Source organism: Oncorhynchus clarkii, chromosome 15 (assembly GCF_045791955.1).
Source record: "Oncorhynchus clarkii lewisi isolate Uvic-CL-2024 chromosome 15, UVic_Ocla_1.0, whole genome shotgun sequence".
Classification (NCBI taxonomy): Eukaryota; Metazoa; Chordata; class Actinopteri; order Salmoniformes; family Salmonidae; genus Oncorhynchus; species Oncorhynchus clarkii.
Window position 1 is genome coordinate 14012996 of NC_092161.1, and position 135000 is coordinate 14147995.

At 42.8% G+C, this 135000-nt stretch overlaps 2 protein-coding genes, 1 long non-coding RNA gene and 1 pseudogene across 3 annotated transcripts; 1 reads left to right on the forward strand and 3 right to left on the reverse strand.

The window, feature by feature from the left end:
- Positions 1–10906: 10906 nt before the first annotated feature.
- On the reverse strand, positions 10907–25658 carry LOC139366921 (uncharacterized). Its single transcript, XM_071104676.1, has 5 exons — positions 25283–25658; positions 24650–24712; positions 24520–24561; positions 24369–24428; positions 10907–13065 (listed from the first exon to the last, which is right to left on the reverse strand). The coding sequence occupies exons 1-5, from the start codon at positions 25476–25478 to the stop codon at positions 13040–13042; spliced, it is 387 nt and encodes a 128-aa protein (XP_070960777.1). The 5' UTR covers positions 25479–25658; the 3' UTR covers positions 10907–13039.
- Positions 25659–43610: 17952 nt separating this feature from the next.
- On the forward strand, positions 43611–45824 carry LOC139366680 (protein transport protein Sec61 subunit gamma). Its single transcript, XM_071104366.1, has 4 exons — positions 43611–43987; positions 44490–44593; positions 45123–45225; positions 45653–45824. The coding sequence occupies exons 2-4, from the start codon at positions 44500–44502 to the stop codon at positions 45660–45662; spliced, it is 207 nt and encodes a 68-aa protein (XP_070960467.1). The 5' UTR covers positions 43611–43987; positions 44490–44499; the 3' UTR covers positions 45663–45824.
- Positions 45825–46081: 257 nt separating this feature from the next.
- Positions 46082–105429, reverse strand: LOC139366795 (thiamine pyrophosphokinase 1-like; annotated as a pseudogene).
- On the reverse strand, positions 69261–72727 carry LOC139366681 (uncharacterized). Its single transcript, XR_011626789.1, has 3 exons — positions 72657–72727; positions 69482–69574; positions 69261–69379 (listed from the first exon to the last, which is right to left on the reverse strand). It is a non-coding gene; the product is annotated as an uncharacterized lncRNA (long non-coding RNA).
- Positions 105430–135000: the final 29571 nt, after the last annotated feature.

The following is a 135000-nucleotide window of genomic DNA, read 5'->3' on the forward strand; positions in this document are numbered from 1 at the left end:
TTGAGCATGGTGTACTTCTTAAAGAAGAGCGTCTTGTTGATCTGATGGTTGAGCATGGTGTACTTCTTAAAGAAGAGCGTCTTGTTGATCTGATGGTTGAGCATGGTGTACTTCTTAAAGAAGAGCGTCTTGTTGATCAGATGGTTGAGCATGGTGTACTTCTTAAAGAAGAGTGTCTTGTAGATCGGATGGTTGAGCATGGTGTACTTCTTAAAGAAGAGTGTCTGGTTGATCGGATGGTTGAGCATGGTGTACTTCTTAAAGAAGAGCGTCTTGTTGATCTGATGGTTGAGCATGGTGTACTTCTTAAAGAAGAGCGTCTTGTTGATCAGATGGTTGAGCATGGTGTACTTCTTAAAGAAGAGTGTCTTGTAGATCTGATGGTTGAGCATGGTGTACTTCTTAAAGAAGAGCGTCTTGTTGATCTGATGGTTGAGCATGGTGTACTTCTTAAAGAAGAGCGTCTTGTTGATCTGATGGTTGAGCATGGTGTACTTCTTAAAGAAGAGCGTCTTGTTGATCAGATGGTTGAGCATGGTGTACTTCTTAAAGAAGAGTGTCTTGTAGATCGGATGGTTGAGCATGGTGTACTTCTTAAAGAAGAGTGTCTGGTTGATCGGATGGTTGAGCATGGTGTACTTCTTAAAGAAGAGCGTCTTGTTGATCTGATGGTTGAGCATGGTGTACTTCTTAAAGAAGAGTGTCTTGTTGATCAGATGGTTGAGCATGGTGTACTTCTTAACCTGTTGCGACGACCAAACCCGGATCCGGGATTCTATTTATAGACCTAAGCTCATTACCATAACGCAACGTTAACTATTCATGAAAATCGCAAATGAAATGAAATAAATATGCTATCTCTCAAGCTTAGCCTTTTGTTAACAACACTGTCATCTCAGATTTTCAAAATATGCTTTTCAACCATAGGAAAACAATCATTTGTGTAACAGTAGCTAGCTAGCGTAGCATTTAGCGTTAGCATTAGCGTTAGCATTTAGCAGGCAACTATCACAAAAACAAGTAAAGCCTTCAAATAAAATAAATTACCTTTGAAGAACTTCTGATGTTTTCAATGAGGAGACTCTCAGTTAGATAGCAGATGCTCAGTTTTTCCAAAAAGATTCTTTGTGTATTAGAAATAGCTCCGTTTTGTACATCACATTTGGCTACCAAAAAAAAAAAAAAAAAAAACGAAAATTCAGCCCTCAAAACGCGAACTTTTTTCCAAATTAACTCCATAATATCGACTGAAACATAGCAAACGTGGTTTAGAATCAATCCTCAAGGTGTTTTTCCACATATCTCTTCAATGATATATCCTTCCTGGAAGCCTGGTTTCTCCTTGCTCTCAAATGGAAAAATAATTGCACCTGGCTTTACGCTCCAATTTCGACGCAGGGACACCAGGCGGACACTTGGAAAATGTAGTCTCTTATGGTCAATCTTCCAATGATATGCCTACAAATACGTCACAATGCTGCTAACGCCTTGGGAGAACGACAGAAAGTGTAGGCTCATTCCTTGCGCAATCACAGCCATATAAGGAGACAATGGAAAACAGAGCTTCAGAAATCTGCTCATTTCCTGGTTGACGCATCATCTTGGTTTCGCCTGTAGAATGAGTTCTGGGGCACTTACAGACAATATCTTTGCAGATTCTGAAACTTCAGAGTGTTTTCTTTCAAAAACTGTCAAGAATATGCATAGTCGAGCATCTTTTCGTGACAAAATATCGCGCTTAAAACGGGAACGTTTTTTATCCAAAAACGAAATAGCGCCCCTAGAGATCAAAGAGGTTAAAGAAGAGCGTCTTGTTGATCTGATGGTTGAACAAGGTGTACTTCTTAAAGAAGAGCGTCTTGTTGATCTGATGGTTGAACAAGGTGTACTTAAAGATTTGTTTATTCAAGTAACGAATTCAAATGTACCGCCGTTTACTCCCAATGAGCTATTGGAGCGCACGCACGTTATTGCGGTTTGGGAAGTTTTCAAGTTCAATTAATTGTTCCACTGTGTTGCAAACACTCTGAAACAGGTTATGTCATTTCGGCGACAGGTGTTTATGTTTTTGGACTCACCGGAGCAGACTTTAGAGTTATCGTTTAAAGTCAAGTATGACAACAGACTGTATATGGCTTATGCTAGTATGGTTAGTCAACAGTGTTTTGAGTGTGGGGATGTTGGCCATAAGCAACATGTTTGCCCGAAAAGGGAGCAGGCGGAGGGAGGGGCGCAGGTGGTCCTCGTAACGCCTGAGCCCACTGATGTAGGGAGAGGTGGGCCAACAGTGGTAGAACAGCCACAAGCACCTGTTGCTGAGGAACAAGTTGCTTGTGTTGAGGGTACTGAGTTGCAGCATGTACCAGAGGGGAACATAGCGTCTGATGTGCAGGAGAAACATATTGTTGCAGGAGGTAAGACAGAGCCATTTCCCCAAACTGGTGAGTAGATGCCCAGTACGAGAGATGGGGTAGAGGAGGGGGTTCGTGTGGAGCTAGTCTCCCAAATAGTGGAGGAGATGCCCAGTACGAGAGATGGGGTAGAGGAGGGGGTTCATGTGGAGCTAGTCTTCCAAGTAGTGGAGGAGATGCCCAGTACGAGAGATGGGGTAGAGGAGGGGGTTCATATGGAGCTAGTCTCCCAGGCAGTGGAGGAGATGCCCAGTACGAGAGATGGGGAAGAGGAGGGGGTTCATGTGGAGCTAGTCTCCCATGTAGTGGAGGAGATGCCCAGTACGGGAGATGGGGAAGAGGAGGGGGTTCATGTGGAGCTAGTCTCCCAGGTAGTGGAGGAGATGCCCAGTACGAGAGATGGGGTAGAGGAGGGGGTTCATGTGGAGCTAGTCTCCCAGGCAGTGGAGGAGATGCCCAGTACGAGAGATGAGGAAGAGGAGGGGGTTCATGTGGAGCTAGTCTCCCAGGCAGTGGAGGAGATGCCCAGTACGAGCGATTGGGAAGAGGAGGGGGTTCATGTGGAGCTAGTCTCCCAGGTAGTGGAGGAGATGCCCAGTATGAGAGATGGGGAAGAGGAGGGGGTTCATGTGGAGCTAGTCTCCCAGGCAGTGGAGGAGATGCCCAGAACGAGAGATGGGGAAGAGGAGGGGGTTCATGTGGAGCTAGTCTCCCAAGTAGTGGAGGAGATGCCCAGTACAAGAGATGGGGAAGAGGAGGGGGTTCATGTGGAGCTAGTCTCCCAAGCAGTGGAGGAGATGCCCAGTACGAGAGATGGGGAAGAGGAGGGGGTTCATGTGGAGCTAGTCTCCCATTCAGTGGAGTAGATGCCCAGTACGAGAGATGGGGAAGAGGAGGGGGTTCATGTGGAGCTAGTCTCCCAGTCAGTGGAGGAGATGCCCAGTACGAGAGATGGGGAAGAGGAGGGGGTTCATGTGGAGCTAGTCTCCCAGGCAGCGGAGGAGAAGCCTGGTACTAGTGATGGGGTGCAAGTGGGGAGTGTTGAGAGGGATGTGGCAGAGGGGAGTCAGGGGTCTGTGTCCTCAGTTGAGGAGGATCAGGAGAAGGATATGGATATCTCTCTTGATATGATAGCAGCTGGTGACAACTCAATTTACAGTCTAGAGGAGGTAAATGGGTTCCTGATTCAGACTTTTGGGAAATCTGTCAAATTGGCAGATGTTTTTGATGTTGGTAAGTTTGTGAGGTCAGCTGTGATGTTACAGAAGACGGTGGGGTTAGACCAGCTGAGTGTGAAGAAGCATTTCCGCTTGAGGAAATATGTTACTGCTGTCACGGCAACAAAAGGTTGTGGGAAACGTGGGAAGGTTCAGAGAAAAATAAAACAATGATGATGATCATGCCTCATAAGGTGTTTTCTTTCTCTTTGTCTGTGGTTTCTTCTGCTTTTCTTTTCTCTTTTCTAGATGGAGGTACTAAGGGTAGGTTCTCTCAATATTAATGTGGGAAGGGACAGGAATAAGAGGGCTTGGGTATTAGAAGTAATAAAACAGAAAAGGCTTAATGTAGTTTTCCTACAGGAGACACATAGTGATGAGGCTAAAGAGGTTGACTGGGGTACGTGGTGAGAGGGGCAGCATATACTCAGTCATAGTACTAATTACCAAGAGACATGAACTGAGGTTATTTCTACATGAAGAGTGCCTTGATTAGGTCTCACTTTGCTACCCTCAAGGATATGGATGCTCCTAGTGCTTTTTTAACCTGGGGAAGTCGACATTGCAAACAGATGGTCTGCCTTGATGGGAAGGTGACCACGGATGACAGTGAAATGCGCCAACATGCCGTGGATTTCTACTCGGCCCTCTATAAGGTGGAGGATTGTGACTCTCTGTGTACTGAACAGTTGTTACAAGGTCTTCCTCAATTGGACCCTGAGCAGAGAGTTGCTTTGGACTCTGACATTACTCTGCAGGAGCTGTCCACAACAGTTATGCAGCTCTGATCAGGCAGAGCCCCTGGCATCGGTGGTTTACCATCTGAGTTCTATAGGCAGTTTTGGGGGTGATGTGTGAATCTTTTCATGAGGGTTCTCTTCCTGTATCCTGTCAACGTGCTGTGCTTTCATTGTTGGGGGGATCTGGCTGTTCTAAAAAATTGGCTACCTGTTGCATTGCTGTATGCAGAATATAACATTATATCTAAATGTCTCTAAAACAGGTTGAAAGAGTCTCTGAGGTTGCTGGTCCACAAGGACCAGTCTTACTGTGGACCTCACCTCTCTATAGTTGATAACTTGTTTCTAATAAGAGATGTTTTAGACATTTGTGAACTGTCTGATGTGAATGTGGGTTTACTTTCGTTGGATCAGGAGAAAGCCTTTGACCGTGTGGACCACCAGTACTTGTTCAAAACAATGAAAGCCTTTGGGTTTGGGGATGTTTTTTGTCTTGGATGAGTTTACTGTATGTTGGGGCCTCATGTATGGTGAAGGTAGGGGGTGGTTTGAGCTGCCCCATCCCCGTCCAAGGGGGTATCAGGCTGGATGCCAATTTCAGGGCATTTATATTGTCTGGCAATTAAACCAATGCATTGTTTTTTAAGAGCGAAGCTTACTGGTTTCTCTGTGCCAGGGGTAATGAAGGGTCCCACGATAGCACTGTCTGAGTATGCAGATGACATGCCAGTTTTAATTACAGGGGGTGAGGAAGTTGAGGTTCTCTCAAACGCTTTAAAGGTGTATGAGGGGGCCTCCTCAGCTAGAGTTAGTTGGGGAAAGAGTGAATCACTGTGGGCAGGGCAGTTTCATATAGGGTCCGATCCACGGTTACTAGGGGGGCTTCAGATAGGGTCCGCTCCACGGTTACTAGGGGGGCTTCAGAATGGGTCCGCTCCACGGTTACTAGGGGGGCTTCAGATAGGGTCCGCTCCACGGTTACTAGGGGGGCTTCAGATAGGGTCCGCTCCACGGTTACTAGGGGGGCTTCAGACGGGGACCGCTCCACGGTTACTAGGGGGGCTTCAGATAGGGTCCGCTCCACGGTTACTAGGGGGGCTTCAGATAGGGTCCTCTCCACGGTTACTAGGGGGGCTTCAGATAGGGTCCGCTCCACGGTTACTGGGGGGGCTTCAGATAGGGTCCGCTCCACGGTTACTAGGGGGGCTTCAGACGGGGTCCCGCTCCACGGTTACTAGGGGGGCTTCAGATAGGGTCCGCTCCACGGTTACTGGCAGGGCTTCAGATAGGGTCCGCTCCACGGTTACTAGGGGGGCTTCAGACGGGGTCCCGCTCCACGGTTACTAGGGGGGCTTCAGATAGGGTCCGCTCCACGGTTACTGGGGGGGCTTCAGATAGGGTCCGCTCCACGGTTACTAGGGGGGCTTCAGACGGGGTCCCGCTCCACGGTTACTAGGAGGGCTTCAGATAGGGTCCGCTCCACGGTTACTAGGGGGGCTTCAGATAGGGTCCGCGCCACGGTTACTAGGGGGGCTTCAGATTGGGTCCGCTCCACGGTTACTATGGGGCTTCAGTGGGGCAGAGATGGGATGAAGACTTTGCGGGTTATTCTAGGCTCCGATGTCTTTAAAAAAATAACTGGGAGGGTCTAGTGAAGAAGGTGTTTGCCAGATTGTCTAGGTGGCAATGAGTGCTACCCCAGCTGTCTTATAGGGGAAGGGTGCTGGTAGCCAATAATCTAGCTGCCTCTAACCTGTGGCACAGACTAATGATTTTACAGCCACAAGAGCATCAGAGGACCCTTGTCAATTTCTTTTGATCTGGACAACATTGGATTAAAGATGCAGCCCTGTACCTGCCACTGCACGAGGGTGGGCAACGCCTGGTGGACATTTCTTTCAGGATCATGGCTTTCCCGGCTTCAAGTAGACCAGAGACTGTTGTACTGTGACTGTTCTAGCTGGGTCAACACAGCCTATACATTGATAAGGAGAGCAGCTGTTTGGGCTTATTTTCCTCTTAAAGCACATTTTACTCTTAAAGCTAGAGGGGGGTTGATTTGTCTGGCTTGACTCCATTTTATGAGTCTGTATGCAGGCTTGGATAGTTTTTGTCAAGTCCCGTAAGGCCTGCACGCCACCAGGGATGTGGCTTATTGAAGAGCCTCTCTTTTAGAACACTGCTGTCCAGTCCTGTGCTATGGGTTCAGCCAGCCTACGTTCATGCCTGTTAGGTGTGGGGTGTACCAAGCTGGGTCATCTGAGCAGATCGTTGGAGGAGCTGGGAGAAAGAGCGGGGATCCGATCATCTCGCCTACTGAGGAAGGTCGTCTCTGAGGTCTGTGATTCCTTGCCAGTACTTTATCGACAATATGTGACTGACACTTCCCATTCTGATCGGTGGACGGAGGGTCTGGATTATGTGTTCCCTGCGCTGAATGTTTGTGCTGCGGTCGGGGTATTCGAGGAGGACGTGGGGATGCTGCTTTCCTTCGATACCCCGGAGCTGGGGGAGTTTAAGGATGCTGCTTTCCTTCAATACCCCGGAGCTGGGGGAGTTTAAGGATGCTGCTTTCCTTCGATACCCCGGAGCTGGGGGAGTTTAAGGCAGTGGGAAAGAAAGCCATGTACAAAATCTGTGTAAAAGTGTCCCATGTGTCTTCCCTGGTAGTGGTAAAATCAATGAGGTGGGTGGGTGTTTATCGTGTTGTGGGTTCCCAGACCCAATAAAGGTCATTTAAAACTCTCTCTCTTTTAATGAGTGTGCCCAGGCAGTGAATGGTAGTGATGAAGGCTGTGAACTGTCATCTACTGGACATCAGCTGGAGATTAACAGACACACAATAATAATGTTATCTTTACACCAAATACAGAGACAATAGTCCACCTAATCAAATTGTAAATATGAGGGTAGAATGTGAAGAGGGAGAGAAACAAGTGATGCATGATGGGGCTGGTGGTCAGTGTAAGTCGTACAGACAGGTTCTAGAATGTTGAGAGACGGTGTTGAAGTCAGTAAAATATCTGGATAATATCTGGAGACTGGTGAAGGAAAGTAATATATCAAATAATCAGTCAAGAAAAAAACTGCATACAGTATTTCAAGAAATTGCTGTTTTACAGAACACCAACTCATAAATAGCTAGAGCACACTTTCACAACTTTCATGATTCAATATGTACTTTTGGTATTTGGTCAATAAGCAAGTTAAAACGAGAACATCTTCTGTTTCTACACCTTCGATTCCTGAGCTTTCTGGATAAAAGTAAAACGCTATCAAATAAAATGGCTGAATGACAGAACCCACAATCTGTCTGTTTTCTTGTTTGTAGCAATTTAGACGTTATTTAAACATGCAATATCTTTCTCCACAGAAAATGGCCTATGGGGAAATGTAGTGGTCAGAGCATAGCGCTCAGTCATACAAGAAGATGATGATGAAGATGATGTAGCAGTAAACTTCACCTCGGATTGTAAAAAGAAAAAGTTGTGAGTTTTCCTACACAACATTGACATTGTCTCACAAATGTTGTTAATCACTCAGGAGGTGTGGGTCAGTTTTTCCAGGAAAGAAAAGTTAATATTATTCTAACCAGGAAATATATATTTTTTAATATTTGTTCTCTGACAGTCCTTGTTCAGGCCCGAAACGTATGGTAATGTAAACTGCCATCATCAGCCATGTTTTGTGTCTTTTTGTACTGTAGGGAAAAGGAACAAACGTTTTGAAAATAAGCCTTTACAAAACCTGAATAGCGGTATGCTATGTCAGAACTGTTAATAAATAACTGAACAGATCAATTAACCAATCAATTCAAAGGCAATGGGCGCATTCGAACGGATCACTTTTGTCAAGTCTTTGACCATCGTTGGTCACCGCCTTTAAAAGTGTGTTGCATTATGGGGATAACAATTGTCCGACTTGCTCCTACATGTGGACTGCATGAACTTCATAGAAATCATGTGATCAAAGGTCTTGAAGTTTTGACTGAAGGCGAATGCAAGTTTGTGCAGGTGCTCTTCACCAACGTCATCCTGCAGCCATCACCTGCATTGTGGGAGGTTAATTGTCAACCAAATCATTAGGGTGTTTATGTTTGACACCTGCAAACGTGATCAAAGACATGACTGATAGAGGAACCAACTTTGAGGCTCTCTCACCAATTGATTGTAGCCTACAATGTTTACATTTGCATTTGTATACATTTTCAGTTTGTACGTATGTGACATGGGGGTTGGGGACATTATAAAGATGAACTTTTAGAAACAATGGCAACACTGCCATGCCAATTGACTTTCGGCTGACGCAGATGCACATCCCCGACTTCACTCCTCGACTTTCGTTTACAGTCAGTTGATTTCGCCTTACCACTGAAAAGAGTCCAATAACTTCACAGAATGGAAATCGATCACCCCATTTAACACATTGAACTATGTAGACCAGAACCAGCTGCTATTGCATTGATCTCTGTGAGAGACACACCTAGTTAAGTAGACCGGAATGGATTTTTTAAATATATGGTAAAAGGTCTGAGTGAACTATCTTAAATGATCCACAATCTTTGAAAAAATGTCACTCCGTTCATTTGGGACATTAGTCAGAGATGAGCCCTGATTGGAGTAGCTGTCATTTTCTTGGTGTTCCAGACAGTAATTCAACATCTGGAAAATAAGTGTACATTCCAAAATATATTTTATTTTATTTTATTTGCTCACTTGACCATTATTCAGCCAGACAATCATAACCAGTTCTCAATTAGCCACTGCTACATTATGGTAATAATAAAATACATATTGTATCATTACATTCTCCAGCAGTTGCCTTTTTTTTTTTTTTTTCACCAAGCGAGGATATTTTGTATGGAGATCAATGAAAGAGTGTCAAATTTGGTTAACAAAAAATTGTATTATCGAATAGAAGTGTTGGTGTGATTAGGTTGTTATGAGTGTACGTAGGACATGACATTCTGGCAACTTTAAGAAAAAACACAAAAACACATATCTGAGTTATGCCATAAAGTCATAAACCCTGCCTATTTAAAAAAGGTATCTAATTTAAAAGTGGTTTTTAACCTAACCATATGCCTATCCCTAACCTCTTTTTTTCATGAATTCTTATAATGTAGTCGATTATGACTTTGTGACTGTGGTAACTAGTGGAAGCCTACTGACATGAAATTGCTATTAGGCTAGGCTACATTATATTTCCAGAGGGAACACTTGGTATATTATTTATTTTTTATTTTTAACATGTATTTTTTTAAATTATTATTCGTTTTCAATAAACACTTTATTTAAGATTTAAGATGACATACTGAATGACTCTATACGTAATATTTAATCTAGTCTTACAGTGCCTTCGGTAAGTATTCAGACTTCACATGTTGTTACGTTACAGCCTTATTCTAAAATGGATTAAAAGCTCTGTCAGGTTGGATGGGGAGCATCGCAGCTCAGCTATTTTCCGATCTCTCCAGAGATGTTCGATCAGGTTCCTGTCTGAGTTCTGGCTCGGCCACTCAAGGACAATCACTGACTTGTCCTGAACCCAATCCTCTATTGTCTTGGCTGTGTGCTTAGGGTTGTTGTCCTGTTGGAAGGTGAACCTTCACCCCAGTCTGATGTCCTGAGCGCTCTGGAGCAGGTTTTCATCTAGGATCTCTCTGTACTTTGCTCCGTTCATCATGAAATCTTTTTGTATCCAAATCCGGCTTTAAACTTACTTTAAACAGTATCTCGGACCTGCCTGGTGTGTTCCTTGTTCTTCATGATGCTCTCTGCGCTTTTAACGGACCTCTGAGACTATCACAGTGCAGGTGCATTTATACGGAGACTTGATTACACACAGGTGGATTGTATTTATCATCATTAGTCATTTAGGTCAACATTGGATCATTCAGAGATCCTCACTGAACTTCTGGAGAGAGTTTGCTGCACTGAAAGTAAAGGGGCTGAATAATTTTGCACGCCCAATTTTTCAGTTTTTGATTTGTTAAAAAAGTTTGAAATATCCAATAAATGTCGTTCCACTTCATGATTGTGTCCCACTTGTTGTTGATTCTTCTCAAAAAAATACAGTTTTATATCTTTATGTTTGAAGCCTGAAATGTGGCAAAAGGTCGCAAAGTTCAAGGGGGCCGAATACTTTCGCAAGGCACTGTACATAACCGTCTCTCTCTTTCTCTCTCACACAAAACATACATAACAGTCTCTCTCTTGCTTCCCTCTCTCTCTCTCTTTCTCTCTCTCTCTCTCTCTTTCTCTCTCTCTCTCTCTCTCTCTCTCTCTCTCTCTCTCTCTCGTGTAGCGAAATGGTTGTGCTTCTAGTTCCGACCATGCAGTAATAACCAACGAGTAATTTAACCTAAAAAATTCCACAACTACTACCTTATACACACACACAAGTGTAAAGGGATAAAGAATATGTACATAAAGATATATGAATGAGTGATGGTACAGAACGGCATAGGCAAGATGCAGTAGATGGTATCGAGTACAGTATATACATATGAGATTTAAAATATATATATATATATTTTACCTTTATTTAACCAGGTAGGCTAGTTGAGAACACCTTTATTTGACCAGGTAGGCTAGTTGAGAACACCTTTATTTAACCAGGTAGGCTAGTTGAGAACACCTTTATTTAACCAGGTAGGCTAGTTGAGAACACCTTTATTTAACCAGGTAGGCTAGTTGAGAACACCTTTATTTAACCAGGTAGGCTAGTTGAGAACACCTTTATTTAACCAGGTAGGCTAGTTGAGAACACCTTTATTTAACCAGGTAGGCTAGTTGAGAACACCTTTATTTAACCAGGTAGGCTAGTTGAGAACACCTTTATTTAACCAGGTAGGCTAGTTGAGAACACCTTTATTTAACCAGGTAGGCTAGTTGAGAACAAGTTCTCATTTACAACTGTGACCTGGCCAAGATAAAGCATTGCGGTTCGACAAATACAACGACACAGAGTTACACATGGAGTAAAACAAACATACAGTCAATAATACAGTATAAATAAGTCTATATACGATGTGAGCAAATGAGGTGAGATAAGGGAGGTAAAGGCAAAAAGGCCATGGTGGCAAAGTCAATACAATACAGCAAGTAAAACAATGGAATGGTAGATTTACAATGGAAGAATGTGCAAAGTAGAAATAAAAATAATGGGGTGCAAAGGAGCAAAATAAATAAATACAGTAGGGAAAGAGGTAGTTGTTTGGGATAAATTATAGGTGGGCTATGTACAGTTGCAGTAATCTGTGAGCTGCTCTGACAGCTGGTGCTTATGAGTAATGTAGGGTATATAAACATAAAGTGGCATAGTTTAAAGTGGCTAGTGATACATGTATTACATAAAGATGGCAAGATGCAGTATATACATATACATATGAGATGAGTAATGTAGGGTATTTAAACATTATATAAAGTGGCATTGTTTAAAGTGGCTAGTGATTCATTTTTACATCAATTTCCATCAATTTCCATTATTAAAGTGGCTGGAGTTGAGTCAGTATGTTGGCAGCAGCCACTCAATGTTAGTGGTGGCTGTTTATCAGTCTGATGGCCTTGAGATAGAAGCTGTTTGTCAGTTTCTCGGTCTCAGCATTGATGCACCTGTATTGACCTCGCCTTCTGGATGACAGCGGCGTGAACAGGCAGTGGCTCGGGTGGTTGTTGTCCTTGATGATCTTTATGGCCTTCCTGTGACATCGGGTGGTGTAGGTGTCCTGGAGGGCAGGTAGTTTGCCCCCGGTGATGCGCTGTGCAGACCTCACTACACTCTGGAGAGCCTTGCGGTTGTGGGCGGAGCAGTTGCCGTACCAGGCGGTGATACAGCCCGACAGGATGCTCTCGATTGTGCATCTGTAGAAGTTTGTGAGTGTTTTTGGTGACAAGCCAAATTTCTTCAGCCTCCTGAGGTTGAAGAGGCGCTGCTGCGCCTTCTTCACAACGCTGTCTGTGTGAGTGGACCAATTCAGTTTGTCCGTGATGTGTACGCCGAGGAACTTAAAACTTACTACCCTCTCCACTACTGTCCCCTTGATGTGGATAGGGGGGTGCTCCCTCTGCTGTTTCCTGAAGTTCACAATCATCTCCTTTGTTTTGTTGACGTTGGGTGTGAGATTATTTTCCTGACACCACACTCCGAGGGCCCTCACCTCCTCCCTGTAGGCCGTCTCGTCGTTGATGGTAATTAAGCCTACCACTGTAGTGTCATACGCAAACTTGATGATTGAGTTGGAGGCGTGCATGGCCACGCAGTCGTGGGTGAACAGGGAGTACAGGAGAGGGCTCAGAACGCACCCTTGTGGGGCCCCAGTGTTGAGGATCAGCGGGATGGAGATGTTGTTACCTACCCTCACCACCTGGGGGCGGCCCGTCAGGAAGTCCAGTACCCAGTTGCACAGGGCGGGGTCGAGACCCAGGGTCTCGAGCTTGATGACGAGTTTGGAGAGTACTATGGTGTTAAATGCTGAGCTGTAGTCGATGAACAGCTTCCTCTCTCTCTCTCTCTCTCTCTCTCTCTCTCTCTCTCTCTCTCTCATAAAATATACATAACCATGTTTCTCTTTCTCTCTCTCTCAGAAAAGATATAACCTATACTCGCTCAATCTAATGTCAGTCCAGTAGCGGTGAAGTTGAGCAGGTGGGGCTTCTAGTTCTCAGTTTCAGGAGTGGAGCATGGTTAAAATCACTGGGGAAGCCAAGACAGAAAAAAAGCCATGTTACAACATACAGTGTTGTGAAAATTCCTTTGATTTCTCTATAACCTGTTAGTTCATATGCATGGAACCTAAAAGAGTTCTAATTGGATCCAAAAGGGTTCTACCTGGAACCAAAAACAGTTATTCAAAGGGTTGTCCTATGGGGACTGTTGAAGGACCCTTTTAGATTCTAGATAACACTACACTCTTGGAGAAAAAAGGTGCTACGGTAAGATTTGAATGGGGAAAGCTTTCTTTTGATACTATCAGTATCGACACGTGCTCCAACGACACACTTAGTGAATGTTCTCTCTGCATTGACACCGTGATATGTAGGCCTAAAGCCGAGAAAATAAGAAGACAGTGGCAGAATAAATTCATTCACACCTTTGTTTCATCACAAAACCGGACAGCGACCTCTGTCTGATGAAGTCCACAAAGCATGTTGAATGTAACAGACAGTTGCATGACCTACAGCATGGTCAAGCAAGTTAGTGTTTCCCACATTTACAGACTACTAAACAACTATTGTTTGAGAACACTGGAGAGCTATCGCAAGTCACAAAGAAAACAGGAGCTGCTTCCACTATTCCAGCACCATTTACACTTCAACATTTCAACATCATCAAATCACCTCTGCTTAGTCTAATCCAGTGACAACTAAAAGATCCCAAAAACAATTTAGTCCAATCAGCGTAAGCTAAATATCATGTGGCTGTCCATGGTAATGATTTCTGTGTCGGTGTGTGTGCTTGTGCGCGTACGTGTTTGTAGAAAAGAGATGCTGACTCACACTTCTTGTAGGGTGAGTCAACATGCCATGATCCTCCTCTCTTTCATGTTGAGAAACGGTCTATCACTCTGTCATTCAGTACATGCTTGTTTTTTGTTGTTGTCCTAGGCTACCTGGCTATAATGCTTGCTCACTAGCCTAACTTCCTTCCATGGGCAACAGTAGCTAAATAACATTAGCCGTCTACATCTAGCTACATATCGAACTTCCATCCTCTCAGGCCAGGGGCACAACAATGTATGAATTAATGGTTGGATCAGAATAGTCGTTTTAATCATTGAGAATGAAGTAAAACCACAAGTCTAAATCCCTATCTCCATCCATGGCTAACTTAGGAAAGGGAGGATTTTAGCTAGCCACCCGGAGGACAATGACATTTGGTTTTTAATGTGATGTGATTTGTATGACGCAAAATCCAAACTGGCTTTCCTTTAGACTTTTTTTGGGTGCACCAGGACCAATCACAGCTAAGCTCGCCCAGTTTAGCTCAATGCTGATTGGCTATTACTGTACAATTTTTTTTATCAATCGAGGCCAAATGCTCGCTGGCTTCCATTGCGTTCAATGCTACGGGCGGCAACAATATCATACTCTTTTTGACCAGACAGCATCAGATAGATGGGCTACACATACAGAGACAGAGCGCTGTTTCGCTCACCCTGAGGCTTTCTCCATTGAGATATGGCTTCCTGCGAATTGAAGGAAAATTATGAAAACACAGAGACGAAAGTAAAATATTTTGTATTTGTTTTTTTTTTCTTGGTCAATATTTGGGGGAAGCCTGGCTTCCTTTGGCATCCATGAATACATGCCACATTTTCAGCTCCAGTGTCTTTATCAGAAAGAGTTTAATGAGAAATAGTTTTTGAATGAAGACCGTCAAGTGTAAATGTCACACAGTTTTGTTCTGATGTACACGTACACAGGATTTTTGGCTACACCTGAAGTCACATCGGTTGAAGTGTTTTTATTCCCTTCCTGAGATCAACCTGCTGGTGATATTCTCAGTAGCAGTTATTAAGGATCCAGGAGAGGTTGAGACAGAGAGGGCATTGTCAGAGTAGACCGTTAACCATCTGTCCTGGCATGCGATGGGACACACACACACAAACAGAAGGAGATGAAAGCTTGTTCTGCACACGTTGTCTGCTTAGTGCCTTTGGCTGCACTTGAAAACCTGGCACCAACTTCCTCTTACAAAACACAACAGTGTGTGTGTGTGTGTGTGTGTGTGTGTGTGTGTGTGTGTGTGTGTGTGTGTGTGTGTGTGTGTGTGTGTGTGTGTGTGTGTGTGTGTGTGTGTGTGTGTGTGTGTGTGTGTGTATGTTCGTGCATGTGTGTGTATAGCAAGCATAGTTTCTCTGTTGTTGTGTAATTGACCACAGCCGGGACAGGCCTACCACTTTCCTAGCAATAGAATAAATATCAGAAAGACCTTTCACTCATTCACAGCTGAGGTTTGAGCTGGGAACCAAAGATACATTTCTTACACAAGGAAATATTGATCATACTTTATGGTGTCAAGAAGTAGGCTAGAGGAAATAGTTGAAAGACATTGATTGGTTATATGAAGTTATCAATTATATCATTGTATTACACTTTCTTTCATTCATCTTTAATTTGACCAGGAGGTTAATTTGAGATTTGCTTCTGTTTTTCCAGACAGGCCAGGCCAAAGCCTTACTTTACATTCGTGACATTCTATTTCCTGGCTTGGAAAACAGTCTTACACTTAAAGAACTGGAAATAGAATCCTCAAGTTACCTTCCTCTGTCCTTCAACTCACTTTGGTGTAGTTTAAAATGTTTTTTAAAATAGAATCCCTAAATGTGTTTATTATGCACAGTAAACAACAGCTAGAGAAGCTAATGTTGCAGTGTCCAACACACACACACACACACACACACACAGACACACAGCCACAGACACACACACACCCACACACACACACAACTCACCCATGTTGAACTAATAACTGACTTCAGCGTAAGATCACCCTGGATCATCATGGTGTGCGATTGGCTTGACTCAAACTCTAACTTCCTCCTAATTGTTTGTTTTTTAATTATGATTGGTTCCTCTGCCAGTGAACTCAGGAAACAATTCAGATTCCCACATCAGAGTAGAGAGAGAGGAACAAAGGCACTTTGATAGCTTCCAGACGGAACGCTCCATTGGAATAACGACTGGCTTCTATTCCATAATTACTGGGCCCTGACAGCTATTGTGTGTGTGTATGTGTGTATGGGCAAGCGTGCGTGGGCTCATTTAGAGATTATGTACAGTAAAATGTTGAATACAGATGAAATAAACACAATGTCATCTGTTTATATAGTGACAAACATTGTGAAATGAACAGTTGAATATTCTGTAAACTGAGATATTATGCTTGTGTTTTGACAGACGATATTTACCGTATAGAACGAAGCATACTATGATGATTTAAAACGCAAATGTACAATGCCATCTCTCACATTTATCCTCCCGTATGCTATTAACCTTATTACCTGCCTCTGTGTACCCTCTGACGACCCCCCCCCCCCCCCCCCAAATCACGCTCACTCAGTATTTCTTGGTAGTCTTAAAGAAATCTACTTTGAAACCAAAGTATACACCTCACACACATGGTTATGGGCTTAAAAAAGAAGACACCTGTACCATCTCAGATATAATGCATTGAACATTTATTACATTTTGAGTTTGCATCACAGAAGACTGAACTGTAACAACTGTTTAACATAGAAACACTGGATTTTCAGCAGGTTATTGGAAATAATGTTTAATTATGAAATGATGACACATTTTTAATAATGTTCCCCTGATGAGGCCACTAGAGGGCGATGTGGTTACTTGACTGCAGGAAAGATACCTCCGATATACTAGACCCACTCAGTTTGTGTGTGTTATCAGATTAGCTCCACTAAATCAGTGTATGTATGCCAGTGTTTTAACGATGTAGCGTTCCTGCAACAGCCAAATATATGACATGTATTTCCCAAAACACAATGCGGAGATAACATTCACTAAGTATGTCGTTGGATCACGTGTCGATACTGATAGTATCAAAAGAAAGCTTTCCCCATTCAAATCTTACCGTAGCACCTTTTTTCTCCAAGAGTGTAGTGTTATCTAGAATCTAAAAGGGTTCTTCAACAGTCCCCATAGGACAACCCTTTGAAGAACTGTTTTTGGTTCCAGGTAGAACCCTTTTGGATCCAATTAGAACTATTTTGGGTTCCATGTAGAACCCTTTCCACCTAGGGTTCTAAAGGGTTCTAAATGGAACCCAAATTGGTTCTACCTGAAACCAAAAAAGGGTTCTCCTATTGGGACAGCCGGAGCAACCTTTTATTCTAAGAGTGTAGAATTATTTCACAATACAATTGACGATCAGCTCCTACACAGATATTATCACCTAGGGCCCCAAAAAATATTAAGGCATCTTATTGTAAAGCTAATCCTTTAATAATGCAGTAAATCATAGATTTTCATTGTGCATGTTGTTACACATAATGAAATATATTGAGGCAAAAAAATACAGACAGTAAGCCTACAATTAGCAAAATAGAAGTCAATTGAATGAACATGAAATTGATTTCAGTATGTCAGTATGTAGCCTGTACTGAATTTATCTTCCACTCTGGTCCCCCGCCTGACTCTCCACCAATGCTACCAGATGGTTCTTTCTGCTGTTGCTATTTATTCGGTAACGTTCCACAAGTACATTTTAATAAATAAAACAAATCAATGAAATAGCTCAGGTCTGGAAAATAAGTCAAACCTGTTCTTAAGTTTTTTTTTCTGTCTGCTTAGTAGCCGAGGCTATATGGCTGTATCATTAACTTGTTCATTAGCAGACATCACTTGTTGTGTCTACTCAACACATATATTTTAAGAACATAACAAAACATTTCAGATTCTCTTATAATAAAAACCTGACAGTTTTAGTTAGTAATATACTACAGTCCAGTTATAGATTCTACTGACAAAGTAGAACCAGAAAAATAAGTGTGTTTTTTAGGGTGTTCTCGCAGGACAGAGGAAGAGGAATTCTTACATTATTGTTCTAAATTTAATCACCCTTTTCTTCTTCGTCCTCATCATTCTGTTAATTCAAATTCAATTGTGAAGTCATGTGCACAATTATCAGTCGCTATTTGGTTTATATCGCCCAGTCATTGACATCATTAATTCAGTGAGGAGAGAGACACAATAGCGCTTTGGGACCAGTGGGGGTTGGTGGGAGGAACTATGGCTGGAATGGAATTCACAGAACTTCCTTGTTTGCTGCTGACACACACACTCAGGCATGCACACGCACACTCAGGCATGCACACACACACACACACACACACTCAGGCATGCACACGCACACACACACTCACACACAGACACACAGACACACACACACACACACACACACACACTGTAGTAACTCTCACCTAATCCCGTGATTAGGTTTTTATTGGATGAAAATCACCCTTGGGTGGCTTGTCTCGTAAAAAAAGCTACACAATTGGAATGTGTAACATGTAAACTTGCGCTTGTGCACAAAACAGGGCGCCCATGTTTAATTTACCTTGCACAAGTAATCTCTCTGAACAAGTACAATCAAGCATTTCATGTGGGGATTTGTTTAATCTCAAGTGTTTGTTTCAGATAGAAATGTAAAAAAAATAAAAATTGTTACAGTGTTATTGAATGTTGAGCATCATAAATGATAAACTACTGATCTGAAAGGGAAGGATTCAATCCGTAGCGCTGCAGTTCCATGTTGTAGCCAATTTGACATTTAAAGGCAACAGTGTTGGCAGAGGCTGCTTTCACCGGTAAATGCTGCAGACTCAATCTGACATTGCTTTTGAATTTCAAGTGTGCTATAGGGCTGAACTTCAGTGAAATGGATTGAATAGGGCCCCTACCAATGATGTGTAAACCCTGGATGACTGAAAGAGGGCGCTGTACTGAAGCCACAGTGCAGCCGTCTTTAGGAAGTTACAGAAATGCATTTATTAATGTCTATCATCGTTTTTAGCAAGTATGTTCTATTACAGACAACTTAAGTCATTCTTTTAAATTATTTAATGTTAACTGAACATGACAATTAAAAATGTATTAATGTACTAATGTTACTGTCCACACATCATTTTGACGTAAAATGGCGCTGGAGAAGAAGAGAGACGTTTACGTGTCCCCAACCGATTGTGTTTTTTGTTAATATATTTGCGTCGTTTGTAACTTATTTTTTAACTTATTTTTTACATAATGTTGCCGCTACCGTCTCTTATGACCGAAAATAACTTCTAGACATCAGGACTGCGATTACACACCATGGACTGGCAGAATACATGTTTTCCTGCAACGAGTCTGACGAGCCCGATGCGAATTATATATTCTCGGGAACAGGCCAAGATCCCTGTGATCTATGCGAAGAGGAAGCAGAGAAAATGGGGCCGGAGGGCGAGCTGCCTTCTGAGAAGTTGTAGGTGATCGAATAAACCCCCACTTCCTTCCATTCTGCTCGCAAACATGCAATCTTTGGAGAATAAAATAGATGACCTACGCGGAAGAATAAACTACCAATGAGACATTCAAAACTGTAATGTCTTATGCTTCACGGAGACGTGGCTGAACGACGACACCATCAACATACAGCTGGCTGGTAATACGCTGTACCGGCAGGATAGAACAGCGGTGTCTGGTAAGACAAGGGGCGGCGGCCTATGTATTTTTGTAAACAACAGCTGGTGCACGATATCTAAGGAAGTCTCGAGCTATTACTCGCCTGAGGTAGAGTATCTCATAATAAGCTGTAGACCACACAATCTACCTATAAAGTTTATCTGTATTTTTTATAGCTGTTTACATACCACCACAGTCAGAGGCTGGCACTAAGACAGCATTGAATGAGTTGTATTCTGCCGTAAGAAAATGCTCACCCAGAGGTGGCGCTCCTAGTAGCTGGGGACTTTAATGCAGGGAAACTTAAATCAGTATTACCTCATTTCTACCAGCATGTTGAATGTGCAACCAGAGGGGAAAAAAACTCTGGACCACGTATACTCCACACACAGAGATGCATACAAAGTCCTGACCATAATTCTATCCTCCTGATTCCTGCTTACAAGCAAAAATGTAAGCAGTAAGCACCAGTGACAAGATCAATAAAAAAAGTGGTCAGATGAAGCAGATGCTAAACTACAGGACTGTTTTGCTATCACAGACTGGAAAATGTTCTGGGATTCCTCTGATGGCATTGAGAGGTACACCACATCAGTCATTGGCTTCATCAATAAGTACATCGATGACGTCGTCCCCACAGTGACCGTACGCACATACCCCAACCAGAAGCCATGGATTACAGGCAACATCCGCAATGAACTAAAGGCTAGAGCTGCCGCTTTCAAGGAGCGGAACTCTAACCCGGAAGCTTAAAAAATATCCCGCTATGCCCTGCTTACGAACAATCAAACAGGCAAAGCATCAATACAGGACTAAGATCGAATCTTACTAGACCGGTTCCGACACTTACAACCATTACAGACTACAAAGGGAAGCACAGCCAAGAGCTGCCCAGTGACACAAACCTACCAGTCGAGCTAAACTACTTCTGTGCTCGCTTTGAGGAAGTTAACCACGCATGAGAGCACCAGCTGTTCCGGAAGACTGTGTGGTCACGCTCTCCGCAGCCGATGTGAGTAAGATCTTTAAATAGGTCAACATTCACAAGGCCACAGGGCCAGATGGATTACCAGGACGTGTACTGCGAGCATGCCCTGACCAACTGGCAAGTATCTTCACTCACATTTTCAACCTCTCCCTGTCCGAGTCTGTAATACTAAAATGTTTTAAGCAGACCACCATAGTGCCTGTGCCCAAGAACACTAAGGTAACCTTCCTAAATGACGACAGAGCCGTAGTACTCACGTCTGTAGCCATTAAGTGCTTTGAAAGGTGGGTCATGGCTCACATCAACACCATCATCCCAGAAACCCTAGACCCACTCCAATTTGCATACCGCCCCAACAGATCCACAGATTATGCAATCTCTATTGCACTCCACACTGCCCTTTCCCACCTGTACAAAAGGAACACCTATGTGAGAATGCTATTCATTGACTACAGTTCAACACCATAGTGCCCTCAAAGCTCATCAGTAAGCTAAGGACCCTGGGACTAAACACCTCCCTCTGCAACTGGATCCTGGACTTCCTGACGGGAAGCCCCCAGGTGGTAAGGGTAGGTAACAACACAAGTTTTTCGATGACACAACAGTGGAAGGCCTGATCACCGACAATGACGAGACAGCCAATAGGGAGCAGGTCAGAGACCTGGCAGTGTGGTGGCAGGACAACAACTTCTCCCTCAACGTGATCAAGACAAAGGAGATGATTGTGGACTACAGGAAAAAGAGGACCAAGCACACCTCCATTCTCATCGATGGGGCTGCAGTGGAGAGCTTCAAGTTCCTTGGTGTCCACATCACCAACAAACTAACATGGTCCAAGCACACCAAGACAGTTGTGAAGAGGGAAAGACAAAACCTACTCCCCCTCAGGAGATTGAAAAGATTTGGCATGGATCCTCAGATCCTCAAAAGGTTCTACAGCTGCAACATCGAGAGCATCATTGCCTGGTATGGCAACCGCTCGGCCTTCGACCGGCCCAGTACATCACTGGGGCCAAGCTTCCTGCCATCCAGGACCTCTATACCAGGCAGTGTCAGAAGAAGGCTCTAAAAATTGTCAAAGACACCAGCCACCCCAGTCATAGACGGTTCTCTTTGCTACCGCACGGCAAGTGGTACCGGAGCGCCAAGTCTAGGTCCAAGAGGCTTCTTAACAGCTTGTACCTCCAAGCCATAAGACTGCTGAACACCTAATCAAATGGCTGCCCAGACTCTTTGCACTCTTTTACAACACTGATACTCTGTCTGTTGTTATCATCTATGCATAGTCACTTTAATAACTCTACCTACATGTACATATTACCTCAGCTAACCGGTGCCCCCGCACATTGACTCTGTACCGGTACCCCCCCATGTATATAGTCTCGCTATTGTTATTTCACTGCTGCTCTTTAATTACTTGTTACATTTAGTTCTTATTTTAATCTGTATTTTTTTAAACTGCATTGTTGGTTAGGGGCTTGTAAGTAAGTAAACCTTGTGGGGAAATCCTGCACGGAGCCTTCACCGTGCGCTGCCACTTTAAGAGCGCATGAGCAGTAAGGAAGGAGGAAATAAAGACAGCTCCTTCAGCTCTTTGCGGAGGAACTCTTGGTTGGCGCGACAGTTTGATTGTGTGTGCTGTGCTGCAGAAGTGTTGTTTGTTTTCAGCATGTGTAGTTTATAGAGTGTTTAACTCAATCATCGGTGTGACAGTTCTAGGTCGTGGTGGTTATCGTTTGGGACCACGCCCGTTATGGATCGCATGGATTAGTAGCAACATTGTTGCGAAGCTTTAACATACAAACCAACAAACAATCGAACGGTCAGACAGTACACCGGCATGCCTGAAGACCACAACTAGGATCTCTTGTTTTTTCTCTTCCCGCTATTGTTCCAGTGCTTTACCCTGCAACCAAACTTTCTATTTTTCAAATGCACTTCCCATTGAAGATCATTAGAGCTGGACTATTATTGTCCTGCCAGAAGTATTTGGTTGGACATTTTAGTTAAGTGAGGTTACTTGTAAGTTGTGTATTGTCATTTGAACTGTATTGAGGTGGGGTGTACTAATGACACGTGCCCAAGAAGATTGTGGACATTTAAGGCCTTTGTGTCTATGAACACCCCCCCACATTCATACCCTCTGCACTCCTCCACTGGAAGACAATACAGATTACTGCAAATCCTCTGACTGGGTTCTTTCATGTATGAAGTTGCTGTTCAATTGCTCTGCCATTTATTATTATTGTATGAGGTATTCTTGGTGCGGTTAGCCCTGTGCTGTGATGTGGGTTTTATAGGGTGTGTATTCTCTTTTCTCTCCACTGGCTATCTGGTAAACAGGCTACACTCTAGGCAGTCTCTTCTGCTGATGTGTGTGGGTCTGGTAGTGGTACTCTCTCTATTCTACTCTTTTCCTTTCGGCATGGTTAATACCTGCCTGGCGCCCAAACAAAATCTTTATCTCTCATAAATACCGCTACAACCTGATCAACTCTATGAGAAGGAGATGTGTTGCGCTGCATGAGTGAAATGGTGGTCACATCAGATACTGAGTGGTTTTCTGATCTACTCCCCTACTTTTTAAGGTATCTGGGACCAGATGCTTATCTGTATTCCCAGTCATGTGAAATCCATAGATTAGGGCCTAATAAGGTTATTTCAATGGACTGATTTCCTTATGTGAACTGTAGCTCAGTAAAATCTTTGAAATTGTTGCATGTTGCTTTATATTTTTGTTCAATGTACATGATTGACTCCTACTCATCATTATGTCATGTGCACAGTCTATCACACCACTAGGACGTGACACCCATGTTGATACAGTCAATTGATGAATCAATCATATTTATTTATAAAGCCCTTCTTACATCAGATAATGTCAAAGTGCTGTACAGAAACCCAGCCTAAAACCCCAAACAGCAAGCAATGCAGGTGTAGGAACAATTGATCCATTCACATCAGATGGGTAAGAAGTCAAAGTCTACGGTGAAGTGCATTTTAGCAAAGATGGTCTATTGTGTTGAAAAGATATTTGAGTGACTGCTCTAACAATAGAAATATGTCTTCAAAGATGAGAGGCAGGCGGAGGCGAGATCAGGTGGAACCATTCTAGCCAATGAAATGGCAGATATGCATGTGAACAGACCATATATAGAGGACTCATTTTTGTATCAATGCCGTTATAGCGTCTGTGCCATTTTAAAGTAGTCAATTTTATTCTGCTTCACTGGCTGATTGCTCCCAACTCATACGAATCCCGACCCAGTTGACTACTTTAAAATGCTGGAAGCCGTCAATGGCAGTGTCCATTCTAAAATGGGTTATATCCATGATGAGTTCTATCTCAATGAAGTTCGGGTACAACTCTGATAAAAAGTCGTTGAGTAGATTGTTGATTCCTAACAAGCTAACCATATGAAACCTCTATTCCGTCAAATAAGCCTCACATAGCAAATTAGCAATAACATTTTGTTGACCAAATTCCACGTTTTCTCATTGACCTAACTTCGTTGGTTTATTTTCATGAACAGATTTTGAGTGGATTAAAACCTCTCGCCTCACCTCTTGCAGTCAACCAGTCAACCGAGCAATAGGATAGGTTTCAACAGTATACGAGGAGGCAGCGGTTAGAATTATTAACGCTTTGCATCACTGATGGTAAACTGTCAGGGATACGAAAGATGTGTTTGGCTATTATAATGCGTCTTTAGTGGTTAGAGAGGAACATTGTTAGCATGCATCATATCTTACTGAGAAGATCAAATCTCGCTATATGTTGGCAAATGATCATGGCCAACATGGTTTGATGAGGTTTGTGTCTGTTTAACCTTTCTTCGTCTCCAGCTCCTCCACCTCCCTCTCAATGACACTCAGTCTGGCTTCGAAGGCTGCATTTACAGAAAGATACATTAGGATACTGAAACAAAGTTAAACATGTTTTTAGGATAACAGTTCATTGCATCAATGTCTTTGTATTACCTGTGTTCTCCCTCTCACTGGCTGTTACTCTGGTCTCCAGGGCTGACACCACATGAAAGGAAACATTAATAGACATATAGCAGATTTATTTTTCCAAATCAAAGGTAAAGCAAAATGAACTGTTAATTACCTGCATTCTCGCTCTTCAGGTCCTCCACCTCCCTCTCACTGGCACACAGTCTGGCCTTTAAGGCTGTAGATACAAAAAATTACACTTAGTAAACTTTAAAGACATAATCTGTAATACAGGTAGTCTAGTGGTTAGTGTTGAGCCAGTAACTGAAAGGTTGCTAGATCGAAATCCCGAGCTGACATGGAAAAAAAATCTGTCGTTCTGCTCCTGAACAAGGCAGTTAATCCACTGTTCCTAGGCCATCATTGTAAATAAGAACGTGATCTTAACAGACTTGCCTAGCTAAATAAAGGTTAAATATATATATTTTTGGGCCAAACGGCAGCCCTGTGACTTTCTTGCTATAAAGCTGATCAATGCAAGTCTATTATTAATAGCCTATTCGTTTAATACAATGCAGTGTTGCACATTATTTGAACAGTCTCTTTCCTTTGGTGGCCCTGCACAATATATGTCCTAACTCAATGGAAGACAAATTCCATTTCTATACTGATTTGTGAATTTCATATTTTCATATTGCACAGCATGCTGTCAAATTCAGTGCTGGTGCTATGGGGGAAATTTAGGCTCGAGTCCTAAGAAGCATCAGTAAATTGTCAATTAACAGTAAACTCTACCTTCATTTAATACCTGCATTATCTTTCTTCAGTTCCTTGATCCTGCTCCTCTGCTGCAGTTCAGTATTTGTGACTCTGGGCTCCACCTTCTGTTCCACCACCATGTTGCTCAGCTCCTTCAGCTCAGCCTTGACCCCTCCACTTTCTCCCTGAGCCCATGCTCCAGACACACAGAGCAGCAACACCAGCAGCGCTGCAGCATCCCTCATGTTCAAACAACACTTGTTCACAAATAATGCAGTGTATGTCGTCTGAGGTAAAATGTTTAAAACAAAACAAGGTAAAGGATTCTGATCAAGTGAAACACTAGGTGAGCTGGCACGGCCGCATGTGATTAGAATCTAACGCTGTAAAAGGATGACAGAACGGAACCTTCCAAGAAACACATTGAAAAGGAATGAACCAATCATTAGTGGGACACCACACCCATATAACAGCTGTTACAAACACACACACACAACCTTTCACATGGGCACCTCCCACGCCATATTTCAGCTGTTACAAACACACACACACAACCTTTCACATGGGCACCTCCCACGCCCATATTCCAGCTGACATTTTCGTTATGTAATTGGAATATTACGTGTCAGCTGTTGTATTAAGTCAAATACATATTGTGCCACAGAATATGATGTAGACTAAATGTTTTAACCATTCTTTTGCAGTCTCTCAACTTTCCAGTCATTCCAATTAATTTAGTAACCCTTGATCTTCAAGAATAGTTCTGGAAAATATGGATTAGCTAACTTGTTTTACCCGAGCGTAACTCAAAAACTAAGGACTTATTAGCCTACTCTGTTTATTTTGTTGTCACTGGGGATTGATTGGGCTTTTTATTTTATTTTATTGAAATACTGTAATTTCGTTCATTCCTATGGACGACTGCTCCTTTTGGGGAGTACCAAAATGGCGGCCGATCGCTTCAAAGCCTCTAATTGGCCAATACATAGCATCAGTAATCCAATGTCAACTTCCACTGCTATGCATGATGAAGCCCCAAAATGTCCTTCCCTGGGAGCCCGTGTGTCAGACATAAGGAAGTGGATGGCGGCAAATGTTTTACTTTTAAACTCTGACAAAAAAAGAGATGTTAGTTCTAGGTCCCAAGAAACAAAAGATATGTTAGTTCTAGGTCCCAAGAAACAAAGAGATGTTAGTTCTAGGTCCCAAGAAACAAAGAGATCTGCTGTCGGATCTGACAATGAATCTCGATTGTTGTACAGTACAAATAAAACTGAAGGCTATTTAAGAGAAGCGTTTTATCTATCTTCATAACTTTGCAAAAATCTGAAAGGTTTTGTCCCAAAACTATGCAGGAAAGCTAATCCATGTTTTTGTCACTTCTAGGTTAGACTACTGCAATGCTCTACTCTCCGGCTACCCGGATAAGGCACTAAATAAACTTCAGTTACAGCTACTAGACTCTTGACTAAAACCCCCATTTTTTGGGGAGGGGTCATATTACTCCTATGATTGAGTGTAGTCTGTCCCAGGGCTGTGAAGGGGAACGGCAAGGCACTGGAGTGACGAACCACCCTTGCCGTCTCTGCTTGCTATAAAGCTGAGCAATGCAAGTCTATTATTGATAGCCTATTTGTTTTATACAATGCAGTGTTGCGCCTTATTCTGACGCTATAAAAGGCTGTGACAGAATTGAACCTTCCATTCAGTTGAAGTATTTCTTTATTTATCTATAATGTAACGTTTCCTTGGAAGTGACTAGAACTCACATTGAAAATACATTAACCAGTCGTTTGTGGGCCACCAGTCTCATATGTTACCTGTTGCATTATGTTGCATTATGCATGTTGCATTATGCATCTCTCTCTCTCACACACACACACACACTCAACCATGCACATGGGCCACTACTAGACCCATATGTCAGCTGTCATTTTTGTTGTGTAATTGGTATATTATGGGTCAGCTGTTGTATCATGGGTAGAAAGTCAAATGCGTATTGTTCCATTTCAGTTGATGTGGATTTTACGTTGAATAATAATAAACTACGTTTATCAATCTAACTCCATTACTATGTGAATGCTATAGGCCCATACATGTATCCAGTGGGTATAGCCAAGGTAGCAAGCCTTGCATCACCACTGGTAATACTATACATTTCATGTGTGGGTAAAATCCCTCGGGAAGCCAAACCAGAAAAACAAGCCATATTACAACGTACAGAAAGCATTCAGAAAGTATTCAGACCCATTCCCTTTTTACACATTTTGTTATTTCATGTAATATTTTTTTTAACCTTTACCCGGATCCGGTATCAGGAATACAGACTCAAGCTCATTACCATAACGCAACGTTAACAATCCTAAAGGTGTTTTTCACATATCTCTTCATTGATATATCGTTCTTGGAAGCATGGTTTCTCCCCTCAATCAAATGGAAAAGTACAAGCAGCTGGCATTTGCGCACTGAATTCCACGCAGGACACCAGGCGGACACTTGGAAAATGTAGTCTCTTATGGTCAATCTTCCAATGATATGCCTACAAATACGTCACAATGCTGCTAACACCTTGGGGGAACGACAGAAAGTGTAGGCTCATTCCTTGCGCAATCACAGCCATATAAGGAGACAATGGAAAACAGAGCTTCAGAAATTCTGCTCATTTCCTGGTTGACGCATCATCTTGGTTTCGCCTGTAGAATGAGTTCTGGGGCACTTACAGACAATATCTTTGCAGATTCTGAAACTTCAGAGTGTTTTCTTTCAAAAACTGTCAAGAATATGCATAGTCGAGCATCTTTTCGTGACAAAATATCGCGCTTAAAACGGGAACGTTTTTTATCCAAAAATGAAATAGCGCCCTCAAAGAGGTTAAGAACAAATTCTCATTTACAATGACGGCCAACCCTGGCCAAGACCTAACCCGAACGACGCTGGGCCAATTGTGTGCCGCCCCATAGGACTCCCAATCACAACCTTTTGTGATACCGCCTGGAATTGAACCAGAGTCTGTAAGTGACACCACTAGCACTGAGACCGCTGCGCCACTCGGGAGCCGTATTTTACAGCCTTATTCTGAAATAAGGCCCTAGGTCTCAACCCTGTCCTGTGCAATTGTGTCCTGGACTTCCTGATGGGCCGCCCCCAGATGGTGATGGTAAGTAACAACACCTCCACTTCACTGATCCTCAACACTGGGGCCCCACAAGGGTGCATGCTCAGCCCCCTCCTATACTCCCTGTTCACCCATGACTGTGTGACCAAGCACGCCTACAAATCAATCATTAAGTTTGCACATGACACAACAGTAGTAGGCTTGATTACCAACAACGACGAGACGGCCTACAGGGAGGAGGTGAGGGCTCTGGGAGTGTGCTGCCAGGAAAATAACCTCTCACTCAACATCAACAAAACAAAGGAGATGATCGTGGACTTCAGGAAGCAGCAGAGGGAGCACCCCCCTATCCACATCGATGGAACAGTAGTGGAGAAGGTGCAAAGTTAAGTTCCTAGGATTACACATCCCTGACAAACTGAAATGTTCCACCCACACAGACAGTGTGGCAAAGAAGGTTGCAACAGAGCCTCTTCAACCTCAGGCGTCTGAAGAAATGTGGCTTGTCACCTAAAACCCTCACAAACTTTTACAGATGCACAATCGAGAGCATTCTGTCAGGCTGTATCACCACCTGGTATGGCAACTGCACTGCCCACAACCATAGGGCTCTCCAGAGGGTGGTGTGGTCTGCACAATGCATCACCGGGGGCAAACTACCTGCCCTCCGGGACACCTATAGCACCCGATGTCACAGGAAGGCCAAAAGGATCATCAAGGACAACAACCACCTGAGTCACTGCCTGTTCACCCCGCTATCATCCAGAAGGCGTAGTCAGTACAGTTGCATCAAGGCGGGGACCGAGAGACTGAAAACACTTTAATAATGTCACTTTAATAATGTTTACATACTTTGCATTACTCATCTCATGTGAATACTGCATTCTATACTTTTCTACTATATTTTAGTCTATGCCGCTCTGACATTGCTTGTCCAAATATTTACATATTCTTAATTACATTCCTTACTTAGACTTGTGTGTATTGGTTATATGTTGTGAAATTGCTAGATATTACTTGTTAGATATTGCTACACTGTCAGAACCAGAAGAACAAGCATTTCGCAACACCAGCAATGACATCTGCCAAACACCTCATCAATCTACACACAATACCCCATCATGACAAAGCAAAAACAGGTTTTTAGAAATGATTGCACTTTTCTTTTTTTTTTTTACTGAAAAACTTATGCACATAAGTATTCAGACACTTTGCTAGGAGACTCAAAATTGAGTTCAGGTGCATCCTGTTTCCATTGATCTTCCTTGAGATGTTTCTACAACTTGATTTGAGTCTACCTGTGGAAAAGCCAATTGATTGGACATGATTTGGAAAGGCACACACCTGTTTATATAAGGTCCCACAGTTGATGGTGCATGTTAGAGCAAAAATCAAGCTATGAGGTCGAAGGAATTGTCCGCAGAGCTCCGTGATAGGGTTGTGTGGAGGCACAGATCTGGAGAAGGGTACTAAAACATTTCTGCAGCATTGAAGGTCCCCAAGAACACAGTGGCCTCCATCATTCTTAAATGGAAGAAGTTAGGAACCATGAACACTATTCCTAGAGCTGGCTGCCCGGCCAAACTGAGTTATCAGGGGAGAATGGCCTTGTTCAGGGAGGTGACCAAGAACCCAATGGTCACTCTGACCGAGCTCCAGAGTTCCTCTGTGGAGATTGTAGAACCTTCCAGAAGGACAACGATCTCTGCAGCACCACCATTCAGGCTTTTATGGTAGAGTTGCCAGGCGAAAGTCACTCCTCAGTAAATTCCACAAGACAGCTCGCTTGGAGTTTGCCAAAAGGCACCCAAAAGACTCTCACACCATGAGAAACAATATTTTCTGGTCTGATTGAAACCAAGGTTGAAATCTTTGGTCTGAATGCCAAGCATCATGTCTGGAGGAAACCTGGCACCATCCCTACGGTAAAGCATGGTGGTGGCAGCAGCATCGTGCTGTGAGGATGTTTTCAGCTACAGGGACTGGGAGATGAGTCAGAATTGAGGGAAAGATGAACGGAGCAAAGTACAGAGAGATGAAAACCTGCTCCAGTCATCAGGACCTGAGGCTGGGGTGAAGTTCACCTTCCAACAGGAGAACAACCCTAAGCACACAGCCAAGAAAACGCAGGAGTGGCTTCGGGACAAGTCTCTGAATGTCCGTGAGTGGCCCAGCCACAGCTGGGACTTGAACCTGATCCAACATCTCTGTAGAGACCTGAAGATAGCTGTTCAGTGACGATCCCCATCAAACCTTCAGATAAAATGTTATTTGCCACATACACATGGTTAGCAGATGTTAATGCGAGTGTAGCGAAACGCTTGTGCTTCTAGTTCCGACAGTGCAGTAATATCTAAGTCATCTAATAATACCCTAACAACTACCTAATACACACAAATCTAAAGGGGTGAATGAGAATATGTACATGTAAGTATATGGATGAGCGATGGCCAAAAGGCATAGGCAAGGTCAAATGGATAGTATAAAATACAGTATATACATGTGATATGAGTAATGTAAGATATGTAAACATTATTAAAATGGCATTATTTAGAGTGCATTGTATAAAGTGACTAGTGATCCATTTATTAAAGTGACCAGTGATTGGGTCTCATTGTAGGCAGCAGCCTCTCTGAGTTAATGATTGCTGTTTAGCAGTCTGATGGCCTTGAGATAGAAGCTGTTTTTCAGTCTCTCGGTGAGGTGATACATCCCGACAAGATGCTCTCGATTGTGCATCTGTAAAAGTTTGTCAGGGTTTTGGGTGACAAGCCAAATTTATTTAGCCTCCTGAGGTTGAAGAGGTGCTGTTGCTCCTTTTTCACCACACTGTCTGTGTGGGGGGACCATTTCAGTTTGTCTGTGATGTGTACGCCTGAGGAACTTAACTTTCCACCTTCTCCACAGCTGTCCCTTCGATGTGGATAAGAGGGTGCTCGCTCAGCTGTTTCATCTCCTTTGTTTTGTTGAGTGAGAGGTAGTTTTCCTGACACCACACTCCGAGTGCCCTCATCTCCTCCCTGTAGGCTGTCTCGTCATTGTTGGTATTCAAGCCCACTACTGTTGTCGTCTGCAAACTTGATGATTGAGTTGGAGGCGTGCTTGGCCACGTAGTCGTGGGTGAACAGGGAGTACAGGAGAGGGCTCAGAACGCACCCCTGTGGGGCCCCAGTGTTGAGGATCAGCGGGGTGGAGATGTTGTTTCCTACCTTCACCACCTGGGGGTGGCCCGTCAGAAAGTCCAGGACCCAATTGCACAGGGTGGGGTTGAGACCCAGGGCCTCCAGCTTGATGATGAGCTTGGAGGGTACTATGGTGTTGAATGCTGAGCTGTTGTCAATGATTAGCATTCTTACATAGGTATTATTTTTGTCCAGATGGGATAGGGCAGTGTGATGGTGATAGCAATATCTGTGAACCTGTTGGGGCATTACGCAAACTGAAATGGGTCTAGGGTAGCTGGTTAGCCTCTCAAAGCACTTCATGATGACAGAAGTGAGTGCTAACGGCAGTAGTCATTTAGTTCAGTTATCTTTGCCTTCTTGGTGACAGGAACAATGGTAGCCATCTTGAAGAATGTGGGGACAACAGACTGGGATAGGGAGCGATTGAATATGTCCTTAAACACACCAGTCAGCTTCTCTGCGCATGCTCTGTGCATGCTCTGAGGATGCGGCTAGGGAGTCGTCTGGGCCAGCTGTCCTGCAAGGGTTAACACGTTTAAATGTTTTATTCACGTCAGCCACTGAGAGGGGGCAGTCCTTGTTAGCAAGCCGCGATGGTGGCACGGTATTATCATTAAAGCGGGCAAAGCATGTGTTAATTTTGTCTGGAAGGGTGACGTCGGTGTCCATAATGTGGCTGGTTTTGTTTTTGCTGTCCATGATTTCCTGTAGACCCTGCCACATACCTCTTGTGTCTGAGCAGTTGAATTGTAACATCACCTTTTCCCAGTACAGGCATTTAGCTTGTTTGATTGCCTTGCGGAGGGAATAACTACATTGTTTATATTCAGCTATACTTCCAGACCTCTTTCCATGGTAAAATGCAGTGTTTCACATTTTCAGTTTTGCGCGAATGCCACCATCCATCCACAGTTTCTGGTTAGGGTAGATTTGAATTGCCACAGTGGGTACAACATCTCCAATGCACTTCTTTATAAACTCACTCACCAAGTCAGCATATAGGTCGCTGTTGTTCTCTGAGGCTGACCGGAACATGTTCCAGCCCGTGTGTTCAAAACAATTTTGAAGCGTGGCTTCCGCGTGGCTTCCAGCTTTGAATGGTTCTCGTCACTGGTACATCCTGTTTGAGTTTCTGTCTATAAGACGGTACGAGCAAGATGGCGTCGTGGCCGGATTTGCCAAAGGGAGGGCCAGGGAGTGCTTTGTATGCATCGTGGAAGTTAGAGTAGCAGTGGTCGAGAGTATTACCTCTGCACGTAGTGCAATCAATATGCTGATAGAATATAGGTAGCCTTAAATTTGCTTTGTTAAAATCCCCAGCTACAATAAATGCAGCCTCGGGATATATGGTTTCCAGTTTACATAGAGTCCAGTGAAGTTCCTTGAGGGCCGTCTTGGTGTCTGCTTGAGAGGGAATGTACACAGCTGTGACTATAACTGACAAGAATTCTCTTGGTAGTTAAAATGGCCAGCATTTGATTGTAAGGAATTCTAGGTCGGGTGAGCAGAAGGACTTGAGTTCCTGTATGTTGTTATGATTACACCATGAGTTATTAAATATAAAGCATACAACCCCGGCCCTTCCTCTTCCCAGAGAGGTGTTTATCTCTGTCGGCGCAATGCATGGAGAAGCCCGGTGGCTGAAATTATTCCGACAACGTATCCCGAGAGAGCCATGTTTCCATGAAACAGAGAATACTACAATCTCTGATGTCTCTTTGTAAGGCAACCCTTGCTCAAATTCCGTATGCCTTGTCAAGAGACTGGACATTGGCGAGTAGTATACTCGGGAGCGGTGGGCGATGTGCACGTCTATGGAGCCTGGCCAGGAGGCCCTTCTGCGGCGCCGCTGTTTTGGGTCGGCTACTGGGATTTGATCCATTGTGGATTAGATCCATTGTGGTGGTTCTAACAGAGGATCCGCTTCGGGAAAGCCAGCATTTTACCAATTCGGCTGGAATAATAAAAAGCTCAATATACCAGCATTTTACCAATTCGGCTGGAATAATAAAAAGCTCAATATACCAGCGTTTTGATGTCAGCATTCTATCAACAAAAAATGTGTCACGATAAACCCGGAATGAGTACCAGTACGCTGCCACAGAAGACTGGGAACAGGAGAGTATTGATAGATTTTGCACTTCTGCTTTGATGACAGGTTTGAACCCTGTGATCAAAACAGTAATTGTATGGGTAGTGGATTTAATTCAAGAAGTTGTTTTGAGAGTGGAATATAACTGCGCTCACTTCGCAGACGTGTGAGGGGTTAATAAGGCCACAGGGAAAAGCACTAACTATAGTTTCAACGGCTAAGATAAGACAAAGACAAGTAGCAGAAAAGCATCAAAGCGTAGGGAGACAGCCCCACACCTAAAACAGGACTCTATCGGTCATTGGAATAGGGTGTGTAAAGTGGGTATGGAGCCTGCTGTAGTCAGAGAAAATGCTGCCAGGCAAGCGTTTGCATCATTTTCAAAAGGGCAACAACATATCCTCCGGAAAGTAGCAGGTATGGAACTTTCCCCTAGCGGTGTATAGTCTTTGTTTGATCGATTTAAGTGGTTCATAGACATTACAGTTTCTATGTGAAGGAAGACGTATGAGATCACGTTTTACCTGATTTTTTAGTAGAGGCCGGGGATTAAGTCCTTCCTTTCGATGAGAAATTGCCTAAATTTGCCACAGGAAAACGTATTTTGGGTTGAAGAATCTAGGCAAAATGCCAGGGGAATGGATTCTAAAGGTAACAAATGTAAATTATTTGGCCAAACACTCCTTGCAAACTCAGAAAGCCATGTTTTTTTTATATCGTGAGACATTTTTTGTGGTTTTATTTTTAAATAGATTTTGGTTTTATATTGTCTAATTCTGGAATAGAATTCTAGAATGGACGAAAGGGTGGAGGGGTCACGAGGAATTAGCACAGGGGTTATCAAACCTCAAATGAACTTTTTCATTTTTTTATGGGTTGCGGTGGTGAGATAATGTCGGCGTGTCTAATGGTACATGCTAGATAAAGGACTGTGGATTTACAATTAGCAGTTTTGGTTTTTAGTTAATACATTTAGATTGATGATTAAAATGTAGCATAGTCAATGCTAACAAAATGTACACTCTCTTTTCCAAAAGAGGGGGTTTAATTATTATTCGTTGGAAGGTCCCTGGAGACTGTGTGGGGAGAGCAGTTAGTGATATTCGGCAGTTTTAAGTATGGAAGGATCTGGAATAGGCCATAAACCAGTTCCAGGTAATAAGTGAGGCCTGTTCATGTGTGTTCTGGACCTACGGTTCACCAGCACGCACCATTTACTGGTTATGAACGTGCATTAGTGGTGTGTTGATACTGTGGGATTTATTTCATAGGAATAGTGACTAGTGTGTTCTGGACCTACGGTTCACCAGCACACACCATTTACTGGTTATGAACGTGCGTTAGTGGTGTGTTGATACTGTGGGATTTATTTTATAGGAATATCAAATCAAATCAAATGTATTTATATAGCCCTTCGTACATCAGCTGATATCTCAAAGTGCTGTACAGAAACCCAGCCTAAAACCCCAAACAGCAAGCAATGCAGGTGTAGAAGCACGGTGGCTAGGAAAAACTCCCTAGAAAGGCCAAACCTAGGAATAGTGTGACTAGTGTGTTCTGGGTTAGATGTAATGATAGAGGAGTATTGTTTATATTGCAGAAATCTCACAATGAAAGCAGTGTGTGTGTGTGTTCCCTCTGATACAATATGTTAGGTTGGCAAACCTGTTCCTGAGTGCTGCAGGCACTAATGTGTTTTTGATTAACCAACCTGGTAGACCATGTGTGTTGAATTAAGGCAATAACTGAACTGATCAAGTAGCTCAGGATTTGGGGGAGAAAAATTAGGATAGGGGAAAGATAAACAAGGGTTAGGGGAAAGACTGTGGAGAGCAGAGGCAACTAGGCCAACACTTTATACAAAGTGGTGTGGCAAAGTAATGTATGGCAAGTTGTGATGCCTTGAAGAAGCTTCTGTCTTACTTTTATACTCTACCATGTCTATGTGTTTATGCATACACATGAAAAGCTTGCTGTGATATTCATCTCATTACCTGATACTCATCTTTACATCAAGATCTCACACCTGGAATTTTAGGTTGTTGTATGTCACTGTCTCCACGTTGAAGACGATTGCTGTAAAACACAATGACAGAGATTAAATACCTTGAACTATGAGCACACAAGGAAGCCCTTTAACCATTCACTCTGTGGTTTGACTGAAACTTCCTTTCATCACAAGTATAGAGACATAATAAGGTGAACTAGTTCAAGCATCTTCTGAAGACGAGACCTTACAGTTTATCATAACACAATTTATTAACCCTTTAAAAGGTATGAGGCCTTGGTTTAACCCCTTCAGACTAAACACCTCCCTCTGCAACTGGATCCTGGACTTCCTGAAGGGCCGCTCCTAGGTGATAAGGGTAGGGAACAACACATCCGCCACTCTGATCCTCAACACGGGGGCCCCTCAGGGGTGTGTGCTCAGTCCCCTCCTGTACTCCCTGTTCACTCATGACTGCATGGCCAAGCACGACTCCAACACCATCATCACAACAGTGGTAGGCCTGATCACTGACAACGATAAGACAGCGTATAGAGAGGAGGTCAGACACCTGGTCGTGTGGTGCCAGGACAACATCCTTTCCCTCAACGTGATCAAGACAAAGGAGATGATTGTGGACCACAGGAAAATGAGGACCAACCACCATTCTCTCATCGACGGGGCTGTAGTGGAACAGGTTGAGAGCTTCAAGTTCCTTGGTGTTAACATCACCAACAAACTAACACGGTCCAAACACACTTCAACAGTCGTGAAGAGGGCACGACAAGGCCTATTCCCCCTCAGGAGACTGAAAAGATTTGGCATGGATCTTCAAAAAGTTCTACAGCTGCACCATCGAGAGCATCCTGACTGGTTGCATCACTGCCTGGTATGGCAACTGCTCGGCCTCCGACCGCAAGACACTATAGAGGGTAGTGCGCACGGCCCAGTACATCACTGGGGCCACGCTTCCTGCCATCCAGGACCTCTATATCAGGCGGTGTCAGAGGAAGGCCCTAAAAATTGTCAAAGACTCCAGCCACCCTGGTCATGGACTGTTCTCTCTGTTATGGTTAGGGTTAGGGTCTGCACGGCAAGCGGTACCGGAGCCAAGTCAAGGTCCAAAAGGCTTCTTAACAACTCCTGAACATCTACTCAAAGGGCTACCCAGACCCCTCTTTTACGCTGCTGCTACTCTCTGTTAATAATATACACTATCGTTCAAAAGTTTGGGGTCACTTAGAAATGTTCTTGTTTTTTAAAGACGCCTTTAAAAGAGATTAAAATAACATCTAATTGATCAGAAATACAGTGTAGACATTGTTACTGTTGTAAATGACTATTGTAGCTGGAAACGGCAGATTTTTTATGGAATATCTACATAGGCGTACAGAGGCCCATTATCAGCAACCAGCACTCCTGTGTTACAATGACAAGTTGTGTTAGCTAATCCATGTTTATCATTTTAAAAGAAATTGATTATTAGAAAACCCTTTTGCAATTATTTTAGCACAGCTGAAAACGGTTGTCCTGATTTGAAGAAGCAATTAAACTGGCCTTCTTTAGACTAGTTGAGTATCTGGAGCATCAGCATTTGTGGGTTCGATTACAGGCTTAAAATGGCCAGAAACAAATAACTTTCTTCTGAAACTCATCAGTCTATTCTTGTTCTGAGAAATGAAGGCTATTCCATGCGAGAAATTGCCAAGAAACTGAAGATCTCGTACAACGCTGTGTACTACTCCCTTTGTAGAACAGTGCAAACTGGCCCTAACCAGAATAGAAAGAGGAGTGGGACAACTGGTGCACAACTGAGCAAGAGGACAAGTACATTAGAGTAACATTGTACTGTTACCTAGCAGTCATGAAATAGACAGCAACGTTACTTTCAGAAACATAATGATTATGCCATGCATTTCTATCACAAGTTACGGCGCTGACAGTTGGCATGAAATGACAAATAACTTGTCGGAAAAGGGTGATGTCTTCACTATGAAATAAGTAAACAAACAGGCTAACGTTAGTCAGTATAAAAGACAGCTAACCAGCTAACTTAGCTAGCTAAAATACAATAGAAAGGTATGGGAAGCTTGTTAGCACAACATAGCGCACTTTCAGAACAGAAATACACATCTAAAATCTGGAAATAAAATGGAACACTTACAGATTGGTAACGTTAGAGAAGGATCTCCTCCGTCAATGTTTCATCTTAAACTTGCTTTGATTCCTTAATCAGTCGGCTTCTGTATTTATATATACACTGTGTATATACAAATAAAACATTTGTTTTTCTAAATATAAAGGCTTTACAAAAAGCTTTATGGCTTTTGCAAAAGAGAAAATCAACCATATACATTTTTCCTACCACCTTTTGCAGCAATTACAGCTGCAAGTCTCTTGGTTTATGTCTCTATAAGCTTGGCACATCTAGCCACTGGGATATTTTCCCATTATTCAAGGCAAAACTGCTCCAGCTCCTTCCATTCTGACCAGTTTCCCAGTCCCTGTCGATGAAAAACCTCCCCACAGCATGATGCTGCCACCACCATGCTTCACTGTGGGGATGGTGTTCTCTGGTTGATGGAGGTGTTGGGTTTGTGCCAGACATAGTGTTTTCCTTATTTGACAAAAAGCTCAATTTTAGTCTCATCTGACCAGAGTACCTTCTTCCATATGTTTGGGGAGTCTCCCACATGCCTTTTGGCAAACACGAAACGTGTTCGCTTATATTTGTGTTTAAGCAATGGCTTTTTTTCTGACCACTCTTCCGTAAAGCCCAGCTCTGTGGAGTGTATGGTTTAAAGTGGTCCTATGGACAGATACTCAAATCTCCACTGTGGAGCTTTGCAGCTCCTTTAGGGTTATCTTTGGTCTCTTTGTTGCCTCTCTGATTAATGCCCTCCATGCCTGGTCCGTGAGTTTTGTTGGGCAGCCCTCTCTTGGCAGGTTTGTTGTGGTGCCATATTCTTAAATGTTTTTAAATAATGGATTTAATTGTGCCTCGTGGCATTTTCAAAGTTTCTGATATTTTTCCATAACCCAACCCTGATCTGTACTTCCCCACAACTTTGTCCCTGACCTGTTTGGAGAGCTCCTTGGTCTTCATGGTGCCGGTTGCTGGGTGGTGCCCCTTGCTGTGTGGTGCTGCAGACTCTGGGGCCTTTTCAGAACAGGTGTATATATACTGGGATCATGTGACAGATCATGTGACACTTAGATTGCACACAGGTGGACTTTATTTAACTAATTACGTGACTCCTGAAGGTAATTGGTTGCACCAGATCTTATTTAGGGGCTTCACAGCAAAGGGGGTGAACACATATGCACCCACCACTTTTCACTTATACATTTTTTGAAACAAGTTATTGTTTTAATTTCACTGCACCAATTCAGACTATTTTGTGTTTGTCCATTACATGAAATCTAAATAAAAATATATTTAAATTACAGGTTGTAATGCAACAAAATAGGAAAATGCCAAGGGGGTGAATACTTTTGCAAAGCACTGTAGACTATGATGGGGAAATGTCTACTGTAAAAGTCTACTACCCTTTTTAAAATGTTGATGAATGAAATCGGCACCGTTTTTTAATAGTTTGTTGCTACTGTCTAGTGAGGAAGTGGGCAATATGGAATACATTGCAGGAGGAAGGGAGAACTAATAAGAAATGAGAACTTGGACAATGTCAGGTAATAAGTAGGTAAATGTCCAGCCTATCAATGCCTAAAGAAACGGTGCAGCGGTTGCCTTGAGATAACATTAGATATTTGCATGTTATGTACAGGACAGACTGCTAGCCAGCTATTCTCAAAACATTGGATTACCAACTTGAACGGTGACGTCCCAGTTTGCGGCACATTTTCACATGGACGTATATACACTGAACAGAAATCTAAATGCATCATGTAATGTGTTGGTCTCATGTTACATGAGCTGAAATAAAAGATGGCAGATATTTGCCATATGCACAAAAAGCATATTTCTCTCAAATGTTGCACCCTGGTTCTTCCTCCACTGCCCCCTTAACAGTTTATAAATTACTTTTTAGGAAACATTTTAATCCAGCCTTTTTTTGGTTTGGAAGGTATAGTGACTATTATTGCTTTAATTTATTAATCAAACAAATGGGGTTTTGGAAAAGTAGGTACTTTTCTCAAAACAATCCCATCTGGTGGATGGAAAGTGTCATCATTTTTCTTTTTCACGTGGATTTAGATTCTTCAGACTTTTCTGATATCAATGACAACATAATTTGGTTTTATCGCTCACAGTAAAAAAATAAAAAATAAATTCTGAGTTAACATAATAAAAATAGCATAAAAAACACAGTAAGAGCCACATATGGATTACACAATTATTGAGTTCATGGCACTTGGCCCAGAGGGCAAAATTTCAGGCATTTTTCCACTTTGGTGTGGCAAAGTCAAATGACAATTTTCATTAAGGTCTGTGGGTTATGTTCTGGTATGATAACCACATGTATCTACCTCCTATATGTGGTTATCACTGACATTGGTTATTTGTACAAACAGGATTGAGGATATGCAATGTCATTTTGTATTATCAGGGAACAATCTATGCAATATAAGGCACTTGATATGTTATTAACTTGAGGTATGAAATAATTGGAATGTTAATGACATCTCCATGGGTCCACCATGGGGGGGGGGGGGGGGGTTGAAGGTCATACCTGTAAGACTAATAAAGACTGAAAATGGGGGCAAACTACCTGCCCTCAAGGACACCTACACCACCCGATGTTACAGGAAGGCCATAAAGATCATCAAGGACAACAACCACCCGAGCCACTGCCTGTTCACCCCGCTATCATCCAGAAGGCGAGGTCAGTACAGGTGCATCAAAGCAGGGACCGAGAGACTGAAAAACAGCTATCTCAAGGCCATCAGACTGTTAAACAGCCACCACTAACATTGAGTGGCTGCTGCCAACATACTGACTCAACTCCAGCCACTTTAATAATGGAAAAATTGATGTAATAAATGTATCACCAGCCACTTCAAACAATGCCACTTTATATAATGTTTACATACCCTGCATTACTCATCTCATATGTATATACTGTACTCTATACCATCTACTGCTTCTTGCCATCTTGATGTAATAAATGTTTCACTAGCCACTTTAAACAATGCCACTTTATATAATGTTTTCATACCCCACATTACTCATCTCATATGTATATACTGTACTCTATACCATCTACTGCATCTTGCCTATGCCGTTCGGGCCATCGCTCATTCATATATTTTTATGTACATATTCTTATTCATTCCTTTACACTTGTGTGTATAAGGTAGTTGTTGTGAAATTGTTAGGTTAGATTACTCGTTGGTTATTACTGCATTGTCGGAACTAGAAGCACAAGCATTTTGCTACACTAGCATTAACATCTGCTAACCATGTGTATGTGACAATTGTTTTTTAATTTGATTTGATTTAAAAAGAATTGAAGCTTTCTGCCCATACCAGACATGTCTATGTCATGGGAAATGTTCTTGTTACTTACAACCTCATGCTAATCGCATTAGCATGCTGGTGACCCATCGATCCTGTAAATAATTGGTGTAATAAGACTAAAAAGCTTGAAAATGTGTGTTACTGTGAGGAAAATTCTAAAAGATGTCCCAGTATATGTATTTAGTAAAATATTACCAGAGCGTCTGCCAAATAACTAAAATGTAAATGTAATAATGGTAGAAATATGACAGTGACAAAAATAAGGTCTGAAGTTAAGGGGCTCAGGAGATCTTACACATTTTCTTCTATGAGATAATATCAGTCATTTAACATGACCTTTATGAATTATGAAGCCAATATGTGCTTTATGTGCGTAAATGCTTTTTAAAAAATCATGAAATGTGATGTTAGCTGGTGAAGATTGTCTCATACAGTTGAAGTCTGACGTTGACATACACTTAGGTGGGGTCATTAAAACTCATTTTTCAACCACTCCACAAATTTCTTGTTAACAAACTATAGTTGTGGTAAGTCATTGAGGACATCTACTTTGTGCCTGACACAAGTAATTTTTCCAATAATTGCTTACAATACAGTGGGTCAGAAATTTACATACACTAAGTTGACTGTATGTTTAAACAGCTTGGACAATTCCAGAAAATGTCATGGCTTTAGAAGCTTCTGATAGGCTAATTGACATAATTTGAGTCAATTGGAGGTGTACCTGTGGATGTATTTCAAGACCTACCTTCAAACTCAGTGCTTCATTGCTTGACATCATGGGAAAATCAAAAGAAATCAGCCAAAACCTCAAAATAAATGTTGACCTCCACAAGTCTGGTTCATCCTTGGGAGCAATTTCCAAACACCTGAATGTACCACGTTCATCTGTACAAACAACAGTAAGCAAGTATAAACACCATGGGACCACGCAGCCGTCATACCGCTCAGGAAGGAGACGCGTTCTGTCTCCTAGAGATGAACGTACTTTGGTGCGAAAGTGCAACTCAATCCCAGAACAACAGCAAAGGACCTTGTGAACATGCTGGAGGAAACAGGTACAAAAGTATCTATATCCACAGTAAAATGAGCCCTATATTTACATAACCTGAAAGGCCACTCAGCAAGGAAGAAGCCACTGCTCCAAAACCGCCATAAAAAAAAGCCAGGCTACGGTTTGCAACTCCACATGGGGACAAAAATCATACTTTTTGGAGAAATGTCCTCTGGTCTGATGAAACAGAAATAGAACTGTTTGGTCATAATGACCATTGTTATGTTTGGAGGAAAAAGGGGAGGCTTGCAAGGCGAAGAACACCATCCCAACCATGAAGCACGAGGGTGGCAGCATCATGTTGTGGGGGTGCTTTGCTGCAGGAGGGACTGGTGCACTTCACAAAATAGATGGCATCATGAGGTGGAAAATTATGTGGATATATTGAAGCAATATCTCAAGACATCAGTCAGGAAGTTAAAGCTTGGTCGTAAATGGGTCTTCCAAATGGACAATGACCCCAAACATCCTTCCAAAGTTGTGGCAAAATGGCTTAAGGGCAACAAAGTCAAGGTATTGGAGTGGCCATCACAACAAGCAAGGAGGCCTACAAACCTGACTCAGTTACACCACCTCTGTCAGGAGGAATGGGCCAAAATTAACCCAACTTATTGTGGGAAGCTTGTGTAAGGCTACCTGAAACATTTGACCTAAGTTAAACAATTTAAAGGCAATGCTACCAAATACTCATTAAGTGTATGTAAACTTCTGACCCACTGGGAATGCGATGAAAGAAATAAAAGCTGAAATAAATCATTCTCTCTACTGTTATTCTAATTTCACATTCTTAAAATAAAGTGGTGATCCTAACTGACATAAGACAGGGAATTTTTACTAGGATTAAATGTCAGGAATTGTGAAAAACTTTAAATGTATTGGCTAAGGTGTATGTAAACTGTAGTACAAAACTTATTTTTGTATTTTGTATTTACCAAATAAATCATTTTCGACAATAATTTAAAAAATAATACAAAAACGCCATTTATTACCCTATAGGCTCTCGAACCAACCATGGCGGAGTTAGTGCCTGCTGTACTGGGATTGGCTCCGGCTCCCTGGGTTGGTCCCAGCCCTCTCTGGGTGAGTTTAGTAGCACCCCCTGGTGGCCACGGACAGGGGGCGGGCCCTCTCTCTGGCGGGCAGCCCCGCCTCCCTGGTTTGTCCCATCCCTCTGTGGCTGTCTCCCCCTCTTTCCCTGGTGAAGACAGCAGAGTGGATGTAGTGGCGCTGCATGGGTGTTGAGGTGTCCCCCCCTCTCCGGGGGCCACCCCCAGCCCTCTCTGGCCATCTCCCCCATCTCCCTGGTGCAGGGAGTTGGCTGGATGTAGTGGCACCCCCTTTTGGCCGTGGGTGGGGGTCGGCACCCTTCTCCGGGTGTAGGCCCCCTTTTCCCTGAGTTGGCCCCATCCCTCTCTGGCCCTCTGTAGGGAGCTAGATGGATGTACTGGTGCCCCCTGGTGGCCATGGGTGGTGAGGTAGGCACCCCTCTACGGGGGGCCTGCCCCCCTCTCTGGGAGTCCAGGTCGAGGAGACTTCTAAACAGCATCGTCGCCCCCCCCCCCCCCCCCCCCCCCTCTCCTCCTCCTCCTTCCTCCTTCCTTCTTTCACTGTAAGGTCTACCTGTTGTTGATCTTATTTTCGTGGCCAGATTTTGGGCCAGATTTGTTTTGCCTCTTGCTCTCTGCACTCACGCATGTGCATCCGAATTTTACGTCATCTAGATTCTACTAAAAGCTTCCGAAAGCGACGTGGCTCCTCTTAGCTACGTCAGTGCCTAGCTACTTCATCTATTTATTCTCAGAGATATTCGTTTGGACGCGTTGATATAGTAACATAGCTCGGGTAAGAAACTACATTTTAAATAATTATTCTAGTTTAGTGGCCAAACTGTTATACCTACGTCTTCTTTCATTGTGGTGCTTGACTACTGTAGCTGGCTAGATTGTTTTGCTGGTAAATAACCAAACAATCTTGAGGCGTTCAGTGCAACGTTGACGTTGAAATTAGAAAGCAATGTCTGTCTTGATTGCTCAACCTAGTGTTTCGTTGTGAAATCTTCTTAGTCTATGGTTGCCATCGACACCAGCTAACTCATGTAGCTAACTAGCTAGTTAACGTTAGCTACAGTATCAGGTTTATTCGTGCACCCACACAGAAAATGGACCAGAACCTCAGCTAACACGTTATAAGCTAGGCCTAAATGTTTAAGAATTTATGGACAGACCCGTAACTGAACCCTTTATTATAAATAGGAAATGGTGAGGGATGAAGAGACGTGTAGCTAGTGACACTTTGATGGAGCTAGCTAACTAACCCTTTTCTGTCGGACTTGTTTGCTCCCCAGACGAACCATCATGGACCAGGTTATGCAGTTCGTTGAGCCCAGTCGGCAGTTCGTCAAGGACTCCATAAGGCTCGTTAAGAGGTGCACCAAACCAGACAGGAAAGGTATGGTTATCAGTCACCCAGCTCTTCCTTTATATGTCAGTGGTTTACTTATACACTTGAATAAGTAAACCACTGACATCCTGTTTTAGGATCTAAACCACTGACATCTGCTATCCTGTTTTAGGATCTTGTCTTCTGTCAGTTCACTGTCTGCTGAGTGAGGTTACACTCTCAAGCATAAAATCATTGCACAGGTGATTGTCAAAATGGTTACTCGGGTAGCAAGTTAACTGACTGCAACGTTGCATAGCTGAGCAACTACAGAGCATTATTAGTAGATGGATAGCACTGATGATGAATCACTGATTGAATCTTCAGTGTTGACTTTATATGACCACAATCACAGCTTCAGATATAATCTCTTTTAGCATGACATTTGGTGAATGGAGCAGGCCTGTTTCTATTTTCAAACCCTTGATGTAAAAAAAACCCCACATTGATCAAGAAGACTCTTGTGAAGCTCTGTCTGGTTTTTCTGCCGTTGTCTGTGAAAGATTCTAATTGTACCATCTCTTCTGATCATTTCTAGAATTCCAGAAGATCGCCATGGCAACAGCGATTGGGTTTGCCATCATGGGCTTCATTGGGTTCTTTGTCAAGCTCATCCACATCCCCATCAACAACATCATTGTGTAAGTAGGACCACACCTTCAACATAGGACTAGACTGCATGACACACACCAGGAGTCAGACAGTAAGTAGTCAGTACTTTATTATGTACATTATTGGGAGAAAACACCATTTAAGTCCATTTGGCTTTGTAGGTTAGTGTTGAAATTGGGTGATTTACCTAAGGTGCACTAGTGTTACCAATGTACAAGCATCCAAAATGTGTAATGTAATCAAGGTATGATGCGCATAGATGCATGTAGTAATGCCTTGGATGATAGGTCTGCATTAATATCAAACATACGGCTGTTTTCCAGCACTTTGATTTGATTGAATGCATTACACATGCTCTATTTCAAATCATAAGGAATAGTGGAGGACTGTAGACTTTTGGGTGAGAAACTTAGTTAGCCTCTGTGGCCCTGTCCATCTGTTGTTCTTCTCTCTCAGGGGCGGCTGAACCTCTGGAGGTGTGATACAACTACAGAACTACAATACCCAGTGACCTGAGACAGTGGGGAAACATGGAATAGTGGTGGGGGGGGATGAAGGGATGTGATTTTTGTTTTTACATTGTGTGCATTGTTTATTTGGCTGTGTTAATAAATTGAAGAAAAAGCTGCGCGTGATGATGATTTATGTATGAGCTGTATATTGTGTACACATCACAGGAGGCTGCTGAGGGGAGGATGGCTCATAATGTCTGGAATGGAGTGGTATCAAACACATGGAAACAATGTTTCATGTGTTTGATACCATTACTATGAGTCCAACCTCCCCGATTTAAGGTGCTGGGTTCCAAACTGTAGACTTGCACCCTACAATCCACCATTGAGAGTATGCCCCCCCCCTGTGCTGGCAGAGGGTGGAGCACCCTGGTCAATTATGTAATTTCTTGTCCCTGCAGATGCCCATGCACCAGAGCAACGGCTGGTCTGTAGTCACGGTTTCAGGCTTCCTCTGGTTTCCCTGGCTGACTGGCTCGTAGGTGTTGGACGTGCTCACCAGCCTCCCGAACTGCAGAACCTGGTTGTCTATAACACAGTCAGTAAGACACGCTCAGCCTGCAGAACCTGGTTGTCTATAACACAGTCAGTAAGACATGCTCAGCCTGCAGAACCTGGTTGTCTATAACACAGTCAGTAAGACATGCTCAGCCTGCAGAACCTGGTTGTCTATCACATAGTCAGTAAGACATGCTCAGCCTGCAGAACCTGGTTGTCTATAACACAGTCAGTAAGACATGCTCAGCCTGCAGAACCTGGTTGTCTATACCACAGTCAGTAAGACATGCTCAGCCTGCAGAACCTGGTTGTCTATAACACAGTCAGTAAGACATGCTCAGCCTGCAGAACCTGGTTGTCTATAACACAGTCAGTAAGACATGCTCAGCCTGCAGAACCTGGTTGTCTATAACACAGTCAGTAAGACATGCTCAGCCTGCAGAACCTGGTTGTCTATAACATAGTCAGTAAGACATGCTCAGCCTGCAGAACCTGGTTGTCTATAACACAGTCAGTAAGACATGCTCAGCCTGCAGAACCTGGTTGTCTATAACACAGTCAGTAAGACATGCTCAGCCTGCAGAACCTGGTTGTCTATAACACAGTCAGTAAGACATACTCAGCCTGCAGAACCTGGTTGTCTATAACACAGTCAGTAAGACATGCTCAGCCTGCAGAACCTGGTTGTCTATAACACAGTCAGTAAGACATGCTCAGCCTGCAGAACCTGGTTAACTATAACACAGTCAGTAAGACATGCTCAGCCTGCAGAACCTGGTTGTCTATAACACAGTCAGTAAGACATGCTCAGCCTGCAGAACCTGGTTGTCTATAACACAGTCAGTAAGACATGCTCAGCCTGCAGAACCTGGTTGTCTATAACACAGTCAGTAAGACATGCTCAGCCTGCAGAACCTGGATGTCTATAACACAGTCAGTAAGACATGCTCAGCCTGCAGAACCTGGTTGTCTATAACACAGTCAGTAAGACATGCTCAGCCTGCAGAACCTGGTTGTCTATAACACAGTCAGTAAGACATGCTCAGCCTGCAGAACCTGGTTGTCTATAACACAGTCAGTAAGACATGCTCAGCCTGCAGAACCTGGTTGTCTATAACACAGTCAGTAAGACATGCTCAGCCTGCAGAACCTGGTTGTCTATAACACAGTCAGTAAGACATGCTCAGCCTGCAGAACCTACAAGGTAATAGGGGAAAACACTTGAGGTAATGCAGGTTCATTGCAGCCACATCAAAACAAAGTGAGAGGACTGTAGCTAGGGTGATGATATCGGTCTTGGAGGTTACTGAAGACGTCATTAGATGAGGTGGTCCTGAGACTAGATCGACAGGGACCTCGTTTGGCAAAATCAGGTATTGCCAGATGTTGCGTTTCTCCTTCCACCAGAACTCAATGAATTGTACAACTTAACTTATTGTCATGTCGTCTATTTAATATGAAGGATATGTTTAGCATCTTTGTGCACCTCAAGGGTTGATATAAAAATGGGTTATACATGGACTGTCTGGATTATGCCATTGTGTAATATTGTCTTGTGATTTCAATAACCACACCTCACATTCCGTTGGGGACAAAGTTATTCTACCTCATAACCCCATTCTACTGGCAGACAGGCTGAAACCGCATCCGATTCTACTACATCAACACTAACATCTCAGAATGACTTTGTTTGAAAAGTCTATTGGGACAGGAGAACAAAACATGTAGAATATTAAATGAGGTTATTGAATGTGTATATAAAAACTAGTCCACCATAATCACGTTTCCTGGATGGGACTAAACAACGAGAACAAATCAAATGTCAGGCGGCTGAATGCACATCAGCCTGACAAAACACCATCCTGCTTCAAAAAACAGAACATCCATGGTGTTACCCTGTGTTTGTGTGTGTTGTAAACATCCATGGTGTTACCCTGTGTTTGTGTGTGTTGTAAACATCCATGGTGTTACCCTGTGTTTGTGCATGTTGTAAACATCCACGATGTCACACTGTGTTTGTGTGTGTTGTAAACATCCATGGTGTTACCCTGTGTTTGTGCATGTTGTAAACATCCACGATGTCACACTGTGTTTGTGTGTGTTGTAAACATCCATGGTGTTACCCTGTGTTTGTGCATGTTGTAAACATCCACGATGTCACACTGTGTTTGTGTGTGTTGTAAACATCCATGGTGTTACCCTGTGTTTGTGCATGTTGTAAACATCCACGATGTCACACTGTGTTTGTGTGCATGTTGTGAACATCCACAATGTTACACTGTGTTTGTGTGTGTTGTAAACATCCATGATGTCACACTGTGTTTGTGTGTGTTGTAAACATCCATGGTGTTACCCTGTGTTTGTGTGTGTTGTAAACATCCATGATGTTACACTGTGTTTGTGTGTGTTGTAAACATCCATGGTGTTACACTGTGTTTGTGTGTGTTGTAAACATCCATGATGTCACACTGTTTGTGTGTGTTGTAAACATCCACGATGTCACACTGTTTGTGTGTGCTTGTTGTAAACATCCACAATGTTACACTGTGTTTGTGTGTGTTGTAAACATCCACGATGTCACACTGTGTTTGTGTGTGTTGTAAACATCCACGATGTCACACTGTGTTTGTGTGTGTTGTAAACATCCACGATGTCACACTGTTTGTGTGTGTTGTAAACATCCACGATGTCACACTGTTTGTGTGTGCTTGTTGTAAACATCCACAATGTTACACTGTGTTTGTGTGTGTTGTAAACATCCACGATGTCACACTGTGTTTGTGTGTGTTGTAAACATCCACAATGTTACACTGTGTTTGTGTGTGTTGTAAACATCCACGATGTCACACTGTTTGTGTGTGTTGTAAACATCCACGATGTCACACTGTTTGTGTGTGCTTGTTGTAAACATCCACAATGTTACACTGTGTTTGTGTGTGTTGTAAACATCCACAATGTTACACTGTGTTTGTGTGTGTTGTAAACATCCACGATGTTACACTGTGTTTGTGTGTGTGTTGTAAACATCCACGATGTTACACTGTGTTTGTGTGTGTTGTAAACATCCACAATGTTACACTGTGTTTGTGTGTGTGTTGTAAACATCCACAATGTTACACTGTGTTTGTGTGCGTGTTGTGAACATCCATGGTGTTACACTGTGTTTGTGTGCGTGTTGTGAACATCCACAATGTTACACTTGCAATGAATGGGGAGTGAAAACAGTCCTGAAAAGAATGAAAGGAAGTAATTGGCCATAGAGGACATTGAGGCAGAGGCATACCATATGTTGTGTGAATGATGCGAGTCCTCCAAACCGTTCCCCTGCAAAACCTATGCTGAAGACACTAGTTGTAGTTAATTTAACCACTAGGGGCAGTACTGCGCTGTGGAAAGAGGAACAGTGGATTGTTGGGGGATACACAGGCACGCATGTACGCAGCCCATCAAACATGTATGGGCAGCCCTATCAATGCCTAGCACTACATTACCAAAAGTATGTGGACACCTGCTTGTTGAACATCTCATTCCCAAATCATGGGTATTCATATGGAGTCCCCCCTTTGCTGCTATAACAGCCTTCACTAGATAGCTTTCCACTAGATGTTGGAACATTGCTGCTATAACAGCCTCCACTCTCCTGGGAAGGCTTTCCACTAGATGTTGGAACATTGCTGCTATAACAGCCTTCACTCTTCTGGGAAGGCTTTCCACTACATGTTGGAACATTGCTTCCATTCAGCCACAAGAGCATTTGTTAGTTCAGGCACTGACGTTGGGTGATTCATCCCAAAGGTGTTCGATGGGGTTGAGGTTAGGGCTCTGTGCAGGCCAGTCAAGTTCTTCCACACTGAACTCAACAAACCATCTGTATGGACCTCGCTTTGTGCATCGGGGCATTGTCATGCTGAAACAGGAAAGAATGTTATTGTATGCTGTAGCATTAAGATTTCCCTTCACTGGAACTAAGGAGCCTAAACCGAATAAAAAAAAACAGCCCCAGACCATTATTCCTCCTCCACCAAACTTTACAGTTAACACTATGCATTCGGTCAGGTAGCGTTCTCCTTGCATCCGCCAAACCCAGATTCGTCGTCAGACAGCCAGATGGTGAAGCGTGATTAATCACTCCAGAGAATGCATTTATACTGTTCTAGAGTCCAATGACGGCAAGCTTTACATCACTCCAGCCGACGCTTGGCATTGAGCTGCTCGGCCATCGAAACCCATTTCATGAAGCTCCCAACAAACAGTTATTGTGCTGACTTTGCTTCCAGAGGCAGTTTGGAACTCCCTAGTGAATGTTACAGAAGATGTTTACGCTCTTCAGCACTCGGCGGCCCCGTTCTGTGAGCAGCCACTTCGGCTGAGCCGTTGTTGCTCCTAGATGTTTCCACTTCACAATAACAGCACTTAGTTGACCGGGGAAGATCTAGCAGGGCAGAAACGTGACAAACTGACTTGTTGGAAAGGTGGCATCCTATGAAGGTGCCACGTTGAAAGTCACTGCTCTTCAGTCATGTCATTCTAATGTTTGGCTATGGAGATTTCATGGCTGTGTGCTTGATTTTATACACTTGTCAGCAACGGGTTTGGCTGAAATAGCCAAATCCAGTAATTTGAAGGGGTGTCCACATACTTTTGTGCATATATATATATATATAGTGTAGGTTGGGGCTAATTAAGCTTGCTCAAGTCACGGCTCCACGCCTGATAAGATTTCAAACAGAAGGGAGGAGAGAGCAAGAGACACAGTTCCATTTCAGCCCAAATGCCATTCCGCTAGATCCGCCCCCAAAGACTATTTGGAGTCATCACCCCCCTCCCCCCTCTCTCTCCTCCTCACCTCTCTCCAGAGTAATTTGTAGTGTAAATATGGGTATTTAAAGCGGTCACCTTCTCTGGTCTCAGGGCTGAAAAGGCAATTACAGCCAGCAAACAGCTTCATTGTTATCAGTGGAGGTGCGGCGCTCATTCCGGTCCCTGGAGCAACACTGGCTGCCATCGATCGTTATCAGGGCTGAGGAGAGGATTACTAATGAAGCTATCCTGAGGCCCCGTATTCTGTTTGTGTGGGTAATTGAGGATGGTAACTGTCTGTGTGTGTGTGTCTGTGTGTGTGTGTGGTTCTTCACATCAGGTATCTTTCTGTTCATTTCCTCTCCCAGCATGACTCTCTGTATAGCTCAGATCTAAAAGGACATAAAACTGTACAACAGCAGTTTCCCTCCCTTCCTCTCATCTTGACACAGCACGGCTGGAGAATACTTTGAGGATACTTCACCTCCCTCTTATTTTTTCTCTTTCTTCAGACCTTGAGCAGGAGATGGAATGAGAGAGAGAGCGAGACTATGCCAAGGTCAGACAGTGAGATAGTTCAGCAGCATCTGATTTAGTCCAGGGGAAAATGGAAAGAAATGCCATCTCCCGCTCCCTCCCTCTTTTCCTGCAGAGAATAAACCCAGACAGTCATTAGTACATACTGCAGCTTTAGATACAATACAAATAGGTATTCACTCACCTGTGTGTGTGTGTGTGTGTGTGTGTGTGTGTGTGTGTGTGTGTGTGTGTGTGTGTGTGTGTGTGTGTGTGTGTGTGTGTGTGTGTGTGTGTGTGTGTGTGTGTGTGTGTGTGTGTGTGTGTGTGTGTGTGTGTGTGTGTGTGTGTGTGCGCGTAAGAGAGAGAAAGAAAAAGTACATAATAACATATCCATTTCTCTTGAATATAAAAAGACAGCAAGGAGACAGATAAAGCAAAGAGGTCAGAGAAGGAGAATTAGAAAAATGTCCTGCTTGACTTCAGCAGTTAGGAGGACGTTTATACCTTTCTGAACAGGTCTGACACATGTCTAGACGGATGAAGAACTACACTGTTCTATTATTACTACAGTCTGATATTTACGCTTACACCTCTCTCTTGCTAGGTGTGTGTACATGCGTATCTGGAGGCGAAGAAACACACACCTGTTTAGGTGAGGTGCTGGCTAGCGGAAGAGAGCACTTGAAAAAGAGAGCCGCACACTCTAGGAGCTCAGATGCAACAATTTAATAACCAACGTTTCGACAGACAAGCTGTCTTCATCAGGGTGAATTTAGTCAGGTCGCCCAAAAAGTTACATATTTTAGCTTTAACCAATCCAAACACACACCGGCTCTGACGCTCGTCGAATGTGGCAGGGCTTGCAAACCATTACAGACTACAAAGGGAAGCACAGCTGAGAGCTGCCCAGTGACACGAGCCTACTAGACGAGCTAAACTGCTCGCTTCGAGGCAAATAACACTGAAACATGCATGAGAGCACCAGCTGTTCCGGATGACTGTGTGAGCACGCTCTCCGTAGTCGATGTGAGTAAAACCTTTAAACAGGTCAACATTCTCAAGGCCCGCAGGGCCAGACGGATTACGAGGACATGTACTGCAAGCATGCGCTGACCCACTGGCAAGTGTCTTCACTGACATTTTGAACCTCTCCCTGTCCGAGTCTGAAATCCCAACATGATTTAACTTTTTATGGCTGCAGGGGCAGTATTGAGTAGCTTGGATGAAAAGGTACCCATTGTAAATGGCCAGCTCCTCAGTCTCAGTTTCTAATATATGCATATTATTATTAGTATTGGATAGAAAACACTCTAAAGTTTTCCAAAACTGTCAAAATATTGTCTGTGAGTATAACATAACTGATATTGCAGGCGAAACCCTGAGGAAAATCAAAACAGGAAGTGGCTTCTATTTTGAAAACTCCATGTTCCATAGCCTCCCTTTGCTGGATTTAAAGGGATATGAACCAGATTCCTTTTCCTATCGCTTCCTCAAGGGGTCAACAGTCTTCAGACACAGTTTCAGGCTTTTATTTTGAAAAATGAGCCAGAACGATAACATCACGTCAAGTGGTCACATGAGTTTTGCTTGCGCAACAGAGTTTGGATAGGTATTGCTTTTCCCTCTCCTACTGTGAAAGACATTTGCGGTTGAAATATTATCGATTATATATTTTAAAAACAACTTGAGTATTGATTATAAAAAACGTTTGACATGTTTCTGTGGACATTATGGAAACTATTTGGAATTTTTGTCTGCGTTGTCATGACCGCTCTTTCCTGTGGATTTCTGAACAAAACGCGACAAACAAATGGAGTATTTTGGATATAAACATAATCTTTATGAAACAAAAGGAACATTTGTTGTGTAACTGGGAGTCTCGTGAGTGAAAACATCCGAGGATCATCAAAGGTAAACGATTAATTTGATTGCTTTCTGATTTTCGTGACCAAGCTTCCTGATGCTAATTGTACTTAATGTTTTGTCGAGCGATCGATAAACTTACACAAACGCTTGGATTGCTTTTGCTGTAAAGCACATTTCAAAATCTGACACGACAGGTGGATTAACAAAAGGCTAAACTGTGTTTTCCTATATTGAAACTTGTGATTTCATGAATATAAATATTTGTAGTAATATTTATTGAATGTAGCGCTATGCTATTCAGCGGTTGTTGATGACACTTATCCAGATAGGGGGATTGCAGCCATAACAAGTTAAGCAGACTGTCATAGTGTTCTTGGGCACACACTAATACTAAGGTACCACTACAGCTCAACATTCAACACCATAGTGCCCTCAAAGCTCATCAATAAGATAAGGACCCTGAGACTAAACACCTCCCTCTGCAACTGGATCCTGGACTTCCTGATGGGCCGCCCCCTGGTGGTAAGTGTAGGTAACAACACATCCTCCACGCTGATCCTCAACACAGGGGCCCCTCAGGGGTGCGTGCTCAGTCCCCTCCTGTACCCCCTGTTCACTCATGACTGCACGGCCAGGCATGACTCTTAAACCATCATTAAGTTTGCCGATGCACCGAGCACGCCCACATTCTCATCGACAGGGCTGTAGTGGAGCAGGTTGAGAGCTTCAAGTTCCTTGGCGTCCACATCACCAACAAACTAACATGGTCCAAGCACACCAAGACAGTCATGAAGAGGGCATGACAAAACCTATTCCCCCTCAGGAGACTGAAAAGATTTGGCATGGGTCCTCAGATCCTCAAAAGGTTCTACAGCTGCACCATCAAGAGCATGGTTGCATCACTGCATGGTATGGCAACTGCTCGGCCGCCGACCGGTGCAGTACATCACTGGGGCCAAGCTTCCAGCCATCCAGGACCTCTATACCAGGCGGTGTCAGAGGAAGGCCCTAAAAATTGTCAAAGACTCCAGCCACCCTAGTCATAGACTGTTCTCTCTGCTACCGCAAGGCAAGCGGTCCCGGAGCACCAAGTGTAGGTCTAAGAGGCTTCTAAAACAGCTTCTACCCCCAAGCCATAAGACTCCTGAACATCTAATCAAATGGCTACCTATATTTGCATTACACCGCTGCCACTCTGTTATTACCTATGCATAGTCACTATAATAATTCTACCTACATGTACATATTACCTCAATTCCTTTGACTAACCGGTGCCCCCACACATTGACTCTGTACCGGTACCCTCTGTTTATAGTCTCGCTATTGTTATTTTACTGCTGCTCTTTAACTACTTGTTACTTTTATTTTGGATTCTTATTTTTTGAATTGCGTTGTTGTTTAGGGGCTTGTAAGTAAGCATTTAACTGTAAGGTCTTTTATTCGGCACGTGACTAATAAACGTTTATTTTATTTGACACTTCAGTAAGAACATTTACAGCTTCAACTGATCCTCCAAACACATTAGCACCCTGCATTAGCTCCTTCTGAGCCTCACACACACACAACTCTCTCTCCAGATCATGTCTTCCTCTTTCCAAAACTCAGGAGAGAGATCCACTGCGTGATGTCATTAATTACAACACAAGTAAGATTGTTTTCTAGTATTCACCTTTCACACACAAACTGAAATGCTCGATGACATCACATGGCTCAGCCACATACGCTACTGTACCTTATTGAACATTCATTCTCTATAAAACTACAGCTCCTACATTGCCCTCCATTAACTTAATGTGATCTTTTTGGAGGGGTTGAAGCTTTGCTCAACAGAGCCATTAAAGTTAACGGGGGTCAGACTCTACTCTTTTTAAGCTTCTACCCAGTGGCCAATTTGGTGCTCTTGCCATGTTTTGAATGCCAAATGGCTACCCAGACTATTTGCATTGACCCCCCCCCCCCCACACTCCACTGCCACTCTCTGTTGTCATCTATGCCTAGTCACTCTCTCCACACCACTGCCACTCTCTGTTGTCATCTATGCCTAGTCACTCTCTCCACTCCACTGCCACTCTCTGTTGTCATCTATGCCTAGTCACTCTCTCCACACCACTGCCACTGCCGAGAGGCAGCCCCAAAAGGCACAAGGGGAGTGTGGTGAAGCCAGGTAGGAGACCTGCGCCAACTTCCTTTGCTTACCGGAGAGAGAGAGAGGGACCAGGCAGGCACCGTGTTATGCGGTGGAGCGCACAGTCTCCCAGTGCATGTGCATAGCTCCTCGTATCGGGCCGGCTTTACGCATCTGGTCTCCGGCGTACATGGCACCAGCCTTACGCATGGTGTCCCGGTTCACCAGCACAGCCCAGTGCGGGCTATTCCAACTTGCTGCACTGGCCTGGCTACCGGGAGCATTCAACCAGGTAAGGTTGGGAAGGCTCGGTGCTCAAGAGCTCCAGTGCGCCTGCACGGTCCGGTCTATCCAGTGCCACCTCTGCGCACCAGCCCTCCGGTGGCAGCCCCCCGCACCAGGCTGTCTCTCCGTCTTCTGCCTACCGGTGCTCCCATCTGTCCTGAGCTGCTAGAGTCTCCCATCTGTCCTGAGCTGCCAGAGCCGTCAGAGCCGCCAGGAGCTGCCAGAGCCGTCAGAGCCGCCAGGAGCTGCCAGGGCCGTCAGAGCCGCCAGGAGCTGCCAGAGCCGCCAGAGCCGTCAGCCAGCCAGGAGCTGCCAGAGCCGTCAGCCAGCCAGGAGCTGCCAGAGCCGTCAGCCAGCCAGGAGCTGCCAGAGCCGTCAGCCAGCCAGGAGCTGCCAGAGCCACCTGTCACATCGGCGATGCCGGAATCGCCCTTCACTCCGGCGCCGGAGTCTCCAGTCCACTCGGGACCCGTGGCGTGGGTCCCCAGTCCAAGGTCGGCGGCAAGGGTCGCCGCTCTAAAGAGGCCAAAGAGGCTGGCTAAGAGGCGCACTAAAACTATGGTGGAGTCCACGTCCCGCGCCAGAGCCGCCACCGCGGACAGACGCCCACCCAGGCCCTCCCCTATAGGTTCAGGTTTTGCGGCCAGAGTCCACACCTTTGAGGGGGGGGGTACTTAAGTAGCCTGGGTTTCACTGTTGGTTTGTGGGTGTTTGTTTCCGTGTGAGTGTTTGACGCCACACGGTACTGTTTCGGTTTTCGTTTTCATCACATCGTTTATTGTTTTGTATTTCAGTGTTCAGTTCGTTTTTAATAAATCGTCATGAACACTTACCACACTGCATCTTGGTTCGGACCTTACTCCTCTTCAGACGAAGAGGAAATCTGCCATTACAGAACTCCTAATCTGTCCACTAGTTTCTCTAAAATACTGTTGCCAGGTTACTCAGTCAAACACACATTTACGGAAACATGGAGACATTTGCATATGCGCACACACACAAAAGCTGAGGGTCCAATACTTTTCTTATCTTCATCCATCCGATCCCAGGGGAAATATTCTACTGCCTTCTTTTTTAATTGTGTGATGAATTATTCATTTTATTATGCCTTGTTAATCTGAAGGAGCCTCTTACGCATAATCTCACCCTTATTATCAATCAGGTGCCAAGGTAACAGGTGGGAAAGCATGCACAAACACGCTCACGGATGGACACACACACACACACAGGTAACAAAATAAAGGAATCACTTGAGTAAATGAGGAATACAAAGAACATTGAAAGGTTGTGCTTACACACAGGTGTGGTTCCTAAATTAAGTAATTAACATCCCATGATGCTTAGGGTCGTGTATAAAAATGCCCAGCTGCCCATTATTTTGGCTACCATGACTAGAAGAAAAGGTCTGTGACATTGAAAATGGGGTTTCAAATGAGCATAGGGGCGTTTAAAGGGTGTGTGTCTCCGTCACGAGATCTCTACCCAATTGAACACTTATGGGAGATTCTGGAGCGGTGCCTGAGACAGCGTTTTCCACCACCATTAACAAGACACCAAATTACGGAATTTCTTGTGGAAGAATGGTGTCACATCTCTCCAATAGAGTTCCAGAATGTTATAGAATCATGCCAAGGTGCAGTGAAGCTGTTCCGGCAGCTCGTGGTTCCAACACCCTATTAAGACACTATGTTGGTGTTTCCTTTATTTTAGCAGTTACCTGTATATTCACTGGCAAGGAGCCAAGAAGCAAGCTAGCATGCACACACACACACACACACGCACATACACCATGAATGCTTCTGCCTGGATTCCCCTTGACACTGAATTATACAACCAACCTTAACAGATTGTTGAGGTCCCCCCCACCCCCTGTACCGGTGGTACTGTGGTCTGAGCTAACTCATTAACAACACAGCTGGTCACTGGGCCTAGGACTGGGACAAACCACAGGGGGACAGGGGAGGACAGACAGATGGGGTGATTTTGTGAACAAAGCGGAGGGAAAAAGGAGTTTGTTTGTGTGTACTCACCCAGGTTCCATTTGAGTCCAGTGGTGTGTGTTCTACACGGTCCTCCTATAGCTATTAGACTGCACCATCTCCCGTCCAGTGCTGGATTCACTCCCAACCTGTGTATCCTGCCCTAAAACACACACACACACACACACACACACACACACATCAGAAGCAACAACATAAAAAACTACAAACCAGGTAGGTGTCTCTTTAATGTTTTCTGTAAGGTTTGATTTTGGATTGATACACACAGACACACAGGGATTGATACACACAGACACACAGGGACAGACACACACAGACACATAGGGACACACAGACACACAGGAACACTCAGACACATACACAGACACTCACAGACACTAACACATTTATCTTTCCCAGAACCTCTCACCCATAATGTTCAATTAAAAACATCACAGTTAAACCTGATGATTACAATTAGCACTTCACTGACAGAACACACACACACACAATAGGGAGGAGAGATGACGCATGAATACACACACACACACACACACACATGAGAAGTCAGAACAGAATGAGCTTCCAGAATAACTCTGGATCTAATACTGTTATAGTGCTGGCTGGTTAGAAGCCAATTACCACCTACTGTACATGATAACACTATGAAAATAAATCCAATCTTCTATATTCCCGTGAAATTTGAGGTGTGTATATATATACAGAGGCTTGCGAAACTTTTCACCCCCTTGGCATTTTTCCTATTTTGTTGCCTTTCAACCTGGAATTAAAATAGATTTTTGGGGTGTTTGTATCATTTCATTTACAGAAATGCCTACCAATTTGAAGATACAAAATCTTGTTTTATTGTGAAACACACAAATAAGAATAAAATACTGAAAACTTGAGCGTGCATAACTATTCACCCCCCTAAAGTCAATACTTTGTAGAGCCACCTTTTGCAGCAATTACAGCTGCAAGTCTCTTGGGGTATGTCTCTAAGCTTGGAACAGCTAGCCACTGGATTTTTTTTGCCATTCTTCAAGGCAAAACTGCTCCAGCTCCTTCAAGTTAGATGGGTTCCTCTGGTGTACAGACATCTTTAAGTCATACCACAGAATCTCAATTGGATTGAGGTCTGGGCTTTGACTAGGCATTTCCGAGACATTTAAATGTTTCCCCTTAAACCACTCGAGTGTTGCATTAGCAGTATGCTTAGGGTCATTGTCCTGCTGGAAGGTGAACCTCCGTCCCAGTCTCAAATCTCTGGAAGACAAACAGGTTTCCATCAAGGATTTCCCTGTATTTAGCGCCATCCATCATTCCTTCAAATCTGACCAGTTTCCCTGCCGATGAAAAACATGGGGATTGTGTTCTCGGGATGATGATAGGTGTTGTGTTTACGCCAGTGTTTTCCTTGATTGCCAAAAAGCTACATTTGAGTCTCTATCTGACCAGAGTACCGTCTTCCATATGTTTGGGGAGTCTCCCACATGTCTTTTGGCGAACACCAAATGTGTTTGCTTATTTTTTTATTTAAGCAATGGCTTTTTTTCTGGCCACTCTTCCGTAATGCCCAGCTCTGTGAAGTGTATGGTTTAAAGTGTTCCTATGGACAGATACTCAACTTTGCAGCTCCTTCAGGGTTATCTTTGGTCTCTTAGTTCCCTGTTTGATTAATGCCCTCCTTGTCTGGTCCGTGAGTTTTGGTGGGCGGCCCTCTCTTGACAGGTTTGTTGTGGTGCCATATTCTTTCAATTTTTTAATAATGGATTTAGTGGTGCTCCGTGGGATGTTTCTGATATTTGTTTATAACCCAACCCTGATCTGTACTTCTCCACAACTTTGTCCCTGACCTGTTTGGAGAGCTTCTTGGTCTTCATGGTGCCGGTTGCTGGGTGGTGCCCCTTGCTGTGTGATGCTGCAGACTCTGGGGCCTTTCAGAACAGGTGTATATATACTGAGATCATGTGACAGATCATGTGACACTTAGATTGCACACAGGTGGACTTTATTTAACTAATTACGTGACTCCTGAAGGTAATTGGTTGCACCAGATTTTATTAGGGGCTTCATAGCAAAGGGGGTGAATACATATGCATGTACCACTTTTCATTTTTTTTTTTTTTTTAAAACAAGTTATTGTTTTCATTTCACTTCACTAATTTAGACTATTTTGTGTTTGTCCATTACATGAAATCCAAATAAAAATCCATGTCAATTACAGGTTGAAATGCAACAAAATAAGAAAAACACCAAGGGGGATGAATACTTTTGCAAGGCACTGTATATGTATGTACAGTAGATACTTTTGTACCTGTTTCCTCCAGCATCTTCAAAAGGTCCTTTGCTGTTGTTCTGGGACTGATTTGCACTTTTCGCACCAAAGTACGTTCATCTCTAGGACACAGAACGCGTCTCCTTCCTGAGCGGTATGACGGCTGCGTGGTCTCGTGGTGTTACTACTTGCGTACTATTGTTTGTACAGATGAACGTGGTACCTTCAGGTGTTTGGAAATTGCTCCCAAGGATGAACCAGACTTGTGGAGGTCTAAAGCTTCTAAAGTCATGACATCATTTTCTGGAATTCTCCAAGCTGTTTAAAAGCACAGTCAACTTAGTGTATGTAAACTTCTGACCCACTGGAATTGTGATACAGTGAATTACAAGTGAAATAATCTGTCTGTAAACAATTGTTGGAAAGATTACTTGTGTTATGCACAAAGTAGATGTCCTAACTTACCTTCCAAAACTACAGTTTGGTAACAAGAATTTGTGGAGTGGTTGCCATTGGATGAATCCCAGAACATACATTCCAGTCTGTGCTGCAAAACAGTCCTGTAGCGTAGCATCCGCATCATCTGACCATTCCCTTATTGAGCGAGTCACTGGTCCTTCCTACTTTCCTATTTTAGTTTTTGCTTGTAACCAGGAATCAGGATGATTAATTTATGGTCAGACTTGCCAAATGGAGGGCAAGGGAGAGCTTTGTATGTGTCTCTGTGTGTGGAGTAAAGGTGGTCTAGAGTTTTTTCCCTCTGGTTGCACATGTAACATGCAGGCAGAAATGAGGTAAAAAAAAGATTTAAGTTTGTGCCACTTCTGGATGAGCATTTGCTTATGGCCTTAAACAGCTCGTTGAGTGTGGTCTTAGTGCCAGCAACGGTTTGTGGTGGTAAACAGACGGCTACAAATCATTTTTATGAGAACTCATATAGTGTGGTCTATAGCTTATCTTGAGGTACTCTACCTCAGACGAGCAATACCTTGAGACTTCTTTAATATTAGACATCGCGCACCAGCTGTTTTTGACAAATAGACACACACCTCCGCACCTCGTCTTACCAGACAAAGCTGCTTAGTCCCCTGAAGCTAGGAAAGCAGAGTCCCTTCCCATCTTCCGAAAACATCTGAAACCCTACCTCTTCAATGGGTATCTTAAATAATCACCCCCCGCCCACACACACACACACACCTAAAAAAAAAGCCTTTTGTGAAACAGCAATCGCACTTCACAATTTTTTCCTCCTTTACTAGCTATGACTTTGCTGATAGCTACTTTATTTAGGAAAAATGTACTTTCTATGCCTGTGATATGTGGTTGTCCCTCCTAGCTATCTGTAGATGTAGGGACTAACTGTAGGTCACTCTGGATAAGAGCATCTGCTAAATGACTCAAATGTATTGGGATGCTGCTACTCTGTCTATTATCCATCCGGACGGCATATTCACTTTTACCCCTGTACATGTACAGTACCATTCAAAAGTTTGGACACACTTAGTCATTCAAGGTTTTTTTAAATATATTTGTTTTACTATTTTATACATTGTAGAATAATAGTGAAGACATCAAAACTGTGAAATAACACATATGGAATCATTTATTAAGCAAAAAAGTTTATATTATATTATATATATTTTAGCCACCCTTTGCCTTGATGACAGTTTTGCAAACTGTTCGCATTCTCTCAAACAGCTTCATGAGGTAGTCACCTGGAATGCATTTCAATTAACAGTTCTGCCTCGTTAAAAGTTCATTTGTGGAATTTCTTTCCTTCTCAATGCGCCAAGTCCATATTATGACAAGAACAGCTCAAATAAGCAAAGAGAAAAAACAGTCCATCATTACTTTAAGACATGAAGGTCAGTCAATGGGGAAAATTTCAAGAACTTTTAAAGTTCTTCAAGTGCAGTCGCAAAAACCATCAAGTGCTATGATGAAACTGGCTCTCATGAGGACCGCCACAGGATAGGAATACCCAGAGTTACCTCTGCTGCAGAGGATAAGTTAATTAGAGTTACCAGCATCAGACATTGCAGCTCAAATAAATGCTTCACAGAGTTAAAGTAACAGACACATCTCAACATCAACTGTTCAGAGAAGACTGCATGAATCAGGCCTTCATGGTCAAATTGCTGCAATGAAACCACTACAGAAGGACACCAGTAAGAAGATGAGACTTGCTTGGGCCAAGAAACAAGAGCAATGGACATTAGACCGGTGGAAATCTGTCCTTTGGTCTGATGAGTCCAAATGTAATATTTTTGGTTCCAATCACTGTGGGTTTGTGAGACGCAAAGTGGGTGAACGGATGATCTCCGCATGTGTGGTTCCCACGTGAAGCATGGAGGATGAGGTGTGATGGTGCTTTGCTGGTGACACTGTCTGTGATTTATTTGGAATTCAAGACACACTTAACCAGCATGGCTACCACAGCATTCGGCAACGATATGCCATCCCATCTGGTTTGCCCTTAGTGGGACTATCATTTGTTTTTCAACAGGACAATGACCCAACACACCTACAGGCTGTGTAAGGGCTATTTTACCAAGAAGGAGAGTGATGGAGTGCTGCATCAGATGACCTGGCCTCCACAATCACCCAACCTCAACCCAATTGAGATGGTTTGGGATGAGTTGGACCGCAGAGTGAGGGAAAAGCAGCCAACAAGTGCTCCTTCAAGACTGTTGGAAAAGCATTCCAGGTGAAGCTGGTTGAGAAAATGCCAAGAGTGTGCAAAGCTGTCATCAAGGCAAAGGGTGGCTACTTTGACAAATCTAAAATATATTTTGATTTGTTTAACGCTTTTTTGCTTACTACATTTATTTATTATTATCATTATTTTTTTAAATTCACCTTTATTTAACCAGGTAGGCTAGTTGAGAACACCTTTATTTAACCAGGTAGGCTAGTTGAGAACACCTTTATTTAACCAGGTAGGCTAGTTGAGAACACCTTTATTTAACCAGGTAGGCTAGTTGAGAACACCTTTATTTAACCAGGTAGGCTAGTTGAGAACACCTTTATTTAACCAGGTAGGCTAGTTGAGAACACCTTTATTTAACCAGGTAGGCTAGTTGAGAACACCTTTATTTAACCAGGTAGGCTAGTTGAGAACACCTTTATTTAACCAGGTAGGCTAGTTGAGAACACCTTTATTTAACCAGGTAGGCCAGTTGAGAACCTTTATTTAACCAGGTAGGCTAGTTGAGAACACCTGTATTTAACCAGGTAGGCCAGTTGAGAACACCTTTATTTAACCAGGTAGGCTAGTTGAGAACACCTTTATTTAACCAGGTAGGCTAGTTGAGAACACCTTTATTTAACCAGGTAGGCTAGTTGAGAACACCTTTATTTAACCAGGTAGGCTAGTTGAGAACACCTTTATTTAACCAGGTAGGCCAGTTGAGAACACCTTTATTTAACCAGGTAGGCCAGTTGAGAACACCTTTATTTAACCAGGTAGGCCAGTTGAGAACACCTTTATTTAACCAGGTAGGCTAGTTGAGAACACCTTTATTTAACCAGGTAGGCTAGTTGAGAACACCTTTATTTAACCAGGTAGGCTAGTTGAGAACACCTGTATTTAACCAGGTAGGCTAGTTGAGAACACCTGTATTTAACCAGGTAGGCTAGTTGAGAACCTTTATTTAACCAGGTAGGCTAGTTGAGAACACCTTTATTTAACCAGGTAGGCTAGTTGAGAACACCTTTATTTAACCAGGTAGGCTAGTTGAGAACAAGTTCTCATTTACAACTGCAACCTGGCCAAGATAAAGCAAAGCAGTGCGACACAAACAACAACAAAGAGTTACACATTTAATAAACAAACATACAGTCAATAATACAATAGAAAAAGTGATGAGATACAGTGAAATGATTCGATATGTGTTATTTCATAGTTTTGATGTCTTCCCTGTTATTCTACAATGTAGAAAATAGTAAAATAAAGAAAAACCTTTGAATGAGTAGGTGTGTCCAAACATTTGACTGGTATTGTATATATTACCTCAATTACCACTTTAACTACCTCACACCCCCAGCACATTGACTAGGTACCGGTACTCCTTGTATATAGCCTCGCTATTGTTATTTTATTGTGTTAGTATTTCCTTATTTAGTGCAAATGTTCTTACTTTTTAACTGTGCATTGTTGGGAAAGGGCATTTCACAGTAATGTTGTATTTAACTGTGCATTGTTGGGAAAGGGCATTTCACAGTAATGTTGTATTTGCTGCACGTGACAAATAAATTTAGATTTTGATGGGTATTAATTGAAAAGCCTTTATTTTTACAAAGCCAATGATGAAAGTTGGAGTTTCCAAAAATAAATTTGGATTACGTTCCTTGAAACATTCCAGTTATTTTTGGCAATGTTCTACAGAACAGCAGAACACTGTTTCAAATGTCAAGGACATCTCTAGTGTATCTGGTTTCTACATTCCATTTTATTGTCCCATAAAACATAGAATGTCAAACTAATCTGGGTCTGTCTGTATTCCGGGCTTTGGTCTGAATAGCACGTCTTTCCATGTTCTGAGGCTGAAGTTCACCACAGTACAATCCTCCATCATGTAAATCACCTGCGCTCCTCACACAAGCCATCACTACTCAAAGGGCATCGGTAAACAAGCATACATTTTCAAACCAAATCTCCATTTGTAGAACATACGCCCAGCCAGGTCACACGTGATACAAGTCAGTGTTCGACCTTCCATCCTTTTCTGAGGACGGCTGGAGATGATGCAGAAACTTGCCACTAGGGACAACAATGAGCGATGTTACCTTCAAGTAGCCTTTGGTTTTGCTGAGGCGTTGTGGACGGGGATGGTGGACTGGCGTAAGCATCTGCCATAACATAAATTGTGACCTTATTTGACCTTTTCTGCTGCTTTCGAGACACGGTTCAATCCCACTTTGAGACAATACTTGTTGAGTAATTAAAACACTAAATAATCACAACTATTGGTCACTTATGTATTGTTATAATATGTATACATTATAGAATTGTCAGTTAATTACAATATTAATGAAAAATATATTTTTTACTGCACTCTAGAGTTGTAGGCCTTGATACCTTACAATGTATTTGCATACGTACAGATTCTGTGTGAGAGAGAGAGAGAGAGAGGAGAATGTGTGTGTGTGTGTGTGAGAGAGAGAGGAGAATGTGTGTGTGTGAGAGAGAGAATGTGTGTGTGTGAGAGAGAGAGGAGAATGTGTGTGTGTGTGTGTGTGAGAGAGAGAGGAGAGAATGTGTGTGTGTGTGTGAGAGAGAGAGAGAGAGAGAGAGAGAGAGGAGAATGTGTGTGCATGTTTATTTTTTCCCCTTGTCATCCACCCCCCACCCTCTGCTATTCTGCTTCATAAAAAGCTGAGGTCTGGAACTCCCTCCAGGTCACCTCTCTCTTCATTCATTGGCCTTGTTTATCTGATGACTCACCCTGAATTTTAAATCGCCACATACATTCATTGCGGAGAACAAACTTCAGTTTGGCCGGAGCGGTGTGGATGGGTAGCCAGGGAATGGTTTTTGGTACATAAGAAATACTTTTGCATGACAATAAACATATTTGCCTGCCACTCCTGGGAACCCTGTACCAACAGTGCCTTCAGGAAGTATTCAGACCCCTTTGACTTTTTCCTCATTGTTACATTACAGGCTGATTCTAAAATTGATCAAATATTTTTTCCCCCCCATCTACACACAACACCCTATAGTGAGTGACAAAGCAAAAACAGGTTAAAAAATATTGTGACAATTATAATTTATTTTTTAAAATAATGAAATGTCACATTTACATAGGTATCAGACCCTTTACTCAGTACTTTGTTGAAGCACCTTTGGCAGCAATTACAGCATCAAGTCTTCTTTGGTATGACGCTACAAGCTTGGCACACCTGTATTTGGGGAGTTTCTCCCATTCTTCCCTGCAGATCCTCTCAAGGTCTGTCAGGTTGGATGGGGAGTGTCGCTGCACAGCTATTTTAGGGTCTCTCCAGAGATGTTAAATCGGGTTCAATTCCAGGCTCTGTCTAGGCCACTCAAGGACATTCAGAGATCTATCCCGAAGCCTCTCCTGCGTTGTCTTGGCTGTGTCCTTAGGGTCGTTGTCCTGTTTGAAGTTGAACCTTTGCCCCAGTCTGAGAACTTGATCCAGAGCACTCAGGACTTCATCAAGGATCTCTCTGTGCTTTGCTCCATTCATCTTTTCCTCCATCCTGACTAGTCTCCCAGTCCCTGCTGCTGAAAAACATCCCCACAGCTACCACCACCATGCTTCACCGTAGGGATGGTGCCAGGTTTCCTCCAGATGTGGCAGTTGGCATTCAGGCCAAAGACTTCAATCTTGGTTTCATCAGACCAGAGAATCTTATTTCTAATGGTCTGAGAGTCTTTAGGTGCCTTTTGGCAAACTCCAAGTGGGCTGTCGTGCCTTTTACTGAGGAGTGGCTTCCATCTGGCCACTCTACCATAAAGGCCTGATTGATGGAGTGCTGCAGAGATGGTTGCCCTTCTGGAAGGTTCTCCCATCTCCACAGAGGAACTCTAGAGCTGTGTGACCATGGCCCTTTTCCCCCGATTGCTCAGATTGGCTGGGCGGCCAGCTCTAGGAAGAGTATAGGTGGTTACAAACGGCTTTCATTTAAGAATGATGGAGGCCACTGTGTTCTTGGGGATCTTAAATGCTGCATACATGTTTTGGTACCCTTCCCCAGATCTGTGCCTCGACACAATCCTGTCTCGGAGCTCTACGGACCATTCCTTCGAACTCATGGTTTGGTTTTGCTTACATGCACTCTCTCAACTGTGGGACCTTATATAAGATGTGTGTGCCTTTCCAAATCATGTCCAATGAATTGAATTTACCACAGGTGGACTCCAATCAAGTTGTAGAAACATCAAGGATAATCAATGGAAACTGGATGCACCTGAGCTCAATTTCAAGTTTCATAGCAAAGGGTCTGAATACTTTTGTAAATAAGGTATTTTTGTTTTTTTTATTTGTCATAAATTTGCAACAATTTCTGAAAACATGTTTTTGCTTTGTCATTATGGGGTATTATGTGTAGATTGCTGTGGTAGCAGAATCAGAATTATTTAGGTAACATATATAAATAAGATGTTTTATTAATTTTCATAAGCATGTTTATGTAGGGAAAGTTACTTGGGCCCAGAGAGGGGAGAGGTCGGGTTAGTCTTATCTGTGAATGTGTCTGTAACTATTCCTAAACCATGTGAAGGGATGGTGTGATTAATGAGGAACCAGTTAGTTGGCTCCACAATGTCTGTGTGCCAGTCACTTCTCTCTGTAAGCTTGTCCAGGAGGGGTTGTATTTTTTATGGGAGTATCTAGAAATTGACAATGGATATAGGCCATTGGATGAGGTAATGTTTTGGTCCTAAATGGTACCAAGAATGAGATAAGAACTGTGTCTAAGAGGGCAAACTGAAGGATAATTTATAGCTAATGCTGTCTGGCTGTAGGATACTTCTTTTTTTCTGGTAAAAGGTTCTTTGTATAATGTTCCTAAGATCTGTTATTCGTCATGTGAGTTTTGCACAGCTATTTTAGGGTCTCTCCAGAGATAGACAGGGTGTGTCTTGGCTATAAATGTTACTAAGGACTGTTTTGTAAGCACTCTCAGATAATTCATTTATGGACACTGAATTGATCGGAGAGTCACAGGGCTAAGGTGAAGCTCATATAATTAAAGATGGACTTTATGATAGCTCTGACTTGTGGGTGGTTTGCTCTCTCATGATTTTGTAATACAGGAAATTTCCACGACATTGCTGACATTTTTTTTTAAATCCATTTTTAGAATAAGGCTGTAATATAACAACATGTGGGAAAAGTCAAGGGGTCTGAATAATTTCCAAAGGCACGGTATGTGAGGGCTGTTGGGGCCCTGTTTCAGCACAAAATCTGCACACACTCCCAGAGGTCTGCCGACTTCCTTTTGATCATTAATTTTAAAAAATCTGAGAAATATCCAATACCCCAAACTGTTGCTCTAACTGTGAATGTAATTTATTGCACATAATCCTCAAATAAAATGTAGCATACATAAAATAAACAATGTATCTACATTGGGTCTAATGTGTGTGTGTGAGAGTGGGCTATGTTTTTCAACTCAAAAAGAGCACACAGAATTTCCTCAAACTGTACACATTAAGTAATACTGTTTTACAATATTATCAATATCACTTTGATTTGGTAGATATTTAGAGGAATTATGTAGATATTGATAATGGAAATGTAGGCATACAGTAGATATCTCCAATCCTAAAATAAAATGGAAGATTCATAAAATAAACAAGTTATTACAATGTATTTATATTGGGGATAATATGTGTGTGTGTGTGGGAGACAGAGACACAGAGAGAGAGCGTGTGTGTGCATGTTTCATGTTTCCTTGTCAGCCACCCATCTCTGCTTTGTCAGTCTTGATAGGCCCCATGTATGCACTTCTGGGTGAGGCTGTCGGGCAGTGGTGGAGAGCATGGCCGATCTGAAAGAGATGCACAAAGTGACAGTAACTATACAGGTCAACAACATGTTTGTGTGCACATCTGTTGGTGTGAGTGAGTGAACGTATGTAATATAATTATGAATGACCTGGATCCATCTGGGTTTTCCTCAGTAGTTTCTCCCTTCACGGCCAGTGTAGTAAGACCTGGTGCAGCCGGTAAATTACATACCACAGCAGAGGACTGCTGTGACTGCATATGAACTGCTGGGGGTGGCAGATCTAAAAGAGAAAGGCCTAGATTCAATCAGATGAAGAGTTAACCGCCTGAAAGCCGACACCCGCATAGCTGAGGTGTAACTGCCTCGGAACTGTCAAATCGGTGAGCAGCTGCACCCATCCTACCTGTGTTACAAATTCAAAATGAGAAAGGTTAGGCTATACAGACATATTGATGCTCAAATTAAAAAATAATAAAATAAAATAATGAGGATTTCTATCAGACTACTCAAGGTGTAGATTACATCTCACATTCCAGTGTTCAAACTTGTAAACAGGGCTGCATGAGTTTTCTGTTAATGCGACTCCGTGCAGCCAATGGCAATGTCCGCTTTAAGTATAATGCCAGGGAGCAGCTTGTGAATGACAGCTCTAACACAGTTCCACCTCAGACACCACCAAAACAACCGCTATGTGGATGTCAGCTAAAGTGGATGTGATTGAATAGAGCCCCAAGTGAGGGAGAGTATGCATGTGTGTATACATGTATGTGATAATCACCTGTCACAGCCGGTGTAGCAGGTGCAGGGGCTGATGAATGCAGTTGTGAGGACTGTGGTTGAGCTAATAGGGGTGTCAGATTTAAAAAAGAAAGGTACATTTTTTTTAAGTGAAAATAATTATACAACAAAACCGAGTGAGTGAGTATACGTGTGTGATAATTACCTGGACCACATCACATGGCTTCAGGTCTTCAAGCCTCTGGAAGTTCCAGCGTGCCACTCCAGGCCACGAACAGCTTGGTGGAAACACGGTTACCTGTCACCCACGAGCAGGTTGGCAGATGACAAAACCTTGACTATACACAAACCTAAATTAAAGTGTGTGTGTGTGTGTGTGTGGCAACCACGCAGCAGACTTGATTTTCCCTACTGCTCATTGTACTTCCCCTCGCAATCTGTGGTGTGTGTGATCTGTGTTATTGTGACTCAGACCTGAGTCAACCTGACCACATCCTCGTAGTAGGACATTCAGTGATTCTCTTTGGGGGAAAAAAAAAACTGTGTACAGTAAAAAGGATATCAAATATTCAGATCTGGATTGACAAGTACGCTAAATCATGTGACGTTACAAAACCTCTAGGGCTTAGTCTACACAAATGAACCCGCTGTTTGAACCTGTCTCTCTCTACCGGACCTACTGTTTGATCCTGTCTCTCTCTACCGGACCTACTGTTTGATCCGGTCTCTCTCTACCGGACCTACTGTTTGATCCTGTCTCTCTCTACCGGACCTACGGTTTGATCCTGTCTCTCTCTACCGGACCTACTGTTTGATCCTGTCTCTCTCTACCGGACCTACTGTTTGATCCCGTCTTTCTCTACCGGACCTACTGTTTGATCCGGTCTCTCTCTACCGGACCTACTGTTTGATCCTGTCTCTCTCTACCGGACCTACTGTTTGATCCGGTCTCTCTCTACCGGACCTACTGTTTGATCCTGTCTCTCTCTACCGGACCTACTGTTTGATCCGGTCTCTCTCTACCGGACCTACTGTTTGATCTTGTCTCTCTCTACCGGACCTACTGTTTGATCCTGTCTCTCTCTACCGGACCTACTGTTTGATCCTGTCTCTCTCTACCGGACCTACTGTTTGATCCTGTCTCTCTCTACCGGACCTACTGTTTGATCCGGTCTCTCTCTACCGGACCTACGGTTTGATCCTGTCTCTCTCTACCGGACCTACTGTTTGATCCGGTCTCTCTCTACCGGACCTACTGTTTGATCCTGCCTCTCTATACCGGACATACCGTCTCAACCTCTAAATGCTCAGCTATGAAGAACCAACTGGCATTAACTCCTGAAGTGCTGAACCATTTCACCCTCTATAACCACTGTGATTATTATTTGACCCTGCTGATCATCTATGAACATTTAAATTCCTTGAAGAACAATCTGGCCAAAATGGCTGTACTCTTATATAATTTCCACCGGGACAGCCAGAAGAAGACTGGCCACCCCTCAGAGCCAGGCTCCTCTCTAGGTTTCTGCCTTTCTAGAGTTTTTCCTTACTGCTTCTACATCTGCATTGCTTGCTGTTTGGGGTTTTAGGCTGGGTATCTGTAGAAGCACTTTGTGACAACTGCTGATGTAAAAGGGAATTCACAGTCGTATGAAAAAGTTTGGGCACCCCTGACAATTTCCATTTATAAATAATTGGGTGTTTGGATCAGCAATTTCATTTTGATCTATCAAATAACTGATGGACATAGTAATATTTCAGTAGTGAAATGAGGTTTATTGGATTAACAGAAAATGTGCAATATGCATCAAAACAAAATTAGACAGGTGCATAAATGTGGGCACCCCAATATAAAAATCACATCAATATTTAGTAGAGCCTCCTTTTGCTAAAATAACAGCCTCTAGATGCTTCCCATAGCCTCTAATGAGTGTCTGGATTCTGGATGAAGGTATTTTGGACCATTCCTGCTTACAAAACATCTCCAGTTCAGTTAGGTTTGATGGTTGCCGAGCATGGACAGCCCGCTTCAAATCATCCCACAGATCCTCAATGATATTCAGTTTTGGGGACTAGGATGGCCATTCCAGAACATTGTACTTGTTCCTCTGCGTAAATGCTCAGGTAGATTTTGAGCAGTGTTTTGGGTCGTTGTCTTGTTGAAATATCCAGCCCCGGTGTAACTTCAACTTTGTGACTCATTCTTCAACATTATTCCCAAGAATCTGCTGATATTGAGTGGAATCCATGCGACCCTCAACTTTAACAAGATTCCCAGTACCAGCACTGGCCACACAGCCCCACAGCATGATGGAACCCCCACCAAATTGTACTGTGGGCAGCAAGTGTTTTTCTTGGAACGCTGTGTTCTTTTGCCGCCATGCATAACGTCCCTTGTTATGACCAAATAACTCAATCTTTGTTTCATCAGTCCACAGCACCTTATTCCAAAATGAAGCTGGCTTGTCCAAATGTGCGTTTGCATACCTCACGCGACTCTGTTTGTGTGCAGAAAAGGCTTCTTCCGCATCCCTCTCCCATACAGCTTCTCCTTGTGCAAAGTGCGCTGCATTGTTGAACGATGCACAGTGACACCATCTGCAGCAAGATGATGTTGTAGGTCTTTGGAGGTGGTCTGTGGGCTGTTTTTGACCGTTCTCACCATCCTTTGCATTTGCCACTCCGATATTTTACTTGGCCAGCCACTTCTGGCCTTAACAAGAACTGTGCCTGTGGTCTTCCATTTCCTCACTATGTTCCTCACAGTGGACACTGACAGCTTTATTCTCTTCGATAGCTTTTTGTAGCCTTCCTCTAAACCATAATGTTGAACAATCTTTGTTTTCAGGTCATTTGAGAGTTGTTTTGAGGCCCGCATGTTGACACTCTTCAGAGGAGAGTCAAAGAGAACAACAACTTGCAATTGCCCACCTTCAATACCTTTTCTCATGATTGGATGCACTTGTCTATGAAGTTCCAGGCTTAATGAGCTCACAAAACCAATTGTGTGTTCCAATTAATCTGTGCTAAGTAGTTACAGGTATTCAAATCAACAGAATGACAAGGGTGCCCACATTTTTGCATAGCCTATTTTTCACATCTGATTTAATTTCATACAACTTAATATTGCTACACTAAAATCTTTGTCTGGACAATACCCCAGTACTCAGCTTTTATTAGAAAATGAATGGCATGCCACTGTGATCATTTTCTGTGACGACAGAGTAAATTATTATGCAGTCTCAGAGGGGTGCCCAAACATTTCCATATGACTGTATACAATACATTTCATTGATTGCTTGTATATGCTTCTATTCATTAACTCTACATCTAAATACGAACTTCATTTATCTTAAAATGTCCTCAATAGGATGTTGTACCTTAAGCCAACACTTTTTCCTGTTTTTCCTGCTGGGGACAGAGGGCTTCAAGTTTGGGAATGGATCGGGCCTAGAGAATTGGAAAATTAACAATTATTAGTGCGCACATTTATGAAATTCAATTTTGGGTTAGCGGTTTATCTCATCTGATTGAGAATTGCTGATGATATACTGTATATGTCCATTTTCTTTTTTTCGAAATCTGCCACTGAACCATAGAATTCTATCTAGTGAGAGTCGACACACAACCGTTATGTTATTTTTGACCTGGTAATAAGCTATTTTTTTCAAGGGAGACCTGGCAAAGAGGGCAGCATTCTCAAGTAACAGGCGTATCCATAGCAGCAGTTATGGTATGGATAAAGACAATGTGACAACACCACCGCTGCATGAATGTGTGATCTCTATAATATTAGCTGATTTAACCATTTCCAGACCAAACGAATAACAGAACAGTAGGAAGACTACTGTTGTTGTACTGTAGCCTACTGTACCCCATCACATCAACCAACTAGTATCTAGTGACAAGGCTACGTTGTTATCGTTTAGTAATGTTGTACTGTAGCCTACTGCACCCCATCACATCAACCAACTAGTATCTAGTGACAAGGCTACGTTATCGTTTAGTAATGTTGTACTGTAGCCTACTGTACCCCATCACATCAACCAACTAGTATCTAGTGACAAGGCTACGTTATCGTTTAGTAATGTTGTACTGTAGCCTACTGTACCCCATCACATCAACCAACTAGTATCTAGTGACAAGGCTACGTTGTTATCGTTTAGTAATGTTGTACTGTAGCCTACTGTATCACATAATCAACCAACTTGCCAACTAGTAATGACAAAGCTATAGTGTTGTCATTCAGTAATACTATAACAGTATTGTAGCCTGCTGTGCACCACATTAACCAGCTACTTTAATTCTCTAGCTAACGTTAGCTACAAAGATGGAGGCATCCACATAGGAGATTAGCTGGTGTTGTTAGCATTAGCTAGCTAGCATGTTAGCTATCAAACTATGTTAAGCCATGCTTATATAGTAAGATAAGGCCAATCGGACTGAAATATTTAACAGGCTGAATGTAAATTTATGTGACTCACTAGCTAAAACTTTAGCTTGCTAGCTCAGTGACTGCTGCTGGGCGAATAAATATGTGCCTCTTCCTGTTTACAGTTCCCTATGCAAAATCAGACGAGCGCCACAAAACCAACCAGTGGCCAGATGTATATTACACCCGGTTGTTTTAGAAACCCTGCCGCATTGCGCCAGCCACGCCAAAGGTTGCATGTTGAATCTAGGGATAGAAAGTTGTTTTTGAGATTTTTGTTTTAAGCCTATCCCAAACATTAACCATTCGGAGTTAATGCCTAAACAGAACCTTAAACACTTAGAAATGTAACATTTGGAACAATTTAGAAAATTGATGTTCGACAAACATGGATGAGCGTCTAATTCTGACAGCTGGAAGCACACGCGTGCACGCACACACACACACACACACACATACACACACACACACGCGCAGAGAGACACGCACACACATCTATTACCTATTATCGTAAATAATTTGCGGTGAGGGTGTTTAATTTGTCTCCAAAATTATTTTACCTGGTCTCCAAATCAATCCCCTCTTCTCAGGTGAATGAGTTTACAAGGAGCCTGAGCACAGTTATTTTGAATTAAATGTTTTTGCTCTAGCAATATTACCACCCACATACCCCAGTTTCTCCCTCCCTCTCTCTTTCTCGCCTCTCTTCCCTCCCCCTCTTTCACCCCCCCCCCCTCACTCTTTGTTGTTTGTCATTATGCCAAAGACATCTTGTCATTTGCTGCTTCATACCTCAACACCTCCAATTAATCTAACTCCTATGAGTCACACACAAACACAGACACACTTAATCAAGCTCGTTTGTCACCGCAGTACGGATGTAATGAACTGACTGACAGACTGAACGTATGGGGTTTAACACAGAGGTGAACACAACCTTGTCAAGGACCCTTACACTAACATTTGTAACTAAAGTGTTTTGAAGACTTGACTGGGTGCATGTGTGTTGCATCATGGCATGTCAGTACCACGGTAATATCACGGTACCAAAACGGCATGATACTTATGATACCAACATTAGAATACTGTACAGTCGTGGCCAAAAGTTGAGAATGACACAAATATAAATTTTCACAAAGTCTGCTGCCTCAGTTTGTATGATGGCAAATTGCATATACTCCAGAATGTTATGAAGAGTGATCAGATGAATTGCAATTAATTGCAAAGTCCCTCTTTGCCATGCAAATTAACTGAATTCCCAAAAAACATTTCCACTGCATTTCAGCCCTGCCACAAAATGACCAGCTGACATCATGTCAGTGATTCTCTCGTTAACACAGGTGTGAGTGTTAACGAGGACAAGGCTGGAGATCACTCTGTCATGCTGATTGAGTTTGAATAACAGACTGGAAGCTTCAAAAGGAGGGTGGTGCTTGGAATCATTGTTCTTCCTCTGTCAACCATGGTTAACTGCAAGGAAACACGTGCCGTCATCATTGCTTTGCACAAAAAGGGCTTCACAGGCAAGGATATTGCTGCCAGTAAGATTGCACCTAAATCAACCATTTATCGGATCATCAAGAACTTCAAAGGAGAGTGGTTCAATTGTTGTGAAGAAGGCTTCAGGGCGCCCAAAAAAGTCCAGCAAGCACGAGGACCGTCTCCTAAAGTTGATTCAGCTGCGGTATCGGGGCACCACCAGTACAGAGCTTGCTCAGGAATGGCTGCAGGCAGGTGTGAGTGCATCTGCACGCACAGTGAGGCGAAGACTTTTGGAGGATGCCTGGTGTCAAGAAGGGCAGCAAAGAAGCCACTTCTCTCCAGGAAAAACATCAGGGACAGACTGGTATTCTGCAAAAGGTACAGGGATTGGACTGCTGAGGACTGGGGTAAAGTCATTTTCTCTGATGAATTCCCTTTCCAATTGTTTGGGGTTGTCCAGAGAAGAAAAGTTGATCGCTATCATCAGTCCTGTGTCATGCCAACAGTAGAGCATCCTGAGACCATTCATGTGTGGGGTAGCTTCTCAGCCAAGGGATTGGGCTCACTCACAATTTTGCCTAAGAACACAGCCATGAATAAAGAATGGTACCAAGACATCCTCTGAAAGCAACTTCTCCCAACCATGCAGGAACAGTTTGGTGACGAACAATGCCTTTTCCAGCATGATGGAGCATCTTGCCATAAGGCAAAAGTGATAACTAAGTGGCTCGGGGAACAAAACATTGATATTTTGGGTCCATGGCCAGGAAACTCCCCAGACCTTAATCCCATTGAGAACTTGTGGTCAATCCTCAAGAGGTGGGTGGATAAACAAAAACCCACAAATTCTGACAAACTCCAAGCGTTGATTATGCAAGAATGGGCTGCCATCAGTCAGGATGTGGCCCAGAAGTTAATTGACTGCATGCCAGGGCGGATTGTAGAGGTCTTGAAAAGGAAGGGTCAACACTGCAAATAGACTTTTGCATCAACTTCATGTAATTGTCAAAAGCCTTTGATACTTATGAAATGCTTGTGATTATACTTCAGTATTCCATAGTAACATCTGACAAAAATATCTAAATACACTGAAGCAGCAGACTTTGTGAAAAATAATATTTGTGTTATTCTCAAAACTTTTGGCCACGACTGTAGTACCGTTTCATATGATACTACAGAATTTTTCAGCCCGACCGATCTAAAGAACCTGCTGGCACCTGTTATAAAATATTTTAAAGTCAGTTTTGTTTACAAATTCACTTGAATTTAAGCAACAGCCACTAGTCTCTTGTATGCCCTGGTCCAATAGTATTCACTTTCATGCGCATTTCATGTGTCATCTGTAATCAGCCAGCCGCTTCCCCGATCAGCCCGCCCCTGACTCACGCGCTTCTATTTCTCCATCAGTTTAAAAAATATATATTTTAGCCGTGATGGCGAGCGGAGATGCAGACCCAGCCCCTGCTAAGTTTTCTGTTGTTAGATTTGTACATTTGTTACATTGAAGTAGCGAGCAATATTGACAGCCTACATTGTATCATTGCATTGCCTGTTATAACCAAGAGCACAGACAAGTCTGAACGGACTTTGAAAGTTCACTGTTATGCAGCTTCTGGATGTCAGAGGTAAAATGGAGCACCGCTTGGCGACAGGCATGCTTGCAGATTTACAGCAAAGAAAACGTCTCGTCTCTAAACGGGTAAAAACATATGACCCATATTACCGGAGATTACTTTTTTTCTTTCTATCGGGACTCGCACGCATTATATATTATTTCACAAATGTCACGGCCGTTTTAAACTAAGCCGGGTCGCAAATGATTGGTTTGATAACAATAACAAACATTGTTCAGTCATGTTACCTAGCTAGCAAACAACCTGGTAACTTGACAGTAGGTTTAGGCACATCTGATTGGCTCAGGAATGAAAGAAAAGGGTCTGCTACTCATGAGTTGTGATTCGGATAGGTAGGATTCGGATAGGTAAGGATTCGGATAGGTAAGGATTCGGATAGGTAGGATTCGGATAGGTAGGATTCGGATAGGTAGGATTCGGATAGGTAGGATTCGGATAGGTAAGGATTCGGATAGGTAGGATTCGGATAGGTAGGATTCGGATAGGTAGGATTCGGATAGGTAGGATTCGGATAGGTAAGGATTCGGATAGGTAAGGATTCGGATAGGTAAGGATTCGGATAGGTAAGGATTCGGATAGGTAGGATTCGGATAGGTAGGATTCGGATAGGTAGGATTCGGATAGGTAAGGATTCGGATAGGTAAGGATTCGGATAGGTAAGGATTCGGATAGGTAGGATTCGGATAGGTAGGATTCGGATAGGTAGGATTCGGATAGGTAAGGATTCGGATAGGTAAGGATTCGGATAGGTAAGGATTCGGATAGGTAAGGATTCGGATAGGTAGGATTCGGATAGGTAGGATTCGGATAGGTAGGATTCGGATAGGTAGGATTCGGATAGGTAGGATTCGGATAGGTAAGGATTCGGATAGGTAGGATTCGGATAGGTAGGATTCGGATAGGTAGGATTCGGATAGGTAGGATTCGGATAGGTAAGGATTCGGATAGGTAAGGATTCGGATAGGTAAGGATTCGGATAGGTAGGATTCGGATAGGTAAGGATACGGATAGGTAAGGATTCGGATAGGTAAGGATTCGGATAGGTAAGAATTCGGATAGGTAAGGATTCGTATAGGTAAGGATTCGGATAGGTAAGGATTCGGATAGGTAAGGATTCGGATAGGTAAGGATTCGGATAGGTAAGGATTCGGATAGGTAAGGATTCGGATAGGTAAGGATTCGGATAGGTAAGGATTCGTATAGGTAAGGATTCGTATAGGTAAGGATTCGGATAGGTAAGGATTCGGATAGGTAAGGATTCGGATAGGTAAGGATTCGGATAGGTAAGGATTCGGATAGGTAAGGATTCGGATAGGCCTAATGGAAGCCTGAACCATTTCAAAAATCTATGTATTTCTGGTGCGTCTTAAATTCTGTTTGGTGCCTAACGTTTTAAAAGTTGGGAGTAGTGTGTTTGTGGGAGAGAGAGTGGTGTGTGTTTATGAGAGTGAGGGAGACGGAATGTGTGTCTCTGTTAACTGAAGAATTAACAAGGTTTAATGCAGTGTTTTCCCCTTACTGTGACACATTGACATTCAGATCATTATGCATGTATATTCCTTCCATCCCTTCCTTCAGCCAAGTTACATTTGCAAATGTGAGCAAATCAGCCATTCTATGCAGTATTCTATTAAACACTGAACAGTGTGAAGCTAAATTCAACGTGTTGTACTGAGTAGAAGTGTGATTTTCAGTGCCAGGTTTTTGGAGAATGTTTTAGAAAACAGGAACAAGCGCCCGGGGGACGGCACGATACTGCTTGGTATCGTGATACTTGGCCTGGTATTGTATGTAAAATGTTAGTGTCGTGAAAACACTAGTGTGTGCGTATAGTTACCGGCCGTAGCAGGTAGGCCAGACTGCATCCCTGTAGAAACACCAGAGGTAGTTGTGTCATGTTGAGGGCGTGGTACAGTCTCTACTGAAGCCATGGTCTGGTCAAACCTTCCTGTCAGCCAGACCACCCAGGGTCACTATAGTATCCACTTGAGAGAGAGAATAGTTATCATCTGAAGGTCTTACCCTGGAGCATTGGTGTCTTCTTTGGACCATGGGAAAGAGTCCCCCATACTGATCCCCCAACACTACCTCCAGCAGCATTTGTTCTCCAACTCGACTTAACACCACTTTTGAAGTCTGAAAATATCCTACAAACTGTGATTGCCGTTTTAAGTCAGGAAAGAGAAAAGTGTAGTCTTTAGATGGAAAGGTTGACATATTTTTATCTCTTCAAACATCTGGAGAGCCATCGAAATAACTATCATTTACCCAAACCCCTCCCTCTCTCTCTCCCCCTCTCTGACCTCACACTTCTATCTGTCCACCTGCTCTCCCTTATTCCCTACCTCTATTTGTCCAGTCTCTCTTGGGTAAATACATACTTTTTGACAGCATCCCATCTGATTTAAACAAAACTTTCCATACATGTTTGCCTCACAAGTCCTCAACTGGCAGCTTTATTAAATAGTACCTGCAAAACACCAGTCTCAACGTCAACAGTGAAGAGGCGACTCCGGGATGCGTGTACTACTCCTGTGGGATGCGTGTACTACTCCTGTGAAGGGAGTAGTACACAGCGTTGTACGAGATCTTCAGTTTCTTGGTAATTTCTCGCGTGGAATAGCCTTCATTTCTCAGAACAAAAATAGACTGACGAGTTTCAGAAGAAAGTTCTTTGTTTCTGGCCATTTTGAGCCTGTAATCGAACCCACAAATACTGATGCTCCAGATACTCAACTAGTCTAAAGAAGGTCAGTTTAATTGCTTCTTTAAATCAGCACAACAGTTTTTAGCTGTGCTAAAATAATTGCAAAAGGGTTTTCTAATGATCAATTAGCCTTTTAAAATGATAAACTTGGATTAGCTAACACAACATGCCATTGGAACACAGGAGTGATGGTTGCTGATAATGGACCTCTGCACGCCTATGTAGATATTCCATTAAAAATCAGCCGTTTCCAGCTACAATAGTCATTTACAACATTAACAATGTCTACACTGTATTTCTGATCAATTTTATGCTATTTTAATGGACAAAATAAATAGCTTTTCTTTCAAAAACAAGGACATTTCTAAGTGACCCCAAACTTTTGAACGGTAGTGTATATTTTTTCCACATTCACATACATTGTAGCTTAGACCCTATTGCACATCTGAAGTTTTTGTGTTGTGCCCACAATTGGTTGATACACAACATGCTCTTGGTGTGTGTCATTTGAATCATATAAATATAATGAATAGAAGGGGCCTATCCCTTCAGACCACTGTAATTTAGCAGGTACACCATTGAAATGTTATGTTCTAATTACTACCACAAATATGGCCACCCACCGTCGAATGTCAATTTAAATGGTCATGTCTATTCTATTATCTATATTTCCTATGGAGGTTTGACTTTATAATAAATCAAAAAATACCATTAAAGTCAACATTCTCTGATGTCTGGACAGCCAACCATTTTTCTGATACCATTTGAAAGTAGCAATTTAAATGCTATTCCCATTTTAGTACATTTATCAGCCAAAACATGACACCCATCCTGTAGGCCTGATCACCAACAACGACGAGACAGCATATAGGGAGGAGGTCAGAGACCTGGCCGTGTGGTGCCAAGACAAATCAAATCAAGTTTATTTGTCATGTGCGCCCAATACAACAGGTGTAGGTAGACCTTACATTGAAATGCTTACTTACAGGCTCTACCCAATAGTGCAAAAAAGGTATTAGGTGAACAATAGGTAAGTAAAGAAATAAAACAGTAAAAAGACAGGCTATATACAGTAGCGAGGCTACATACAGTAGCTAGGCTATAAAAGTAGCGAGGCTACATACAGTAGCTAGGCTATAAAAGTAGCGAGGCTACATACAGTAGCTAGGCTATAAAAGTAGCGAGGCTACATACAGTAGCTAGGCTATAAAAGTAGCGAGGCTACATACAGTAGCTAGGCTATAAAAGTAGCGAGGCTACATACAGTAGCGAGGCTACATACAGTAGCTAGGCTACATACAGTAGCTAGGCTATAAAAGTAGCAAGGCTACATACAGTAGCTAGGCTATAAAAGTAGCAAGGCTACATACAGTAGCTAGGCTATAAAAGTAGCAAGGCTACATACAGTAGCTAGGCTATAAAAGTAGCGAGGCTACATATAGTAGCTAGGCTATAAAAGTAGCGAGGCTACATACAGTAGCTAGGCTATAAAAGTAGTGAGGCTACATTCAGTAGCTAGGCTATAAAAGTAGCGAGGCTACATTCAGTAGCTAGGCTATAAAAGTAGCGAGGCTACATTCAGTAGCTAGGCTATAAAAGTAGCGAGGCTACATTCAGTAGCTAGGCTATAAAAGTAGCGAGGCTACATTCAGTAGCTAGGCTATAAAAGTAGCGAGGCTACATTCAGTAGCTAGGCTATAAAAGTAGCGAGGCTACATTCAGTAGCTAGGCTATAAAAGTAGCGAGGCTACATTCAGTAGCTAGGCTATAAAAGTAGCGAGGCTACATTCAGTAGCGAGGCTATATACAGTAGCGAGGCTATATACAGTAGCGAGGCTATATACAGTAGCGAGGCTATAAAAGCAGCGAGGCTATAAAAGTAGCGAGGCACCAGTTAGTCAGGCTGATTGAGGTAGTATGTACATGCATATATGATGAACTGAGTCAACAACCTCTCCCTCAATGTGATCAAGACAAAGGAGATGATTGTGGACTACAAGAAAAGGAGGACCGAGCACGCCCCCATTCTCATCAATGGGGCTGTAGTGGAGCAGGTTGAGAGCTTCAAGTTCCTAGGTGTCCACATCACCAACAAACTAACATGGTCCAAGCACACCAAGACAGTTGTGAAGAGGGCATGACAAAACCTATTCCCCCTCAGGGGACTGAAAAGATTTGGCATGGGTTCTCAGATCCTCAAAAGGTTCTACAGCTGCACCATCAAGAGTATACTGACTGGTTGCATCACTGCCTGGTATGGTAACTGCTCGGCCTCTGACCGCAAGGCACTACAGAGGGTAGTGCGTAGGGCCCAGTACATCACTGGGGCCAAGCTTCCTGCCATCCAGGACCTCTATACCAGGCGGTGTCAGAGGAAGGACGTACAAATTGTCAAAGACTCCAGACACCCTAGTCATAGACTGTTCTCTCTGTTACCGCACGGCAAGCGGTACCTGAGCCCCAAGTCAAGGTCCAAGAGACTTCTGTTGGGGAATAATCAGAATTGGTTGGTAACATAGATGTTTTATATTCATCATATGTGTGTAAGTTACTTCTCATCAGAATGTGTTTGTATAATACTGTGGCGGGGTTGCAGTATCTGTTCTCTGTCAAGACTAAGTTACTTCTCATCAGAATGTTATTTTTGTATAATACTGTGGCGGGGTTGCAGTATCTGTTCTCTGTCAAGACTAAGTTACTTCTCATCAGAATGTGTTTGTATAATACTGTGGCGGGGTTGCAGTATCTGTTCTATGTCAAGACTAAGTTGTTTGGGCCGGAGAGAGGGGAGAGGTCAAGCGTGTATCTCGTCTCCACAATGTCTGTGTGCCAGTCAATGTGTCTCTGTGATCTTGTCAATATAGGATGGATTTGATATATGGCTGTTGATATGGAGGATTGGTTTATGTTTCTGAGTTTGAGTTAAGAACATGTTTTAGGAGACAAAGCTGAACGATGAATTATGCCGATGCTGTCTTATCCTGTGTGTGTCTTTGCTATAAAGGAACTAAGTTGAAATGTGGAAGGGGCTCTCAGAGAATTTAATTGATAGACACTGAATTGATCTGAGAGTCACAGGGTTGTGATAGAGCTCATATAATTAAAGATGGACATTGATAACTAATCCTGACTTGTGTGTGGTTTGCTCTCATGATTTGGTAAATAGAGGAAATTTCCACAACACTTCTAAACAGCTTCTACCCACAAGCCATAAGACTCCTGAACATCTAATCGAATGGCTACTCAGACTATTTGCATTTCCTCCTTCCCCTCTTTTACGCTGCTGCTATTCTCTGTTATCTTCTATGCATAGTCACTTTAATAACTGTATATATTACCTCGACTCTGTATTGGTACCCCCTGTATATAGCCTCGCTATTGTTATTTTGCTCTTAATTACTTGTTACTTTATTTATTTATTTTATTTTTAGGTATTTTTCTTAAAGCTGCATTGTTGGTTAATAAGGGCTTGTAAGTATTCCTTTAGCTGTAAGGTTGTATTCGTCACATGTGACAAATAACATTTGATTGATTTTGTTGTGTCTCAACCAATGGAGGTCACAACACAGAAACCTCAGATTATGTAAAATAGAGTCTAAGCTACAACATCTGTGAATAGGGAAAAATATGTTCACACGTTTTTAGATAATTGACATTAAATGTACCAAAAATGACTACGTTTTTTAGAAATGATAAAATAGTTTGACAACCCTGTTTGTAAGATTTTAAATGATATCAATCTCAACCTTTTATCTTTTTAAGCGATGAAGGGTGGGGTTAAATGGGTCAACTTTCAGCACACTTTATCTCTTTAATGTTCTGGCACTCAGTTCCCAAAAAGTCACATTCTGAGCATTTCTACAATGGGCAAATATGTATTGAAGGTAAGTGATTAAATTCAAATGGATTTACCCTCTCTTCAATATAGCTCTCCCGCTCTGCCGCTCTGCCTCTCGCCATCCCCTCTCTTTCATTAGCTCTTCTCCCTGAGAGTGTTCTGAAGGACACAATGCAGCAGAGAGAATCCAATGTGTGCAACCATTTTACATATATTTTATATACACACATATGCTGTTCTAGCTCATGTTCTCTACGGAACTGTAAACCATAGGGGAGCAGGTAGCCTGGCGGTTAAGAGCTTTTGGGCCCGAGCCGATTAGGTGAAAAATCTGTCGATGTGCCCTTGAGCAAGGCACTTAACCCTTATTGCTCTTGTAAGTGGCTCTGGATAAGAGCGTCTGTTAAATGATTCATATGTAAAAATGTAAATGAGCACAAACACTACCATACTGGCTGACACTCCACGGCACCTTGACCCTGGTTACGGTATGATATTGACAGAGACAGGGATCGTCTTTATTTACATCTTTCATCTATGCCTTTGGCCACAAATAAACACATTTAGAACTGTGACTATTGAGGTAAAAATCCACATCTGTCAAACAACCACACACAACAGAGGACACACTTTTCTCTTATAAGGATGCTTGCACACCAAACTGCTTCAGAAATAATTGATCTGAATGACAGTGTTCTGTAAACAAGCGTTGCCAAGCTACAGTCCTTGGAGACAGAGAAAGATTATAAAACAGAAAGAAAGTATTATGTTAAATCTTTGTTGCAACTTCAGCGCCTTTAACCACAGCCTAGAATAAGACAAACAAACAGGTAACAGCACAGACAGACACAAATGGAAACAGGACAAACCAGTGGCCTATATTATACAACTTATGTAACCTCCGAAGAAGTACTAGCCTGATCCTAGATCTGCATGTGCTTTAGCCAACCACTCTGACTGCTGTTGTCATGGTTGATGTACAGGTCTGGGACCAGGCTACTGAAGTACATTACGTAGCACTACCTACTTTAGCTCCTACAAATCTACAGACAGCGCTCTGTCTCTCACTATTGAGTTATTATACAAATAAATCAGGGGTGCAATTTTCACTGGGGATGGGGGGGACATGATTTGCATATTTCAGTCTTATCAATCACTTAAACATATTTAATAATGATCTCTTACCTTGATGACTGTGGGCTAAATACAGACGGCTAGAAGGGTCATGGGTCATATTATATTGTGTAGAAATGCAGGAAATTAGCTAAAGATTGGGAGGACCTCCAGATCACCTGTCAAGTTATGCCCCCCCCCACACTTTAAACAAAGTTGCGCCCCTGCAAATAATAATGTTCTGTCTGATATTCTGGCATTGAGAATGTTATGTGATAATGTAATAATGTGACAATGTGATGATGTGACAATGTGATGATGTGACAATGTAATGGTATGACAATGTAATGGTATGACAATGTAATGGTAGGACAATGTAATGGTAGGACAATGTAATGGTAGGACAATGTAATGGTATGACAATGTAATGGTAGGACAATGTAATGGTAGGACAATGTAATGGTAGGACAATGTAATGACGTGCCAATGTGATGTTATAATGTGATAATGTTATAATGTGATAATGTTATAGTGTGATAATGTTATAATGTTATGCGATAATGTTATAGTGTGATAATGTTATAGTCTTAATGGTTGTACAGTCGTCTCAAATAAAACTGTGAAGGACCTCGGCGTTACTCTGGACCCTGATCTCTCTTTTGAAGAACATATCAAGACTGTTTCAATGACAGCTTTTTTCCATCTACGTAACATTGCAAAAATCTGAAACTTTCTGTCCAAAAATGATGCAGAAAAATGTATCCATGCTTTTGTCACTTCTAGGTTAGACTACTGCAATGCTCTACTTTTCGTCTACCTGGATAAAGCACTAAATAAACTTCAGTGCTAAACACGGCTGCTAGAATCCTGACTAGAACCAACAAATTTGATCATATTACTCCAGTGCTAGCCTCCCTACACTGGCTTCCTGTTAAGGCAAGGGCTGATTTCAAGGTTTTACTGCTAACCTACAAAGCATTACATGGGCTTGCTCCTACCTGTCTTTCCGATTTGGTTCTGCCGTACATACCTACACGTACGCTACGGTCACAAGACGCAGGCCTCCTAATTGTCCCTAGAATGTCTAAGCAAACAGCTGGAGGCAGGGCTTTCTCCTATAGAGCTCCATTTTTATGGAATGGTCTGCCTACCCATGTAAGAGACGCAAACTCGGTCTCAACCTTTAAGTCTTTACTGAAGACTCATCTCTTCAGTGGGTCATATGATTGAGTGTAGTCTGGCCCAGGAGTGTGAAGGGCTCTTTCATACCGTCCCTAGGAGGGGTGCGTCACTTGAGTGGGTTGAGTCACTGATGTGATCTTCCTGTCTGGGTTGTCGCCCCCCCTTGGGTTGTGCCGTGGTGGAGATGTTTGTGGGCTATACTCGGCCTTGTCTCAGGATGGTAAGTTGGTGGTTGAAGATATCCCTCTAGTGGTGTGGGGTCTGTGCTTTGGCAAAGTGGGTGTGGTTATATCCTTCCTGTTTGGTCCTGTCCGCAGGTGTCATTGGATGGGGCCAGTGTCTCCTGACCCCTCCTGTCTCAGCCTCCAGTATTTATGCTGCAGTAGTTTGTGTCGGGGGCTAGAGTCAGTGTGTTATATCTGGAGTACTTCTCCTGTCCTATCTGGTGTCCTGTGTGAATTTAAGTATGCTCTCTCTAATTCTCTCTTTCTCTTTCTTTCTTTCTAATTCTCTCTTTCTCTCTCTCGAAGGACCTGAGCCCTAGGACCATGCCTCAGGACTACCTGACATGATGACTCCTTGCTGTCCCCAGTCCACCTGGCCGTGCTGCTACTCCAGTTTCAACTGTTCTGCCTGTGATTATTATTATTTGACCATGCTGGTCATTTATGAACATTTGAACATCTTGGCCATGTTCTATTATAATCTCCACCCGGCACAGCCAGAAGAAGACTGGCCACCCCACATAGCCTGGTTCCTCTCTAGGTTTCTTCCTAGGTTTTGGCCTTTCTAGGGAGTTTTTCCTAGCCACCATGCTTCTACACCTGCATTGCTTGCTGTTTGGGGTTTTAGGCTGGGTTTCTGTACAGCACTTTGAGATATCAGCTGATGTACAAAGGGCTATACATTTGATTTGATTTAGTGTGATAATGTTAGTGTGATAATGTGATAATGTTATAGTTTGATAATGTTATAGTGTGATAATGTTATATTGTGATAATATGATGTAATAATTTCGTGATGACTGCCAGAGGGATGAATCTAATGACGATCATTAGTCTTAATTCCCATAAATCTGTCTGGCTGGAAACCTGCCAGATATGGACTGTTACAGTACATTGTGGTTACTCACTATACTGTCTATTTCATCGTTGTCAAGCTCAGGCTTTAAACACTGCTACAGATGATTTGTATACCTTCAGCACAGGGAGGTTAGATAATACTCAAGAGAAGAACAAACAGAAGGTTAAAAGGGATGTTTTGGCAGAAAGCTCAGAGTTCGAGGATAGATGGACTGATTCTGTCTCAGTGATTAACTAGACAGACTGTTTGAGGACACTGGTTCGCTGGCTGAGTGACAGTTCATCAGGGACCCCTGTCTCTGTGTGTGTGTGCGTCTCTCAACTGTCAGAGAGGATGTGTGTTTGTCCGAGTGTTATTCTCCCCAAATCCCTCACTGCACACATGGACCTTTCACTCTTAACCACCATCACACACACACACACACACACACACACAGAAACAGAAAGGTGTAAATAACCTGACAGAGGAAGGAGAGGGGGAGGACATGGGAGGGAGAAGAGGAGGATTACCCGAAGCGGTTGTCTTTTGATCTCCTCCACCATGATGGCCAGACATTTAGTGAAGTCAGTCAGCTCCTGATCTGCTGTCTCTATCAACCGACACTTCTAGAAGGAGGAGGGGGGGGAGACGGACAGACAAACAGAGAGTTACAGAGGCAGGCAAAAATAGCAAAACTCCCTATTTATTCTGTGAATAATGTGCGTCTCTGAGCGCTCTCAAACACACACTATGTTCCAGTGAATGCCCTTAAAAAGGGTTAGTTCATTCCAGGTGAGGTAGGCTCCATCTTATGCCCCCTTCACCCCCTGAAGAACACTGCTTTCCCTCCCTACTCTCTCTTTCATTTATGTAGAGTTATGCACATCTCCTGAAACACCTCAAAGCCCCTAGATCTGTTACACAATTCTCAAAGATGAACATTACCATAGCTTGTGATTCTCTCTGAGTAACATTAGAATAAATACAACCGTATTCTCTCTAGCATCACCATAACATTATGCAGGCAGATCCTGGAAGGCCATGTGTTTTTGTTGTTAGTTTCTCTACTTAGTGATTGTCCAGCTGTCCAGGTGTAAATCCGTCTCTGATTAGAAGGAAAAGTTGACTGTGGGTCTTATCACCATGAGCGATGTACCTCTAATATCATTACCATAATGCAGAGAATAACGGCGGATCATTGTTAAACTGGTCCATTCTCCTGGAGGACAGAGAACACTGTGGTTCATTCTCCTGGAGGACAGAGAACACTGTGGTTCATTCTCCTGGAGGACAGAGAACACTGTGGTTCATTCTCCTGGAGGACAGAGAACACTGTTATTAACTGGTTCATTCTCCTGGAGGACAGAGAACACTGCTATTAACTGGTTCATTCTCCTGGAGGACAGAGAACACTGCTATTAACTGGTTCATTCTCCTGGAGGACAGAGAACACTGTTATTAACTGGTTCATTCTCCTGGAGGACAGAGAACACTGTGGTTCATTCTCCTGGAGGACAGAGAACACTGTGGTTCATTCTCCTGGAGGACAGAGAACACTGTGGTTCATTCTCCTGGAGGACAGAGAACACTGTGGTTCATTCTCCTGGAGGACAGAGAACACTGTGGTTCATTCTCCTGGAGGACAGAGAACACTGTTATTAACTGGTTCATTCTCCTGGAGGACAGAGAACACTGCTATTAACTGGTTCATTCTCCTGGAGGACAGAGAACACTGCTATTAACTGGTTCATTCTCCTGGAGGACAGAGAACACTGTTATTAACAGGTTCATTCTCCTGGAGGACAGAGAACACTGTGGTTCATTCTCCTGGAGGACAGAGAACACTTATTAACTGGTTCATTCTCCTGGAGGACAGAGAACACTGCTATTAACTGGTTCATTCTCCTGGAGGACAGAGAACACTGCTATTAACTGGTTCATTCTCCTGGAGGACAGAGAACACTGCTATTAACTGGTTCATTCTCCTGGAGGACAGAGAACACTGTGGTTCATTCTCCTGGAGGACAGAGAACACTGTGGTTCATTCTCCTGGAGGACAGAGAACACTGTGGTTCATTCTCCTGGAGGACAGAGAACACTGTGGTTCATTCTCCTGGAGGACAGAGAACACTGTGGTTCATTCTCCTGGAGGACAGAGAACACTGTGGTTCATTCTCCTGGAGGACAGAGAACACTGTTATTAACTGGTTCATTCTCCTGGAGGACAGAGAACACTGCTATTAACTGGTTCATTCTCCTGGAGGACAGAGAACACTGTTATTAACTGGTTCATTCTCCTGGAGGACAGAGAACACTGTTATTAACTGGTTCATTCTCCTGGAGGACAGAGAACACTGCTATTAACTGGTTCATTCTCCTGGAGGACAGAGAACACTGCTATTAACTGGTTCATTCTCCTGGAGGACAGAGAACACTGCTATTAACTGGTTCATTCTCCTGGAGGACAGAGAACACTGTGGTTCATTCTCCTGGAGGACAGAGAACACTGTGGTTCATTCTCCTGGAGGACAGAGAACACTGTTATTAACTGGTTCATTCTCCTGGAGGACAGAGAACACTGTGGTTCATTCTCCTGGAGGACAGAGAACACTGTTATTAACTGGTTCATTCTCCTGGAGGACAGAGAACACTGCTATTAACTGGTTCATTCTCCTGGAGGACAGAGAACACTGCTATTAACTGGTTCATTCTCCTGGAGGACAGAGAACACTGTTATTAACTGGTTCATTCTCCTGGAGGACAGAGAACACTGTGGTTCATTCTCCTGGAGGACAGAGAACACTTATTAACTGGTTCATTCTCCTGGAGGACAGAGAACACTGCTATTAACTGGTTCATTCTCCTGGAGGACAGAGAACACTGCTATTAACTGGTTCATTCTCCTGGAGGACAGAGAACACTGTGGTTCATTCTCCTGGAGGACAGAGAACACTGTGGTTCATTCTCCTGGAGGACAGAGAACACTGTGGTTCATTCTCCTGGAGGACAGAGAACACTGTGGTTCATTCTCCTGGAGGACAGAGAACACTGTGGTTCATTCTCCTGGAGGACAGAGAACACTGTGGTTCATTCTCCTGGAGGACAGAGAACACTGTGGTTCATTCTCCTGGAGGACAGAGAACACTGTGGTTCATTCTCCTGGAGGACAGAGAACACTGTGGTTCATTCTCCTGGAGGACAGAGAACACTGTTATTAACTGGTTCATTCTCCTGGAGGACAGAGAACACTGCTATTAACTGGTTCATTCTCCTGGAGGACAGAGAACACTGTTATTAACTGGTTCATTCTCCTGGAGGACAGAGAACACTGTTATTAACTGGTTCATTCTCCTGGAGGACAGAGAACACTGCTATTAACTGGTTCATTCTCCTGGAGGACAGAGAACACTGCTATTAACTGGTTCATTCTCCTGGAGGACAGAGAACACTGCTATTAACTGGTTCATTCTCCTGAAGGACAGAGAACACTGTGGTTCATTCTCCTGGAGGACAGAGAACACTGTGGTTCATTCTCCTGGAGGACAGAGAACACTGTTAACTGGTTCATTCTCCTGGAGGACAGAGCACACTGTGGTTCATTCTCCTGGAGGACAGAGAACACTGTTATTAACTGGTTCATTCTCCTGGAGGACAGAGAACACTGTGGTTCATTCTCCTGGAGGACAGAGAACACTGCTATTAACTGGTTCATTCTCCTGGAGGACAGAGAACACTGTTATTAACTGGTTCATTTTCCTGGAGGACAGAGCACACTGTGGTTCATTCTCCAGGAGGACAGAGAACACTGTTATTAACTGGTTCATTCTCCTGGAGGACAGAACACTTATTAACTGGTTCATTATCCTGGAGGACAGAGAACACTGCTATTAACTGGTTCATTCTCCTGGAGGACAGAGAACACTGCTATTAACTGGTTCATTCTCCTGGAGGACAGAGAACACTGCTATTAACTGGTTCATTCTCCTGGAGGACAGAGAACACTGTGGTTCATTCTCCTGGAGGACAGAGAACACTGCTATTAACTGGTTCATTCTCCTGGAGGACAGAGAACACTGTGGTTCATTCTTCTGGAGGACAGAGAACACTGTGGTTCATTCTCCTGGAGGACCGAGAACACTGTGGTTCATTCTCCTGGAGGACAGAGAACACTGTTATTAACTGGTTCATTCTCCTGGAGGAGAGAGAACACTGTGGTTCATTCTCCTGGAGGACAGAGAACACTGCTATTAACTGGTTCATTCTCCTGGAGGACAGAGAACACTGCTATTAACTGGTTCATTCTCCTGGAGGACAGAGAACACTGTGGTTCATTCTCCTGGAGGACAGAGAACACTGTTATTAACTGGTTCATTCTCCTGGAGGACAGAGAACACTGTTATTAACTGGTTCATTCTCCTGGAGGACAGAGAACACTGTGGTTCATTCTCCTGGAGGACAGAGAACACTGTTATTAACTGGTTCATTCTCCTGGAGGACCGAGAACACTGTGGTTCATTCTCCTGGAGGACAGAGAACACTGTTATTAACTGGTTCATTCTCCTGGAGGACAGAGAACACTGTGGTTCATTCTCCTGGAGGACAGAGAACACGGCTATTAACTGGTTCATTCTCCTGGAGGACAGAGAACACTGTTATTAACTGGTTCATTCTCCTGGAGGACAGAGAACACTGTGGTTCATTCTCCTGGAGGACAGAGAACACTGTTATTAACTGGTTCATTCTCCTGGAGGATCTAGATAAGATGAATCTAAGAGTATTTGCCTGTTGTGTCCAAAATATTTTATATTTTATTTACCATTGCTCCTAAACATAATGCAAGTGTTACAATATATATTAAAACATTTCACCCAACAATATATGCGGTTCCCCAATTGCCACTTTTAAATGGTATTCATGTTTATGGAATTTGAAGCATACTGTTTGCAAACATCACAACTTACTAATGCTATACATATTATATACTAACCCTAATGCTATACATATTATATACTAACCCTAACCCTAACCCTATACATATTATATACTAACCCTAACCCTATACATATTATATACTAACCCTAACCCTAACCCTATACATATTGAACAGGAGGCTTTCAGAAGTCTGTTTTTGTGTCGCAAGAAAAGACTTCAAAGGAGCGACAGAAACATTCTCTAAACACGTTGTTTAATAGAACTAATGCATTCAGCAGAGCGGGAGAGAGATTCTGTTTTGAACAAGCGCACGTGTCACGAGAGGGGTGTGTACTGGCAAACACATTGCAATAAAGAATGTAAAGATAAGGAATAAAGAACAGCTTGAACAGCTTCAAAAGATGCCCCCCCCCCCAACAAACAGCTGTGTTTGTGTAGAAGTGGAACAGCAGCCTGCATTCCCAGTAGTACTCCAAGAGGACGGTTGGTTTAGAGAAGGTCAATACTATATCAGTACACACCTAATGTCCAGTCTTAGCTTTAGGATACATTTAATTTCCTTTGATTAATAATAGTAATGGTCACCGATATGGACATTCTACAGCAATATTGGTTGTATTTTTTTGATACGATATCGATAAATATTGAAATAAAACTCCCGCACTACTATTTCAATGTTCACGTTGCTCTTTACCCCCACAGCTCTGTGGAGTCCACAACTGTTTGGCTAAAGGGCCAGTTGTGAATGTTCTGGAAGCCAACCAGTCTGAACTCAACAGGAAGCCCATATACCTCTGATGGGCCATCAGAGGGCCAATTATGTATGCTGACTTGATGGCCTGTATGAAGGGTTTTGTGGAACAGTCATGTATGCTGACTTGATGGCCTGTACGAAGGGTTTTGTGGAACAGTCATGTATGCTGACTTGATGGCCTGTACGAAGGGTTTTGTGGAACAGTCATGTATGCTGACTTGATGGCCTGTACGGAGGGTTTTGTGGAACAGTCATGTATGCTGACTTGATGGCCTGTATGAAGGGTTTTGTGGAACAGTCATGTATGCTGACTTGATGGCCTGTACGGAGGGTTTTGTGGAACAGTCATGTATGCTGACTTGATGGCCTGTACGGAGGGTTTTGTGGAACAGTCATGTATGCTGACTTGATGGCCTGTACGGAGGGTTTTGTGGAACAGTCATGTATGCTGACTTGATGGCCTGTACGAAGGGTTTTGTGGAACAGTCATGTATGCTGACTTGATGGCCTGTACGGAGGGTTTTGTGGAACAGTCATGTATGCTGACTTGATGGCCTGTACGGAGGGTTTTGTGGAACAGTCATGTATGCTGACTTGATGGCCTGTACGGAGGGTTTTGTGGAACAGTCATGTATGCTGACTTGATGGCCTGTACGGAGGGTTTTGTGGAACAGTCATGTATGCTGACTTGATGGCCTGTATGAAGGGTTTTGTGGAACAGTCATGTATGCTGACTTGATGGCCTGTACGAAGGGTTTTGTGGAACAGTCATGTATGCTGACTTGATGGCCTGTATGAAGGGTTTTGTGGAACAGTCATGTATGCTGACTTGATGGCCTGTACGGAGGGTTTTGTGGAACAGTCATGTATGCTGACTTGATGGCCTGTACGGAGGGTTTTGTGGAACAGTCATGTATGCTTAGAGCTAGGGTTACTTTCACAAGCCAAGAGGAAAGATACATCGATATCATCATGATATACCTTGCTCAATGATATCGATATGATAAAGAATGATAGATATTGGTACCCATCACTAATAAAGGAAAGAGATGAATACCTTTACTCCGGTGTGTGTGCAGGTAGTCTGTTTCCAAAGGCTGGTTGAGAATGATCAGACATATGTTCTGTGTGCCTGGGGAAATCCAGAGAGAGAGAGAGTAGAGAGGGAGAACATTACTTTAATTTGTTACACAATACCAGATCTATTCTGAAACAGAAACGATGCTTTACTCCCAGGTGATGTTATTGTTACAACGTTTTGTGTCTTCCTCAGGCATCCATATCCCAGGTGTTGGTGGAATATCTTCCTCAGGCATCCATATCCCAGGTGTTGGTGGAATGTCTTCCTCAGGCATCCATATCCCAGGTGTTGGTGGGATGTCTTCCTCAGGCATCCATATCCCAGGTGTTGGTGGGATGTCTTCCTCAGGCATCCATATCCCAGGTGTTGGTGGAATATCTTCCTCAGGCATCCATATCCCAGGTGTTGGTGGGATGTCTTCCTCAGGCATCCATATCCCAGGTGTTGGTGGAGTGTCTTCCTCAGGCATCCATATCCCAGGTGTTGGTGGGATGTCTTCCTCAGGCATCTATATCCCAGGTGTTGGTGGAATATCTTCCTCAGGCATCCATATCCCAGGTGTTGGTGGGATGTCTTCCTCAGGCATCCATATCCCAGGTGTTGGTGGGATGTCTTCCTCAGGCATCCATATCCCAGGTGTTGGTGGGATGTCTTCCTCAGGCATCTATATCCCAGGTGTTGGTGGGATGTCTTCCTCAGGCATCCATATCCCAGGTGTTGGTGGGATGTCTTCCTCAGGCATATATATCCCAGGTGTTGGTGGGATGTCTTCCTCAGGCATATATATCCCAGGTGTTGGTGGGATGTCTTCCTCAGGCATCCATATCCCAGGTGTTGGTGGAATGTGTTCCTCAGGCATCCATATCCCAGGTGTTGGTGGGATGTCTTCCTCAGGCATCCATATCCCAGGTGTTGGTGGAAGGTCTTCCTCAGGCATCCATATCCCAGGTGTTGGTGGGATGTCTTCCTCAGGCATCCATATCCCAGGTGTTGGTGGGATGTCTTCTTAACAAAGACAGAATCTGTCGTTCTGTCCCTGAACAAGGCAATTAACACACTGTTCCCCAGTAGGCCGTCATTGTATATAAGAATTTGTTCTTAACGGACCTGCCTAGTTAAATTTCTAAATAAAATTAAGGTATAACAATAGACAGTCTACTTAAACACAAAAACAATTATACCTTTTCATGTCCTTTTTGAACACACCGTGTAAACATTCACAGTGGAGGGTGGGAAAAGTATGTGAACCCTTGGATTTAACAACTGGTTGACCCTCCTTTGCCGGCAGCAATAACCTCAACCAAATGTTTTCTGTAATTGCGGATCGGACCTGCACAACGGTCAGGTGGAATTTGGGACCATTCATCTTTACAAAACTGTTTCAGTTCAGCAATAATCTTAAGATGTCTGGTGTGAACTGTTCTCGAGGTCATGCCACAGCATTTTCAAAATCGGGTTGAGGTCAGGACTGGGCACTCCAGAAGGTGTATTTTCTTCTGCTGAAGCCATTCTGTTGTTGATTTACTTCTGTGTTTTGGGTCGTTGTCCTGTTGCATCACTCAACTTCTGTTGAGCTTCAATTTGGCAGACAGCCTTACATTCTTCTGCAAACTGTCTTGATAAACTTCGGAATTCATGATAGCAAGCAAGCTGACACTTGATGATTCTTCTTAACCTCATTGAGCATTCTGCGCTGTGCTCTTGCAGTCATCTTTGCAGGACGGCCACTCCTAGGGAGAGTAGCAACAGTGCTGAACTTTCTCCATTTAGACAATTTGTCTTACCATGGACTGATGAACATCAAGGCATTTAGAGATACTTTTGTAACCCTTTCCAGCTTTATGCAAGTCAACAATTCTTAATCTTAGGTCTTCTGAGATCTCTGTTGTAAAAGAGACAAGGTTCACATCAGGCAATGCTTCTTGTGAATAGCAAACTCAAATTTTGTGTGTGTTTTTTATAGGGCAAGGCTGCTCTAACCAACATCTCCAATCTCATCTCATTGATTGGACTCCAGGTTAGCTCCTGACTCCTGACTCCAATTAGCTTTTAGAGAATTCATTAGCCTAGGGGTTCACATACTTTTTCACCTACACTTTTTCACCTACACTGTGAATATTTAAATGATGTATTCAATACAGACAAGAAAAATACAATAATTTGTGTTATTCGTTTAAGCACACTGTTTGTCTATTGTTGTGACTAAGATGAAGATCAGATCAAATTTCATTACAAATTTATGCATAAATCCAAGTAATTCCAGTCACTGTATATATATTTTCTGCTACTTCCCTCACACAGATCAAATCAGACTGGGTCTGAATACAACCGGGTCTACACGGGGCCAGGTCTGGTTGTCCTCGGATCCAGGTCTCCATATTTAAAACATAAATTTATTCGGGTCCTGGGTCCATTTCAGAACAGCGTCAACTTTTTGGATCCCAGAAGACCTCTAGTCTGGGAGTGGTTTGAGTGGAGGGGAAAATGAGCTGTTATTGGCAGATAGATTTAGAACCATATAGATAATATTAAATTACTAGAGGGGCTATGTCAAACCCTCAAAGTTCCAGAATGTGGCGAAAATGGCAGACATCTTGGTCAAAGGGAAATCCAAAACCAGTCAAATTGGAGGCATAGGTGATGCATTTTCTGCTTTGACTTAGGTCATGCTGGAAAATAAAAGGCATGCGATATCAGAAATCGTGTAATGGAATTATAGTCAACCTAAAATATTGTCATACTGTATACACTGAAGATAAATATAAAACTCAATATGCAACAATTTCAAGAAATTAACATTCAATTATCTGGCAAAAGCTCTGGTGGACAATCCTGCAGTCAGCATACCAATTGCACACTCCCTCAAAACTTGAGACATCTGCGGCATTGTGTGGAGTGACAAAACTGCACATTTTAGAGTGGCCTTATATTGTCCCAAGCACAAGGTGCACCTTTGTAATGATCATGCCGTTTAATCAGCTTCTTGATATGCTGCACCTGTCTGGTGGCTGGATTATCTTGGCAAAGGAGAAATGCTCACTAACAGGGATGTAAACAAATGAATGCACAAAATGTGAGCAAAATAAGCTTTTTGTGCATATGGAACATTTCTGGGATATTTTATTTCAGCTCATGAAATGTGGGACTAACACTCTACATGTTGCATTTACTGTTCAATATAATTATAGTTTAAATGTGTTTAGTACACTTTCTGTATAAATAGCCTAAAATATACATACACAGACCATAAATCTAAATCAGATTTATGGAGAGCTGTGAGTGCTATAATATGATACAATACCAGTACTTGTTGCATTTACTTGTCTAAGTCCTTTCATCAACTGATTACAGTTGTGGATTCACTGCATTGTTTGAATGGAATGTTGGCATATTGGCAGTTAAATTGAAAAAGATGATGGAATCATTTGTGTCAAAGTGTATATGGCTAGTGAGCTAACACACACACAATACAGACACATAATTCACTACACTGTTTTACACAGCATCTTATCACAGCCCTGGAAAACAATGACCAACTCCCTGACCAACACGGCTGACCTTTGGACCATCGTAAGAAGGTTCATGGCCATTCTAGTATTCTAACTATGTGTGGAACTATTTCTTATTGGTCATGGTAGGTCAAATGGAAGGTCAAAACCCCCTCCCACAAAAACACACATCTTCAGGTGGTCTTTTTAAAACTTTATCATTATTTTTTACAATTTGACAGTATTGAAATATAAAAACACAGGAAAATCATGTTTCACTACACTGGGCCTAAGTTAGTTTCAGACTGTGGCCAATAGGCTATTGTGGCCATTAGAGCATAATGCAGTTGTAAGTGGCCTTACAACAAAACCAATGGAGCAAATGCCATAACATTTCCACAGTGCCTTTAGTAAGTATTTATACCCCTTGACTTATTCCACATTTTGTTGTGTTACAGCCTGAATTTAAAATGGATGACATGTATTCATTTTCTCAGACCCATCTACACACAATACCCCATAATGACAAAGTGAAAACATGTTTATAGACATTTTTGCAAATTTATTGAAAATTAAATACAGAAATCTACATTTACATAAGTATTCACACACCTGAGTCAATACTTCGTATAAGCACCTTTGGCAGCGATAACAGCTTAGAGTCATCTTGAGTATGTCTGTATCAGCTTTGCAAATCTGGATTTGGGGATTTTCTCCCATTCTTCCTTGCAGATTTTCTCAAGCTCTGTTAAAATCGACAATATTCAAGTCTTTCGACAGATTTTCAATGAGATTGAAGTCTGGGCTTTGGCTGGGCCACTCAAGGACTTTCACGTTCTTGTTCTGAAGCATTTCCAGCATTGCTTTGGCTGTGTGCTTGGGGTCATTGTCTTCTAAGGTCGTGTGCACAGTTCTCATTAAGGATTTGCCTGTATTTGGCTCCATTCCTTGTCCTCTCTATCCTTACCAGTCTCCCAATCTCTGCTGCTGAAAAGCATCCCCATAGCATGATGCTGCCACCACCATGCTTCACGGTAGGAATGTGTTAGACGGGTGATGAGTTTTGCCTAATTTTCTCCAGACATTGCACTTTGCTGTGGGGATCTCCTCATGCTGGCGCCCCTGGGAGTTAGAGATCTTGATCACGCTAGTGGAGCAACACAGGCAGATGAGGAGAGCGGTTCCCAAGAATAGGCGGCACTACATGAATTGTTTACGAGGTTACCATGAATTGTTTGAGGTTTAATATTCTATTAATTTTTTTAATATTCAATTAATTCAGTAATGACTCAAAAAAAATATGGCAATCATCCATTTTTATAGCCATTAAGAAACTGCTAGCATTGGCTGCTAAACGCTGACAACTGCTAGCTAACTGGCAAGCACAAAAACAGCAATCAACTTTGGGAGTGCAGACCCTAGAAATTGTCAGATCGCCCTCTAGTGGTGAAAATAAGAACAGCTGAAAAGGCACAGTCAAAGAGAATAATACATTTAAAAAATTAGGCATACTAAGACAAAAGAAATGTGAATAGTGGGTAAATAGTGCAGAAAATTAAGAAATGTATTAAAATGATGGAAGTGAATCCTGGAATTAAACTATGCAAATTAGCAGAAGCTGTGTGCATTAAATAAAAAATAAAATCTCTAATAAGCGCCTGTAGTGTTCTGTGATTTTAGCAAATAAAATCCCCAATCTATTAAAATTGAACTTTGACATTATGTCCAGTAATACTATCCTAAAGTACTACAGGCTAAATTGTAGTTTTTATTTATTTTATTATTAACTGTTTTGGGAGGTAGGCTTTCAAATACCTTGCTTTTTATTACACTAACATCTCTATAGACTAACGTGGGAGACTCCCATCAAGAACAGAAGACACTTTCTGTTGAGAGGATTCTTTCAACGACCTGTGAAGTTTCAGTACTGCGGACCGTTGTTTTGGGGATTTCTGTCTTGCGTACTGTTATGTTCTTTGTTTCTATAAATACAAAAACAAACAATTGGAAAAAGTCTGAAAAGTTATTTTCAAGGACTCTTACACGGGTGCTGATACAACAACAGTCAGTTACTATGGTTGAGGAAGTCTCTCTGTCAGTCATCTGTACATCCAGTCAGACTGGCTATACAATTTGATGCATCCTCTTAATGAGGATCTGTTGACAGGAAGAGAGCCAAGCGGTTTTCATAAACTCTCATTTACAGTGTCTTAACACAGACAGCCAGCCGTCTGTCACACACACACACACACACCAAATGACTGTGCTCAAGGAATTTGTGTTCATTAAAATACAATAGACTGTTCTCTTAATAAATATGCATGCTGGATGTGTTCTAACATGCAGAGAAAGAGGTTGTCCACAGGCTGTTGTTTTTACCATCTGCCCACAATGAGATGATCAGGACTCAGAATACCATGCTAATACTCCACATGGAATGCCCACATGTAATAAATATGTAGAGCTTGTCTCAACTTAGAAGAGTCTGACTCATGAGGGGGATGGAGAGAGAGGGAGACAGCTAGGGGGAGATCAAGAAAGAGAAAGGTGGGAGAAGATGGAGAGCAGAACATGATAAAACTGAGAGTTTTACAGTCTGCCCCTTAAAATAAAATACTTTTGCAATCAGAGAATAGCCTAGATCCTATCATTTCCTCTAAAAGCACACTCTGATGTGTGGAATATGGTATTATAATGTATATAATAATCAAATACGGTCAATTCTGAAAACAACCCTGGGATAGAGGCATAGAGCAGAATGAAAAGTCTAGAGCAAAACCCTGTTCCAGAACAAATCACACACACACACACTGTGCACGGCACATGCACACACAAACTTACAGGCAGTGTATTGACAGTAGATAACAGGGATTTAGAAGATAGCCCTGGACACATAACTACCTTCCTACCTGGGGTATGAGTAACTCTGAGCAACACAGAGAAAATAACACCTCCTGCCCCCCCCCCCCCCCTCCTTCCTCATCTCACACTTCTCTCTCCATCTCTCCCTTACAATTTCCTGAGTCGCCCCTCTCCTACATTTACCATCCCTCTTTTCCTCCCACTCCTGAATTCCAAATCCAACACATGAATACAAAGGCACAGAGAACACTGTGTTTATTACAGTTGGAACAAAACAGCTTTCTTTTAGCCCTCTGATATGTACAGGACCATTCAAGTCAGCGTTATTCCAGACCATGATAATAAGTATATATATATATATATATATCTTGTTTGGCAACTCACAGAAACTCAGTCCAACTTTCTGTAATAGGGGACAAGACTTGGTCTACTGTGAATTGTCCCGAGTTGGACATTTTACATCTGCAGATCTAATCACTGAATTGTTCCATGCATGACGCCCCAATAGGCTAGACAGTACTGCTGCTTTTGTGTTCTATCTGATAATTGCACCCACCTGGTGTCCCAGGTCTAAATCAGTCCCTGATTAGAGGGCAACAATGAAAAGCTGAGTTAGCGGCAGCTAGGCTATAGCCCAAAACTAAGAGGAAAAACTGAACGACTGCTTTTTTGCAGTGAAAGACTTCTGTAAGGAAGGTCTGTATGTGCCTGTGTTTTTCAGAGATAGATGGAGAGAGAGATGGAGAGAGAGAGAGAGTGTACAGCTAGCAGACAGTCTAAAGGAGTGAATTCCTCATCCATGACCATCCAGATATTCCCTCTTCTGCACAAGTACTCAACTGGAACAGAAAAACACATACTATCCCTACACTTCCTTTCTTCAAAGTTGATCAAACTCTTCAAATAATCGGCAATGACCTAACATCTCTGACACCCAAAACTTTGAACACAAGTAGGCCTACCAACTCGATATCATAACCTCTCACTATCAAGGCAATTTCTCCCAATAAAATCACCTGTCAACAACATAGCTGTCAAGCCAAGTGGAAGACTCTAGGTAGAAGGTTTCCCAACATTCTAAGGTATGGGTGTCAAACTCATTCCATAGAGTGCCTAGTATCTGCGGGGGTTTTTGGTTTTTCCTGTCAATTAAGACCTAGACAACCAGCTGAGGGGGGAATCGGTGAGATCACAGCGTGGGGATGAATGGAGGTAGGATAAAAAAAATAAACAAAGGAGGAAAGTGGAACATATTCTAAATAAATATGGAGTGGGGATTGCACAAGCCTTCTGGGAGATCTGGAGAAGGAAAGTGAATGTGACGAGAGTGAGGGTGAATTCATTATGGTGGCAGGTGCAGTGATGACCGCCGACAAGGAGCTGAGTGTAGAGGGAGGCAATGTGGTGAGGAAGGTTGGTGCCAAGTACTACGTGCTCTATTAGCTCAGAGATGGAACCTGACGAGAGTATGGATGTACAGTGCATTTGGGAACGTATTCATACCCTTTGACTTTTTCCACATTTTCTTAAGTTACAGCCTTAATCGAAAATGTAAGTTAATCTTTTTTTTTCCTCATCAATCTACACACAATACCCCATAATGACAAAGCAAAAACAGGTTTGTACAGCAAATGTGTATATAACCAAAACTACTGAAATATCACATTTACGTAAGTATTCAGACCCTTTACTCAGTACTTTGTTGAAGCACCTTTGGCAGCGATTACAGCCTCAAGTCTTCTTGGGTATGATGCTACAAGCTTGGCACACCTGTATTTGGGGAGTTTCTCCCATTCTTCTCTGCAGATCCTCTCATGCTCTGTCAGGTCGGATGGGCAGCGTCACGGCACAAAATGTCTAAAAAACAGTTTTCGCTATGTCATTATTGGGCATTGTGATGTCATTACGGGGTATTGTGATGTCATTATGGGGTATTGTGATGTCATTGTGGAGTATTGTGTGTAGACTGATGGGGAAAAAAAGATTTAATTCCATTTTAGAAGAAGGCTCTAACGTAACAAAATGTGGAAAAAGGGAAGGGGTCTGAATACTTCTCGAAAGCTCTGTATACGGAACAAAAACATAAAACTCAACGTGCAACAATTTAAAAGATTGTACTGAGTTACAGTTCACATAAGGAAATCACAGTTGAAATAAATTAATTTGGCCCTAATCTATGGATTTCACATGACTAGGAATACAAATATGCACCTGTTGGTCACAGATAACTTAAAAATAAAAAAAGCAGGGGCGTGGATCAGAATGGTGAACACCATTTGCCTCATGCAGCGCAACACAATCTCCTTGGCTCTTCAATGGCTGTGCCAAGTTGCTGGATATTGGTGGGAACTGGAACACGCTGTCGTATACGTCAATCTAGAACATCCCAAACATGCTCAATGGGTGACATGTCTGCTGAGTATACAGGCCATGGAAGAACTGGGACATTTTCAGCTTCTAGGAATTGTGTACAGATCCTTGTGATATGGGGCCGTGCATTATCATGCTGAAACATGAGGTGATGGCGGCGGAGGAATGGCAATGGGCCATGTGGCACTATGTTCACAACTGTGACATCAGCAAGCCGCTCACCCACACAACGCCATGCACATGGTCTACGGTTGTGAGGCCGGTTGGACGTACTGCCAAATTCTGTAAAACAACATTGGAGGTGGCTTTTGGTAGATAAATTAACATTCAATTCTCTGGCAACATCTCTGGTGGACATTCCTGCTGTCAGCATGCCAATTTCACGTTCCCTCAAAACATCTGTGGCATTGTGTTGAATCACAACATTTTTGCAGCATGTTATTGTGCCCAGCACAAGGTGCACCTGGTGGGCTCTTTTATTTCAGCTCATGAAACATGGGACCAACACATTCCATGCATTTTATATGTTTTGTTCAGTGTAATACCTGCGGTGAGGACCGCTGAATTCGGGCTTCGTCCTAAGGATGATTCTGGCCCAGTGGGAGTGAGATTTGTGGAGAGAATGGATCCTTGCATGAAGTATGTAGAGAAGAGATTTCTAGATGTGAGAAATGTGCAGGAGGGCATGAGACGAAAGAATGTGTAATATCGGTGGAGAAAATTGTGTGTCTTAGTTGTGGGGCTGGAGATCGGAGGTGTCTGGTGAGAGGTTGCCAGGGTTACAGTAGAGCAGGAAGTGTTATAAAGCAGTGAAGAGAGTGGTAGAGGAAGATGGGTACAGGGTTAGAGAACCTGAGAGGTTTCTTCTGTAGTAAAGTCCAACAGAGAGTGGTAGAGGAAGATGAGTACAGGGTTAGAGAACCTGAGAGGTTTCCTCTGGAGTAAAGTCCAACAGAGAGTGGTAGAGGAAGATGGGTACAGGGTTAGAGAACCTGAGAGGTTTCCTCTGTAGTAAAGTCCAACAGAGAGAGATGGGAAGAATATGTCCTTCAGTAAAGTGGGTTTCTTAGCATTCATAGCCATGGTTGTCAACTCTACTGCAGAAATTATACGTAAATCACAGAAAGTAGAGGTTGTGGCGGCAGCGCCAGAGAAGTACTTGGGATTGAGGTTTTACTGTAGAACAGTTGCAGGGGGTGTTGAGGCAGTGTTCTGTCCTCTCAGACTAATGGTCTGGAGTAGGATTAGATAGGGTTGAATAGTGGAATGGGGGGGGGGGGGGGGGGTGGTTCTGTCCTCTCAGACTGTTGGTCTGGAGTAGGATTAGATAGGGTTGAATAGTGGAATAGGGAGGGGGGGGTTGTTAGAGAGGTTAATAGTTGGCAGGGAAATGTTCCTTTTCCCCAATTTTGTATTGACGTATCAAGAATGTAATGTAGGTGGCCTTGACAGGCATCACACACCAGTACAGTAGGTGGCCTTGACAGGCGTCACACACCAGTACAGTAGGTGGCCTTGACAGGCGTCACACACCAGTACAGTTGGTGGCCTTGACAGGCGTCACACACCAGTACAGTAGGTGGCCTTGACAGGCGTCACACACCAGTACAGTAGGTGGCCTTGACAGGCGTCACACACCAGTACAGTAGGTGGCCTTGACAGGCGTCACACACCAGTACAGTAGGTGGCCTTGACAGGCGTCACACACCAGTACAGTAGGTGGCCTTGACAGGCGTCACACACCAGTACAGTAGGTGGCAGTGTATGCACCTAAAAGATGGATGCGATCCACCAACCAAATCCTAAAGAAGAGCAGCGTTCTTTACTAATTAGTGACCTTAATTCATCAATCAAGTACAAGGCAGGAGTGAAAACCTGCAGACACCCATTGAATGAGTTTGACACGAGTTAAAGGAACAGGTTTCCCAACATTCTAATGACCTCTGACTCGAACACGGATTGCCCGTCCCAGCATTGTGATCTGATCTTTTGACCAGTCAGAGACAACAGCCAGTTAATCAGCTTCATGGCAGCTTCATACAAGGGGTGTATTCATTACGTCTTCCAACGTAAACCGTTTAAGAACCAAACGGAAGCAAACAAAACGAAATGGAGAGGACCTACTTGAATGTGTCCAATAGAAGCTCTTGTTTTTGTTGCAAAACGTTTTGTTTGGAGTAAATGGTTTGTTGCAAAACGTTTTGCAACAGAATCTGCATAATGAATACACCCCGTTTAATTCCATCTAAGCAGCACGGACAGTGATGAGTTTTTCTGAGGGATTTCTTGAGGGTAACAAATACAGTGACACCAGAGTTGATGTTTAGAGTTGATATGGCTAATGACAGGTGGTGTCAACAGGTCTCCATATGCAGAAGGAATAGTGCAGGAAGTAGTTTCGTCCCACATCTATCCATATTAATTAACATTTATATATATATATTTTTTTTTTAAATGTTTACTTTAAAATGTTACAGATGGTCAAAATCTTTAATATAAATGTTACTTTGTTCTTGGCAAGTTGCGCGATGAAGCTATACAGGTAGACCAAAGACCGACAGATGGCAATATTAAGGCGTTATTTTACCGTTCAAATGCATGTTCTGCAACCAGCAATACATTCAATCCCTCGCGGACCGGTTCGTACTTAAAACATTCTCTACTCAGCATGCATAGGCTTCGACATCCTCCTTAACGTTGTTTAATGACGAGGCAAAAAAAAATGAAAATAAGCATACCTTATTTATGAAACACCCTTTTACACCACCACGCTACATGCTAATCCCAGATGTTGTGTATAGATGCTGATGCTGCATATAATGAGTTTGGACGGTAAAATGACTCCAGTTGTAACCCCTGACCTAATTTTATGAGGTACTTTTGAAACTCAATTTACGTATAACGTTAGTGATTTCCTTTTTTATATATTCCTTTTTTACTTTGGTTATTTTATGTTTCTTTAGAGGAAATATACGTGTAGTGATGTCCTGTGTTTTTTGTCATTGCATTGTAATTTTATTAGAAAAAATACTAAAATAAAACATGCTTTCACGCGCAAACGATTATCAGAAGAACGTCGCCGACACAGATCCACAAGCCTACGTCCACACATTACAATTTTTTACTGTCAACACGACTTCGGTAGAATAATCATGTCTTGTTTTTTAGGTGTAAGTTCATAAAATACTCACTGAGTCAAGTAACAGTACTAGCATGAGCTCCTGATCAGATGAGTAAATAGTCAACAACAGCTCTGGGTCTGACAGCCAGGACCATTTTTCAGCAAGACGGACCTACTCTGGTGGAAAAAGGTCCGTAGACTCTGTGATGGCGCCATCTGTCGGTGGGCAATAATATAATCAAGATAGTTCTAAGGAAATGCAGGATATGATCTTTTCGGTTTTAGGTCTATGTAGTCCAGAGAATGAATCATATATCTGTGCCTAAGGAGCTAAACACAGCAACAGTGAATACGGTGATTAAGGTCTCAACCCCCCCAGCCCCCAACACCCCTATTCATAATCAAATCCAATTTTATTTGTCACATGTGCCTAATAAAACAGGTGTAGACCATACAGTGAAATGCTTACTTATTAACCAACAATGCAGTTTAAAGAAAAATAAAATAAATAATTAAAAGTAACAAATTATTAAAGAGCAGCAGTAATATAACAATAGCGGGGCTATTACAGGGGGTACAGGTGCAGAGTTGATGTACGGGGTCACCGGTTAGTCGAGGTAATTGAGGTAATATGTACATGTAGGTAGAGTTAAAGTGACTGTGCATAGATACTAACAGAGTAGCAGCAGTGTAAAAGGGGAGGGGTCAATGCAAATAGTCTGGGAAGTCTTTTGATTAGATGTTCAGGAGTCTTATGGCTTGTGGGTAGAAGCTGTTTAGAAGTCTCTTAGACCTAGACTTGGCGCTCTGGTACCGCTTGCCGTGTGGTAACAGAGAGAACAGTCTATGACTAGGGTGTCTGGAGTCTTTGACAATTTGTAGGTCCTTCCTAATGTAACAGTATAGACTTTATACCCGTCCCCTCGCCCCGACCCTGGTGCGAACCAGGGACGCTCTGCACACGTCAACAGTCACCCTCGAAGCATCGTTACCCATCGCTCCACAAAAGCCGCAGCCCTTGCAGAGCAAGGGGAACAACTACTTCAAAGTCTCAGAGCAAGTGACGTCACCGATTAAAACGCCACTAGTGCGCACCACCACTAACTAGCTAGCCATTTCACATCGGCTACACTAACACCGCCTGGTATAGAGGTCCTGGATGGCAGGAAGCTTGGCCCCAGTGATGTACTGGGCCGTACACACTACCCTCTGTAGTGCCTTGCGGTCGGAAGCCGAGCAGTTGCCGTACCAGGCAGTGATGCAACCAGTCAGGATGCTCTCGACGGTGCAGCTGCAGGACCTTTTGAGGATCTGAGGACCCATGCCAAATCTTGAGGGGGAATACCCCCCCCCCCCCCACACACACACACACAAAAAGTAAAAGCCTTAATCTGAAGGGTAGGTTGTAACATGAGACAGAACATGGGGATGATTTCAACACAGCAATATACACATCAGGGGTCTTCATTTCTGGAGCGTATGAACTAATCAATCTTCAGTCACTTTCTACTAATCAAAGTCCTCAGTCACGTTCTACTAATCAAAGTCTTCAGTCATTTTCACATACAAACACACTCTATTCATTTGTCTGGATAGAGAGTGTGTATAGAGAGTAACCTAGTAGTCTATACACTGGGAAATTAGTATAGAGAGTAACCTAGTAGTCTGTACACCAGGACATTAGTATAGAGAGTAACCTAGTAGTCTGTACACTGGGACATTAGTATAGAGAGTAACCTAGTAGTCTGTACATTGGGACATTAGTATAGAGAGTAACCTAGTAGTCTGTACACTGGGACATTAGTATAGAGAGTAACCTAGTAGTCTGTACACTGGGACATTAGTATAGAGAGAAGCCTAGTAGTCTATCATCTGGGACATTAGTATAGAGAGTAACCTAGTAGTCTGTACACTGGGACATTAGTATAGAGAGTAACCTAGTAGTCTGTACACTGGGACATTAGTATAGAGAGTAACCTATAGTTTATGAACTGGGACATTAGTATAGAGAGTAACCCAGTAGTCTATACACTGGGACATTAGTATAGAGAGTAACCTATAGTTTATGAACTGGGACATTAGTATAGAGAGTAACCTAGTAGTCTGTACACTGGGACATTAGTATAGAGAGTAACCTAGTAGTCTGTACACTGGGACATTAGTATAGAGAGTAACCTATAGTTTATGAACTGGGACATTAGTATAGAGAGTAACCTAGTAGTCTGTACACTGGGACATTAGTATAGAGAGTAACCTAGTAGTCTGTACACTGGGACATTAGTATAGAGAGTAACCTAGTAGTCTGTACACTGGGACATTAGTATAGAGAGTAACCTAGTAGTCTGTACACTGGGACATTAGTATAGAGAGTAACCTAGTAGTCTGTACACTGGGACATTAGTATAGAGAGTAACCTAGTAGTCTGTACACCAGGACATTAGTATAGAGAGTAACCTAGTAGTCTATACACTGGGACATTAGTATAGAGAGTAACCTAGTAGTCTGTACATTGGGACATTAGTATAGAGAGTAACCTAATAGTCTATACACTGGGACATTAGTATAGAGAGTAACCTAGTAGTCTATACACTGGGACATTAGTATAGAGAGTAACCTATAGTTTATGAACTGGGACATTAGTATAGAGAGTAACCTAGTAGTCTGTACACTGGGACATTAGTATAGAGAGTAACCTAGTAGTCTGTACACTGGGACATTAGTATAGAGAGTAACCTATAGTTTATGAACTGGGACATTAGTATAGAGAGTAACCTAGTAGTCTGTACACTGGGACATTAGTATAGAGAGTAACCTAGTAGTCTGTACACTGGGACATTAGTATAGAGAGTAACCTAGTAGTCTGTACACTGGGACATTAGTATAGAGAGTAACCTAGTAGTCTGTACACTGGGACATTAGTATAGAGAGTAACCTAGTAGTCTGTACACTGGGATATTAGTATAGAGAGTAACCTAGTAGTCTGTACACTGGGACATTAGTATAGAGAGTAACCTAGTAGTCTGTACACTGGGACATTATTATAGAGAGAAGCCTAGTAGTCTGTACATTGGGACATTAGTATAGAGAGTAACCTAGTAGTCTGTACACTGGGACATTAGTATAGAGAGTAACCTAGTAGTCTGTACACTGGGACATTAGTATAGAGAGTAACCTATAGTTTATGAACTGGGACATTAGTATAGAGAGTAACCTAGTAGTCTGTACACCAGGACATTAGTATAGAGAGTAACCTAGTAGTCTGTACACTGGGACATTAGTATAGAGAGTAACCTAGTAGTCTGTACACTGGGACATTAGTATAGAGAGTAACCTATAGTTTATGAACTGGGACATTAGTATAGAGATTAACCTAGTAGTCTGTACACTGGGACATTAGCATAGAGAGTAACCTAGTAGTCTGTACACTGGGACATTAGTATAGAGAGTAACCTAGTAGTCTGTACACTGGGACATTAGTATAGAGATTAACCTAGTAGTCTGTACACTGGGACATTAGTATAGAGAGTAACCTATAGTTTATGAACTGGGACATTAGTATAGAGAGTAACCTAGTAGTCTGTACACTGGGACATTAGTATAGAGAGTAACCTAGTAGTCTGTACACTGGGACATTAGTATAGAGAGGAACCTAGTAGTCTGTACACTGGGACATTAGTATAGAGAGTAACCTAGTAGTCTGTACACTGGGACATTAGTATAGAGAGTAACCTAGTAGTCTGTACACTGGGACATTAGTATAGAGAAAAGCCTAGTAGTCTGTACACTGGGACATTAGTATAGAGAGTAACCTAGTAGTCTGTACACTGGGACATTAGTATAGTGAGTAACCTAGTAGAGAGTGGCAGACAGGCTCGTGGTCAAGGCAGGCAGAATGGTCAGGCAGGCAGGTACAGAGTCCAGAACAGGCAAGGGTCAAAATCGGGAGGACGAGAAAAAGGAGAAAAGGCAAAGCAGGAACACGAACACAAACCGGTTTAGCATATCCCGAAGCACATCATTGACCAAAGCCTGGAAAACGGATGGGGCTTTGGTGAGTCCAAATGGCATGACCTGGTACTCATAATGTCCCCTGGCTGTGTTGAAGGCTGTCTTCCACTTATCCCCCTCGCGTATTCGAACCAGGTGGAAGGCATTTCGAAGGTCCAACTTGTAAAATATGGTGGCCCCCTGGAGAGGTTCAAACAGCGAGAAGAGGCGATGTAGGGGGTAACAATTCCTGACAGTAATGTTGTTATGTCCCCAGTAGTCAGTGCACGGACGCAGGGTCTTGTCCTTCTTCTCCACAAAGAAAAACCCTGCGCAGGAGATGCAGACGGACGGACGGCCTCAATGGCCTGAGGCTCCTCTATGTACTCCTCCGTAGCTTTGGTCTCTGGTCCAGACAGAGATTACAACCGACCCCGAGGTGGTGTAGTGCCTGGGAGAAGGTCAATGGCACAATCATGAGGACAGTGCGGGGAAAGGGAAGTAGCACGTGCCTTACTGAACACTTCCAGGAGGTCATGGTATTCTATGGGGATAGCAGAGACATCCACAGTATTGCTAACATCCTGAGGAAAGTGACTTGAGGAAGGCTGTGCTGCTTGAAGGCAGTGGGAATGGCAAAATGGGCTCCAACCCAGGATGGAGCTTGTGGTCCAGTCAATCACAGGATTGTGTTTTTGGAGCCAGGAAAATCCCAACACAACCGGAACAGGGGGAGATGCAATGAGGAGGAACTGTATTGTCTCACTGTGGATACCAGAAACCCGTAATTGAATGGGCACAGTACTATGGGTGACTTCCCCTATAGAGGGGCCATCCAGTGCCCTAGCATCCATGGGCACAGAGAGAGGCTGAGTGGGAATACCAAGCTCCAAAGCTATCGTGGCATCCATAAGATTTTCATCAGCCCCAGAGTCAATGAGCACTCAGAGACTTAGATTGGTCTCCCCACAGCACAAGAGCGAAAAGGGGTGTGCGGGTGATGGGAATTAGGGAACTCCCAGTCTGACTCACCATAGTACTGGTACCCACTAGAGACAGGGCTTACCTAATAGGGCAGGTAGCTATAAAATGTCCTGCTCCTCCACAGTACAGACAACATTTATTATTCATCCTCCGTGAGCGTTCCCCAACTGATTACCTAGCTCTTCCCAACTGTATAGGCTCAGGAGTATCCAACTCACCCGCCGTAGACTCACGAGAGAGCTCGGGTGGGTTCAACTCCTCTCGGAAGAGGTGCCTTCGGAAACTTACGGATTCCATAGGAGGTGAAAGCGCCATATCGGGTGCACCCGAGACCTGACCTCTCACTCTTGCGTTCCCTTAAGCGTCCATCAATTTTAATGGTTAAAGCGTTAAGTGAGTTGAGGTCCACTGGCAGTTCCAGAGCAGCTGACTCATCCTTAACCTCAGATAATACGTGCAGAAAAGTATTGAAAAGACACTCCAGATTCCAGACACTCTCGGCGTCAACATGCGAAGGTCCATTGTGTAGTCCGCCACACTACAGCAGTTTTGACAGAAGTCAAGCAGTTCGCTGGCCGCCTTTCTCCCGGATACCGGAGACTAAAAAGCTTCTCACATCTGCCATGAATTCCTCCAAATGACGGCAAATGGCAGATTGCTGTTCCCAAACTGCAGTAGCCTAGGAGAGCGCCCTTCCCGACATTAGCGTAATTATATACACTATCGTCGATCGGTCTGAAGAAAACGAATTTGGCTGTAGCTCAAAAATAAGCGAACACTTAGAAAGAAAACACCAGCAGGTATCAGGATTCCTGATACAATAACGAAGACTGGTGAAACAGATCAGGGTGTGACAAGTATAGAGAGTAGCCTAGTAACCTATACACCAGGACATTAGTATAGAGAGTAACCTAGTAGTCTATACACTGGGACATTAGTATAGAGAGAAGCCTAGTAGTCTGTACACTGGGACATTAGTATAGAGAGAAGCCTATTAGTCTATCATCTGGGACATTAGTATAGAGAGAAGCCTAGTAGTCTATCATCTGGGACATTAGTATAGAGAGAAGCCTAGTAGTCTGTACACTGGGACATTAGTATAGAGAGAAGCCTAGAAGTCTATACACTGGGACATTAGTATAGAGAGAAGCCTAGTAGTCTTTCAACTGGGACATTAGTATAGAGAGAAGCCTAGTAGTCTATCATCTGGGACATTAGTATAGAGAGAAGCCTAGTAGTCTATCAACTGGGACATTAGTATAGATATTAACCTAGTAGTTTATGAACTGGGACATTAGTATAGAGAGTAACCTAGTAGTCTGTACACTGGGACATTAGTATAGAGAGTAACCTAGTAGTTTATGAACTGGGACATTAGTATAGAGAGTAATCTAGTAGTCTGTACACTGGGACATTAGTATAGAGAGTAACCTAGTAGTCTGTACACTGGGACATTAGTATAGAGAGAAGCCTAGTAGTCTATCATCTGGGACATTAGTATAGAGAGAAGCCTAGTAGTCTGTACACTGGGACATTAGTATAGAGAGAAGCCTAGTAGTCTATCATCTGGGACATTAGTATAGAGAGAAGCCTAGTAGTCTGTACACTGGGACATTAGTATAGAGAGAAGCCTAGTAGTCTATCATCTGGGACATTAGTAGTTTGGCTTTACTTTCACTCTGACTTGTTAATAATATCTGTCACCCTGCTTGAAACTTCTGCTGGGGCTGGCACGCACACACACACACACACACGCGCGCGCGCGCACACGCACAAGCACACATGCAAGCATACAGACACACACACACACACACACACGCACATGCAAACATACAGACACACACACACACACACACACACACACACACACACACACATGCAAGCATACAGACACACACACACGCACACATGCAAGCATACAGACACACACACACACATACTTGCAGACACACACCACACACATCCCCTCTGGCTAGTTGAGGAGGGAGGCCAGGAAGAGATGAATGTCTCTCCATCCCCACCTGTCCCAACCCCAACATTTCACTTAACAAATGATAAACAAATTCAGGTTGAGGGACAATATTGTGCTCAGAGGGAGCAAAAATACAACATTGGTCTAAGGTGACAGATTTCCTTCTCACGGTGAGAAATTACCACGTGTTTATAGTACCATGGAACCTCTCAGGGTGTGTGTGTGTGTGTGTGTGTGCGTGTGCGTGTGTGTGTGCGTGTGTGTGTGCGCGTGTGTGCGTTGTGGATTACTGATCATTTACAACTATATAGACAAAGAAATCCTCCCATGAAAAATAAAAGTTGAACTCAATTTTCTTTCCCATGCAGACACTGCAGCATTAATGACTGTACAGCAATCTAATGAAATGCATTCATCAAAGAAAGCAGGGTTACAGGCCACAGGGAGCCAAAGATCAGTTTGAATGTTCAACAAACGCATGTCTTTTTCCTTTTTACCATTCCATCATCAGGGAGCTCATTTGAATTTGAAAGGGTTTTACATTCTATGTAGTATAAAGTATGGAACAACAAAACATCTATATCTATTGTACTTACACAAGGATACAAAACAATATTTCATCATAGTCACAAAAACAATAGTTCTCATATATATCTTATATCTTATATACAGTACCTTACACATGTATAAATCTGTTGAAATCATTCTTCCATCTCCTGTAGCTAGTTCGAGAGAGAGAGAGAGAGAGAGAGAGAGAGAGAGAGATAGAGAAAGGAGAATGTGGAGGGAGAGAGAGAGTTATTTGCACATGATTTAACACTTACATTAAACCAGGAATTTATTATTTCTTAAAATACATTTGAGAATAAGATTGTGTGTGTGTGTGTGTGTGTGTGAATAAGGCAGTGTCAGCCTGTGTGTGTGTGCGTGTGTGTGTGTGTGTGTGTGTGTGTGTGTGTGTGTGTGAATAAGGCGGTGTCAGCACTTTGCCTGTCATCTGTAGAGATGGATGGAGACAGCGATGGATGGGAGTGCCTGTTCTTATTTACCTCATCTGACACATCCAAAGACACACCAGTGTTCATTTTGGCACTCTTTTTTTATGTTTTAGATTTAGTCTAGTCTTAGTCATTTTGACTGAAATATAATTAAGTCTTAGTCACACGTTACACATTTGAATAATGATTTAGTCTAGTTATTGTCAACATGATGAAAGTGATGGGCCATTTTAGTCAACTAAATGGCCTTGAATTTGTATCACATTTTATTCAAATCACATTTGTATTGCCTCATTAAAGCTGCAATGTGTATCTTTTTGGGCGACCAAACCAAATTCACATAGAAATATGAGTTATAGATCTGTCATTCCCATTAAAAGCAAGTCTAAGAAGCGGTAGATCTGTTCTATGTGTGCTATTTTTATGCTTCCCGTTCTTACGTTTTGTTTTTTGCATCTTCAACTTGTGGTTTTGTACACCAGCTTCAAACAGCTGGAAATATCATATTTTTCACAGCGATTAAAATAGTACAATGATTATCTACACTATATTTGCTTGTTTTGTCACATAAACTGAAATTAGGCGAACTATTCGAATTTTAGCAACCAAGAAATTGCAGAGCGATTTCTGCATTTTGTACCTTTTTAACCTATAGTAAAGATAAATCCCTGACTTTCATGTGCACAAACATACATAGTCCTACCAACATGTGTTTCAGCATAACATCATATTCTCTTCCCAACAGCAGAAATATAACAAACATATACAATAATATAGAACTCTTATCTGGCCATGTAAACTCCTTATTCAGCCTACATAGATACTGTACATTACATAGAAAACAAACAGACTCACACAAGCAGAGAGAGGGAGAGAGGGTAGCACAATCACCAGATGGTACTGCAAAATATTGGCAAAGTAATATGGGTCACACCTCCTCTAGGCCTACATTACTATTGTTATCAACATTACACAGTCACCAATTGTTTAGTCACGAGTCGAATCGCGAGTCCATGTGGTTGAAGTCCCAGTACTCTATTCTGAGTCACTGGGTCCAAAATAAAGTTATTTATCCAGTCAGATATTGTGTAGAGGCAAGAGGGATTTTGTCAATAAATTGTTTGCTATTCATTTTCCTCTCTTTCTGTGCAACCAAATGGTTGCCAAGGCTACTGTTAATGCTTCCAGGGCCACATTCAGTTGCAAAACGTTCTCGAACATTGCAGATAGAAATATCGTGAATAGAGCCGACGTTATTTCTTATTCAACATGTCAGAGCGGCATGTTTGTTCTACATAGCATATTTCTATCTGAACGTTCCAAAACGTTGCGTCCTGCTGAACGCGCCCTAAACTGTTAGCTATAGCTAGCTAATGAGGTGGCATGACTGAACAAGTCGTAGCCTAAACAAATGGTTAATAATCCGGTCCCCAAGTAGCCTAGTTTTAAAACGGCCTGAGATATGCTTTATGAGTGTAAAAGAAAGAAAAAACGTAGTGCTTGTATTAACGTAGTGCTTGTATTAACGTAGTGCTTGTATTAACGTAGTGCTAACGTTGTGCTTGTATTAACGTAGTGCTTGTATTAACGTAGTGCTTGTATTAACGTAGTGCTAACGTTGTGCTTGTATTAACGTAGTGCTTGTATTATGGGTCATACCTTTTGAATGGTAACGGCTAAAAACAAGCCGTTTTTTCTGAGGGAAAGAGGGATACTTGGTTTGTACTTTGGCTACAGATCCTGGCTATGAAATAAAGTGCAAGGGGTCGAGCGAGAATACAAATTCAAAAAGTTTCTATACTCAAGGGAGAGAAAAACATAGCTAGACTGTTGTTTTACTATTAAACAAAATGCTGCTATTTTAATTTCTTAAAGCAGCTTGTGTTTTTTAACCAAGAAGCAAGAGAATAGCCTGCACAACGGAGCCTGTCTGCCGGTCTACTCACACTCATCGCTTGCTTGCTCTCCCGCAGTTCACCAGCTGATGTAGGCTGTGTGTGCCGGGTGTGGCACTTCCTTCCCACTGCTGAACATAACTGCGCTGCACATCTGTACTGCCAATTATTAATGGTGTTTATCACTGAAAATCTCTCAATCTCTCCAAGATTCTTGTCCAGTCCATTTAGTAGTCAGATTTTAGTCACAGAGATAATTTTGTATCGTCTCGTTTTAGTCAGCTGCAATAAAAAATAATTGTAGTTTTAGTTATATTTTTTCGGAGTCTATTTAGTCAGTTACAGTCTCGTCAATTGCCATCGGAAAAAATCGGTTTTTGACTAATATTTGATTCACTCTTTCTGTTGACAAAATTAATGCTGACACACACACACACACACGCACACACACACACACACACACACACACACACACACTAGGTGAGGAGAGGAAATTGAACCCCCTGAAATCCCCCTCAGGTCTGAGTATTCAGAGTGGACCCAGCACTTAACAATGTACAATGTACATTGTTCTTGGGGACAAAAGAAAGAAAGGGAAGGAAGAAGGAAAGTTAGAGACTTAATGGGATGCTAGCAGATACCAATAGACTTCCAGTCATTGCGCTAACGCTAGTATCCCTTTAAGAATGTGCATGCATGTCAATGCCTTCTTCTGAGAGAGAGACATAGAGAGAGAGAGAGAGAGAGAGAGAGTAAAGGAGAGAGAGGGAGAGTAAAGGAGAGAGAGAGAGAGAGAGTAAAGGAGAGAGCGGGAGAGAGAGAGTGTAAAGGAGAGAGAGAAGAGAGAGACAGTAAAGGAGAGAGAGAGAGAGAGAGAGTAAAGGAGAGAGAGAGAGAGAGTAAAGGAGAGAGAGAGAGAGAGAGTAAAGGAGAGAGAGAGAGAGAGTAAAGGAGAGAGGGAGAGAGAGAGAGAGAGAGTAAAGGAGAGAGAGAGAGAGAGTAAAGGAGAGAGAGAGAGAGGGAGAGAGAGCGAGAGAGAGAGAGAGAGTAAAGGAGAGAGAGAGATAGAGAGAGTAAAGGAGAGAGAGAGAGAGAGTAAAGGAGAGAGAGAGAGAGAGAGAGTAAAGGAGAGAGAGAGAGAGAGTAAAGGAGAGAGAGAGAGAGAGAGTAAAGGAGAGAGAGAGAGAGAGAGAGAGTAAAGGAGAGAGAGAGAGAGAGAGAGAGAGTAAAGGAGAGAGAGAGAGAGAGAGTGTAAAGGAGAGGGAGAGGCTGAGAGAGACACAACATGGATTGTAATTGATAGTTTTGTTGCCATTTGACAATTACTCTTGTCTTCATAGTGTTCTGGGTGTCTATGCGTAATACTGTACTTAGTTAACATGGAAGGAGCACATTAATCAACATTTAGAATGAAAATACATCTACTCTGTCTTGATTTATTTCATATTTCTCCATGTGTACTGTGTGTCCTTGTGTGTGTCCTTACAGTGCTGTGTATTTACCCTGTCTGAACTCCTTTTATGATTGTCTGTTAAACACCTAGCGATTACGATTCTTACTTGAAAGTGTGTTGTACAAAAAAATATATCATTACTAGTATACAGCAGTGCAGCGGGCCTATGTAAATGACTTACAGAAAGAAAATGAAAAGTGAAATAGTTTGTTTTGATTCCATGTACTTACTGACCAGACATCTTAAAACAGTCGCTAAACTGTACCACAGCATATCCTTCCAAATCACTATAATCATGTTACACCCAGAAAATAGAGGAGCCAGACTTACTCCAGCCAATCCCACCCACACACCGCTAACATAACACTAATACCAGCCTGGGTATGAGGATATAATGGAAAAAAGAGACAGGAAAGAGAACAAAGAAGGGAGAGAGCGAGCGATTGCATGTGGCGTGTGTTTGTGAGCGCACGTCTAATTTAGCTTGTGTGGTTTGTTATTATCAGAACGGGATTGGTTCATGACTTATGCCAAGTGTAGGGTGTGTAGAGAGATCTCTCTCCCTCTCCCCAAACCCTCTCGCTCTCTCAATTCAATTCAAAGGGCTTTATTGGCACAGGAAACACATGTTTACATCGCCAAAACAAGTGAAATAGAAAATAAAGAAAAGTGAAATAAACAACACAAAATGAACAGTAAACATGACACTCACAAAAGATCCAAAGGAATAGAGACATTTCAAATGTCATATTATGTATATATACAGTGTTGTAATGATATGCAAATAGTTATAGTACAAAGGGAAAATAAATAAACATAAATATTCAATTTAGCCGGAGGTTAGGAAGTGCAGCTCAGTTTCCACCTCATTTTGTGGGCAGTGAGCACATAGCCTGTCTTCTCTTGAGAGCCATGTCTGCCTACGGCGGCCCTTCTCAATAGCAAGGCTATGCTCACTGAGTCTGTACATAGTCAAAGCTTTCCTTATGTTTGGGTCAGTCACAGTGGTCAGGTATTCTGCCACTGTGTACTCTCTGTTTAGGGCCAAATAGCATTCTAGTTTGCTCAGTTTTTTTTCCAATGTGTCAAGTAATCATCTTTTTGTTTTCTCATGATTTGGTTGGGTCAAATTGTGTTGCTGTTCTAAGGGCTATGTGGGGTGTGTTTGTGTTTGTGAACAGAGCCCCAGGGCCAGTTTGCTTAGGGGACTCTTCTCCAGGTTCATCTCTCTGTAGGTGATGGCTTTGTTATGGAAGGTTTGGGAGTTGCTTCCTTTTAGGTGGTTGTAGAATTTAACGTCTCTTTTCTGGATTTTGATCATTAGAGGGTATCAACCTAATTCTGCTCTGCATGAATTATTTGGTGTTTTACGTAGTACTCTGAGAATATTTTTGCAGAATTCTGCATGCAGAGTCTCATTTTGGTGTTTGTCCTATTTTGTGAATTCTTGGTTGGTGAGCAGACCCCAGACCTCACAACCATAAAGGGCAATGTCCTCTATAACTGATTCAAATATTTTTAACCAGATCCTAATTGGTATGTTACATTTTATGTACCTTTTGATGGCATAGAAGGCCCTTCTTGGCTTGCCTCTCAGATCGTTCACAGCTTTTTGGAAGTTACCTGTCGCACTAATGTTTTGGCCGATGTACATATAGTTTTTTGTGTGCTCTAAGGAAATGGTGTATAGATGGAATTTGTATTTGTGGTCCTGGAAACTAGAGCTTTTTTGGAACACCATTCTTTTTGTCTTACTGAGATTTACTGTCAGGGCCCAGACAGACAGAATCTGACAGAATCTGTTCAGAAGATCTAGGTGCTGCTGTAGGCCCTCCTTGGTTGAGGACAAAAGCCACAGAATATCAACAAACAGTAGACATTTGACTTCAGATTCTAGTAGGGTGAGGCCTGGTGCTGCAGACTGTTTTGCAGTGCCCTCGCCAATTAGTTGATATATTTACTGAAGAGGGTGGGGCTCAAGCTGCATCCCTGTCTCACCCCACGGCCCTGTGGAAAGATTTTTTTTATTTATTTTTGTCAATTTTAACCGCACGCTTGTTGTTTGTGTACATGGATTTTATATTGTTGTGTGTTTTTTCCCCAAGACCACTTTCCATCAGTTTGTATAGCAGACCCTCATGCCAAATTGAGTCAAAAGCTTTCTTGAAATCAACAAAGCAGGAGAAGACTTTGTCTTTGTTTTGGTTTATTTGTTTGTCTATTAGGGTGTGCAGGGTGAATATGTGATCTGTCGTATGGTAATTTGGTAAAAAACCAATTTGACATTTGCTCAGAACATTGTTTTCACTCTGGAAATGTACAAGTCTGCTGTTAATGATAACGCAAATGATTTTCCCAAGATTGCTGTTGATGCATATCCCACGGTAGTTATTGGGGTCAAATTTGTCTCCACTTTTGTGGATTGGGGTGATCAGTCCTTGGTTCCAAATATTGGGGAAGATGCCAGAGCTGAGAATCATGTTGAAAAGTTTAAGTATTAAGTATTTAACTGGAATTTGTGGTCTGTATATTTTATCATTTCATTGAGGGTACCATCAACACCACAGAACTTTTTGGGTTGGAGGGTTTGTATTTTGTCTGGTAGTTCATTCAATGTAATTGGAGAATCCAGTGGGTTCTAGTTGCTCTCTCTCTCTCTCTCTCTCTCTCTCTCTCTCTCTCGAAAGAAGACGGAACAGTGGGTATAGTTTCCTGAAGCAGGTTTTCTCATTAAATGAAGGCATTAGAGGTGTAGTTGTTTGAAGGGTGGGGTGATCAGGGGGCTTAGGAAGAGAGCTGAGGCCAGACGACTCTCTTATCCCTGGCATCTGCATAGCACCAGAAATATCACTTATTTTATCTCAACAACCTTTGAACCTTCTGTTCAAATCCCCCTCTTTCTGTACATGTTGTACTTGTTGATGTACTTATAACAAGGGTCAAGAACAGGTAAATCTGCACTTTCAAATGACATTTTACACAGTTTCAAAAACTTTCCACCAGTAGAAAGCAGTCTAGAAGTGTTTAATAGTCAGCAAACTCACCTGTCAAATATGGGCAGAGCCCGTCTACTTCTGTCAACTTACAGCCAATAGATAAGGAGGCTAATGTTAACCACTCATGGAACACAGCACTTGTCATTGACTCTAATCCAGGAGAAGAGGAGATGGAGCAGGCAGGAGTGACGGGGAGGATGGAAATGTAGGGGGAAGAGGAGAGAGAGCGAGAGAGAAGGTTGGAATAGGTGTATGACAGAGAGAGGGAGAGAAGGGGAGAAAATAGTAGAGGGTTTCAGAGAGGAAGAGTAGTAGAGAGAGGGAGAGAAGAGTAGTAGAGAGAGGGGAGAAGAGTAGTAGAGAGGGGGAGAGAGAGAGGGGAGAAGAGTAGTAGAGAGGGGGAGAGAAGAGTAGTAGAGAGGGGAGAAGAGTAGTAGAGAGGGGGAGAGAAGAGTAGTAGAGAGGGGAGAAGAGTAGTAGAGAGGGGGAGAGAAGAGTAGGAGAGAGAGGGGAGAAGAGTAAGAGAGAGGGAGAGAGAGAGGGGAGAAGAGTAGTAGAGAGGGGGAGAGAAGAGTAGTAGAGAGGGGAGAAGAGTAGTAGAGAGGGGGAGAGAAGAGTAGTAGAGAGGGGGAGAGAAGAGTAGGAGAGAGAGGGGAGAAGAGTAAGAGAGAGGGAGAGAGAGAGGGGAGAAGAGTAAGAGAGAGGGAGAGAGAGAGGGGAGAAGAGTAGTAGAGGGGGGAGAGAAGAGTAGTAGAGAGAGGGAGAGAAGAGTAGTAGAGAGGGGGAGAGAAGAGTAGTAGAGAGAGGGGAGAAGAGTAGTAGAGAGGGGGGAGAAGAGTAGTAGAGAGGGGGAGAGAAGAGTAGTAGAGAGAGGGGAGAAGAGTAGTAGAGAGGGGGAGAGAAGAGTAGGAGAGAGAGGGGAGAAGAGTAAGAGAGAGGGAGAGAGAGAGGGGAGAAGAGAAGTAGAGAGAGGGGAGAAGAGTAGTAGAGAGAGGGGGAGAAGAGTAGTAGAGAGGGGGGAGAAGAGTAGTAGAGAGAGGGAGAGAACAGTAGTAGAGAGGGGAGAAGAGTAGTAGAGAGGGGGAGAGAAGAGTAGTAGAGAGGGGGGAGAAGAGTAGGAGAGAGAGGGGAGAAGAGTAAGAGAGAGGGAGAGAGAGAGGGGAGAAGAGAAGTAGAGAGAGGGGAGAAGAGTAGTAGAGAGAGGGGGAGAAGAGTAGTAGAGAGAGGGGAGAAGAGTAGTAGAGAGGGGGAGAAGAGTAGTAGAGAGGGGGAGAGAAGAGTAGTAGAGAGGGGGAGAGAAGAGTAGTAGAGAGGGGGGAGAAGAGTAGGAGAGAGGGGGGAGAAGAGTAGTAGAGAGGGGGGAGAAGAGTAGGAGAGAGAGGGGAGAAGAGTAGGAGAGAGAGGGGAGAAGAGTAAGAGAGAGGGAGAGAGAGAGGGGAGAAGAGAAGTAGAGAGAGGGGAGAAGAGTAGTAGAGAGATGGGGAGAAGAGTAGTAGAGAGGGGGGAGAAGAGTAGTAGAGAGGGGAGAAGAGTAGTAGAGAGGGGGAGAGAAGAGTAGGAGAGAGAGGGGAGAAGAGTAAGAGAGAGGGAGAGAGAGAGGGGAGAAGAGAAGTAGAGAGAGGGGAGAAGAGTAGTAGAGAGAGGGGGAGAAGAGTAGTAGAGAGGGGGGAGAAGAGTAGTAGAGAGGGGAGAAGAGTAGTAGAGAGAGGGGGGAGAAGAGTAGTAGAGAGGGGGGAGAAGAGTAGTAGAGAGGGGGGAGAAGAGTAGTAGAGAGGGGAGAAGAGTAGTAGAGAGAGGGGGGAGAAGAGTAGTAGAGAGAGGGGGGAGAAGAGTAGTAGCGAGAGGGAGAGAATCATAGTAGTGAGAGGGAGAGAGAGGGGAGAAGAGAAGTAGAGAGAGAGGGGAGAAGAGTAGGAAAGAGAGGGGAAAAGAGTAGTAGAGAGAGAGGGGAGAAGAGTAGTAGAGAGGGGAGAAGAGTAGTAGAGAGAGGGGGGAGAAGAGTAGTAGAGAGAGGGGAGAAGAGTAGGAGAGAGAAGGAGAAGATTAGGAGAGAGAGGGAGAGAAAGAGGGGAGAAGAGAAGTAGAGAGAGAGGGGAGAAGAGTAGGAAAGAGAGGGGAGAAGAGTAGTAGAGAGAGAGGGGAGAAGAGTAGTAGAGAGGGGAGAAGAGTAGTAAAGAGAGGGGGGAGAAGAGTAGTAGAGAGAGGGGGAGAAGCGTAGTAGCGAGAGGGAGAGAATCATAGTAGTGAGAGGGAGAGAGAGGGGAGAAGAGTAGGAGAGAGAGGGGAGAAGAGTAAGACAGGGGGAGAGAGATGGGAGAAGAGTAGGAGAGAGGGATAGAGAGGGGAGAACAGTAGGAGAGAGAGGGGGGAGAAGAGTAGTAGAGAGAGTGAGAGAGAAAGAGAGGGGGAGAAGAGTAGTAGAGAGAGGGGGAGAAGCACAGTAGCGAGAGGGAGAGAAGCATAGTAGTGAGAGGGAGAGAGAGGGGAGAAGAGTAGGAGAGAGAGGGGAGAAGAGTAAGAAAGAGGGAGAGAGAGGTGAGAAGAGTAGGAGAGAGGGAGAGAGAGGGGAGAACAGTAGGAGAGAGAGGGGAGAAGAGTAAGAGAGATGGAGAGAGAGGGGAGAAGAGTAGTAGAGAGAGGGGGAGAAGAGTAGTAGAGAGAGGGAGAGAGAAAGAGAGGGGGAGAGAGAAAGAGAGGGGGAGAAGAGTAGTAGAGAGGGGAAAAGAGTCGTAGAGCGAAGGAGAGAGGAAGAGAGGGGAAGAAGAGTAGTAGGATGAGAAAGAGGGGAGAAGAGTAGTAGAGAGAGAAAATAAGTGTTGAGAAGAGTAGTTGAGAAAGAAAGAAAGAAAGAAAGAAAAGAAAGGGGGGAGAAGAGAGATAATCGGTTTCCTATTTTGCAACAAAGCATCCTTCACTCATGCTGCCAAACATACCCTCGTAAAACTGACTATCCTGCCGATCCTCGACTTTGGCGATGTCATTTACAAAATAGCCTCCAACACTCTACTCAGCAAATTGGATGCAGTCTATTACAGTGCCATCCGTTTTGTCACCAAAGCCCCATATACCACCCACCACTGCAACCTGTATGCTCTCGTTGGCTGGCCCTCGCTACATATTCTTCACCAAACCCACTGGCTCCAGGTCATCTATAAGTCTATGCTAGGTAAAGCCCCACCTTATCTCAGCTCACTGGTCACCATAGCAACACCCACCCGTAGCACGCTCTCCAGCAGGTATATCTCACTGGTCACCCCCAAAGCCAACACTTCCTTTGGTCGCCTTTCCTTCCAGTTCTCTGCTGCCAATGACTGGAGCGAATTGCAAATATCACTGGAGTTGGAGATTTATATCTCCCTCACTAACTTTAAGCGTCAGCTGTCAGATCAGCTTACCGATCACTGCAGCTGTATACAGCCCATCTGTAAATAGCCCATCTGTACACAGCCCATCTGTAAATAGCCCATCCAACCAACCAACTACCTACCTCATCCCCATATTTGTTTTAGTTTTTCTGCTCTTTTGAACACCAGTGTTTCTACTTACACATCCTCATCTGCACATATATCACTCCAGTTTGAATTGCTAAATTGAAATTACTTTGCCACTATGGCATATTGTAACGGCCGTTGGTGGTGGAAGAAGGTGAGGACCAATGTGCAGCGTGATAAGTGTCCATATTGTATTTAATACGAATACTGAACACTGAACACTTGAACAAAAACAATAAAACGACAAAAACGAACAGTCCTGACCGGTGAAGCAAAACACAGAACAGAAAATAATCACCCACAACTCAAGGGTGAAAACAGGCTACCTAAGTATGGTTCTCAATCAGGGACAATGATGGACAGCTGCCTCTGATTGAGAACCATACCAGGCCAAACACAGAAATCCCAAATCATAGAAAAAAGAACATAGACTGCCCACCCAACTCACACCCTGACCATAGTAAAACAAAGACAAAACAAAGGAACTAAGGTCAGAACGTGACAATTGCCTTACCTCCTTACTTCATTTGCACACACTGTATACAGATTGTCTATTGTGTTATTGACTGTATGTTTGTTTATTCCATGTGTAACTCTGTGTTGTTGTTTGTGTCGCACTGCTTTGTTTTATCTTGGCCAGGTCGCAGTTGTAAATGAGAACTTGTTCTCAACTGGCCTTCCTGGTTGAATAAAGGTGTTCTCAACTGGCTGACCTGGTTGAATAAAGGTGTTCTCAACTGGCTGACCTGGTTGAATAAAGGTGAAATAAAAAATTATAAATTTAAATATTAGCAAAATATTGCTTCCACCTATACCGATGCAGTACTTGGGGGTTAATGAGGGCAGACTAGGAGATTTAGAGAATCTGAATCATTGTCAACCAATCGTAGGGAGGAAGAGAGGGGGAGTACCACTTTATCAGCATCCTTGACCGAATCCTGTTTTCTTTTACTGTCCCACACTCACACTCTCTCTCTCTCTTTCTATCTCCAACAACTCTCTCCTTCTCTCTCTCTCTCTCTCTCTCTTTCTATCTCCAACAACTCTCTCCTCTCTCTCTCTCTCTCTCTCTCTCTCTCTCTCTCTTTCTATCTCCAACAACTCTCTCCTTCTCTCTCTTTCTCTCTTTCTATCTCCAACAACTCTCTCCTTCTCTCTCTCTCTCTTTCTATCTCCAACAACTCTCTCCTTCTCTCTCTCTCTCTCTTTCTATCTCCAACTCTCTCCTTCTCTCTCTCTCTCTCTTTCTATCTCCAACAATTCTCCTTCTCTCTCTCTCTCTCTTTCTATCTCCAACAACTCTCTCCTTCTCTCTCTCTCTCTTTCTATCTCCAACAACTCTCTCCTTCTCTCTCTCTCTCTCTCTCTCTCTCTCTCTTTCTATCTCCAACAACTCTCTCCTTCTCTCTCTCTCTCTCTTTCTATCTCCAACAACTCTCTCCTTCTCTCTCTCTCTCTTTCTATCTCCAACAACTCTCTCCTTCTCTCTCTCTCTCTCTTTCTATCTCCAACTCTCTCCTTCTCTCTCTCTCTCTCTTTCTATCTCCAACAACTCTCTCCTTCTCTCTCTCTCTCTCTTTCTATCTCCAACAACTCTCTCCTTCTCTCTCTCTCTCTCTTTCTATCTCCAACAACTCTCTCCTTCTCTCTCTCTTTCTATCTCCAACTCTCTCCTTCTCTCTCTCTCTCTCTTTCTATCTCCAACAACTCTCTCCTTCTCTCTCTCTCTCTCTTTCTATCTCCAACAACTCTCTCCTTCTCTCTCTCTCTCTTTCTATCTCCAACAACTCTCTCCTTCTCTCTCTCTCTCTCTTTCTATCTCCAACAACTCTCTCCTTCTCTCTCTCTCTCTCTCTCTTTTTTTTATCTCCAACAACTCTCTCCTTCTCTCTCTCTGTCTTTATCTTCTCCCCTCTTTATCCATCCTTTAAGCAAATTTAGTTAATTGAGCTCATGAAACGCTTCAGAAACAAATTACTGAATGCACTGTAAACATGGTTACTAATATTTTTGTTTAGCTTAAGGTGTTGTTTTAAAAGAAGCAGTGCTGTCAATAAATGTAACACTCACAACAACACATTTTGTTGTGTTACAGCCTGAATTTAAAATGGATTCAATTGAGATTTTGTGTCACTGGCCTACAATAGCCCATAATGTCAAAGTAGAATTATGTTTTTAGACATTTTTACAGATTAATAAAAAATGGAAAGCAGAAATTTCCTGAGTCAATAAGTATTTGTTATGGCAAGCCTAAATACGTTCAGGAGAAAACATTTCCTTAACAAGTCACATGAAGCCTCCCGAGTGGCGCAGTGGTCTACGGCACTGCATTGCAGTGGTTGAGGTGTCACTACAGACTTTGGTTCGATCCCAGGCTGTGTCACAGCAGTCTGTGCCTTGGAGACCCATGAGGCGCTGCACAATTGGCCCAGCGTCGTCCGGGTTAGAGAGGGGTTTGGTCGGCCAGGATTTCCTTGTCCCATCGCGCTCTAGTGACTCCTTGTGGCGGGCCAACAGTCATTCTTTTGTCACCAGCTGGACGGTGTTTCCTCCAACACTTTGGTGCAGCTAGCTTCCAGGTTAAGCGAGCAGTCTGTCAAGAAGCAGTGTGGCTCGGCAGGGTCGAGTTTCGGAGGACACATGGCTCTTGACCTTCACCTCTCCCGAGTCCGTAGGGGAGCTGCAGTGATGGGACAAGACTTTCACTACCAATTGGATATTTATTTTAATTGAACCTTTATTTAGCTAGGAAAGTCAGTTAACACCCAATTCTTATTTACAATGACGGCCTACCGGGAACAGTGGGTTAACTACCTTGTTCAGGGGCAGAACGACACATTATTACCTTGTGAGCTCGGGGATTCGATCCAGCAGCCTTTCAGTAACTGGCCCAACACTCTAACCACTAGGCTACCTGCCGCCCCAGGATATCACGAAAAAGGGTTCAAATTTCAAAAATAATCACGTAATAAGTTGCATGGACTCACTCTGTGTGCAACAAGAGTTTAAAATGATTTTGGAATGAATACTTCATCCCTGTACCCCACAATTATCTTTAAGGTCCCTCTGTCGAGAAGTGAATTTCAACACAGATTCAAACACAAAGACCAGGGAGGTTTTCCAACGCCTCGCAAAGAAGGGCACGTAGATGGGTAAAAAAAAAAGAAACACAGACATTGAGTATCCCTTTGAGCATGGTAAAGTTATTAATTACACAAGTTATTCATTACAGTTATTCATTACAGCCAGTTACTACAAAGATACAGGAGTCCTTCTTGACAGTTGCCGGAGAGGAAGGAAACTGCTCAGGAATTTCACCATGAGGCCAATGGTGATTTTAAAACAGTTACAGAGTTTAATGGCTGTGATGGGAGAAAACTGAGGGCATTGTAGTTACTCCACAATACTAACCGAAATGACAGAGTGAAAAGAAGGAAGTCTGTACAAAATACAAACATTCCAAAACATGCATCCTGTTTGCAATAAGGCACTAAAGTAAAACTGTAACAAATGTGGCATTAAAAGTACTTTATGTCCTGAATACAAAGCCTAATGTTTGGGGCAAGTCCAACACAACATATTACTGAATAACACTCTTCATATTTTCAAGCATACTGGTGGCTGCACCATGTTATGGGTATTCTTGGATCGGCAAGGACAATGGAGGAGTTCAGACAAATTCCCCTTTGGAGTAACATGTGGGGTACATAACATAAAACACAAGGCTAAATATACACTGAAGTTGCTTACCAAGACTACATTTATTGTGGCCTAGTAACAGTTTTGACTTCAATCGAATTGAAAATCAATGGCAAGGCTGGATAATGGCTGTCTCAAAATAATCAACAACCAACTTGACAAGGGTTGAATAATACAGATATATTTTTTAAGTGTAAATATTGTACAATCCAGGTGTGCAAAGCTCTTAAAGCTCTTAAAGCTCTTAAGACTTACCCACAAAGACACGCAGCTGTCATCGCCGCCAAAGGTATTGACTCAGGGGTGTAAATACTTATGTAAACGAGATATTTCTGTATTTTTGTAAAAAAATACTTAGCAAAAATGGCTAAAAACATGTGTTTTACTTTGTCATTATGGAGTATTGTGTTTAGATGTGTGAGAAAGAGAAATCTATTTCATCCATTTTTAATTCAGGCAAGAACATAGAATAAGTCAATGGGTATGAATACTTTCTGAGGGCACTGTGTATGAGACCCCAAACCCAGAATCTCCCTTCCCTCTCTCTCTTTTCTGGGAAAGGGAAACATCTTGTGACCCTACAGGTCTTCGAAAAACTTAAACAATTTTTTCATTTTTTTCATACAGTAAATCCAAGACATCAGCAACTTTCTTTATCTTTTTCTCTAAAGTGATGGTCTCTCCTCCTCTCTCCTCCTCTCTCTCTCTCTCTCTCTCTCGCTCTCTCGCTCTCGCTCTCTCGCTCTCTCTCTCTCGCTCTCTGTCTCGCTCTCTCTCTCTCTCTCTCTCTCTCCCTCTCTCTCTCGCTCTCTCGCTCTCGCTCTCTCGCTCTCTCTCTCTCGCTCTCTGTCTCGCTCTCTCTCTCTCTCTCTCTCTCTCTCTCTCTCTCTCTCTCTCTCCCTCTCCCTCTCTCTCTCCGACTAGCTAAAGTAGCTTTCACCTACGTTTGGTATGACAGACCTTTTGAATTATCCACAGTGTAATGTTCTATTAGGGATGAAAATAGCTTGGGATCAGATAAGAGAGAATATTGTGATGGTGCTTGATGGGATCCCTCGTTAATTTGTGGAGTGAATGAACGTTATGGGTGTGAGGCCATGGCAATATTGGATCTCTTATCCAGAATATAAGCCTCGCAAATGAATAGATATTAAAGTTAATGTGATTGGACGGCTGGAGGATCGGAACTACAGGAGTCAGAACTGCTAAATCATCCAATCAGAAATAGGTGTTGTCATGGAGTGAATAGCCTATTAACAGAAATTTGCGAGGTAGCAACATGACAGCTATTGGGTGAAGTGGGCCAGTGCTGAATTCTACAGTCTCTCTTTCATGCCGTGTGGTAACCAAAGCAGATGTAGCATTGCTGTATAAGGCATTTATGGCGCAGGAGATCATGTGCATGCATACATTGTAATCACAAGGTCACTGGTTCAAGCCCTGGATTTCACTGCATACTGATCTACAACAATAAATCTGATTTTTTTTTAAAGAAATGGGAGCTGATTAGAGTCAGTCGCCTATTTGAAGCCCAGGACATTGTAGGTTTACCACAATGTTCTCCTCTACAGATGTGAGCTCTACCCTATTTTCCTTTAGCATATTTCAGTCAATCGACACACATACAGCTAGGCCTACACAGTATATTCTGACAGTATAACACGTAGGCCTACACAGTATATTCTGACAGTATAACACGTAGGCCTATACAGTATATTCTGACAGTATAACACGTAGAATAATAGTATATTCTGACAGTATAACACGTAGGCTAATAGTATATAACAGTATATTCTGACAGTATAACATGTAGGCTAATAGTATATAACAGTATATTCTGACAGTATAACACGTAGAATAATAGTATATTCTGACAGTATAACATGAAAGCTAATAGTACATTCTGACAGTATAACATGTAGGCTAATAGTATATTCTGACAGTATAATAGTATATAACAGTATATTCTGACAGTTTAACATGTAGGCTAATAGTATATTCTGACAGTATAACACGTAGGCTAATAGTATATTCTGACAGTATAACACATAGGCTAATAGTATATTCTGACAGTATAACAGTATATAACAGTATATTCTGACAGTATAATAGTATATAACAGTATATTCTGACAGTATAACACGTAGGCTAATAATATATTCTGACAGTATAACACGTAGGCTAATAGTATATTCTGACAGTATAACAGTATATAACAGTATATTCTGACAGTATAACAGTATATAACAGTATATAACAGTATAACAGTATATTCTGACAGTACAACACGTATGCTAATAGTATATTCTGACAGTATAACAGTATATAACAGTATATTCTGACAGTATAATAGTATATAACAGTATATTCTGACAGTATAACAGTATATAACAGTATATTCTGACAGTATAACACGTAGGCTAATAGTATATTCTGACAGTATAACAGTATATAATAAAATATTCTGACAGTATATAACAGTATATTCTGACCATATAACAGTATATAACAGTATATTCTGACAGTATAACACGTAGGCTAATATTATATTCTGACCATATAACAGTATATAATAAAATACTCTGACAGTATATAATAATATATTTTGACAGTATAACAGTATATTCTGACAGTATAACATGTAGGCTAATAGTATATTCTGACCATATTACAGTATATAATAAAATATTCTGACAGTTTAACAGTTTATAACAGTATATTCTGACAGTATAACAGTATATAACAGTATATTCTGACAGTATAACATGTAGGCTAACAGTATATTCTGACAGTATAACACGTAGGCTAATAGTATATTCTGACAGTATAACAGTATATAATAAAATATTGTGACAGTATAACAGTATATTCTGACCATATTACAGAATATAATAAAATATTGTGACAGTATAACAGTATATGGCAGCTCAGGACAGACAGGCGACTCTGGCAGCTCAGGACAGACGGGAGACTCTGGCAGCTCAGGACAGACGGGAGACTCTGGCAGCTCAGGACAGACGGGAGACTCTGGCAGCTCAGGACAGACGGCGACTCTGGCAGCTCAGGACAGACGGGCGGCTCTGGCAGCTCAGGACAGACGGGCGACTCTGGCAGCTCAGGACAGACGGGAGACTCTGGCAGCTCAGGACAGACGGGAGACTCTGGCAGCTCAGGACAGACGGGCGGCTCTGGCAGCTCAGGACAGACGGGCGACTCTGGCAGCTCAGGACAGACGGGAGACTCTGGCAGCTCAGGACAGACGGACGGCTCTGGCAGCTCAGGACAGACGGGAGACTAGCAGCTCAGGACAGACGAGAGACTAGCAGCTCAGGACAGACGGGTGGCTCTGGCAGCTCAGGACAGACGGGAGACTCTGGCAGCTCAGGACAGACGGGCGACTAGCAGCTCAGGACAGACGGGAGACTAGCAGCTCAGGACAGACGGGTGACTAGCAGCTCAGGACAGACGGGAGACAAGCAGCTCAGGACAGACGGGAGACTAGCAGCTCAGGACAGACGGGAGACTAGCAGCTCAGGACTGACAGGAGACTAGCAGCTCAGGACAGACGGGAGACTAGCAGCTCAGGACAGACGGGTGGCTCTGGCAGCTCAGGACAGACGGGAGACTAGCAGCTCAGGACAGACGGGAGACTCTGGCAGCTCAGGACACATGGGAGACTCTGGCAGCTCAGGACAGATGGGAGACTCTGGCAGCTCAGGACAGATAGGAGACTCTGGCAGCTCAGGACAGATAGGAGACTCTGGCAGCTCAGGACAGACGGGTGACTAGCAGCTCAGGACAGACGGGAGACTAGCAGCTCAGGACAGACGGGAGACTAGCAGCTCAGGACAGACGGGAGACTAGCAGCACAGGACTGACAGGAGACTAGCAGCTCAGGACAGACGGGAAACTAGCAGCTCAGGACAGACGGGTGGCTCTGGCAGCTCAGAACAGATGTGCGACTCTGGCAGCTCAGGACAGACGGGCGACTCTGGCAGCTCAGGACAGACGGGAGACTCTGGCAGCTCAGGACAGACGGGAGACTCTGGCAGCTCAGGACACCCACTTCTGACGAAGAGGAGTAGGAGAGATCAGACCAATGTGCAGCGTGGTAAGTGTCCATAACGTTACTTTATTTACAAGAACACTAAACTACAGAATAACAACGGAGAATGAACAAAACAAACAAAACAGTCCCGTGTGGCACAAACACTAACACAGAAAATAAGCACCCACAACTCAAAAGTGAAACCAGGCTACCTAAGTATGGTTCTCAATCAGGGACAACGATGGCAGCTGCCTCTGATTGAGAACCATACCAGGCCAAACACAGAAATCCCAAATCATAGAAAAAATAACATAGACAACCCACCCAACTCACACCCTGACCATACTTAAACAAAGACATAACAAAAGAACTAAGGTCAGAACGTGACACAATGATCTATTCTGATAGAAGGTAGTCTATATAATAGAATAATAATATTATTTTAAGTCTCAGATTTCCATATGTCTGTTTGTATTCTGTCACACGTTGGACTAGATATTATTATTATTATTATTATTATTATTGTTATTATTATTATTGTTATTATTATTATTATTATTGTTATTATTATTATTGTTATTATTATTATTATTATTATTATTATTGTTATTATTATTATTATCATTGTTATTATTATTATTGTTATTGTTATAATTATTATTACTGTTATTATTATTACTATTATTGTTATTATTATTATTATTATTGTTAATATTGTTATTATTATTACTATTATTGTTATTATTATTATTGTTAATATTGTTATTATTATTATTATTGTTAATGTTATTATTATTATTATTGTTATTGTTATTATTATTGTTATTATTATTATTATTATTATTGTTATTGTTATTATTATTATTATTATTATTATTGTTATTATTATTATTATTGTTATGTAACGTGTGACAGAGTACAAGCAGACATATGGATATCTTAGTGAACAATACAGTGCAGATATTGGTATTCTTCAGTACTTCCAGTGCTATTTTGAGAATATGCTAATAATCCACAGAGCGATTGACACTGAAGGTCACTAATTAACATAAATCAATTCTGCACTCATTTAGGAGGGAAACACTGCAAATATAACCTAGTGTAGGAGCCATTTTGGCCTTCTAACGTGTTGTGTAGGCTGTGGACGCATCACTCCGACGCATGCCAGATCTTACAACGCCTGGATGGACATTACGTATCAACTAACCACATCAATCTGGTGCCCAACAGCACAGTTGATGATGTGTGCAGCATCTGAGCATGGGAACACGGCCCATGTGTGTTGTCTGTCTAACGATGTTTTATCTTCTTTTGTACACTGGTAAGGGCACGCTCACGTGGGGTTATGGGTCACATGGTACAGGAAGGGGAGGCCAACACAGGTGACCAGGAAGTATTTATTAGCACAGGTGAGAGGAGAGCGGTTTTTAACTTCTCCCAGGACAATACTTACAGAAACACACCTCTCTGCACATGTTATACTGTAAATGAAATGGGTTGGACCTTTGTATTTTATATCTGCAATAAATGGGAACACGAACACCACCCAACCATAGATGTAGGCCTAGCCTATGTTTGGAAAGCAAATTCTATGTGGACGCGCCATTAAGAGCTCTCAATGCCAATAGGCCTACAGCTACAGTGACAAGACACTGTACTGTATGTGAACCCTTTGGAAGTACCTGGATTGCTGCATAAATTGGTCATCAAATTTAGTCAATCTTCATTTAAGTCACAGCGATAGACAAACATTGTGTGCTTAAACTAATAACACACAAATGATTGTATTTTTCTTGTCTATATTGAATACATAATTTAAACATTAACAGTGTAGGTTGGAAAAAGTATGTGAACCCCTAGGCTAATGACTTCTCCAAAAGCTAATTGGAGTCAGGAGTCAGGAGCTAACCTGGAGTCCAATCAATGAGACGAGATTGGAGATGTTGGTTAGAGCAGCCTTTGCCCTATAAAAAAACACTGAGTTTGCTATTCACAAGAAGCATTGCCTGATGTGAACCATGCCTCGAACAAAATAGATCTCAGAAGACCTAAAGGGTCAACCAGTTATACTTTTGCCACCCTGCACTGTGAATGTTTACACAGTGCTTTCAATAAAGACATGAACATGTATAATTGTTTGTGTGTTATTAGTTTAAGCAGACCGTGTTTGTCTGTTGTTGTGACTTAGATGAAGATCAGATCAAATTGTATGACCAATTTATGCACAAATCCAGCTATTTGTCAAGTGTTCACATAGTTTTTCTTGCCACTGTAGGTTCTTCACAGCAGCTTGAATGAATAAAAAAATGTCAAAAATATTGTTCAGTGTTGATAGGCTACTGAGTTTACTTTCATATCTCCATACCAGGTCATGTCGTGGAATTCACATGCGTCTAAGTGATCAGCCTACCTTTTCTCTATCCCACACTTTTTGACTGCTGCACAAAATGTCTTTTGGAGTGCTGTCCATTCTCTACATCCAGAATCAAAAGGTCCTTCTTATATCATCATTCATCTAAGCACCATCAAGCCCATCCACACATGTCCCCCATTTTAAATGTGTGTAGTAGCCCAGCCTAGGAGTTCCAACACATTTCCACTCAGACGCCCCCTACCAGCATTGGGGAAAATGTTGCAGGTTTAAAGCTTATTTCCTGCAATTCAATACATTTTGCTATGAGATGGAAACTATTTTGGCATTTTTAAAGCTCATTTCCTGCTATTCTACACATTTTGTCTTGGGGTGCAGAGAACACGTTGCAGTTTTGAAGAGAATTTGAGTGACTCAAACATTACAACAAAATCTGGGCTAAAAGACCTAGCTAAAAACATTAGCTGACACGGGCTAGTTGACCTGTTATAAATAGCTCTCTAAGGTCTGCAATGACTGACATGACAACCGCAAAACGGATGATGCACTACCCAATTTACTAATTGTACTTCATGCTTTCTACTATTACAACTTTGAAGAGTAAGTTGGACTGAATTCCTTAAAAAAGTTTTCCCCTGCTGACCCCTCACCCGGCCCAAAGTTTGAGAACCACAGGGCTAGCTTATCTCCAATGTGTAGGCTACAATTAAGCAATAATATGGCCAATGTACCACGGCTAAGGGCTGTTCTTCTGCACGACGCAATGTGCAATGCCTGGACACAGCCCTTAGCCGTGGTATATTGCTCATATATCACAAACCCCCGAGGTGTCTTATTGCTATTATAAACTGGTTACCAACGTAATTAGAGCAGTAAAAATAACTGTTTTGTCATACCTGTGGTATATGGTCTGCAGAAAGAGGTGGAAGGTGAAAGAGTGTTAGAGAGAGAGAGAGAATTTGAAAACAAATCAAATTTTGATAAACTCCCATATCTATTGGGTGAAATACCACAGTGTGCCATCACAGCAATAATATGTGTGACCTGTTGCCACAAGAAAAGGGCAACCAGTGAAGAACAAACACCACTGTAAATACAACCCATATTTATTTATTTTCCCTTTTGTAGTTTAACTATCTGCACATCGTTACAACACGGTATATAGACATAATGTAATGTTTACTGTTCATTTTTTATTGTTCATTTCACTTTTGTTTATTATCTATATCACTTGCTTCGACAATGTAAACATATGTTTCCCAGCCCAATAAAGCCCTTTGAATTGAATTGAATTGAGAGCAACTTCAGCAGCATTCAGCACTGGTTAGCGACCTCTCACTAGTCCACACTGCACTGAGTACTGCCTACCATAAAAATGCATTGATGTTGTAATGAACCGTCTCTTACTATCACCGAGTGCTGCTGTTGGTGACATCGTTAAAGTTGGGAACCGTGGGCACAAATAGCTATGGTTTGTTGGTAGTCTATAATATTGAGTGAGTGTGAGAGATAGAGAGACAGAGAGAGAGAGAGAGAGAGACAGAGAGAGAGAGAGAGAGAGAGAGAGAGACAGAGAGCGAGAGAGAGAGAGCGAGAGAGCGAGAGCGAGAGAGCGAGAGAGAGAGGGAGAGAGAGAGAGAGAGAGAGAGCGAGACAGAGAGCGAGAGAGAGAGAGCGAGAGAGACAGAGCGAGAGAGAGAGAGAGAAACAGTCAGAGAGAGAGAAAGAGAGAGAGTGAGAGAGAGGGAGAGAGGAGGAGAGAGCGAGAGAGG

What these genes read in the sequence shown, in the direction of transcription:
- LOC139366680 (XM_071104366.1), top strand. Translation starts at nt 44,500, where the DNA reads ATGGACCAGGTTATGCAGTTCGTTGAGCCCAGTCGGCAGTTCGTCAAG. An exon ending in CACCAAACCAGACAGGAAAG is followed by an intron (nt 44,594 to 45,122) that starts GTATGGTTATCA and finishes GATCATTTCTAG; the next exon opens with AATTCCAGAAGATCGCCATG.
- LOC139366921 (XM_071104676.1), bottom strand. Translation starts at nt 25,478, where the DNA reads ATGAGGGATGCTGCAGCGCTGCTGGTGTTGCTGCTCTGTGTGTCTGGA. An exon ending in ACTGAAGAAAGATAATGCAG is followed by an intron (nt 24,713 to 25,282) that starts GTATTAAATGAA and finishes TTGTATCTACAG; the next exon opens with CCTTAAAGGCCAGACTGTGT. An exon ending in CCTGAAGAGCGAGAATGCAG is followed by an intron (nt 24,562 to 24,649) that starts GTAATTAACAGT and finishes ATGTGGTGTCAG; the next exon opens with CCCTGGAGACCAGAGTAACA.